The 121,896-nt window shown below is 31.1% G+C and overlaps 2 protein-coding genes across 4 annotated transcripts; both read right to left on the minus strand.

Annotated features, from left to right (window-relative positions):
* Positions 1 to 41,372: 41,372 nt before the first annotated feature.
* Positions 41,373 to 54,535, minus strand: LOC107163464 (ankyrin repeat and sterile alpha motif domain-containing protein 1B). The gene is made up of 16 exons (XM_015510918.2): positions 54,215 to 54,535; positions 47,936 to 48,016; positions 47,560 to 47,716; positions 46,963 to 47,108; positions 46,642 to 46,764; positions 46,342 to 46,574; positions 46,077 to 46,251; positions 45,807 to 46,017; positions 45,178 to 45,744; positions 44,919 to 45,087; positions 44,599 to 44,862; positions 44,390 to 44,535; positions 43,670 to 44,119; positions 43,290 to 43,559; positions 42,897 to 43,199; positions 41,373 to 42,782 (listed from the first exon to the last, which is right to left on the minus strand). The coding sequence occupies exons 1-16, from the start codon at positions 54,316 to 54,318 to the stop codon at positions 42,519 to 42,521; spliced, it is 3,663 nt and encodes a 1,220-aa protein (XP_015366404.2). The 5' UTR covers positions 54,319 to 54,535; the 3' UTR covers positions 41,373 to 42,518.
* Positions 54,536 to 63,811: 9,276 nt separating this feature from the next.
* LOC107163459 (paired box protein Pax-6-like) lies at positions 63,812 to 110,756 on the minus strand. 3 transcript variants are annotated; one of them, XM_089225205.1, is made up of 11 exons: positions 110,068 to 110,755; positions 104,656 to 104,710; positions 101,277 to 101,400; positions 90,424 to 90,673; positions 89,196 to 89,376; positions 75,153 to 75,534; positions 71,862 to 72,014; positions 69,572 to 69,654; positions 65,934 to 66,244; positions 65,080 to 65,324; positions 63,812 to 64,527 (listed from the first exon to the last, which is right to left on the minus strand). In XM_089225205.1, exons 2-11 carry the CDS (start codon positions 104,695 to 104,697, stop codon positions 64,442 to 64,444), a joined length of 1,857 nt encoding a protein of 618 aa, XP_089081331.1. In that variant the 5' UTR covers positions 104,698 to 104,710; positions 110,068 to 110,755; the 3' UTR covers positions 63,812 to 64,441. The 3 variants fall into 3 exon arrangements, with proteins under 3 accessions (XP_089081331.1, XP_089081333.1, XP_089081332.1); XM_089225207.1 differs by lacking the exon at positions 71,862 to 72,014 and having other exon boundaries at positions 110,068 to 110,756; XM_089225206.1 differs by lacking the exon at positions 104,656 to 104,710 and having other exon boundaries at positions 110,068 to 110,754.
* Between the last annotated feature and the right edge of the window lie 11,140 nt (positions 110,757 to 121,896).

Here is a 121,896-nt window from a genome sequence, read left to right on the forward strand (position 1 = left end):
TGCAGCGGAGAGCGGTGCGCCCTTACTATTCCACACAAAATATCGGAAAGCCTATAATTTAATATTATTTTGTATTATATATATTATGTTGCATGTATTTGTATAATATATATTCACTGAAATACTAAAGAAAAGGAAACGCAAACACAGACAGAAATGCGTAAAATAATTCAACGCTTTGCTCATTTTTTGTTTCGTAATCTTAAGCTCTCGGATTAATAAATAGTTATAATACATATTTAATATTTCTATACCTAAAATGAATTTGATCGAGACATTTTTATTTTATAATTTATCGAATGTGAATTTTCAAATTTTATCCAAACTCAAATAGTGGTAGACGGTACTACGGTAGTGTACGTTTGAAAATTGTACGATGGGGATTAATAATATGTGTAATATAACTGCTGCAATTGCATTGTGATTTTGTGCGCCGCAGTGATTTCAAATATTTTTGTAGCCATGCAGGTATAATATATTGATGTACGTGTATTAGTTTATTACATACCTATACTGGTGTAACAATCGTGTATATGTATAATATGTGTATTAACACAGTGGTCAATGAGGTTTCCGCCAAAAGAAAATTTTGCATAGATGTACGTATTGTTTGTAAAACTATTGCGAAATCGTTACGTTGTCAGAACAATATATATTTATTTACATTAACTTAGCGGTCTTGACTGTTACGAGATTTTGGTTTGTATAGGCTAACATAATATAATATCTTCTAGCTGCAATATGAAATATAAATGTACACCAATAACCGTATTCCTTCCTTGTCCCCGATTTCTAATTTCTTTTTTGAAAATCAAATTTTCCAATAATGGTGAAGGTCCTTCTCTCTGTCTCTCTCTCTCTCTCTCTCTCTCTCTCTATTCCTCTGTCGGCCATTCATTCTCTCTCTTCAGTAATAATTCCATATTTTCAAGAGTGCTCCAGGGGCTGCGTTTGAAGGGCTCTCCATAAACCGGTAGCCTCGAACAACTCAATTACGAGGAAATTGTATATTATCTAACGGGATGTGCACGCATCAACGGCCAAGCAAATTGTTTCGTAAACTGATTAGTGTTTACTTCCCCTCACCACCACCACAACTACCACCATCGTTAGTGCATCTCTCACCATCTATGATCCCCCCCCCTTCCCCACCAATGGTCACGATGGGGACGGCGGTGACGGCGCCCCATCGGCTACACAACTGCTGCTGCAGTTGCCCGGAAGGGGCAAACAAGCAAAACAATTTGTAGTGATTGATTTACATTTTTATTATTAATAATTTCGAGATACCCGGGTTCTTGAGGGTTTCTCTGTCTATTGGTGATGGGATTTTTTTTTTTATTGTTTTCTTATTATAATTGATTGTATACTTATATAATTTTTTTGTCGATATCCGGTGGTAAAAACATATATTAAATATTAATATAGTATTAAAAATAGTGTATGCATACTTATAATGCTATAATGTATAATGCATAGATAATAAATTCTTTACTATTAATTCTTTAATACAAAGTAATTTTAACTAAGTATATAGTAAAGAATAAAATCATGAGTTTTAAAAACTAAATTATGCAGTGTAGTATGTTACTATACTAATACACATACTGTGTTCTTTATAATATAGATACGGGGGGCTAAAGAAATTTGTTGATGGTCATTACTCATTAGACTAAAAATTAGGATTGATAAAATATAATATTATGGTATAACATTATAAATTGGCAGTAGTGTTATCTGTAATTAATATATTATTGATTATTCGTTGGTTAGGTATAAGGTATAACAATATCCAAACAATAAAATATAAAGCATTTTCAAATATTTGTAGCCGCTTGTATATTTGGAAATTATTTTGATACGCAAGCGTCGTTATCGTTACTAGTTAATATGTATATTGTTAGGTTATATTTATAGCTCATAGTTTCTTATATTATAGAATCTTGAATATTTTTATTTTTTTTGTTTAACACGGTTACATTTTATTGTGTATAACGTGTTACAGAATAAGGTATATATTGTCTGTCGGGATTCTCGGTTTATTTATTTTTTAGCTTTTATTTATGGATGAGACTAAATATTTATATCCTTAGGCTTAAAACAGTGCTATACGTGGCTGAATAGATTAACAAAAACGGACAAAACCGTAAGCAAACAAAACTTTAAACAAATAACGTCAGTATAAAGAGAATAACTTAAATGTTGAAAAGGCCACAGTTCACTAGGTATTAAAGGATATTTTAGTTTCTCATGACCCTAATCATCATTCATCAAACAAGTTTGATAATAGATTGTGTACCATATAATTTTTTTTATTTATCAATATAACGGAAAAAATTAATTAGAAATATATTGTGAATGTGAATGTAAAAAACGAGATTAAATAGGTACCTTTTATTGTACTAGATATTTTACTAGATATTTATATTTTTTTAGATTTTTAGTATAACAATAAATGTGTTGTTGATGTAAGCTTGCTTTATTTTGTATGTCTGACATCGCCTTTAGGAAAAGTAATATAGTGTTAATATTCAACTTGAAAGGTGGTTTCTAGTAGAAAAACGGATCTTGTTATTGATACTTAAGTACTTTGGGATATCAGAAATTTAAAATAACTGCTAAAATGATATCCTTTCTAAAGTAATCGAGAAAAACTTAAAATATATTAATAACTATAAATATAACATTTTGAAGCTATTTAGACGCAATAATTTATTTATTGACGTATTAAATTTTCGACATTTTTTCCAATTAAGTTTAATAAATAATTTATTTGAGAGTAAAAACGCTTGATGAGTTTCTCTTTCGAATTAAAAAATAACGATAGTATATAATTACAACTTTTTCCTAAGAGTGTGTAGTGCACTTTATTACATAAATTGCGATTAATTTTACTGTCAAAAATTCATACAATTTTTAAGTATCGTCATAAATTTTCTTATAATTAAGTAAATTTAAAGTTAAGCGTAAGGCCAAATAAAGTTTTTACAAAATTTAAATATTGACAAAATTAGAAATTCAATAATTTGTCGATCCTCACTGATCAGACAACTTTTGTTATTTTTTTATTATTAAAAATATTCATTTATAATTTTTCACATTTATAAATTATAATATTCGATACAAAATTCAATTTTAAAATATTAGACTTTTTAAATTGTTTATAGGAAAATTAAATTTTTCAGTTTTCAGCTAATATTTATAAATAACAACAAAAAAATATTATACTTTTATAAAAAATTTTAATTTGTAACACGAGACGTTTTTCGTTTTATTTATATATTAATTTAAAATATCATTAAAAATACATAAGTAGTATATAATTTTTTATAAACATATGAAGTTTAAATTTGGACTAAAAAAAACTAAAAAATGCACAAATATTTATTTTTAGATATATTAAGTTAAATTTTGGACAAAATTAAATATTATTTTAAGTTTTTTTGAATGTAATTCAAAATTAATGTTCATAGTACTTGACAATTGAAACGTGTATAATTATATTTTATACACAAAATGATATTTTCAAATAAAATGTTTTAAAAAAAAATTAATTCAACCTAGCATTTTACTAACAATAAAATAAATTTCTTCGTCTTCGCTTAGAATCGTTTTTCTTATATAATGATTTAACATTGAATCGAATTTTAACACTTACAGTGACTAATATAATAACTCGACACCTACTGCGGGTACAGCAGAGCGGTTATATAATTTTAATTTTTAATTTTAATGGTTAAAGCTTGATGATATATAACAATGGTGAATTGATGATTATAACTTGGTTTTATAGAATTCTAAAGATACTATATTATTAAAAATTTACTGATATAATTTTCTTTTACAAACATTTTTAATTATTATAATATTAACAAAATCGGATATTTATTCATATATAACAAAAACATTAATTTTTAAAATATCTTTTGATATAAAGCTAAGTTGAGTAAGCTGACATGTCGTTCAACCTTAGATAGAATCGTTTTTCGTGTGAAATAATATTATTAAATTCATATTCAACACATCCAATGCATGGTTTCTGTATTTATTTATTTTTTGTTTTATATGTTGGTTCACAAATCATTGTTATTTCGTTAAGTGACGATGACAGTCGTTTAATAATATTCTGATATTATGGTATTATGTATTTGAGTAAAAGGAAAAAGGTAAAAATAGGCCAGTATTTGCAAACACATATTATATATGAATATTTCTAGTATTAAGTAAACTCGCAGGCTTCACTATTTATTAGAAACCATATTTTCAGACGGGATAAGAAAAACTGAGATATTTACCGATGAGCAATCACTGCATTTGTGACTATGTACGATACACCGTATTTGTCTTTAATGAATATGATTCGGTGGCGATTTATTGACACGATGAAAATATGCAATAAAATTTGATCATGTGCGAAATTAATCTATATACCTACTATAATTTAATATAGAATATAAAAACGTGCAGCACACACAAAATGTGACAATATATGATGTAATTGCGATGTATGTGTGAATGTGTGTATTTATATTGATTTTTCCCATTATAACGTATAGTATACCGGGTGGTCCGCTGGATCACGAAGAGCAATCCATTTAGAATAGAGTTGTAAAGAGAGCTATTTAGTCTTGTATTTTTATCTGCGGTGAGTTACACTGCCTGCAGGGTGCAGTACGCAATTTATTTAAACTCGTAAATGCGCACACACCTATAGACGCGTATAAGATCATAAGTCAATACGCATGGGGTGTATTCAAAATAATAATAATAATATTATTATAAAAGCAAACAAACGAGTCGTCGTCAAAAGTGTATACATACATATATAAATATATACAATACAATGTGCCAAATATTATACGTATATATATATATAAATTTAGTGTTGTAGTCGCGAAATGTGATTAGTATTATCGCGACACACGCGTGCATTTAAACTGTTATACACGCGTAAACTCGTATTCACGTATATATATATATACATATAAATAAATATTATACGCGTGTAATACGACGTCCCCGCGCGGGCGTGTGCGGATAAAACGGACCGAACGTCTGTCCCGGAGGGTCGCGCGATCGTCGTAGATTTGTTTTTGGGGAGAGAGTTCTACAACTATGTATACACTGCAATATTATGTTCGTTAATAAAATATATTATAATATAATAATATAAATGATATCAGGACGGCGACGACGCAATGTTATCACATATACAATAGCTGCCGAGCATGATACACTAATATACACATATCGAGGAGGTTTAAAACGTTACATCCCCGCCCCTGCAACACCCCACAGTTATACCAACACCACCACTCTGTCGTGTATATCACACGATCACACCGGCGTGGGAGGGGTTTTTTAAGTGTGCTCATATTATTATCGCGACCCTGTCGTCATAGCGCGCATAAAGTAATTATGACGAATAGTGTCCCGGGACTGTGTATATACACGCATAATATAATATATAATATTACATCACTTGCAGTATAATATACACTGAACGAGCTTCTAATGAACGCCATTCATTGCAGCATGTATGTTATTATTTGTACACACACACACACACACACACACACACACATGGGCCGACAATATAACCGTTTGATCGTCGCCTAATGATTTCGTCGCTTTGATGCAACAACATATATAATATCATGCAATAATAACAATACCGTAGTATGACGCGTAAAAACGCACTTTACACAACTACCCTGTCAAGCGTTAAAGACGTCTTCCCGAATGGAGCTTTTGTTTCAATTATTAAATTACAAGCGATGAATAACCGTGTTCGGGACGTGACATGACGCGCGTCTATAATACAATATATAATAATTATAAATTATAATATATCATCATGCAATCCGTTTTTTAAACGCGGGATCGATTTTTATTTTTATTTTTCTAAACTTTCATTGTTTGTTTTTTTTTTGCTAGATCGCGAATATTGTCGATGTGTGTTCGGTAAGACTTATTATGTAGGTAACTGATGTAACTGATAAAGTGCTATATAATATGAAGTTAATTGTTAATATGATATTGGTCCATTGAAACCGACTATCGCATAATATTATTATATCGTTAGTTGTTACTACAAACAAAAATTTTGCATGAAGACTATATTTGTGTTGTTTATGTTATTGTAACTTTTGTCTTTTATATTTGAAATATTGAACATATTCTTTCTCTTCTAAGGAGTATCGGTCACTAGGATCATCCTTACCGCGACGTAAAGCCTTGCCTCCAGTCTAAACATCCTCTGAACGTTTTTACAACTTTCCTTACTTTCCGACTTACCATTTTAAGCTTGATTTTTCCAGTGGTCTTTCCTGATAGGATTTTCTTCAGTAATACTATGCGTGAGTGGATTTTGACTACGTCTACAAGCATACCCAGCCTACTGTGATATTTTGTTTGTTATTGTTTTTATACCTATACTATTGGTTTGTGGACGAGATGTTTCTATATTTTTTTTTTTTTTTTTTTTGTATTTTAAATAAAAGATTAATTGTACAATTATAATATATACAATAATACAATAATTCTTAAATTTATACCTACCTTCTTTAAGCATAGCTTGTGATGAAGGTAGGGAGTTAATATTACTTACTAATAATAATATACAAATTGCATATGATAACAGGATAAACAAGTTTAGTAATTATATACAAAATATACAAGTTAATTGAAATAAATGAAGTAAAGATTAGAACAAAATATAAAATATAATATAATATAATATAATATATAATATATAATGGTTAATATTAAGATATAGGTACATTTTATTCAATATTTAATATCAACCAATTTTTAATAATATTTTTTGCATATTTAGGATATTTAGGTTATATAATTCATAACTTTCCTTATCCTTCACTCATCACTTAGCATGTCCGTTACAGGAACACAAACATTCTCGTTTTCTTCAAAACCAATAGTTTTCGCTCGGTGAACTTTGTTAACGGCCATGTCTAAGTTATATCAGTAATCACCAGGGCTAGGATTTGCATGCAATCAAAAATTGTAAAATATGCATTTTATTTACCAAAAAATGCAAAAATATGAATTTTAATTTCTATCTTAGATTTTATATTGACCTGCATACTTTTATTAATTGTGTTTATCTTTCTCCGTCAAACTATTCAATCTTTAATCGCATACCTATAATTGCACCATAGCATTGTATTTATAAAAATAAATTTTGTGTTTGACAAAAAACAAAGTTTTATACTTTAATCAGCAGAGCTAGAATTAAATACGAAATATTAATATTAAATTATAAATATTAATAATTACGAAATACATACTATAAAACATGCATTTTTCGCATTCTTATAATCAAAATATGCATTAATATGCATTTTATCCAAAATATGCAAAAACATGCAAAATAAAAACACCACCATTTATCTCATCATGATGAGTTGATTCGTGGACATTATTGACAAAATCAATAATCAGAAGTAAAAAAAAAACATACTGTTGCATACAAATCCTAGCCCTGGTAATCACTAATTAAAGGTTGTATTATTTTAATATTTATTCGTATATTCAAAATTTTTGACAGTGAACGTGATCTCAGTAAGTTTGTAAGACCATTGAGACATTTATTTTTAAACTGAATTCTTGCCGTTATTTCTTTTTTAATTTAATTTTTTCCGACATTATTGACTCCTGTAGTTATTTGAATTGTTTGGTTTTTTTGAAATTTCGGTTGTTAACATTCAACGTTGGATTTAGTATCATGGTGTATCATCTATATATATGAAGTTAAAATTTCAGTATAAATATATCATACACATGCATTTTTATACAAGTCGTTGAAATAGATTATAAGTTTAAATATTTGATTTCAATTTCCAATAACTCATTACTCTATATTAGCCATTATGTTAGGTTGTAATGAGTAAAGGTCTATTTACACATTTCTATTTATATGGTCTATTTATTTTAAGCATGTTTATACATATCCGTTCCGTGTCCGTTCAGTATCCGTATCGTCCACTTCCGTATTTTTAAATTAGTCGGGGATAATGCTTTTGGGGATTTCACTGATACGAATATGGAAAATACGGAACATTGTAAACAGCGGTCCGATTTGTTTTTGCAACAGTCTGCACTTGGCAAGCTTCAACTGTATATGTCCATAAGTGACTATTTAAATATGACAAATTTGTTTTAAATTGATTATATTATAATTATTTATATATCATGAATATTGATGAAAAACTCATTGAGATGGTTCGCTCTCACGTGGAGTTATATGATAAATAACAGATTAAAGTAAAAATAACAGGTTAGGTTAATATACCCTAACATTACATTTACATCCCCTAAAATAATGGAAGGGATCACAGAGACAGAAGACTATCAGATCAACGAAACTCTCCAGCATCTGTCTTCAAACTAAACTCATAAATCCGAGAACCATTACTCCTCACTTAATGAATTACATAAAATTCCTCTCTCTGACACCTCATCTCTAATAATATTATCATCACCTCCTCCGGTTAACTTACCATCCAACAAAGTCAACGATACTATCATTGACAGAAGTAGAAATACCGTAGCTAAAAAGCTAAAATAAATAGATCCAGATCTAACTCCTCATTCAAGACAGCTGACAAATTATCCATGGGTCTCAAACCAGTTGAGGACCTATTCTCTAACAACCAAACTATTTCTTTATGCCAATTTAAATATATAATGGAAAACTATACCAACAAAAATATAGTAGTAAAATATTCATAGTATCTGCAAAGACATCAACTCGGATATCACTTCTCTTATGCACATGATCGATCAAATACGGCCTGAGGTCACTGAACGTACCACCAAAGCCCAACTCACTAGACTAGCCAACTTTTTATTCCAAGCTTTACGACCTCCTCAAAGCAACAAATTCTTTGCCTACAATCATATGCAGCCAAACCATAACACCTCTTTCACCGAATCAACTGTTCACAATCCATCAACGTACAAATACAAATTTTTTAATAAAAATAAATATGACAGCAAATATTATACAGTGGAACATAAATGACATACAAAAGCACTAAACCGAAATTCATCGAGAAAAAGCCCTCATTTAACCTATCACTTTCTGCTTTCAAGAAACCAACTTAAGAGCCAGGGTTGTTATGTTTAAGACGTTTTGTTTAAAAGTTTGTTTAAAACACGTTTAAAACATCACAAAAAAACATGTGTTTAAAACAATATTTTTAGTAAATTTAAAATTAAAATAATCTATGGATTTTGTCTACTCTGCGGGATACTTTTTTTTTAATGATTTTTTTTTTGAAAATTAACGATTTCAACATTAAAAACGATGGCATCCAAACTCCAAAGCAATAGGGCCAATTGTTGTAGATAAAACTCCATAACTTAAAATAAGCTCTACCCCACGCATATTATTTTGATCGCTACATCAGCGTCAAAATAAGTATGAATAACAAATAGGTTTTAAAAAAACGTGTCCTTTAAGTAAGGTTAGGTTAGGTGCAAATGGTGGTGTTGCTATTTTCATCAACAATCTCTTTGAAAGCACCGAAATTCAAATTCAATCCCCTCTTGAAGTTATTGCTGTCTCTATACGCCTCAAAACTCCCTTATGCATCTGCAAAATGTATCTACCGGATAGCACAAATCTTTTACTTAATGTTTTTAATGATATCATTAAACAACTGCCCAAACCCTTTCTTTTTCTGGTTGACTTTAACAGTCGAAACCAAATCTGGGGATCTAACCACACTGATGCCAGAGGCAGAGCGATGGAAAATTTCTTAGAAAATGACCAAATAACATTACCAAATAACGGTACCAAACACGCCACAATGCAACCCACAACTCTCTCTCGGCCATTGATCTCACAATATCAAATAGTGTTTTTGCTCCTATAACAGAATGGAATGTCCTTACAGATTACAGCACCAGCGACTATTGCTCAACGTCCATTAAAATACTCAATAAACCAACCAAAATTCACTCACCTCCACGATGGTGCCTTAAAAATCCGAATTGGAATCTATACAGCGATATTGTAACATAAAATCTTAATGACAAAACAACTAATCTTGAACTCATAATGAATTAAATTCAAATCAACTTTTTGAGTGTTTAGGGCTTTAGTACTCTGTGTCAATTTTTTTCCCAAATTTTTCTATATATCAGCAACTTTTTTTTTAACTTCTCCATATTATAGTAATACTTTTCTTTTTCTTTTTTAATTGAAGCTAACAATATTTATGTGGTAATCTAACCATATTTTTTTTTCATAACCTTTTTTATTGTAGTTATTTCAGGACTTAATTTTCGGTTTTACTTCAAACTTATCAAAATGTTGAACTTCGACATAAACATCCATATTGAATTTTTTTTCACATCTATATAATGCAATAGTGCTGGTTACGAGAGTACAAGTCTCATAGTGCTTAGAAATCAAAGTACCCAATGAACCGCGGAGACGTGGCCGGTGTTGTAGCAGTGTCGGACCGAGTCCGTTCGCCCTGTATTAAATCATATATCAAAAGCGGTGTCGGCCGATTATTGCATTCCGGAGGAGTGCGCCGTGGCATGACAATACGATATTATAATATATTATTATGTATAAGTATAATATGTATTGCACTCGGGCTAAGTGCGCCTTTTGTTTTGGACGCGCGTTCACACACTGCACCCACACCTGTCCGCCCGACAGCTCACCGATCGCACCCCGTTCGACGGACGAGAGGCGTCGAAAACGCGCGAAGAATGTGCGACCACGCTTCGGCCCTCGCGGCGGGGGGCAATCATTTTCCGCACCGTCGCGGTCTCCCGGTTCGCGCACAACACGCGGCAGCGGCGGCTCTGTTCGTTCTTTGTCGTCATTATTATTATTATTATTATTTGTAAACGATACACGCCTATATTATATTATATTATATAGATCGAAAACGCCGACGACGCGTATATTATATTATATTATTATTATTATTATGTACGTGTATGGGTATTGCGGTACGAGTATTTAATGGTACCTTTTTGTCGGCGGTGGAGAAGATGCGCCGACAACGATTATAATAATATACAAGCCGACACACACACACACGAGCGTGGGGCGATAATACGTTTCCATAGAGAGCCTTTTGTCGCGAGCGGGTGTTGTGTGCATGAGCCATTAATATATATATAAATACATATATATTATATTATATATTCGTTGTGTCTATTTTTTTAATACGGTCCTTTCCCTCCCCCTCTCATCATTCACAGAAACGTATATACATGTATAGTCGCACACAGTCGTCGGTAATCCTTCTGTGTGCGATCGCTACTCTTTTATTTTTCTCCGGGGCGCAACAATATACACACACACACACATTTGTGTGTTATAACGTCGTCGTGAGTACGTGTACAGTGTGTTGCAAGTATAATGTGTATATATATATATATTGTGTATCGGCCCCCGAGCGGCATCCTTTGGTCTCGGCGACTAATGCGTCGTCGCGTAGGTATACCCTCCGCCGTCACCGCCTCACAGTTTTCCGTTGTTTTTTTTTTCTACCCGTCTCGATGACTCGATACAATATAATAATAATATTCTCCGCGGCTGTATACAATAATATATTATTATTTTTATTAGGCTTATACGTTCCGATTTTAAATCTCTCGTGAAATTCAACACGTATATGTACCGCGGCGTGTGTTGTGTGTATATAATATGCCCCACACGTATGTACATACCTGTCCGCCCACCCCGTCCGATGTGCGTAAACATGTTTATAGATTACACCGTTTGCCGCACGCAATAATGGTATACATAATACGTCATATTGATATATTATACAATATTATAGTAATATTTACATTTTACAAAATATAAGCTTGTTTTGGATGGTACCTGGACGGACACCTGGTTGGATTTTCCGACAGTTTGTACTCATCATATTAAACATTATATGAGTCTCAAATAGTCAAATAACATTTGTTAGTTGGTACTTGATGACCGAACATTAATATTACGCGATTGTGTCATTATAGTATTATACAATAATATACCTACATATTATGTTACAGTTACATTGGTTATCGAAGCACCTACATAACTATATTAGTTTATTATATAACCTAACAAAACTCAATTTTTCACAACCAAACGAAAACAATTACTAATTAAGGGATAAGTTTAAAATATAGTTAAAATAAGACCAATTCAAATGATGGCTTAGATAAGGTCAAACCTGCCAATTTCTTCTTTTTAACTATTTTGAGTATAAGTATTTTATAGAAAGTAAAGAATATCAGTTTTAATTAACAATAATTAGTTACATGTTAAAACGAAACAGAATAATTATGTATTTTATGGTCAAATAAATTTTTTTTGGACTGTCTGTGACTTGAAATTGATATTATATAGTAATAAACATTATTATAAATTGTTAAATTAAGTAGCTTCATATCTTGAAAGCAATTAGAGTTCAATAAAAAGTTACGTTGAAATAAACTTCTTACTTTAAATTTTTTAACTCGTTCATATCCAATTGTATTGCCTTATAGCCGTATAGATGTCGGCTATCGCAACACATAAGTTATAGTTGAGTAATTGACTATGGAAACTGATATTTACAAAAATACAAAATAATATGCTCTAATTAAATCTCAATATTTAGTGAATGTATTTACTGTTTAGCTAAGACATTAAAGATAATATCTAGCATCATTTTTTTAAACAAGTAATTAATTTTGTATTAATTATAAAATAAATTAATTTAAAGGCGTAATAAATATATACTCTATATAGGTACTTTAAAAGTTTTTAAAAACAAGATAAGTCTTAACTGATCCATTTTGGCGCTTTATACGCGTTATTACATGGTCAGTAAATATTGACTATTGAGTGCGGTACCCAAGTAAAAAACAGCTTACGAGTAATCCTTCGTGTGATTGTATTTAAAGTTCATTAGGTCGATAAACTATCAATTAGTTCTTTAAAAAATTAAACATTGAATTGCTGCTGGTGTAAATGTTTTATTAGTGGTCGATAGTCGATACAGATATATACTACAATTTTTTAAACGACTTAAAATTAAATTACTATTCGTCGTTATATTTCACTTATACCAACATCCATTTCATCTTTTTGTCGATGAACTCATTTCTATTTATGTTCTAGTTCAAAAAGGATGTTATATTATTACTCCGTAATGTAAAAGTTCTTTAGAAATTATTGGAAAAATGATAGTACCTAGTTATATAGATTATAGAAATATAGAGTACAGCGTGTGTGTTAGAATTTATTAGATGATTGCTTTGACACGGTCGCCTGTTACAAGTTGGTCGTCAGCAGTCATTGTGTGTTATATATGAAATTTATTTAATTGTATATTGTATATTTTGTCTTCAAACAGTGTACGACAGACGCCAAGAAAATACGAACAGCAGCAGGGAAAACATCAACAGAAGGGGGTGCGAAGAAACGTTAGGGGTTCGTCGTCAGTGGTAGCGCGGCGGCGGTGGTGGTGGAAGGAGGAGAGATTCATTAAAATCGGAGTTCGTCTATGTATGGCGCGTATACTATACAGGGCGAGCGTCATTTTCACGGTGACTGAACCTGGGCCCCTCGGAGCTGAAATAATACATCAGGGCGATATCCTCGCTATGTGACAAACGCACACAGTTTGGAATTGTGTTTATTGCGAAACTGACATAAAAGCAACGGTGAGGCGGAAGGGAACGGGTGGCGTTCGACGGAGGAACGGTATGTTTTTATTTTTTATTTCTTCGACAAAAGAAAATCTTTTTGTTTTTAATACTCCAATCGAGTTGTACACACACACACACACACACACACACACACACACATACTTACACACATATGAATGTGAAACAATTGCACAAAGCGACACGCTCGTTAACTTTGCACACAAACAAAACTTTTAAACTTAAAGCTTTCTGCAGAGCGCTTACATCTATAGTGTATCTCTTTTTAATACCAAATTATATTTTAGATAATAATTACATTCTAAGGTTGAGATATTGATGGTATCGTAATTATAAATAGTTTTTGTTTCGAGAGAGGGTATTCAGAGCACTGGCAATATTTTTACAATGTATTTCAGCAGATAACAATTTACAGATTGTAATATTTAGATATTTGAAATTTGTCCTTTTAATAACGTTGAAATCATTGAAAGATCCTATAATAGGAAGTATTCATGATTTTTTATTTTATTTTAAATACTATTAAAAAATTATACTGCATACTCGTGCTTTGATTTTGTTTTTAATGCTGTTGAAAATAGTTATTTTAGTTATTGAAAACAAAAACAGATATTTTTCTTAGTAATACCGTGAATTGAAAACAATTGATTGGACTGCAGTGTAAATGTAAACGCATCATAAATTATTTTGAACTCTTAACGCTCGAATTTTAGGCATTTATATTAAAAATGTTATCGATATCGGCTATATATTATAAATTAGATATATGTCCCTGAATCCGTTAGTATTATCAGCTTTGTATTTGACATCAAATTAAATAATTGAACAACGTTTTGTTCGTATGCTATACACATATACACGCCATGTCCAGTAAAAACAATAAAATATATCAGAGTGGACCTGCTGTGTAGTATTTTTGCAGCAATGGTTCAATACATCTATATATAAAACTCGGCGCAGCGGGCGGTGGCGCTCAAGCTTAACCCCTTTTGACGGGAACAAAGAGCAATAGAAAGAGCAAAAAAAAAAATAGTATGGTAATAAAAAATAATACACATAATATTGTATAGTAATGAAACAGTGTATAATATGTGGTATATTGCATCCAATACAGGGTGTACTTCTCAAAAATTAGTAAGAATTTTGAAACTATTTACACACAGACGAATGATGACATATATATATAAATGTACCTATAGGTAATCATAATTTAATGAGGGTGGATTTAATCTAGACAGTTAATTATGTGTAAAACTGATTTGTATAGGTAGGTACATAGTTTATGTATTGATTCACTTTGTTCTGAAAAATTTGAAATATTTAAAAATTCAATAATTTATATTTTATAATATAATTTCCAATATTGGGAATAAACAATTCGTGTTATACTCGTAACGTACCCCTTTTTAGTATATGTTTCATAATTTGAGAACGATTAACATATGTAATTATATTTTAGTGCGCTCTTAAAACAAAAAAAAGTACATTTGGACATAGGTACAACTAACTATAGAAGTTACATTCTCCGAAACTAATTAATTAAAATTGTTACAAGTTGGACAAACTGTAAAGCGCGGCCTGTTTATATACCATGGTAATCAACGCACCCTGTATAAATATGTACGACGTATACGAGTAGGAAGTGCTGCAGTGGACGAGGAGGACTCGATCGCGTCCAGCGCGCTGGCACGTCGTGAGAATTTGGGCAACGCGTCCTCTGTGTGACAAGAACACCCACTGCACGCAGCACGTCGTATAACAATAATGACGTCGTCGTGTGTATAATAATATTATTGTTATAATATACGTGCAATAATAATAAAAATATGAATATATATGATATGTCGTCGAGCGATAACGACGTGGCGGCAAAGTCCGTATTCCCGACGGGTCGCAGCGGAGGCGGCTCTAATATATGATGTACGACGTCGACGGCAAAAAAGTAAAACCCTTCCGATAATATTGTATACATATATATATATATATATATATATAAAGAGAGAGAGAGAGAGAGAGTAATGCGCTACAGTGACCCTTTCTCTCTACCCTATACCCTCCACCCACAAACCACTCGTCCGAGGAAAATTTTGAAACACACACACTCACGTACACACATGTAGTATGTGTATATATATTATATTATGCAATATATTTACGTTATATTGTTTACGTGTTCTGCGGGGAAAAAAAGCACACGCGCGTTCGTAGTGTGTGTGTGTGTGTCAAGTCGCCCAGTCATCGTCATCCCCGATTCCCTCGTCATCATTACGGTCTCCTCCGATGTACACAAAATATTATATCGTATACGATATGTTGTTGTTATTATTATTATTATTATTATTATCGTCGTCGTCGTCGTTGTTATAAATCGTGTAACGATAATATTATTAGCCCCCGATAATATAATATTATATACATATATGTAGGTATACTCTCTCCCTTTCACTGCAGTCACACACACTTATACCGTGCGGACCATTATTATATTTTGTCGTCGTCGATACGGGACAAAGTGAATTTGTGTGTGAGCAAACGACACTAATGAGCCATTGAACCCTTTCCCGGCAGTAGATTATAATCGGGGGAGTGGTGGTAGAAAATAGGGTGGTAGGGTTAGGTGGTTCAACATCCCTAGATGATTTTTTGAAGGAGGCGTGATGACATATTTATACCTGACAAGCAAATTCACATTGATATATTATCGTTTTTATGCTTTACAACTGATGAAGTGCAAAGGCGTATAAAGTTGTCAGTTGTGCAGACCTATCTCACCTCTCAAAATCTCAAACTGGCTTGTGAGCACGATCTTAATAAGTATTATTACAAAAACTTCTTTTGAAAATAGTTTTTTTTTGTTGACATGTATGCTATAATGTCTAGAAAAGTTTTATTTGTATGTCCATACCAATATAGTATAGGCGTATAGTACTATATTATACAGTAGGTATAGTCACTCGATAATTCGAATCTCGATGATTCAAAAAACTTCATAAATCGAACTAAACCAGGCACGTATACAAGGGGGGTTTTAGGGGTTCACCCCCCCCCCCCCCCCCCACCTCGAAATTTCAGGAAAAAAGTTTTATTATTTATTAATTGCTAGTTTAGTTTTATTTAATTGCTCGCATTGCCATCGTAATATGACTTACATTCTCGTTTAGTGCTCGATCACTATCTAGATGGATTTTTTTCATCGATTGCAGCCCCTTATGTCCATAACGCGATGCGTATGTATGTATAGTTCGTATGCAAGAATCGAAAATGTTAAGCTCTATGCAGCGATCCTGTGTGGTTTGCAGATATTATTGTGTTTTACGTACAATATTCATATACATATATGTATATACCACGAATGAATCGGTCACGGGTGTACACGGAACTGACGTTTTAATGAGTTTCTGAAAATGTACGAGTGTTTTGCGTTTGCAAATAACGCAAAACGTTTTCTACAGCGAGACAAGGGTCGGTCAGTCACTGGTCAAATCCCATTAAAATATCATCATCATTATTATGATTATGCCCAGTGACGAGGATCGAGGAACAACGTAGTTTTCATCGCTTCAACAAATAATATTGTCTTAATAATATACTCTGTATGGGCATCATAGCAGGATAATAATACGTCCAATATTCCTATCGTTATAAGCCATAAACATTCGTTTTTTTTTTCATTTGCGACACGTGCCGCTGTGTTAGTATTAATGGTAATGATAGGACGTGTACCGACTACCGTCCGTTATAACTTGTCGTCAATATTTGACGTTCACGTACCGACCGTAATGAATAACAGTATCATATTTCAATTTCATATCAAGTTTTTAATCCATATACGTACACCCAAAATCACATAAGATTATTAGGATTTTATGGAACCGCGAAGCCGCAAAGGGAAGTGTTTAATTCGAAATATTGAAAATTTTACTCCGAAAAACCGTTTAGAATTAATAATTTTCCTCTGGAAAAAATTACGATTTAAGTTTTCTTTCGTTCATGTGTGTTATATATAATCGCCGTTTATGGAAGAAATCATTTTCAGCCATACGAATGTAAATAGTTTTTGTGACTTTTAATTTGTTTTAAAAATTGTTTTGTCGCTCTTGGCCGTATATCATTTGCGCATCGTGAAAAATATCGTACATCGTTTGCGCATCATCGATAGATTATCGTTTACACATTCTCTGTTTACCTGCACCAAATTATCATACATCAAATGAGCATCAATATATTGAACAATAAAAGGGTATAAAAATATGGTATTAAATGATGTATTGTAATGAATAATTTAAGATTTTTAAACTTGAAATAAAAATAATGAACATGACGATAAGATTCATCAAAAACTCGAGATTTAATTCTACAAAATTGCATTTATACTTGCCATCACACTATTACATCTGAGCAATATTTGAAAATGTAATATTATGTAAATATTATTTGGAGATTTTAAGATCAAAGTTAGAAAACAACTTGCGCTTTGGGTTTACACCTTTTTTCATTTCTATTGTTAAATAATATTGATGCGCAAATGATGTAAGAGTGGGACCTTAAGGTCCAATGCACAAACGATGTATCACACAAAAATTAAAAGATTTTTGGCGTTGCAATTGTCTTACAAAAAATGTCAAAATTAACAATAGTGATGCCCAAACGACAATGAAATTTATTGTCAGCGAGTCAACAAAAATATGTTAGGTACTACCATAATATTCACAATAATAATTGAAATGATGAAATGTAAAATGTTCGAAAATCATTGTGCATATCATATCGCATACATGCTCTTATAATAATGATAATAATGCCGTACTTATTTCAGACATCAGATGTACGCGAATCATTTTCTAACACAGATATCAATCGAGAGAAATCGCATATAAATAATATTCAATCGATATGGACAGACCAGAACGGCTGGCATTGAAATCGCACCACGATGCAACCGCAATACATTATAATATCATATCATTATCAGACTAATGGAATAGCGCGCACTAAAGACGCGTCTTTTGTATACGTGCAGGTATTATAAATGGTGTAATACCTTTCGATTTAAAAAAATCTCCTTGTTAGGATTGACAAAAAAAAAAAAAAAAACCCATTACGATCCAACACGATATGTGCATACTTGTATTATATATATTTATACGCCGCCATATATACCAATAATGTAAACATATAGCACATATAGTATACGTACCTATACACATCGCGTGTGTCGTGTTTCTTTCGCGGATCGAGCCTGCAATATTACATTAGTATTATGTAGACGCGTAAACCGTTAACGTGTGTTCCTCGGAAAAAATTCGTCTTAAGCTGAATGCTTTTTTTTTTTTTTTTTACCTAGTGCCGGCTGTAACGCACGCGTATAATATTATATAAAGGTATCCGCGTGTGGTGTCTCGGGCCGCCGACGTATAATATATAAAATAATACGGTCTGTCTCCTCTCTACATCGGGCAATATATTATTATTTAGTCGTTTATGGTGATTGCACATTAATGAAAGACGCGCCGCCGCGAGATATGGGTATTGCTAAAGCAGCTAATATATATATATATGTATGCAGTATAAAACATAATATATTATATGCCATCATGTACGATACATCGACCGGTGTCGATAAGGAGCGTGCTCATCCGAGAGAATCCTCGGCGCTTTTGACAATCGCGCAAAAATAAAGGAAAAAGCGTATGCGCAGCTGCTCCCGGGGAAAAGAAACCCCCCAAAAAGAAAAAAAGGCCCCGTGTATACTTACGCACGCATTATCCGATACATACACATCGCGGTTTCTGCCGTGCGTGCGGCGGCGGTCGGTCTAGTTTGGCGAGCATTTTTATATACCTACATGTGGTTAACAATATAATATATATAAGTGTGCGCCTATATGTACATAATATATAACCATCACACGTGAACGCACGAACACTTGCGGGATACGATATAATATACGTGTTGGCTTTTTTGTAACGATGCTCGTAATAGATCTAAGTGTTAAACTTATATTATGTATTATCATAGACGGCATGTCTTATATTATGTATACTATTATCGATCGAAGAAGACTTTATAGAGAAAAATCCCTATTGAAATATATGTAGAGCGGTAACCGCGGTACACACAATAATTACATTTAAGTTAAAGGTGATAAATAATAATTTAAATTTAAATTTTTAGCACAAAATTATAGAATCTACCTATCTTCTAGTTCAGCATAATATTATAAACAAATTATTTAGGTATTATTACTCCAAACAACTATAAATATATTATTAAAATATTAATGGGCTAGGTTATTCTGTTAATTAATCGAGAGTAGAAATAAGACCGTGTCGTACCGGTTGGCTGACAATCCAATTGGCCGACAATAAATAATATAAAATATAATATTATAATATAAAGTCAATAATATAGATTAATACAGATTGTAGATTGTAATATTTCCACATCAAAATTATTTTTGTTTTTTGTGAACTTATGATTTGTCGGCGAGTTAGAATTTTTTTCATTCTTATCAGAGACCGGTTTTTACATCGGCGAAACAAGTAGTCAGCCAATCGAGCCTGAATCGATTGCGAATGAATGGCGTTTATTAAAACAATTTTAATAGCCGAAAAACGAACGATTGAAATAATTTTTTAGGTATCATTGCTAATTTTATATTTTTCTGAGTAAGTACTATTTTAATCGGAGATTTAATTAAAACATTTATTTTCAAATAAAAATTATTCGATGTTAATAATAGGTACTGTTACATTATAACTATCCGTTACAAACTAAAGTAAAATGATAAAAAATAACAAATAAATGTCCTTTGCTAATAATGTTAAATCACTTAAATCGTGTGTGTTACTGATTTTAAAGTCAATGATTCTATTTTATTTTTAGTGCCTGGAACATAGGTATATGGAGAAGCAAAGTAACAAACCTATACATAGTTGTAAGTTGTATAGGATTTTTAATATTACATGTTTGACACATAATTCACATTATCTAAAATTTAATAAATTCTGTGTGGATAAATACATATAGTCCATACGTGTACAATACACGGTGTATTGTAATAAATAATAAATCATTTAGGAAGTCTTAAGATGTCTATCCTCGACCACTGTGCACTACTAATCCGACTGTATCATTTAGATAAACTGTAGGAGTACTTTAGTGTGATAATAATCATAACCGCATTAGTATATTAATAAATTACTATTTAGATAACTATACATTTTTTCGTGCGACTACGTAAATGCTAAATGGAGACGATTATTATGATTAGCATTATAATATACGATATAATACTTAAAATTTTAATATCTCGTGAATGCCGTGTGTACACTTCTCGTATAGCGTAGAGTATTAGTGCGCGTTGGCCGAGTGCGCCGCCGGAAGTTCGCGAGAAGTCCGGGAAGTCGTCGGCTGCCGGATCTCGACACTGTTCCGCTCAGAGTGCCGCGGCGATTGTCATGTAAATGTAAAAAGATATTCCTCTTTTTTTTTTTTCATTATCATCTGCCGGATGCGAAATTTCAAAACGCATCCCCTTTAAAAATATACGTAAAAAAAAAAAAATCCCTTTACAATATATGCGATAGATACATTGTTGCGCGATTTTAATGACCCCACCGCGTAAAGTTCGGCCGCCACCGCCGTCGGGAATGACGTCACGGTTTAATACCCGAGACTTCCGTGGGGTTGGGGTCTTTCTGGCCTATTGACACCGGTGATTGAGTGTGCGCGCGCGTCGTCGTCGTCGTTAACAATTTACTGGCGGTTTATTCGGGCTGCTGTGCAGAGGGGGGTCAAGTGCACAAGAAGATCGACGAAAAATACGATCCTGTATAAATGTTGTAGAGTAAATTCTTCTGTTGCTCGCCAAAAGGGTTACGCGGGGTCGTCGTAGTAAGCGTCGTGTAGTAAAAAAAAACATATCATCTGCATTATTATTATTATTATCATTATTATCACCATCGTTATATTTAAATTAATTCACTGCAGTCGTCGCCAAATCCACACTGCGGGGCGTCCCAGCCGATAGATACGTATACAGTATGGGGTTCAATACGAAGTAATTGTTTACACTCAATATTGTCATAATCAGTTCCAAATCTACCTTAGTTGCAAGCGGTGAAACGCGCGCTGCGCGATGTGCTGCATACTTACACATATAGTTAGGCGCACCCAGATTTATCATACGCATTTTTTTTTTAAATACAACAATAATAAACATATTTTAATTATGACGTTTTAGAATAATTTTGAATAAAAAATAAACCAATTATGGTTGTTCTTAAAAAATAATGTGATTATTATAATCATAACGGAAGATAACCTATCGAAAAATAAACAAACATGACAAATTCATCGACAAAATAATTTTGGAAAATTTTAGGTTATTCGTTTCTGGTTTCTGTGTATAATAATACGCTTATTTATACTTACTACTTATAAGTTGATTTTCATAATCACACTAAAAACATTGTAATAATTAAATTATAAATTTAATCAAGTTTCAATTCGTATTCACCATTAAACCGTAGGTATGTATAGCTGGTGTATGTATTATAGATATACGGCGTACGAGAATATTTAATAATATGTTTCATTATAGTTAACCATACGATATAATATCTATTTCAAGCTTTTCGTGTTGTTTTCCATATACATATCTGTATTATATATTATAATATGTTAAATACTATATACGTAAGAAATGTATCGTATATAGAAAACTACATGAAACGGTGTAATGGAAATTTAAATAAGCCCAATTTAGGACGTGAAGAAAAACGATCGGTGACTAGTTAAGCTGGGAATCCGTATTCCATTATGCCGTGTCGTGTGCCACAAATATGGATGTGTAGGTAGCACAACGTTGGTAACACGTCACGAGATCATAAAATAGTTTATTAATTATTAATGGGAACCCGGGAATTTGGTGTGACGAAAACGAGGCCTTTGCCATCTGCCGGTCCGTTGTGCTGACTTACGTCACGTTTTTAATGAAATCGTATTTGCGTCATTATCTATAATTAACGTGACCATATTTTTTTTTCTTAAAAGCGGGACACCTGTACATTTTAATAAGAAAACCATATCATTTCGCAAAAAATAACAATTTTTTTATTGGAAAAAAACAAACTATTTGTATAAAAAATGGCAACAAAAAAACGGAACTAATATATTAATAAGTATAATAATAATAATAATAATAATAAATAATAATGTAAAATAAATAATATATATATATACCTATATATTACGTAGTTATACTATACGTCTATACGACTATACAGTATAATAGTATAAATAATGTATGATTGTGATTTGTGATCAATAAATACTTACCACAAGTCGACTTTTTTTAAAGCGGGACATTTTTAGGTTCTTTGGGATAGCGGGACACTTAGCTCGAAAGCGGGACGTATGGTCACGTTATCTATAATACACAAGTGCTCGAGCGGTGCTCATATTCATGGTGCCTATAGTGCCATAGTGGTGTCTGACGTTTCGCTAGTGATGTATATATGTATTGATGTGCGGCTGATGTGGCTTATGCAATTCTGTATACGCATTATATTATAAAAATATTCAAGTTCTATAATAGTATCGATAATTTCAAACGATGTGACGTAGCCGCTTGTGGGCTGTTGATCGTTATTTCGTAGTTTATGAATATAACATAAAAAGCGGTACGACATGCCAACACGTGTACGACGAATTGCTCGATTCAGTACCGAACATCGATTTCAATCACTGCTTGATGAGGTTAGTTACGCTGGCATCCGCAGGTTAGAATAAATACTCAAAATTGGTACCAAAATTTGTTATGATATAATTTGTACAAATTTGTAAAAGCATTTTCAAAATTTGTACACCCTCCTAAAGGGTGGAAAAACACTTTTTCATTTCGAAATGCTTTACAAATTTTTTCAAATTATATAACAAATGTTGGTACCGGTTTTGAGTATTTATTCTAACCTGCGGATGCCAGCGTAACTAACCTTGCTTCGTGGTCACCAAAAACTTGTTGTTTTCCGTACACTTGTGATCTCAGTTTCCATACCGCACGCCGCGCATATTTATTTCGATTTCGCACGACCACCTATAAGCTGAAAATGCACACAATTTGATATCGATTTACGATTTCAGGGCCGGCAGTTGACTACATTTCGCCAGCGAACAGTGCGTGTCTAAAAATATATCATCTTAAAATTAAATCCATAAATTAAGTAATTATAATAGCTAGTATTGTTATTTGTTAACAACCTTTGTGTTGTGTTATATTTATGCGAGTGAAATTAATTATATATTTTTACCAGTTCTTTATTTGTTCTACCTTGCATGCGGTTAAGATGAGAACACATATTGGGTAAAGAGCAAATAGTGTAGATGTCAGCTTAGATGTTGATTAAGTGACTTTTCGTATAACTCAAAATAACATTTTTAGATAAACCTATATGATTTATATACTGAATACTTTTATTAAGTATTAAAATTATTTTGGCCATTTGATTAAAAATTAATTAAAGTTTTTATTTTTTACATTAGTGTTCTGGATAATTTGAAGAATTTTATTATACTTAAGATAAAGTAGCCAAATAGTAAAGTATCTAATATAATATATTATATATCAAAACAAAATTGTTTATTATCGCCCCGTCACATTTCACATCATGAGCCGTATAAAATGTATCATCCCGTTCTAGCATCTTAGTCTTTAATTTAAAAATGAGATATTCATGGTCGATATTTCTCTGTATCAAAATTTTCAATGTAATATTTCATGAAGCTTAATCTAGTACTTACATGATTTATTTATGGAAAAGTGTGAGTGCTTCATATTTTAAATTGTATTTATTATTTTATAATCATGTCGCTATATATTGTATTTTGCAATTTTTAAAGTGCTTACCTACAAATATTTCAACCGTTATCAACTACTTGTTAAAAAAAAAAAATATATTTTAACGAATAAACTAATCCTTACGATACTAAATACTAAAATTAATTTTTACAATATAGACATATGAGAGATAACTTATAAGTATTCCAATTTCTATTGAATAAATAAAATGTGTGACATTTAAGAATCATTAAGAAATTTTATTTATTTGCGTGTAATTGTGAAATAACAATTATTAAATATGTTATTATGTAAACAAATATTATATATATAATTTTTTAATTTTATTTGATTAAGTCTTCTAATGGTATACAACATCACAAATTTCAAGCACAACAGATTGACTCTCACTCGGTAATAACTAATATGTATTCCACTGAGGCAAATTGTATATCAATGATTTAAACATTTTATTCGTACCAATATATTATATTATTATATTATATTATAACCTAATTAAAACAGTTTTTCAACTTAAAACTGTGTTTGTGGCACATAACATTATGATTTATATAAACGTTTAAATTTCTTACGTGTATTATCAAAACTGAATAATATTATCCTTAATACATTTAGTAACTCTAATCGGTATAAAAACACTGAAAAGCCTAGACATTTTTGTGAACGGTTTTTTTTCTTTGTGAAAGTCGGCTTTTTTCAACCACGAATAAGTTTAATACAAATATTTACCTATTATCACGGTGGCACGGTGCAGTATAATATTTGAATGAAATTATTTGATATATAATAATATATATATAAGCCGGCGGATTAGATTTATTACAACTGTTAGAGTTAAATACATTTTTGTTCTGATGTCGTAATCAGGTAATTAGATTTCTCTTCAGTAAAAATAATTGCTTATAATAATTAATATTAGTATTGGTAAATAAAGTAAGTTATACCTAAAACAGTTCAGAATTTTCGTTTATTAAACAACCTGTTATTACAATTTATCGGATACGTTTAACATTTCATACGTTGTTATGTGTGTATTATATGTAACTATTAAAATATAGGTCCTACACTGTATTAGCTAGTTATACCTACATTTTCTTTTATCTTTTAGTTTGAACTTTTTAACGTATTTTAGATTTTTTTCTATAAGTATAATAAATTGTAAGAATATTTATTATTCATAAGTACATTATAGTAAGTAACTTACGCTCAGTTAAACTGCGCTCGCGAGTATTGTGTACCTATCACTTTTTGGAATATACTTTTTCCAAAAATTATACAATTTTAAAGTTGATTTGTATGTTAACACATTAAGTATTATTTTTATATTAATTTTTCAAGCATTCATAAGAAGGATAACAGTTTAAAATAAACTTAAGTTCTAGATCCCGAAATTGAATACCGTATCATGATATTCTTATTATAACAATATACTTATTTAAGGTACTTTTATATAAATCGTTCGGATACTTACAAAATGCGGTCTCCACTTTAGTTTGGGGAAAAAAGTATAATACAATACTTATATATATGAAATTTTAAGCCGAAATAAAATACAGAAAGTTTTTACCAAATTCGCATTTTTATTTTTTTTCCAGCTCCGAGATTAATTTTATATTTTTATATCAGTTCACTGACGTCTTGTTCTTTTATATATATATAATATAATATTTATTCTCGAGTCATCGTTCTTGCGGAATTGCCATTCAAAAAACGTTCGCTTATCCAAGGTGAAAGAATGGAAAAAAAAATTATATATATATATGTATATATATAAAAATCTCTGGCTTTTCCATCATCGTCATCTTATATGCCAAAGGCGAACCCTCTCCTCGACGTCCCTTAACCATCCCGTATTTTTTTTTCGATTTCCAATCGTCGTATGTATCTAGCCATCGGCCGCGATTGCCCAGCCGACCGTGCAACCCCTGAAAATAAATCTTTACGCTGGAACGGATCCCAGTTGTTGTGCGCGAGCTGGGTTTAAAAAATAAAAATACAAAATGATGAAAAAACCATACATATACATATATATATAATATATATATATATATATATATATAAATGCACTCGCGCACATATATTATTTTATTATTATTATTATGATTATTATATATATATATATATATATATATATATTATAGAAAAGATGAGAAAACCGATCGGAAATAAATGGCAGAGGAATAAGCGTAATAACGTTATACTCTTTACTTATTATTATTTATTTTTTAGATAAGGTTTTTTTATATCCAGCGTTTATAAAGAAAAAATATCTCTAAATATACCTTAAAGAGAGAACAATGATTTCTGCGGAGTCGCAATAACCAATGTAATATAACGTAGTAATTGTCCATCCGGAAAATCAGGAACAATCTTTTGCCCAACGTTTACATATTATATATATTTAAGTATTTGTATACGTTATACTGACATACACATTAGTTGTAATGTTATGTACCTAACTATATACCAAGTAGTAGGAGGTCGCTGGTGAAAAAACAAACTAGCAGGATATACGTTTTTATTATACACATGGAATCGTCAAATGGCCGAATATCGATGACAATAATAATATACTTAGCCTAAGTAACTTAGGTTAATTTATTTCAAATACAGTACAGTCAAAGCTTATAAATTCAGTTAATATAATTATTGTGTACTTAAATTCATAATTTTGTTATTATGTTTTTGATTTTGAGTGGAGTGATGGATGTATTAATTTTATAGAGATAGGTGTGTGTTTTTTTGCGTATGCTTATTACACGATCAGACGTGGTTAAAATAGTTTTCGATTTTTAACTTTATTTATTTTTTGATAGAAAAGTGAATCTAGTTAGTACTTTAGAAAGATCAAATTCTCAAATTCTCGAAAGTTTTCAAAAGCATGAAAAAAAAGAATAAGGAAAACGGCAAGTTTCCACACAACCGTTTTTTTTTTTTTAAATCCAAGTTTCATGGTGCATTTATCCTTTCCGCCAAAATTTGAAGTGACCACTGACCGATTCAGCCAACGCCCGTTTCCACCAATTTAAAAAAAGTTCGATTCCTGTTTCTGCCAATCTACTTGCTATGGTAAAACTACTATTATTTATTATTTATTAATATTATAAATTATTATATCAGTTCACTGTTCTTAAATTATAGTCAGTTACGTCTTAGCGTAACTATCACTAATATCAATGATCACTAATGTACATACTGTAGATAGCAAATTTATCTTACTATTTAAATTTCTATATAAATTAATAATTATGTTCAAATTGTTAAAAATGTACCATTGTAAATATCAATAGATGTAGATAGCCAAGGCTATAAGAACATCTAATTTTATCTTAATAAAAAAAATATATTATAAATTATTATATAATATTAACATTCTGTATTAATTACAGTATGATTCCTATTATTTTTAAAGTAGGTATGCTTAAGTTTTAATTTGTAATAATTGTACATGGTTTATATCAGGGATGGGCAACTCACAGTTACTATAGGGCCAATTTTTAGAAATTTAAAATATAGCGGACCAGAGCATAGAAAGCAAAAAAAAAAAAGGTCATTCAAAATATACATTTTAAATAACATTTATTTTGTTTATAATGAAATAGGACATAGGTAATACATGTGTATATACCTACTATAACCAGTGGCGTATTTTGGGTGATTTCTCGGGGGGTGTCAACATTTATTGAACCTCACAAACAAAATTTTTAGTTCTATTTACTAATGTAAAAATACATTGAATTAATTTTTTAACAAATTAATATGCTAGGAATTCACAAGAAGTTTTACATTTGATAAAAATACACGTACGTTTCCCCAGCCCCCCACATATCACTTTTCCAGTATACAATAAAATAAGTGACAACACCGGGGACAAAACTAATGTCCAATATATTAGGACTTTTTTTAAAATGTCGGGGGGTGTCAAGACATGGAGGACACCCCCCTAAAATACGCCACTGACTATAACTATATTGTGACATTTATACATTTAACAATGTTCAATACCAGATAACAATTATTATATCGATAAGATAGAGTATACACTATACTAGACATTATAGATTATAGAGTATAGACGATAAAGTTTAAAATTGTATACCTATACCTAATGCAATTTGAAATTTGCAATTTGAAATGCAATTAGTTTTAATAAGTACAATAATAAATTAAAAGTCACTTATTAATGAATAGGTACAATAGTTTTTATGGAATACAAAATGTTCTTATCTGTAGTGCAGTTTCAATCTTATTGATTTATATACGATGATTCCATATTTAAGATATATACTGGGTGATTCTTTTATCATTGAACACTCATTATTTCAAAAATTATTAATGTTTTTGAAAATATTATTTTACATAGTTTAAAGTTGTTAAAAAACCAACGTTTTTATTAAAAAATTATATTTTTAAATATTTTTTATCCTTATAATTTTTTAAGTTTTTTACTTTTTTGAACGAAAATATAGAGTTTTAATTTCATATTCCAAAGCAGAATATTTTGATTCATAAAAATCGAATTTAGGACGAGTAGTTTATGAGTAAGTTATAAGAATTTTAAGTTTAGACAATCGGAGTAGTGGACAAACATTTTTCGGGGTAACCCCGTACCACTCCACTCTACCATTCTAAACTTTAAATACTTATAACTCATAAACTACTCCGTCCTAAATTCGATTTTTATGAATCAAAATATTAAGAAAAATATTCTGCTTTGGAATATGAAATTAAAACTCTATGTTGTCATTCAAAAAAGTAAAAACTTAAAAAATGATAAGGATAAAAAATATTTAAAAATATAATTGTTTAATAAAAACGTTGTTTTTTTAACAACTTTAAACTATGTAAAATAATATTTTCAAAAACATTAATAATTTTTGAAATAATGAGTGTTCAATGATAAAAGAATCACCCGGTATATTATAAAATATGTATCAAATACCTAATATATATTGTATGTATGTGTGCATTTAAAATTGACACTTTCATAAATGGGTGATTGTAAATGGCACCCACGTTGAGCAAGTAGTGAAAATAGTATAGTAAATTACGCCCGACATCTTTTGATTTGTAAAATGGGTATAGTAAATTGCATCCGGTGTTTTCAGGTATAAATATTTATCAAGTAAAATGCGCCCATAGTATCTAATCTAAGTGGCCTTGAATTCAACCGTTTTAAACACTTATGTACATTTATTGATGTAAAAACCAAACGTAACCGTTAATCATTATGATATTAGTGATAACGAAATGACTACGTATATTACGGGTTACGACTACTAATATTTAAGTACCTATGTTTTTCGCACCCCATGACAACATGAAGATACGAACTGAAACAACAAATTTACATAAAAATTAATCGTATAAATGAACCTTATAAATTTCAAAATACCAAATCAAAAAAAAAATTCAAATAATGGAAAAAATTATTCAACAACACAATGAAAATACTATTATAAGAGCTGAATATGTAAAAATCATGTCTTATTACTATGCTGATACTCGTATATAACTTATAATTATTTATAAATACTAAGTATATTATACTATTAACTCTATATTATATATTTTACTTGATATTTTATTATTACATATTTTTTATTATTATTTACTGTAAAAATCAACTTATTAATCCTATAATAATAAAAATAATTTTTGGAGGATAGTGATAGTCCCCTCCTCGTAGTGTTCTCTGAGTAATGCTAAATGACTTTAATAAATAAGATAATATTTCTATCTGGCGCAATTTCCTACATAGAAATTTATACCTAAAAAAATACCAGTCACAATTAACAATTTTTTTCCTTCGTCGGTCGCAATTTATGTTTGCTCTCATAGATTAATGTGTATAACTATATCGCATATTGCTCGTTTTTATCTAAAATTGCCTTATGTCCTACCATGTGTCCATGTCATAAATAATATGTGTAGGTTAGTTTTAGTGAACTCAAATTAATTAAAACATTTTTACGATCCACGATCAACCAAAACAATAAGGATATATGAACTATAAAGATTTTTATTTTTTCCAAAAATATAGAATATATTATACTCGTAATAATTATTCCATAATACTATAGCAGTTAGATTAGCGGAAACGGATGATGGTAGAATCGGTCGTTTCAAATTTATTGCGGAAACGGGTAATTCCTTTTCATGATGTTACTAAACAATATTAATCAGTAAATACTTTAAATTTTCACAAATTACACATTCAAATACATATATTTAATCTATTAATAGGTATAAGAAGATTATTTTGAGTTTTATAAATTTTTTAAAATTATTTCGATGTTTCGATGGATAAATTTTTAACCGCTTAAAATTTAATTCAAAATTCCTTTTAAGTTGTAATAAAATTTTTTAAAAAAAGTAGCATACTTTTTATGAGCATCTGGAGTTAAAATTTTGAAACAATTAATGAAAATCGTGAACAATTGACAAATTATTTGCACTTAATTGTAATTTATGTTCTTTAAGATATATTGGAAAACCAGAGATAAATAATATAATGCATATAAATATTTTTTCTTTAAATTGTATTATCTTGCTTGAAATAGCGGTTATGATGTAGATATATAGCTGTAGTCATACTATAGGTATAATCACTACCTAATACCTACTTATCTAATTGATACTTAATATCAATCGGGTAGTTAAAATCGTTTCAATAAGAAAATTCACTCTGTTACTCGATAAAAACAACAACACAGTATCCAAAAAATATAACAATATTTTGTATAATATGTAGATTGTAAGTACACAAATCATTATAATGTAGGTACTATAGTTCTCAGAAAACATGAAAAAAACGGTTTCAAGATTAATTCATTATTTTGAATTTATCGTTCCAAACAATATATTTGGCAGTAGTATACCTACCAAATAGTAGGTACATATAATAGGGTATAAGGTAATAATTAAATAATCAGTATAGTAAATAAATATTATGCTTTTTGAAGTATCTTGAATATTTCATACTAGCTGATCCCCGTGCACTTCATTGGCCATTAAAAATACCAACTCTATATGATTTAAAATTTATGTATAATTCGTCGTTTAATACCCGGCTAGTCATGTTCAAAACTTCCCGTAGATCCACCACTACAACAGTCCCTAAAATTGTGTGTAGTACGACACACTTTGTGTAGTACGAAAAATTTAGTGTGTAGTACAAAATTTAAAAGTGTGTTATAACAACCCTTATAATTATATTCTATACAATTTTAATATAACAATATTAATTCAGGATATCAGAAAGTTCTTCGACCACAAAGAATAAAAAAAAACTATAATTTACATACTTAATATAGGTAATTTAAATTTATTTTTATTTATTTACTGATATTATGTATTATTATTTGCATGCATTTTGAACACTTATATTGGTTTATATACAAAACAATTTTTTTTTCGACAAAAATTCTATTTCACAATTTTTTTTAAAAAGAACCTTTAAATTTGTTTATTTGAGGTACTACTTTATTTAAATAAAATTATTTATTGTAAATACATATTATCATTAATAGATAGATACTATTATATGTATAATTTAGATTTGACTGATTTGGGACTAGGAGTGTAGTACGAAAATTTGAATATTTTAGGGACTGCACTACAACAGTACAACATAGATCATATAGCTTCAGCCTTCCATTTCTTTGCTTGGTATTTGCTGCAACTGTTTCATTTCTGCGCAAAAGGCGTAGCCGTTTTAATGTATAGCAGACTGCCGAGAAAGCTAAGTTCTTTTTTTAGGCGTAATATAAACGCAGAAAGAATCAGCGAAAAACTACCCCACAGAAAATTACTACAAATTCAAACAATGTACTGTTTAAATGAAATTGATTTTAGACAACAACTTAAACAAAAACAATAATACAAATACGAATACATTCGTATAGAATATTCGTATTCGAATAGGTACGTCGTATTAATATTATTTTGTCGCCTAGTTATTTTAAAACTATGATATTTTTTACTCTTCTATTCTTATCTGAGGCATAGTTTTTAAAATTTTATAAACAGTGTAAAAAATTGGACCATAGAAACTGGTTTGAACACGAAACACGCAGTACATTAATCCTACTGGAGTGCCATTGCGTTATAGAATTTTTGATACGCGACAAAAATTTTACGGATTTTTAATTAGCAAATTTAAATTCATTAATTTCTTATAAATTCTTAAATTCCAACTTAACCTTTGAAATTTTCGAAAATGCTATATAGCCTATAGGCCTATAGCCTTCCTCGATAAAAAGACAGTCCAACAAAAAATAATTTTACTCAAAACCACGATATTATAAATCCCTAGGAAATGGAACAAACAGCTAGTGCTGCAGTGTGAATTTTCTTGCCTATTTACGATACCACGTGATTATAATAAAATGTATAAAAAAATATTGGTAAAAGATGACCGAGAAATTTATTTTATATTTGTAAAATCGTTTGTTTTCATAAATACCTAAGAAATGTCGCTAATTGCATAAAATTGAACCACAACGCAGTTTAATTTTGGTTGTAACGGTTACACAAATCGACGTCTACATAGGTGACATTTATTTTTGTTTGAAAACCCACTTCATATTCATATTTCGTTACAGGAATACATTATCGTTTCTATTAACGTTCAGAGGTTCTTACGGTCTCCTTAATTTTCTGTATGATATATACTCACACAAACATACATAAACAATTATACACTGCACACTTATCGTGCACTTTATATAGTAGGTACCTACGTATTATATTATAATAATATATGTAGGAACGGTACATTATATTAAACCAACTCTCGTGGGCGCGGGCGGCGCTATTCGTCTACACATTCGCTTTATTTTTTTCAGCGGCGCACTTACTTTGTGCTACACACACAAGAGGCTTTTTCGTTTTCAAAACGCTTTTAATCAAAAAAATAATAATAATAATACGCGTCGGGCCGCAGACATGGAAGACAGTGGGAGTGGGTCGGCTGCAGACCATATGTATATATAAGCCACTATTGCAGTTTCCTTTTCTTCCTCCTTTGGTTTCCATTTCCCTAATGGCCATGCGTCTATACCCGATGAAAATACCGGCGCGTTTCGGGTACGCGAGCAAAAATAATAAAACGTGAAAAAATATACATTTTATCTGTACACGCGACGCTGACGAGGCACAAAGACACGTCATCCATCATATATTTTATATATTTTGTGTAATACAGCAGTATATATGGATGGGTAATGCGACTTCGTGATTCGCGGATTATTACGTACGCCAGTGGGGCTTTGCCTCGCCTATTATTATAATACTAAATATGCATACGTATATTATTATAATGACTGCAGGTCGACTGGTGGAGATACGCACAGTGACGCACTCTCATCACGGCGCTTTTTCCATTTTTGCATAATTATAAGTACAATGTGAAATGTGAAATTTGAGGACCCATCGACGAAACAATAAATTATTCAAAATATTGTTTCTTAAGCAATGAGCGCGATGCCTACACGCTTTTATATATGGTATATTTATAATATTAGAATATTAGTATAGAATTCAACTTTACTCTTTATTGAGACTTGAGAATATACTATAAAACTATTTTATAACCATTTTAAAATTTTCATTTTAATCTATAAATTATATAATAATATGTACAAAACTAGTTGGAGTAAATCTCTAAAATACACAAAAATTTACACTATATCCACTAAACTGTCGTTAGGTACGTGCATCTAATAGCATTGGCTTTTCTTCTATAATATAAACTGATTTATGTGAAAATTAAAGTGTCCTACTAGGAAATATATAATATGATGAATGAAGTGGTTTAAAATAATAAATAACAGGATGGTCATGATTATTTATAATGATATGAATATTCATGAAGAACACACAAAAAAAATGTAAGACCTTATACTACACTTATATTTTTAGTTGGGTTAAAGATTAAAGACTTAAAATGGTGGAAGACTGCATAATAGGAGATACATGTTTGATTTTTCAATCACTAGACAGAATATGAATACGAAATCTATACTAAATTATGTTTTATGTATACTATGTATACCATGTTGAAATATAATTATTTATCTATCTTGTTTGAATTAAAAAAACTAAATAATAAAGTGGACATTTGAATAGAATATATTTTATAATGGAGTAATGTTTTATAATATTTTAGTATTATACAATTAAAGATTTTCTTATTATTGTATTTTCAAAAACATAGTAGCTTTTGTCTATAAAATAAAAATAAATTTTGAATATTTAGTTTAGATTGGTTGTAAAAGACTGCTTATAAGATGTTTTATTTCTCTATTTTAAAAGTAGTCATAAAATGTTGTTCTCTAATTTCTTTCGCGCCAAACGAAGTCATTTGAAATAGGCTATTGCACCTACGTATGTTGGTTAGAAAATGTCTAGATAGTAGATAGTGAATGATTATTTTTCAAAAGACTTTTTATTGGCTGAGACGGATCCTGAATATTAGGAAGACTGACTTATCCAAAAGCACAGCATAACTCTTTCCGGCACGGTGGGATATACACAGTCCCACCAAAAAAATAACCTTTCCGGCACGGTGGGACAAATAGTATACCACCTATAAAATATTTATTTTTTCTATTTTTAGTAGTTTGTTGGTTTTATTTAAGATATTTAATATGTTTTCCATTATATATGGCTCATTCGTGTACATTTCTAGAAGTCTACGATTATTAAATATCAGTTAATTAATTTTATCAAATTATTATATTTATAAATTTATTTTTAAAACTTAATGTTTAATTTTCTCCTTATCGAATCGACCGATTTGTATGATTTTTTTTTCATTTAGTTCTAAATATAATATGGTTTAATTTAATATTGGTTTTGATTAGCTATTCTAAATATATGGCCCAATATTTGTGCAATAATGAGCGTCCATTATATGTCCCACCGTGCAATAAGTGTTAGTCGCGTCAGTACACACTACACGTTTCGACGCCGCGAAATACAATTTTAATTTATTATTATTTACGATAAATCTGATAAAAAGTCTTGGAACTATGATTTGAAATAAGTTTTAATGTATTGATACATATTTTTTTAAATTTTAATATGATTTAGTTATATATTTATGTATAATATGAAAGGATTTGATTTTTTTTATTCAAATATATATAAAAGAGTAATAATAATTTTTTTTTTTTATTTATTATTTTTAATTTATTTTACTAGGTAAGGTGTTCAATCAATGTGTATAAACCCGTATTCTATATTATTTGATTTTATCATAGTTAATAGAAGGAATGTATAGACCAATGATTCAATGTAGACAAAGAAAAAAAATGATCGAATCCTTAAATTCATTATACGAACAGGCACAGTGTGTGAGTAAATAAGAGCTCAGTATGTACGGTGGGATATACGTAATCCCACATATTGTAACTCCTGAGTTTCATAACTAAATTTTTTTTTTTTTTTTGATAATTGTTTTAAACATATTTTTAAACATATATATAAAAAAAAAAAATTAAAAAAAAAAAAAATGCAACTAAGATCTGAAAAACATACAAAAACCTGTGCATGAAAGAGATAAATCATTGGGTTCATCGGCCCATTTTTTGGCATAAAACTTAGAGCAGATCTTATTCATCGCTCCGATTTGGATGGAATACTGTTGAACATTAGCAGTATGTGGATCGTATCTGAAAGCCGATCTGTTACTGTGAGCTAAAACTCGATTGCGAACTCTAGCCGTGTAACGCCTGTTGTCTTTCTCTTTGATTCCGAAGGCGTTCGGAACGCTCAGAGCTCGATTCCCTAACGCGAGTTTCTACATTTCTGATATTTTGGTCTTCAAGCCGGTGTCGATACTTGACTCTCTTAGACACGATTGCGACGTGTATTCTCTCTGACATGCAAGACGATTTTCAGTTCAAGGAAATTTTCCATCACAACGTATTTTTATTGCCCTAACCTGTGAATTATTAGTAGAAAGTTGAGATTTTGGTCTTTTGGGCATTTTAAAATTATAAAAAAAATATTCGCTGTTGCACACAACCACTGCATAGCGAGCCGACTGCGCGACTGAGTCACGGTCTTAATTTCTTGACATTGATCTGACGAAAACGACGTTCGTTGGAAATTCCTAGTGTAATGTATTGTTTGTGTGTGTACGCCGACACTATATATATACAGGGTGATTCTTTTATCAAACAACATTAATTATTTAAGATTATTATAGACTTTTTTCAATTTTTTTTTTTCAAAATTGTAGATTTACACTCTTCTTGAATTGTTTATTTTTTTTATACTTTTCACCCTTATATTTATTAAATAAACCACTATCAACTTTTGATTTTCAAATGGTAACCTATACTTACAATTTCATAAATTAATAAAGCTATTTTTTTTAATTAATTATTACGTTAAAATTTCGAATTTAGCGCTAGTAGTTAATGAGTTATAGGTATTTAAAGTTTAGATTGGCAGAGTGGAGTGGTACGGGGTTACCCCGCAAAATGTTTGTCCACTACTCCGCTTGTCTAAACTTAAAATACTTATAACTCATAATCTACTCGTCCTAAATCCGATTTTTATGTATCAACATTTTTAGAAAAGTATTCTGCTTTAGAATATGAAATTAAAAACTATGTTGCCATTCAAAAAAGTAAAAACTTAAAAAATTATAAGGATAAAAAATATAATTTTTTAATAAAAGCGTTGGTTTTTTAACAACTTGAAACTATGTAAAAAAATATTTTGAAAAAAGTCAATACTTTATTAAATAATGAGTGTTGTTTGATAAAAGAATCACCCTGTATATATATTTATTATTAGTGTCGGCGCAACCAGGGCAACGCCGTGTGGGTAAGGCGTTATAATACATATTATACATACCATCCCCTATTACAAGCCCCTTACAGCCCCTTACAGTATCTCATGTCTCTAACAGCTCCTTACAGTCCCTTAAAGTCTGTTACAGCTCCTTCCAGCCCCCTAAAGCCCCTTACAGCCCTTTTTTAGTATTAAAAAGTAGCCTATGTTTTTTCTTTGTGTCTAAACTATCTATGTACCAAATGTCATTTAAATCGGTTCAGTAGTTTCGGAGCCTATTCAATACAAACAATCAAATGTTTCCTCTTTATAAATGGTATATGGTTCTGTATGGCATATTAGGTACCTCTTACAAACTCATTAAGTTGAAAGCAAATCTATATGGATCACCGTATGCAATACTATTTTATCATGTTATAGTAGGTATACTGTAAACACCAACTCTGTCCACATATATTTAAATATTTTTTAGAAATGAACTCAGCCCCTTTGTTCATTTAGTAATGTAGGTATTCAAATTATTTTCAAGTTATAATTTATTTTTGATTACTTAAAATTGTTATGTTATTTAACATACATTAATGTATTTAAAATAAGTGTCCTACGACGATACAAACTTATTTTTATCAGATAATAACTGTTTATCTCTCTAAGTTATTAGTTTCTAAAGTTTTTAAAGTTTTTGGTATTCAAATATGTGTACCAAAAATAGTAATATTAGTTCTAGTCTTAGGCAGTCTCGCCATTTTTTACCTACAGTAAAAAGCTACTTGTCCGAATTTCAAATTCAAAGAATAGATATATTATATATTTATAAAAAAATATTCTGCTTATTCACAAAAAAAGGTCGGATCTGATTTTTTTTTAAAGTTATTTTTGCCACAGGACACAAGTTTTTTAAATTTCGTAAAGAATTCATCTACCTGTTTGAACAATTTGGTGTTCGAGTATACTTAAAATTAAACACTCAAAATATGAATAAAGTATAATTAAAGTGAAAAATTATAGTCTATAATATATATACGTATATACTTATATTGATAATATATCAATCACAATCACAAAGTCTGCTATAGTTAATCTGTAGTAATCTTGTGTAAAGTAAATATGTAGCCTAGTCAAAAACTTTACTATAAAGGCATATAACAAATAATTATACATCATTAAGTATTTAAGTAGTTATCATTAAGTACATTGAGTACTTTTATAATGATTAAAATATAGCTAAAATATATAATTGTAAACGTAAAATCAAGAATTAATTACGATACTCCAGCTCATAAAAAGTATTCCACTAACATGAAACAGATAATCGATCAGTCCGAGATATCGTTCATTAAACGTAGGAGATGATTTGTTCTTTGATTATTTCCTATCTCGAGTCGGATACCTTTACATAAATATATTAAATAATTAAGTAATTGATGTATTAATATATTATTCAAATGTATTACATTTTCAATCATAAACGTATATATATATATATATATATGTGTGTGTGTGTGTGTGTTAAAGTAACTAAAATATTTTATCCTACTGTTACTGTTACATGCACTGTTAATTGTTAAAAAAAACTAAGGGGGGGGGGGCTAAAAAGCCACACTATCAATTCTCAATGTACCAATAATGCGTAAAATTATCTTTGCATAGATATTATTCGTGTTTTTATTTTATAATTTTTAGTAATGGGAATTTTTAATTCATCCTCTCAAAAGTACCATCAATTTATATAGATCCAACTTTCATCAGAAACAACACTCAAAATTGAAAATAAAAATAATTTCACACTGCTTTATATGTATACAGACAAAAAAACAACAACACATAATTCTATAATTAATATGTACGTACATTGTGACATTCATATTGCTCTGCTTAGAATCTAAAATGATATTATTTATTATGTTATGACGTGAAACATGATTATAATAATTAAAAAAGTGATAATATTGGTATTATTTTGATTCACTACAATTTCAGTAAAATAACTAATAGCATAATTTACCTAAACGAAATATACAACAATATTTCTAGGGGGCTGATACAAGAGTTATATCGGTAGGTATGCTTACTTAAACGTACTGTGGTTTATGGTGCTATCAATCTCGTTGTTTTAATGCTGCACATTTTAAATTATTTTATATGACTGTCACCCCTCTTTAATCTTTATATATTGCAAAATAAAAATTCTAGATCTTCCACCGACCACGGTCTATATAGCTGATGATGTAAATAACAACGATGTGCTACACCGACGATCGTATGTCTATGCATAACAATAATACGTATATAATATGTAGATTTTTCGGTTAGTTTCGGTTTTTTTTTTTTGCTCACGGAGACGAGTCGTCTGCGCCCTGGGGGAGTTGTAGATGTACATATTATATATTATTATTACGACAACGCGTCGACTACACAAATGTATATATATATATATATATATATATATATATATATATATATATATATATATATAAAACTGCACCAAGCGACGAAATCGCATATAAAAATAATATATAAAGACGTTCGTTAATTTTGTGTTTTTCCTCACTATTGTTCGCTCCTGCTGATCGTTTCTCAACGAGTGATGCTGTTTCCGCAATAATAATGCAAATCCACGCGGCGTCCATTCGACGACGGAATATAAAATCACGCCATTTTGAATTTTACATACAATAATAATGTTATAATTATACAAATGCGATACCGACATGCTATACATAGTATGAATACATAGGTACTACATAAAATGGTCACCAAGCGTACTTTTGTGCATCGCATAGTTTAATTACACATTTGTTATGTTCTCTCTAGGGCTCAGGCATGCACAATTTTTCGTATATTATATATACAGCATGACTGCAGTTACAGCTGCTATAACATTTTCGTACATGCACATGATAAACTCTAAAAGCCCGCATAGCTCATATGTGTTAAGTAAGTCTTAAATTACTATGCAAATTGTAAGTTGTAGAGATCAATTCGTAAGTAATTATACCTCGTGAATTTTCTAAATTTTAGCTTTATTGATTTGAAGAAAATCCTAAATTTTCTGAAAAAAAAATACTAACTTCACACTAGCCTTCCGCCCCAATGCTTACAACTTGTTCAAATATTCTGTCAACCGATCTACAATAACTCAAATAAAACTCTAATAATGTACAAGATTAGGCCTAATTCACAAAGTGAATAAACAAATTTTAGATTTCTTAGAGTACTGCAACTTGTGTACACGTTAAAATTTCAATTTTTATAATCCAAAGAGTGGTGAGACTTTTTAAAACTTTTTAATAAAATAATGAAGTGGATAACAGCTAACTATATATTGTATATTAATATATTTATAAAAGCAACGTGCGACTACAACTTCAAGCCAACTTAAAAACTTGTTAAGTTTTTCAACCGAATAAACAAACGAATAACTACTATAGTCAGCGTAACTTTACAAAGTAAACGAACATAAAAATTAAAATCTTAAAATAGTTACCAAAATGACCTGAAAAATGAGATAGAATAAACTTTTAAAAAATTTAGGCACGTGTGATAGAGATTTGAAACTTACCTGCTGTAATCGGGGAAACATTTCGAAATAGATTTGGATTCTTTTAGCAGATTATCACTAAGTTCATAATATGTGCATCCATACATTACACATACCTAAGTATTCATTCGACGATATAATTACCTCAGTATTTCGTCCACACTGTCTGGAACCTGGAAGACGTCTCAAATATGAGGAGGTACCTGCAGAATAATGTGGAAGCCTTTCGATCAATTTCAAGGAGTTTATAATAAGTATAAGTTACTTTATAAAGAGTATAGGTACGTGCGTAATAGCAGCATAGTTGTATGCAGTATACGTATTGAATGATCATAATTCATGTCATTAATATGCCTGCACAACAGATACTATAGGTTTAAGGTTATAACAAATTAACAGATATGCGTCATTCAAAGAACAATAAAGGATAGTGGACATGAAAATAAAATTGACATCGGGTTAACGTACAACATGTAAGTATATTTGGTTTTTTTTATCTTTGGGGGTTAAACTTCACAACAATGATTGTAGAATGGCACACATGTTCACAACCGGTTAACAAAATTAATTTCAGTGACATGGATTAACGTACATGTTAAAAATATAAGCAACGGTCTCATGTACATAGGTAATAATAATAATAATAATAATAATAATAGTTATATAATACTATAATATTAACGTGTTCTATTCCAGAATCGACTAATAGTAAATATTATATATATTATCTAATAAATATTTCTCTACGATAAAATACATTATAAAGCGAACAAACAAACAAACAAACAACGTTCAACAACTCAAATGCTATAGGTAGTGGTGGCCTGAAAGACAGATGTTTAGAGATTTGAATGCGTGTTTTTACACACGCGAGGATATGTTAAATTACAATAATCTAAAACGTGGGTAAGTAATGCAGATTTGTTGGTGTTCAAAACCTCGCTTAAAAATAAATTACAATAAAAAATTGAGATAACATAGGTCATATATACAAATAATAAATAAAACATAATACAAATAATATAAAAACGTTTTATAAATATCACAAAAAATTGGGTGTAAAATCAAATTTGGCCTCGATTTTATTTAAATGGCTGATGCATTGTATCATTAAGTCAAATAGGAACGCCTGCCTTAAACAGTATGATCTTAGCACCTATCTAATAATATTAAGTTAGTGAACCTTGAAGTTAAGATTATTAATAAAATATGAATTAATTATAAATAAAACGTATTAGGCTAATATTTTCTAACGATCTACGAGAGAATACGATACGAATAAATATCATAAAATCTGATATCATAAACAACAAAACTTATACTTCAAAATATGTTTATGTTTAAAAAAAAATAATAAATATTTTAAAAAAAGTTGTTCGCTAGATTGAATTTTCTTAAAAAAAGAGCAATAATATATCAAGCATGTTATGTTGTTTTTAATATTGAGCGTTTTGAAAGAAAAAATTGCGTTATTTTTGTTACGCGAGTATATATATATATACAATATACATACAAACACATTTGAAAATATGAAAATATTTGGTAACTGTTTGAACTCAATAATGTTTTGCTGAAATTTCTAAATATATATGTTTATAAGTAATATTAAGACTTTTCGTTCGACTCGCCTTTTTGAATACCATTCACTTTGATCTCGTTCACGGAATGTGATCTAGCGTGCTGATGGGAACTGCTCCGGCCGTCCCGAGTACCGGTGATCATGTTCGGCAACATGTGGTTGGCTGAGTGCGATCTCGTGTGACCATTATTGCCGTTCCGATTGCCCGCGCTGGTTTGACCTTTGAGTGCTATTTGATAGGCAACTTCAAACGCTTGACCCAGCGTCAAAATGATTTCGGTTGCTTGGTCCTGCAACAACGAACATATAATCATTTTCACAGATACTACTAGTAAGTATACATTTAGTTAGTAAGGTACATTTTGTTTTAAATTCTATAGTAGAAATAAAAAAATTTGTCTCACCATGGATGACACGCTGAACACGTGGCTGTAATGTGAACTGGTGTGATGGTCTTTTGTAATATACGCAAAATGGTTCAAATCATCCGCATCTTGACATGCGCAATCTATGTTACGAATCTCGTGCTCACACACTAAACTTCCCGACATGGGGTCCATAAACCGAACGCCTCTGTATGATATTACAAGTGCCACTTCTGGCAACGTCCGTTGAGCGCCACTGGCCACAGCATATTTAAGTTTTTGAATGGACTGTTTAGTCGATTCCGTGCCTCTGGGTTCTTTTACCTCAGTGGAACCCAAATACTAGAATATAAAACAAACAGACTATGATGTTTTTTTTTTTTACATCTTATACTTTTATTTTATTAAATTTGTATTGTATTACAGGCTTACCGATGCTATGTATTTGACGTTTCCACTGACTAGCGCTGCTGGCTGGTGTCTCCACTGTGTGATTAACGTAGAAGGAACGCCAAAAAGCAGTTCTGAAGGTCCTCTGATTATGAGGTCGCTATTATTGCGATTGGAAAAGTTTTGTAATGGCGGCGGTAGAGGAGCATGCCTGGACTTTTTAGGGTTATGTCGAAGCGTAGCAGTGCCAGATGCCACGTGAACCGAATGTTTTGAACCAACTTTTTCTTTAAGTGACTTAATGTTGTTTTTCTACAACATACCACCATTAATTTATTAAAAATAGGTATAATTAATACAGTAATAGGAGCCTAACATTTCAAATTACTAAAATTACAGCCACCAAATTAATGGAAACTTACCAATTGCTTGAGATCGTTGCCAATATCATTTAAACCATCACCGACAGAAACAGCTTGGAGTAATTGGGACTTACTGTTATCGACAGATGACAGTATTCTCCTTCTATGACCTGGCTTATTGATTTCTAGCACTGCAGTGAGTTCCACTTCCCAAATTCTCGCTATTCGCTCAAGATCCGTATACAAATGTTTGCGGAATGTATCTATGTAGCAAGCTAGCCCAATACTAGTCAACCATTCTTCCATCTGTTTGGCATCTTCTTCGTCATCAACTTGATCTAGATCAGCAATAGATTTGCTTTTTGCTTTAGGAGTATCTTTTGTATACCGCTTTGACCAGAATTCTTTTACTAAGCACGGTAAATCGTTAACAGATTCTAAAATCTTATTTCGATCGGTTTCATTTTCTATGCCCATGTCTTTTAAATCCGATTCTACCAATACGCCACACTACAAAATATATAATTTAATAAATAGAGATTTTAAATATATTTACTTCGACACACACGTTAAGTTGTAAAAATTATGTTGAAAAAGTACATCACATTAATTAGTTTTTAAAATTAAAATAGAAATTTTTTTATTATAATATATTTTTTTGCAAATCAAACGTCCACCAACTGAAATTTCAATGAATAAAAACAAATTGTAATTTCAAATGTTAGAACTATAAATATAATATAGATTTCTAATTTTAATAAACATCTATAAAATACTTACAATAAAGTCCAAATTATCGTATCCAAATTCAATGAACGCATTAACAAAGTCTTGGAAACCTAATCCGAATAGCCAGGATTCAACCGTTAATGGATTATCATTGCCATTTATTCGAGATTTATCTTTACTATCAGATCTATTTAATCCTAAAACGATATTCCGTGTATTAATATATGATTGAACACCAAATAAACGACAAGCCAATTTACCTAGTCTGGCTTGGAACTCTTTTTCAAGCTCATTGCACATAGATTCTTTGGCGTTTCCGCCTCCTAGATTTGTTATTAAATCAGATATTTTAGCCCATTCTTCTTGTTCGTCGAACGGACTCAACATGGTGTTAGAACTTTTTGACTGATCTTCTGCGGAACCAGGTGATTGAGCTATGACTGAAGGATCATATACTGTACGTAATTTACGTAAAGTTTTCGGTCTTTCAGCTCTATTACCATTAATCGATCCTCTCAGTAATCCTGTTAAAATTATTTATTTGAAAAAACTATTATCAAATTATTTTTAGTTTACTAACCTGCAAATGTTGCATCCCCTACGAATTCTTCTACGCCAGTTTCTTCAGAGGTAGACACACTTTTATCAGTTAATAATGCATGCGACTCAGGTACCCAAGTAATCACTAATAAATCTTCTTCGATTTCCGTTTCCATATCTTTTGATTTTCTTTTTAGATTACTATAAATCTAGAGAACCCAATTATGGATTGTTTTTTTTTATTTTTACATATTAAATTAATTTTTATTTCACTTATAATAAATGTAAATGTACGTTACCTGACTTAGAGGTCTTATTCTAGCGTGTATGCTACGTTCAGCTTGCAATGGCGATGGCGGTGGATGATCAGGTGTAGGAGGTTGGCGATAATGTGTAGGACTTAGAGGCCAATCAGCTGAAGGCGTGTCATTGCCGTCAAGTAAACTTTCTCTGGATGATGAAATGGTAGTAGTAATAAAACCATTATGGTCGGAGACAATGACCTGATTAGTCGTAGCAGGTTCTAATTCGACACGTTTGAATTGCAAGCCACCCCGTGACAATATTGCACCGGGATCTTTATCGTGACGTTTGAGCTTTCGTCGGGGATTAGTTGTGCGAATCGGGACATTTTGGTAAATTGAAGTTAACGCAACAGGCTCTTCACCTGAAGTTGGCCTTAGTTTCATTTCAACATATTGATCAGCTGATTTCTCTCGACGTAATACTTCTCCTCGGTGACTTTGACCAGACGAAGGTGAGCCAGAAGTTGCATGGTATAAATATTCATAAGGTCCGCTACTGCTATTTGCGGATACTCGAGAAGGAGAATCAGCTGCGGGTGTAAGTCTTTTAGGTGCGACAGGCTGAAAAGATAACCACTACTGATAACACAAAGGACTCTGAATAAAATAAATGAATAACTTACAGAAATATTGGGTGCACTTGGATTCAATGGAGCCATTGGTAAATAGATTGAAGAAGATACGGGTCTATGGCCGCTAGAAGTTGTTGAAGAACTTATACTAACAGCGTCCAATTCAGGGCCTGAGAGAAAACTAGATTCTATTAAGGACCTAGAAAGTGGAGTAGGCTCATTTTTGTACCAACGGCCAGAATGGTAATTTCCATCAGAAATCCTATGGTTATAACAATTTAAGTAATTATAAAATTTAAAACAAATTTATACTAGACTTACGCCGAAGATTCCGATACACGGCGACTTTTATGTTTTTCCCAGCGAGTGGGAGAAGGACTAGGTGATAACATATTTTCATATGGACTACTTAATAGAGGTACGGGAACCATATCACCATTTTCACTCCTCCTTTCGGTTTCCATATCACTTTCATTGTTATTATTAAATTGGTGGTCTTCAAAAGAAAAATAATTTTTTTTAAACCGTTAGGTAAACATTAAAATAAATTAAGAAATAAAAGTATTAAGTTAAATTGTTTGTATACTTTGTAGCATAGCTGCTATTTCTACAGCGGGACCAGCTTTGGGCGGAAATTGTTTTAAAAGATCTTCTACTGTACGTCTATGGATATCCCGTATATGTGTATTAATACCGTGATCTAGTAGTGTTCTAGCTACTTCGGTTTTGCCACATTGAGCGGCTTCGTGAAGTGCAGTGCCGCTACCGGTACGAACATTGACGTCCATTCCAGCCGATAATAGAAGCTCTACTACAGTCCTGATTACATTTCATATTTTATTACTTAGTACATTCAAATAAATAATAATAAATTAAAAAACCTCACTTGTGGCCATTTCGGCTTGCTAAATGTAAAGGAGTGTGAGCAAACATTATACCTGCCGCACGAGAATTGTACGATCTTATCAGTTCTGGTCGTTTTGTAATAATAAGTTCCACTGTTTCTAGTCTGTTTATAAAAATTAATCAGTCATAAACATTCTATTAATATATGCATATATATTGTATGAAAATCAAAATATAGAAAAATAAACAAGAACTAAATGCAATTTGTATATATTCCTATTACGGGATTAAATATTTTTATTTCATACTATATCGATAACACTGATAACAGGGATATTAATATGTAATAACCAATTCCTACCTTCCATACTGTGCGCATAAGTCTAAAGGAGTTTCATGTTTGTGGTTTCTTATAGTAGGATCAGCACCATGTTCTAGGAGTAGTACAACCACACCCGAATGACCGTGTTCGGCAGCACAATGTAATGGAGTTTCTCGATTTTTTGTCTTAACATACAATTTAAAGAACATACACTTAAGTCTCATAAAAACACATTTTCTCTACCATAGGCTTGTGCAAAGCGTCCGCAGGGTATGTCACTACAACTCTGAAAAGGGCACTCAGATCCCTTTAAAGGAACTTTTTTACCTTAAAGTACTTAATATAAATAAATTAAGAATATCGTTTTCAAATAATGGCCTAGCAAATAGATATAGAAAAAGTTTTAGCTGAAATAAAACACTTATTCCAAAATAGCATTGACTTAAATTATACTCAGTAAATATTGTTTTAAAAAAGGAACCATAAAAAAATTTGATACTACAATGACAATAAATCGTGATCTTATTATATAGTGCATTTTGATATTTATTTGAAAGGGCCGAATATTTTGTGTTGCATACCCTGAAAACGAAGTTTGCGAGCACCTATTTTCCCAATATAGCATTAGAAAATTACCATATGATTGACATTCGGTATTGACGGTCCGTGGCAGAGCAACAAGCGGACTATGTCAACATTGCCCCTCCACGCAGCGTAGTGTAGTGGAGCAGCACCTTTATGATCAACTACATTTGTTGACGCTTCGTTACATAATAGAAGTTGAACAATTTCCCTGATGATAAAATACAACTTATAAACCTTTTTTAAATTGAAATGTATAGAACCTAAATGACTAACATTGTTGCAATACATCCTTTTGGTTTGTTTATATAGTTTAATGTTATTATAGGCTATAGCACTAAAATGTCTACGTTTCAAGACGTAGTGATTGTATTTATATATTATATTTAGTATTGACGACTATTAGTTAATCGATTAATAAATTCCTTACTTGTACGCATTTAATGAAGCATGATGTAATGCAGTAAAGCCAGTTTGGTCTTGAGTATTTACTCCAGCACCTCTTCTCAAACTACACAAAAATAAAAAATAAATAAAATTAGAATTAACATTTTAAATAATATGTTCTTTGTTTAATTATACTGCGAACGGTTTTTTTTTTAAAGTAAAAATATAAATTACAACATATTTTATAAAATATTAATTAGAAATAGTGGGAAGATGTTTCATATTATATCAGTTATGCCTAGCTTGATGCATTCCAAAGTAATTATAAAAATTAAGTTATTACAATAATTCTTTTTAAATAAAGAATTGAATCTAATAATTCGATAAAATATAATATTTTAATTTTCTAATGAAACAGTCACATATTAATTTGATTTAGTTATCATCTAAAATGATGAACATAAGTTTGTACATAATGAAATAAATCATAAGTGTGTCAAAAAAATTGTTTTAACGATATGGAAATTTAGCTATCAAAGTGTAATAGGTATACCTGTCTAAATTTCAACAGAAACAAATTAAAAAAAAAAATACGATTATTTATTTAACATAATATTATAAGCTTTGTTCATATATAGATGATGTATGAATTATAATAGTTTTAAATTCCGACAGATAATAAATTTCTCTAAATTTAAAGTTGTAACTTAAAATCATAAATCACTTATCTAGATAAATTCTAAAATGAGACACTAACACGAGCTGAATTTTAAAATTTTAAAATACATTTAATACTTACTGTTTTAATTTTGGGGTTTTTTTTTAATGTTTTAGATTCTGAGCGGAGCGATATATATTTATAAATTTGTACAATGAAAATTGTAGGGGGATTTATTAGCGTAAAGGGAAAGTCACCTGACGACACCCTGTGAGAAAGATTTTAGCGAGAGAGTAGTTCCACACACCTGTTTCTTTTAAGGTACATTGGTGGATATGGAGGTGAGTGATAATAAGATTTTAGTGAGTACTGAAAGTTTTGTGAGTTTTTTAATTTCATTTTAGGTTAGCATGATAACATACCAATATTATTTAAGGTTAGATTGCATATGTCTTTTAATGAAGTGAGTAATTGGTGATGTACCAGGAATCTGATAATAACCAATATTATTGTTAAGTGGTGAAATGAGCATATATTATATATGCATATGCAATATATGTGTTGAAATATTTTAGCTAAGTACCTATCTTAAAAGTTTTTATCATCTGCCGTATAAAGGTGATTATTGAAATTTGGCCTTTGTGTCTCAATTTCACGATAGGTATACAAAATGCCTATTGATATCATTAATTAGAGAATTCTGAATACTGAGTACTATAATCATTAATTTCTATTGCTATTAATATAATGTACTTAAAAACATAGGTACAAATGTCTAGACTTTTAAATTGATATCTTATAAAAAGTTTCAATATAAAATTTTAATTTCCATTCTTTGATAGAAGTCTCATCTTCGTGTCAAATAAAGACTCATTAAAGATATTAAATAAAATATAATGTAGGCAGGTACCTACCTAGATACTTACATACATTTAATGCACAATTTGAAACACACTTTATATTTTAATAGATTTTTTATTGTTAACTGATTAATATTCTAAAATATAGTGTTTAGGTTGTTGTTGTGGTAAATAGAGAAAATTCTTAATTAAAAACTAAAATAATATAAAATAGTACAAAACAATATTATACATACATATTTCTCCATGTCCGAATTTCATGATATCAGTACTTTAAGTTTTAATCTAATCAACTTAAATAGTTAAATGTTTAACTAAAAAAAAAAAAAAACACTATGAAGGAACTAACTGACTAGGTTGGGTAGTGGGCCGCTTGTCTTAATTCCCATAATATGTAATAACACCTAATGTGCAATCGTAATATTATTGTTTATTATATTATGAACATTCAGTTATTATAACAAGTATTATTATTATTATTATCATAACCTGACTATCAGTTATTAGTGTTATTACTCATTGTTTATTTGTTTTATGTGGTACAACAGCGGCAGTTGGTTGAAAGCGAGTTGTTAACCGAGTTATTAATTTATGTTTATAATGAGCTCGAAATTTCTTTAGTTGTTTAGGCAAACGCGTGTACATATGGAGCAAAATCATGGCTATAATATTTTACGAGTTCGATAAAAATTACTAAGTAATATTAGGTATCCGAATTTAATTCTATATATTGGGTAACTAATACACGTCGTTCATAACATATACATGTGTAAACCATTTGAAACTACTATTGAATCAACTTTACAAGATTTACTTAATTACCTACTCGTATATTATAATAACACCTGAACATATATTATAGTTAAATTTAAATATGTTCTTATGTTATGAAGTTAAAATGATAATAAATTACAGATTACAGATATAGTTTGTTAAATTAAATAGATAACTTAATTCAGCTGAAACGTTCCATAAACATTATAGTAAGTTCCATTAGACGTTAGTCAGGAAGTATACTACGCATAATATATACGTCACTATACAGGACGCTCATTAAAAATAAATAAATTATACTACCAACATCAAAGGTCATTTATTTTTTTCTTTCTTCGAATTTTATTCATCTGGTTATATCAGATTTTTCTTTAGAACAATAAATAAGCATTGTACAACTTTACAGTAGGTAGTACAATTTTCCAAATACTTTCACATTCAAGTAGTAAAAATTATTCTTTTAATTACATTCGTTAAATGAGATTTCTTAAGCTATTCATATTTGAGTATGTATGCCATTATATAACATATAATACTCGTACATATTATGTATAGTATAGGAAGTTCAAGTATATCTTTTTTATTTAATGTAATAATTACATTAAACAATTTTTAATCACCACCTTTGCTTTCAATTTCGTAAGATTAGATTGAGAATTTTACAAAATAGTAATAAATAAATATTGTTCGACCAATTAAATAAAATTTAATATAATGATTTGATATTATTTATGGCACAATTCCAGATGATAAATATTACATATTTTCTAGTTCTATGATTATCTTCATTTTTATCATTGTGGCTAACGACTCCGGAAATGAGTGTCGTATTAAGTACCCACAAGATATTGCTATTCTATTAAATAGGACCTATATAATAATCAAACAATAAAAAAAAAAAACTACTTAGTAAAAAAAGGATAGCCAATTAGGATACTTAACTATAATAATAATAATGATTATTATTGTCCTCATAACCTAAACAAAATCCTATATACTAAAAAGTACCATTTTACAAGTGAATGTTATTTTAACATGTCATCTAAGGCGATCTGAAAGTTCAAATATTTTTTTTTGCTGGATTATAATATAATGGCAATTAATGATCTTTGACACTAAAAATATAAAATATGGCATATAAGGTTTTCGATGGTAAGACCAACTATGAAAGATTAATATTTATAAAAAACAATTAAGTACCTAACTGCTTAGGTATAGAATTATGCGTATTCAGGATTATGAAAAGGGGAAGGAGGGTTAATATAAGTTGAACTAAGTTTTTTAATTGCTTATATATTAATAATATAAATAATACATTTATTAATGAGAAAATATCAATAGGAGGGAGGGGGTTAAATACCAAAAACCATACTAGTTGTATATTAGTACCTATATACCTACATACCTACCAATAGCAGGTGTGGAAACGAGTAACGTGTAACACGTTATTGAGTTGGTAGGTTATTGCATTTAAATTTGAATTCAATTAAATACGATGAAAAATAAATCTGAGCGAAGAAAGTTTAATTTTTGGTAACCATTTATTTTAATATCATATAAATATGTGATAAAACTTTTACAAAATATTTTCGTTAAGGTATATATTAGATGAACGATGATTTTTTTTTTCGTTTGTTTGTCTTATGACACTTTTTCTAGTATAAAGTTTATACTTTGAAGGGTTAAAAGTAGAAATCTTTCGGTAATATTTTTTAAATAATCGGAAAAAAAATTTAAAAAACAAACATTTGTAAAATGTCTTATATTATTATTAAAATAATTGTTTTTTAACCATAATTAACAAAAAAATTATATTATCGCCACTCAAAGAACGTTTTTCATTGTAAATACATTAATTTGTCATTGAATTCATATTCATATAGGTACTCGGCACCTATACCGTAACCCACACGCTTCAAAATAAAGTAGGTATAGGCATAGTTGATAGTTTATAGATCGATTTTTTTCACGAACAATTTTAAAAGTACAGAGTAATTATTATCACTAAACTATATATTTAATATAAACTGTAAATTAAATCTATTAGTGTGTTTTTCTAACAGGAATTACCTTCAAAATTGATGATCAGAGCATTCAATATTAGAAAAGAAACACAAAAAAACACAGTTTCGAATAATTTTCACAGATTAAAATAAATGTTTGTATTTTTACGATGTAAAAACCAACAAAAAATATAATACAATGGGATTACAAAAAATAAGTCGCTCCATTAACTCGACTCCGAACTCGACCTAGTTTTTTGTAATTATATTAAAATGTTTAATTTTAAATCCATGGAATATGAAGTGCCAAGATTTTGTGTCCTATACGTGGTTCAAATATTCGTACGAACGACGAATGTGAACAAACTACAAATATAACACGGCAGTACGGCACACATAATAATATGACAGGAGCGCCTATGTCTTACTTCGTTTTTATAATATAAGGATTTGTGATACTATGTTCGTGAACGGTAATAAACAGTATATTAATACCTCGATTAATACATACAGTATAATGCTTAATACAAATAAGTAACAATGAGTAGTGAGTTTATCAGTCGAAGATGCTGAACTTCTAAATTGAGGTCAAATATCAATCTGTTGAATCGACCATAGTTAATATCTGAAGTATGTTATGATAATATAAACATAAACACGAGCGTAAACATGATATCGTTCAGTAAAATACTGTACTTTAACTGTTTAACTGTTGACGAAGAGAGCATGCAACATAAATAAATCGTAAAATAACTGTATTGTAGGTTAATTTATAGTTTTACAAATTAAATACTTTTAAACTTGTTGATCCTGATCCTTCAAGTGTATTTATGTAAGAGCTCAATATTCGTAAAATGAACTGGATATCATAGCATCAAACTATTTTTGAAGTTAATTAAAATACTTGACACTTTTCATCTGACACTCATTAAATATAAATTAGACCGGAATGTAGTGTAAATATAAGAATTATCGATTTGGATATTTATTATTATGATGAATTATTAAACATCCATGAATCATATTAAAATAATAACAATTCATTGTACAAAGTCGTTTGAACTTAAATAACAACAATATGATGCTTAACATTTTGTAATTTTATACATTAGTGTTTTAATTCATATTGTCAAGCCGATGAGTGTGAAGCAGTGGTTTTTATCGGTAAAACATAGAAGGGACGGTTTCGACGTGGTGGAAAAACGAGTAAGTGATGGGGAAAGTTTAGCCCGTTTAGGTTTAAAACGTATTTTATATGGTAGGTATACGGAGTGTAACAGATAGATACAACAAATGAAAAATATAAAAACATAAAAAGATATGACAGAATGTCATCTTTCTGTTACACACTGTATTTAATAGGTATTATGCATATTTTGAAAAACCATTGATTGTACGTTTAGTATTTTCATTTTTGGAACAGTACGCTGTACAGTAAGTACTTGACATGATTCTTATCAAATTGTCGGAAGGCATAGACCGGAGGGGAAGAACAAATTATCAAAGACCGTAGCACGCGTATAGCGAGTATATTATCCCCAGATTATCAAGTCATAATAAGACCACAAACAGAATTAAAAAATTTTTTTTCAAGAATATATTTTAGTATACTCAAATTATCAATAAATTCCTGTGAATTCAAGAACAGGTTTCTGAAATTCCAATAAGCAGCAGTCGTTATAATTGAAGAAGTCTTAATGAATATCATACAAATAATGGTAAATAAAATAAACATGTGCAGATTGCAGAGACACGAATATACCGTAGTATCCGAAGATGATACTTATTTCCACCAACGAATTATTGTTATTCTTGAAAGCTTAGAAAAGTATTGACCTATACCAGCTGGCGGCTATATAGGCACTTGCGACTTGCCACGATCAAAGATCAAATATACACATATATAAAACCGACTGACATTGAGTGTTAACGAGTTTTTGTCGTTATATATTCAATGTTCACTGAACTTCAAGACGTCTTATTCTTCAAATTGTATAAGAGGTGAATACTATAAATTCCCGTCTCACCTAGCCAGCGGTCCCGTTCTCTTGGCCTTCTGCACCAGTATCTTCTCCACAGCGTTGAGATTGCCAGTCTTGGCTGCAATCACCAGATCGTGATCCTTGCCCATGCTCGCCTCCTTAAGTCCCTGCCCTAAGATGTATCCTCCGTCGTGTCGTTCGTTCCACCGTTCACGCGTTTGCGACGATCGCCGACCGAGTGTCGGGCACAGTCGTACGTTCGGCCCGTACCGTGTCCGCGAATTTGTCACCGGTCATCGTTCCGTTTTTATCTTTTACGTTATTCGCGTTTAGTTACGATATTATCACACACGAACAAGCGCGCGCGCACACACACACCGTAAGCGGACCATAACACAAACACGGGCGCCGCCGCCGATCGATCGCAAGGAGCGTACGACACCAGGTGGGGTGGGCGCGCGCGGTGTGTCACTCCCAGTCGGTCAGCTGCTGCTACAACTACTATTGCTCGAACCGCCGCCGCCGTCGCGGAATCGATAACAGAAGTGTACGAAAACTTGGGCAACTCGACGATATTGTGATAAAGCGTTAACAGGACTTTGGTCATTGGTGATAATTATTTGTGGACAATAATCGAAGAGTAAAGACGGATGCGATAAACCGTGCAGAAAACACAGACGGCCGTCCGCCGACACCAACGTTTTGTTATTAATTCTAGTGGGAGTTCGGCGGCCACTATCGCAGTATCAATATTATTGTATGATGATACTACGATTTACGTCCTGCAGGCGATATAGTGATAATAAATTCGTACGGGCACAGCAACACCGCCACCGCGACACTGACTACACCGGGCGTATGTTGCTCCCCACCGTCAATATTACAGTGTAGGCTTCGGGCACAGCTTGGAACGATGACAGCTGCAGTGTTGCCGACTAGGCGATAAAACGTAACCGTGGTCACGTCATCGCCCGAACAGTGACGAGTGACTGCAGCAAGTTGATGTGAAAGTGAAGTGACAAACGTTGTTGACTTGTTGTATGCGACCGGCGATCTACCACGTACGACTGTACGAGTGAGCAGTGACGAGCATGTTAAGCTCATTTCACAGGACGACGATTTAATTTTTATAAATAAATAAAGGTCACCATATCCGAATCCTTCGGGCGATGGCAACATAATTTGTTAACTGGACTTAAACAATGAACATGACTGGGCGTCTGGGCGTGTGAGAGGAGTGTGTTTACAAAATATCATAGTAATTAAATTTTACATAATTATATAATATGTACTTTTGTACACAGGTATCACAAAATCGGCCATAAGTCATATTTTCGTACAAATCCAGCTATAATTTCCCAAATACAGGTACCACAAATTTAGGCCATCGACGTTCAGTGACTGTGAATATAGTAGCCAATTTTTTGTCTTTCAGGTTGTAAGGAAATAATGTAGTAGCAAATATTGGTGATATATGATTTACAGAAGTTTATACATATTATATATATGTATGTATTTAATTGCAATTGCATTAGATGAATGATGACACCTATTCGGACTATTGAAATTTAGAATAATATGAATAGTATACGTTAAACATTTAGATATATCATATTAATGTATAATATAATCATTAAAAGCTATAATAATTTAAAAGATCAATATTTGTTACATACATTATTATTATACATTATTATTATTATTACATACATTATTATTATTATAAATACATGAAAAATGTTTCTTAAAATAATATTATCTAACATTTAATCAATTACTTTAAGTTTTAACAAATATAGCATACCCACACAACCACACTCAATTTAGGATAGAATAATTAATTTCACATTAATCGAATGTCAATGAGTGTTAATGACTTATTTATTTGCGTGTTATAATTTATAATTATTGTCTATTACGATATATAGCTGTGGTTATTGTTGATTTAAGATTAGGTAGGTATATCATATTTATATATGAGATATTATAACCTTTACAGTAATAATTAAGTTATTTTACTTAATTGTATTATTGGACTTGAGTTAAATAAATATTATTGCTGTCATCTGTAAAACATTCTCTAGTTCTCTACCATTATGGTTATTAATGTAACAATAATATTGAAAATGAAACATAATTGATTTAACAACTCTGAAATAAAGAAAATACAGATACAAAATAAAGAACCTTTATTTGGATCGACAATATTTAAATATATTATCTTATTTATAGTCATCTAAATGTACTTACCTTCTGGCCTATCACCGACAAACAAATTATAAATGTTGTTTACTTTTATTTGTCGTAAATTTAGTAGATAATTAAATAATATAATATATATTGTAAAATTGTGAAGAAAAATCCGAAAAATATATTATCTACCTACTTATTAGCAAAGGAAGTCATCAGTAATATATTAACAAAAGTTAAGCTAAAAAGATAATTGTTTAAACTTTTTAATTTATAGTTACCTAAATAATTTTATTTTTAACATATTAATGTTAGATTAATATTCAAATTAACTTATGTCTTATATAGTTATATGTAAACACCCGTAGTTAAAAAATATATTTAACAACTTGGCCTTTTCCAGTTAATTTGAACAATTACAATAAAACATGTCAAGTTAAAATAATGTTTATGCACGTGTGAGTGTGTGACCCTCTCTCTTGGTTTCCATCAATAACTTTACTGTTGTTAAAGCTAATTAGTAAATTAATTTTGATTGATCGCTTTCCTCCTTTGTTAATGTGTAATTGTCTAAACCAGGTGCGGATCCAGGTGGGGGGGGGGGGGGGTTAACGGGTTCTAGCCCTATCTATTTGAATGATTTCATTATATGTGCTCTTATATTTGTCGTCATTCGGGAAAAAAATTTATATTTTTTTTTAATTTAGTAAGTTAATATTTTTCTCAACATCAACTGTAAAGTTGTACTGTCTTTTATTGAGTTAATATGTATATTATTTTTATTATTAACTTATAACGTTTTTAACGTCGACTTTGACTTTATAGCTTGATAATTCTGGTTAATTTTTTTCATTATCCTCCTTACCTTTGCTTACTACTAGTACCTATACTATACCCATCATTGGGTTATACAAAAATGTGGAGGTTCGAACATTGTGAATAAAATATTTTTAGTAAAACGTATAAGTTTAAAATATTTTTTTATACGACAATTATTAAAAAAATAATTATACATTTTATATATAAACGAGACACAATGTGATTACAATACAGTCTATATATATATAATATATTGTATTGTGCCTTCATTATAGCAATAACGCCTGTTATGCTTGTAAACTGTAAAATTGCTGTGTGAATTGATTTTTTACGTACGTCAGGTACATTGCGGTATTTAGTGGAATACAACTTTGTATTATTACACTAACAGTAATATATATAATATATATATATATATATATATATATATATATAATACTCTAACATTGTTGTTGTACAACACTACAACATACTATACATATGCTTTTACTAATATACTATGTTTATGTACATTGTACTTACTCAGTTAGTCAGATGTACCTAATGTATCGTTTGGTATTGTTTTCGAACGACGGTTCAACACAATGGTATCTTTCCTCAGTATTACAATTTACAATAATGATATGTATATAGTGTATATGGTTAAATAAAAGAAAAAAATATTTAAATTTTCTGCCCCTGTCATACATAAAATGTTTATATATATGTATATATATGTATTTATATCCATCGGTCGGTTACATATTATTATTATAAACGTAAACACTGCCCCCTTTTTGTTTTTATTATTTTCCTATTATTCTTTACTGCTGCAGTCTTACCCTTCACCCTTCCCTAAGCCTCTTACTGTTTTGCGTATATCCACACTCCGTCGTATAACCATACACATCGCTTATTACTATTATGTTATCTGTATATATCGGCGTCCGTTCCTATGGAATATCCCTCTTATGCCTGTGTCAGCCCTTTTCGACATATATTCGCATTTTTTCATTTGTTCGGTATCTTTTAGCCGCTTCTTCCGCGCGCGCGCGTTTGAAAATCCTCGTTTCGTAGATCTTTAGGTTTTGTTTTATTTTTATTTTTAGTTTTTCCAATCAGATAAAAACCTTTTCTTGTAACGTCACAATTTTCATACATTGCATAATTCATACTATACAAGCGTATGATACCGACGACTCTCATCGATTTATTACTTTACTATCGTCTATCTTACATATTATTATACTGGAGAAGCTTTATTCGCTTGTCGCGCAGAAGACATTATAGTATTATACAGAATGCAGATTAACCATGCGCTTTCGTTTCTCACCTCTAATTTTTCTTTTAATGATGAATGTGCTCACAATTTATTCAATTTTGATTTTTATATTTTTAAATGTATGTAAAAATTATTATTTCAAATCCATGCAATTTTTCTTAGAATCTAGATCTATAGGTTGAGTATAATGAGTATGTTTGATATTCGAGTTTAACATGCGTAATAATAGTAGTTTATAATAGCAGTTTTTAGTTTTTATGAGTTTAGCGAATGGTCTGAAAAAATATTTTTTATAACGATAAGCATGCATACAATATACAGCTATATACCTAAAAGGTATAATATAAAAGCTTACGCTAATTCTTATAAAGTATTAAAGTATTAAAACTTTATATTTTACCTTACTATCAGGCGCATATAATTTTTCTTCATTACTACATGTTGCTAAATGATTTAATTATACCGTGCCTATATATAGAGCGATTCACCATGCAAGCTCGTCCACATTTTTTCATTTAATAATTAATTTATTAAAATTTTGACTTTCGGAATTTTTAAATATACTTCTTAAATACTATATATTTAAGTTTTTCGAGATCTTTTTACTTTTTGAGAATCGAATGTCAAATTACTGTTTGACAATACAAACTAATGTTTTTCAAATTATAGCCGCCATTATTATCTACTGCACATTATTTATAAAACAATTTTGATCTAATTTTTAATTCGAACGAGTTGTTTTTCAAAAGTTTATATTTATACTAAAAATAATATAGTCCTCAAAAATGGTTTTACAAGCATATAAATTGGATGACCCATTAACATAGACCTATTATATTGTATACCCTAAGTTAATAGCTCAATAACTATACGTCTTTGAGTTTTAATGTAGATACATCAAAATTAATCAAAAATACCTGCAAATAATTTACAGTAGAAAAGGAAGTTCTCATTTTAAAAATTGAAGTTTGTAACTTATTATGATACACCATAAGTAATACAAAAGGAAACATGGATTTAAAATTTTAGTTTTTAAGAATGTATAATATGTAATAATTTCAGAAATCAGACTTCTCTACCTTTCATTATTGTAAAGAATTCAATCATTGTATATGTTTATAATTACTTTTTATTAATTACGCAATAAACTTTAAATAGTTACTATTTTTATATTATATTGATTAGGAAATGTATGCATTTTAATTTTAGATTTTTGATATAAATACATTAATAATCGCGGTTAATTAAAGACTTTTAGGCTTTGGTACAACATTACATACGTTTTTAATGGTTAAATTTAATATTATCTAACTCTCTAGCCAGTAAGTGTTGCCACTGGGTGATCACTTCATCATGTCAACTATGCCAATATATGTAAATTTATTCTCAAACATGCTTATCGTAAAATTTATTAATAGATTGTATGTATTAAAATAAAGTAAAAAAAAAAAATGTAATCTTATATCTGTTGCCTTATTTGTTGCATATCGGCAATGGAAGTAGTAATAGCAAATCGCTGCTTTACTTTTTTAAGTCAGTGCTTAGAAGTTTTCAACTTTTATAAGCTTCAGTTATATAGATATACAGTTAATATTAAAATTATTCGTTATTGTAAAATATAAATTAAAATAACGCTTTATTATTTTTTCAATGCTGCATACACTTATTATTTTAAACCTGTTATTATTATAATTTGTTTACGACACTCAATCTAAATAACTATCAGGTACCAATATTGGTTTGATAATATACTATATTATAAAATCAATGTCCGGCACTAACATACAGACCAAACAGTTGTGGTGTATTCATCAAAACCAATAGGTAATAGGTACCGATATTGAATTTCATTAGCATTGTAAGAATACTTGGTATATTGAAACAATTTTATTAATAAACTAAAAAAATAATTGCATACTTTATTAATTTATCCATACGGAACTCAAATTAATATCATTGATCTACAATATTCCGCTGAAATAGTAAACAAATACGAAACTCGTCTAAGTTTAAATTAGTTTATTGATTATGTGTCGAATCATTGTTTTAGTATACAAATTATTATATTATATTAGTATATTACCTAAACATAATTCCAAAACTCGGAATATACTATTCGATGTTATAGTTATGTATGTACTATATATATATATAATTAATTAATTAAGTCATTATAAGCCCAATATTAATCCACTCACTCATTCACTGCTACATCTTAAAAACTACAAAACTAACTTGAAATTTGAAATAGTGATTTCTCTAATGGTCTTATAATGTGCAATAAAATATAATTTTTTAATATTCGCATTTTAATGAAGTGTTAAAACCGAGTTCTTAAAATTCACGGTGGAAATTATAAGCACTGTTTTATGTTTACCCATAAACAGTTGCTATCGGTCACTTTCAGGGGATCAGGTACAAGCAATGGATCAGGTACAAGCAATGCATCAAATTGTCACGCTTATGGCATCTAATGAAGAAATTATACCTTAAAACCTAATGTATGTTATATATGGGTATAGCTTATATTCACAAAAACTTCTCAAATTGAAAATTTCCGATGGTTTTTAGAGATTTCGTGACTTTCGGTTGTTTACCTAGGTAAAATTATTTCACAAAGCAAGATACATTGATGCTGATTTATCTGTGAACCGAGTTACACTAAAAATGAGATGTACTCAAACCAAGATAATCCTATACATACAGTGTGTCCCGTGAGGATTTACCCATTGCGATATCTCTCGAAATAATGGTGATATCGAAATTCTGGATTTGTAATAAAACTCACAGAGATAAGAACTACAATTGTTTCATATTTTAATTTATTATAATGTTTTGGTAAAAAAGTTAAAAAATATACTTTTATATTTAATTATTTTCAAAAAAATTAAAGATAGCCATTTTGTAGAGTTTATTTTTCTGAAAATATTGACGTTTCAAAATTTTATTTTCATTAATTTCCTGATTTTTAATATTTTTTTTAGTTTCGATAAAAATTGTGAATTATTTAACACCATAATGTTATCAAACATATGACCCGCCTCACCGCGCGCATTCTCTTACGGCCAGCCGAATACTCTCCGTGTTCCTAATAGTTATAGGTATACATTTACAATCATATTTTATTTTATCAAAACTAGAAAAAATAACAAAAATCAGGAAATTATTGGAAATAAAATTTTGAAATGTCATCATTTTCAGAAAAATAAACACTACAAAATGGCTATCTTTAATTTTTTTGGAGATTATTAAATAAAAAAAAAATATTTTTTAAATTTTTTACAAAAACATTAAAATAAATTTTAATATGAAATAATTGTAGTTCTTATCCCTGTGAATCTTATTATAAAACCAGAATTTTGATATCTCCATTATTTCGTGAGATATCGCAATGAGTAAATTCTCGCGGGACACCCTGTATAATATATACAGTGAAACCTCTAAATACCGGACACTCGGTCGCTTAAATGTCGTCTGCTTTGGAGGTGTCTGCTATTAAGAGGGGAAATACGGTGAGTACACATTTCACCGTTCCCAAAATTCCGTCCGTTATTTGAAGGTGTCCGTTAATGGAGGTTTCACTGTAATATATATATACTACACAGGATTTACCAAAAAAAAAGGAACAGCACACAAGTGAAGCCGGGATATTCAGCTAGTTATACATACATTTGAAATGCTCCTAAACCTATAACTTTTACAGTTTACCACAAATCTCAGTGAAACTTTAAAATTAACACCACCTAGTAGGTATCTATTATTAGACAGGGTGATCCACCAAACATAATCATCCCCAATTTTTCCCAAATTATGTATTTCTTTAAATAGGTACTCGAGGAAGGCATCACTTTAAGTTTGTGTACCCACATTACTCGCATAGGTACTGAAACGATATTTAATTCAGTTTTTCCAGTGAGAACCAATATCTTTTTCCTGATGGTTTTTTTTTTAAGAATGACGATGCAATTTTAAATCAAAAAGTAGCGAGTAATTTTGAATTTTTTAAATTATTTACTTTCTAATGATGATAGAGGTCAATGATAACAATAGGTTTGTAAAATATAACTTTAAACTTATTATACTTATATTAACCTATATTAAGATTTTATTTTATTTTCTGAAAATCTCCTGGAAATAATATGAAGGTACTTACTTGATTAATATATAAATATACATTTAATAATTGTTTTGAACCGTCATTAAAGCCGGGTCCACACGACGATAGCTACTCTTGCAAAAGTCGCTATCGCGATAGTGCTAACAAATATTATCGCTGCGTGAACATGCAACTTTCGCACCATATGCATGATAGTTGATAGCTACTATCACGATAGCGACTATGCGATATATAACTATCATCGTGTGGACCCGGCTTAATAAGAACCACCAAAGATTAAGTACTGCAGCAGCAGTGACTTATAAATATTAAATAGTATATTGTGTGTAGGTAAATCTCAAAAGCTACTCGTTCAAATTTTGATGCAGATGTCTATGTATCAAATATTTCGAAAAATCTTCTGCTTTGCAATATTTATAGGTACCTATGGGTAGTAGGCACAACAAAAGAGGTTGGATATTACTTATAAAAATTACGTTTTGTATCGTCACAGGGGTATAAACACAATATACTGTGTGTACTTTTGAAGTGTTGGTACTCACAACTTATAAATATCTGATTGAAAAAAAACGGAAAGTGCAATGAGCATGCTTGGTGAACCACATTAATTTTATACGCAAAAGTATTTAGTTATAAATATTACCTTATGAGATGAAGAAACAACTGGAACCTGCTATAAAAAATTGCGCTATTGATAATATAACATTTATGGTATTATAGTGATACTCGTATATTATAATACCATTCGCGCATGTTTCGCATTTTGTTAAATGACGATCTATTATAAAACTTCATGACCATAAAAAAATTCTGAGAGTCTTGCGAGTTTCAGTTATTTTCGATATTCATCGAATTAATGTCAATTTTTGACATAACACGAAAACAGTCCTGGTTGAAAAACAGTCACTATAGTGTTCCATAATAGTTGTATACTCTAAATATTATTTGTAGCTCTCTTCCAAGTACAAAAAATAAAAGCAATGATTCTAAAATGAAGCATTGGGATCGATTATAATTTTTTTTTAGTTTTTTCTGTCACTGAGAATCATAATATCTGTACAATATATTAAGTTATTAAAGCTAAACAGAGTCTACGAAAAGCTCATTATGCTGTATCCCAGAAATAAGGACGGCGTCTATGCTGATAATTTATAATAAGTTATCATTTAGCGATGTATAAGTAATACATAATATATATAATATGTAATAAATAATAAATAAGGTTTATATTACAGATATATAATAAACAAAGTCATCATGGTTGTATAATATTTATTTACGATTCTCATTTATTTATAATATAGATTTTTTACACATTTTTTGTAAACAATCGCGAGATCATGTCGCGATAGAAATATAGATTGTATAATGTACAAGTTAAACAAAGAAAAGAAAAATTCGATCCCTTTATTAGCTACAATAGAATATATTTATCGTAAAATAATATGTTATTATTAGAGACATGCGAGACTCCAATATTGTTACACAGTAAGACTACGCGAGAAATTAAAACAAAGTATAAAAGAAAACTGTATTAGAATTAAAATCAAAATTTGACGACTAAATCCCTCTCTACTATTATATTTATGAATATATAATATAAATATTTATATATATTATATTTATTGTTTTGTATAGTTTTTATGTGGTTATAATATAAGATTATAATGAACAATTTATTTATACAGTAATATCAATATTATTACGTAATATTTTAATATCTTACAATGTAATATAATATTATATATACAATGTACGTACCCATATACATTGGTACAAACATCAGTTAAAAATCTTTCGTGTTTATTAAAATAAAAATTAGATCACTCAAACGTTCGTCGTAATGTACATAATATAAATATCATCAGCGGTTACCGTCATCCTTTCACTGTAATCTCGACCAGTATGTGTGTTCCGGCGCTTGGCTCAATGGTATTTGCACCGGTACAGATACTCCGGCAGATATTACGCCTGAAAACACGCAATTTCTAATATGTAAATAATATATGATGTATAATATTAAAAATATAAATAATAAAAAATGCAGCGGAGCCTCTCGATTTATATTGCTAGATACTCTCACATATTTCGGACTATAATTCAAACGAAGGCATTTTAATTTACAATATTACGACGGGCATATACTTTATAGTGTTAACCTGTATAGAATTTTTATTGAAAGCATACACATAATGCGACGATGCGTAGGTTGTAGGTATATTATTGTTTTACACTATTACCTACGATAAATATTGATTTTTATGTTTCATACAGTGTCCATGTGCTAATGATTTGAGTTGTTCGATTAGGTTTCTCGAATATTTACACCCCATAAAAGTGTGAAATTTACATTTTGCAGAATGTAATTAGGTGTTTTAAGCTTTTGCAAACTACTGCATTAACCATAACAATATATCATATGTGCTTATAACTTTTTTTATTGATGGAAAAACAATTTATCCACCACCTTACCCGTGATAATAATGATAATTAATAATTATAATACAAATTATAAATTATTACCTGTGCCCGTAGCACCGGGTGACGTGTTTGACGCATGATGAGTAGAAGTGGGATACGCCGCCGGATGCGTGTTGGCGTTGACCGAGTGCGCTGGAGCGGGTTGGCAAGGGACACGTGGTGACGACGATACCGGATGGTTATACAGCGAGTCTGGTGGCGGGTGATGGAACATGTAGGGGTATGAGCTGGCCGGATGATGATGATGATGGTGATGATGGCCGCCGGACACCATGCTGGACATGGAACTAAAAAATACGATATAAAACAGTGAATAGATTGTGAGAATCGCTGCAAGTACCTATACTAAACAACGTGTAGTAAAGATTTGCAAAATTATTTGCAAGTAAACATTTTATATATGAGATATCCGATAGCTATTAGGACGTATCACAATTTTCATTTGGGATTTGGATGTCTTTTTCAAACCTTAACGAATTACACAAAATTTGTAGTACACAGGTTAAGTCAAGTAGATATACATACCAACAAGACACTCACAAGCGGGGGGGGGGGGGCGTGAGAAGGATCCACATTCCACGGTACTGAGACCCGGGTTTTCGAGGGGCGCAGTATTCAAGCAAATAATTACTTCAATTTGTATTAGAAAAATGTTTAGGGCCCGGATTTAGTTCTGTACCAGGGCCAAAAATATGATGTGAGGAGCCTAAATACATTAGAAGTTATTTTATATTTTTAAAAGTGATTATTAATTAATGTGGAAAGTGAGCTTTTTATGTTACTGAATTCAAAAGAAAATTTATATTTTTGCCTCCTTCAAAAATCTTTGGTTTGCCCGATTTCAGTTTATTTCGAAGTTACCGTAAGATCAGTAAGCTGTGCAAGTAAAGACTTACCCATAATTGTCGGTGGGCATGGTAGCGATTGGTTGAGAGATGGATTGGTACATGTGGTTGAAACCAGCCGCTTGGATCGACGCCAGCCGGTTGTTGTGACCGCCGCCACCACCCCCGCCGCCACTACCACCGACCACATTCGACGTGGCGCCGGCCGGTGGACTTACGGACGCGGATGACGAAGAAAGTGCAGCTGGTGTACCGTTTTGCTGGTCAAGTCCTCCACCTCCTCCACCACCACCTCCACCTCTGCGCTGGTTTCTCAATTTCTCTTCACGTCTCCATTTAGCTCGACGATTGCTAAACCAAACCTGTACGAAAAATGCAATCATAGATTTTATTTTATATGCCGACGGGTTATAATAAACAAATAAAATGTACATTTAAGTAAATACTATATATTGTATATACGTATTATTATTAACATGATTGAAATGTTTTTATTAAATTGGCGTAACTATACACAGTCTGCTACTGTTCCATGTTTTGCCACTAGTTTTCAGCGATTTCTATACATTCGAATATGTTAAGCCATTCACCAGGGATGAATCGATTCCGAAAAATAAACGATTTATATTTTCCTAATATGGTATAAGTTTCATTAGGTTAATAGTCAACGCGATAAACCATCGTGGCATCATATATATATAACATATACAATACATATGATATATTATGTGTATATGCGTCTTGGCGAACGTACATGCGTTGTTCTTTCTGTATCTGTTTATTTTCGGATGATTTACGGTTGTCGTATATACATATGTTTTTGCTTTTTTTTCTGCGCGTGGGGATCGGATCGTTTATGTTTCCATTAGGATTTATTACGAATGTATGTATAGCGTGCGCCCCGTACATATGGATTGACGGATTCCGTTTCGACTGTACGACCATTCACCAAACGCACCGGCCCGTGAAAACTACGACGAGCATATTATTATGGAGGCGGTGGTGGGTTTCGTGTGTATGTTTCTAATTTAGCTAATGACCGGTTGCCCTACATAATATTCAATTCCGCTAATGTTGCGGACGAACGCCCCTTATAATATATTATATATTATAGTTTGCGCTGTCTAGTACCACCCACTGATGTACAGAAACATATATTAGGAGGTATACGGCGGTGTATCATTTATAAAAAATAGTAAATACGATTGCTGTGTAACGCCAGGGGTCGTTGATGATGTTCTTTTAACTCGTGTCCTGCTTCAGTTCGATTATAACAATATTATAATCATTGATTATATTATTATAAATACTAATATTTATAGGTACGTATTTATGCAATTAAAAAAAAATCTTGTTCTTTGGACAAGTTATATATGAGGTATATAACTCGAACCACACAAGTATCAAATTTATTTTTATCCCCTTTGAAGTTGAAATCTGAGTTATCTTTACTGTTAAATAATATAAGACTTATAATGTGCACGTGGACCCCATTTAACTATATTTTACTGGATTATAATATATTAATAGGTACAATACTATGTGTACATACGCTGCCTATATGTTCCCTTATATCGAAAGTTCGAAAAGTTCACAATATAATAAATATTTTATATCGAAGTCAATATACATAAACTATTCCGGATCTAATTAAATATTTTGGAACGTATAGCGCCTGATTTATATTTTAATAATTCATTCATTATACACAGACTTTCGAGCGCGTTTCGGATCTATATATAGTGTGTACCAACAATAAACTTTACTATTAGATATCATAATATGTATATAGGTTTATACTTGTATACAGTTTTAATAACTATATATAAGTAGGTGTATTGGTATTGTATAATACAAACACGGTATGTCATTTATGGTGTTATAGTATAAAACGAAGATTTCGCAATAATCATTACGAAAATATTAAAACAATGAGTGATACATAAGTGATATAAACCCATAAATACTAAGCATAAACATTATCCAATATAAAAGTATAATATAATATGACAAAATATAAACATATTTTGCAATCTTGGGACTTGGACTAAGCAGAACTCACTGTGGATCATTTTTATACGACAAACGTAACGAGTATTTTATCGTCCAGTCAATTAGGTTATTTTCCTTCGTCGTTAGTATTATTATTTATTATTAATGTTTTACCTATACCAAAACGTTCAACAGGCTCGTTGCGCGCGACGGTCATTGAATTTATTGTCGACGCGAGGGAAGTTAAAAACCGGCGGTCCCTTTGTGCTCGTTAAATTTATGTCCACCCCCTGGTACACACACACACACTCACACATATGGGTTTTTATTATCGTTGTGAGGGCGGTCCGCGATTAATCAGTTTCTTTTTTTTCTTTATTTTTTTCTCCCTCAATGTCCGGCAGCGAAGAGGACAATTTCCTAACTGGTGGTGATCGTGGGACTGCTGCTGCGTTCGGCTATAATACATGTAGTAGGTATATTACAGCTATATAGCGTATGTGTGAGTGTTTATCTATATATATATATATATTATATTGTCCTGGTGGTGGAGAGGACGAGGGCACGTTCTCGGTAATTGAACTGTCCCCAATTGCTCGGCACAAACAGATTATTTTTACTATATATATATATTATATATATATACATAAACGCACGTATATAAATATAGCAATAATATCTATCGTATATACGAGTATAATATACCCGTCGCTAATAAAATCAAACTGGCCTATATATACACCCGTCCTCGTGTCGTAACTTAATTGCCTGAGTGTGTGTGCTCGTACGTGGAAGCGAAGGGGAGAGGTGATATTTTGTAGAAGAAGACGTTTTCCGTGTCCGTCGTCGTATTAAAACAGAATTACGCGGCGCAAATCGAAGAAACCGACCGTCATCGTATTATATTATTACGTATAATACACGTCATATATATTTTGTTATTTTGTATAGGTAATAATAATAATAATAATAATAATAATAATATGATCAAATAGTTTCTGCAGTTTTCTTTTTATTCCACGGACGTCTTGTTACACGCACGTCACTACACCCTGAAGAAGGGGGAAAAAGGCTACTTTTATTTTTTTATAAAGGGATGAAAATTCATCTCACGCCTACGGCACGCCGCCACCGGAATGTCAGTTATTCGCATATAATATAATGTAAAATAATACACGCCGCGGTGCACCGGCGACTGGCGGCAGCCAACCACGAGCGCACATACCCGTACACGCGGACAAGCACAATGCCCTGGTGCGGGGAGGATGCCCCTCTTTTCAAAATCAATACCTCGCACCCTATCGCCCGTGGTTTTCATTGTCGCTAGCATGAAAATTCTCGCCACGAATAATATTTTCACCAACTCGTTCCCGCCACCACGGATTATGTAACAATGAATAGGTTTATACAATATTATAGTATTACACACGAAACACTGCAGTCGAAGACGAATTATATACGTTCCGACTTTCGAACATTAAAATGATGAAAAGTATGAAGTACCTATATAGAACGTTATAGGTAAAATTATATATTACCTAGTAAAATACAAGTCATATCGTTTCAACATGTTTCGACTTAAAATTAATTATTATTTAGCTAGTATTTACAATAGTTATTGCAGTATATATATACAATATACATATTATAGTTAGATATACATTCAAGTGATATATTATAGTGATTATTAGTATTACCTGAATTCTGGCTTCCGGAAGAGATATGTTATCCGCCAGCCTCTCTCTGGCGAACACGTCCGGATAATGTGTTCTCTCGAATTCTGAAAGCAGAATAAATTTGATTACATTTATTATTTATATTATTTATATATATATTATATATATACACACAGCTCAGGCACATAAAGTGAGCAATGATCATAACTCAACCAAAAAACGGACAAGTAACAATTAGGTATTATTTCTTTTAAGATACTTTGACACTTATTAGCTTTGAGTTATGAGTACCTATACTATACTTTAATTAGAAATATTTATAGACTAACGAAATGTCCGCCGAGGCACATATGGATGTAGGATCTAGGTATAATTTTTTTTATAATTTTATGATTAATAATGAAACATTAAAATACCAATAGTATCCATAAAGAATCAAAATTACACCATGTGTAAAAAATAATAATCTGAACATAATAACAATTTCAAGTATTTGCGTTTTATTTGTTTTTGAATTACTTCCAAATAAAAAATAAATTTAATACATGGTACGCTCGCGTAGTATTACATATTTTGTTAAAACAAACTTCAGACGTTCCTAATAAATATTTGCGGAATTATACTCTCTTTTTTTTCATCCAGTAATAACAGTTAATGTGGAGCCTTATTATATAAGCTTTTCAAAATGTAAGTATGAATATTATTAAACATATTAGATATTTTTTTACAGTAAAAAATAACACACATAACCATTCAATCATAAAGTCAATAAATTTATCGCTCCATTCAGAATCTAAAAAAAACTTAACACAGATAACCTTAACTTAGGAGACCGGCCAATCATTTATAGACAAAATAGTACCTATAAAAGATTTTATTAATGGAAATTCAGTCAAATAATTACATAAATTACAATTATAACTTAAACAAGGCCTACATACACTAAATGTCCCAAATTAGAATATCTTGTTAGTGAAGTGATTATACTATACATAGATATATTTATTGTCATTTAAGTTCTTTAAGTGATATTATGTTACGATATAGTGTTTGTTAGAATCAGTATAATATGTCTCATAACATTCCAACCAACATGAATGAAGCATTAGGACCAGGCATCGAAAACATCGCAAATTTGTTAGCTTTGTTAGGAAAAACCTCCCTATACCATACAATTTAAGCTTTCTGCTAACGATAACCATAATATTAATGTTAGTGGAAATCACACAAAATTAACACCATATTGATTGTATAATTTTAGTTCTAGAAATCACTCATATTATGTATTAAACAAAAAACTAATAACCTTTACTGTTCATGTTTTTAAATTCAATAAAAAAAAATTATTATTGGCTCCCTACACGCTGCCATTTTTGTTTTTGTCATCAAATATTTGATTGAGAAAGGATAAATATGCAATAACTTCGCATATTTCAATCATGATTATTAAACATTGATTTATAGGTAATTAAAATTAAAATTATTTTGTATGTTATTATAAAACATATATAGGTCTAGTCAATAGTCAATAACCATCAGAGATTTTGTTTAAACCTTACTATACTCTATACTCGAAATTGAGACTAGTAGTTGTTAACTGAATAAATGTATTGCATTGTCAAACGACATTGATCGATTTAGCACTGAAGGAAGTTTAAGACAAGAAGCATTACAATTTAGTTTAAACACTGTATAGATTGAAATTAATAAGACAGCGGCAATGTGTTAACACTACATTGTTAGCTTGGTTGACTAATGTTGGTTGAACTTACGAATAATTAACGGTAACGTTCAAATTACATATATTGTGCTTGACAACAACAACAACAAAAACTCAATAGTCTTATAGTTTGTATATATCGTCGACACCGACAAGGGTAGATGATTGATTAATTTTGTACACACGAGAAACTACAACCTCAGAAAAAAAATTCAATTACTTTTTGAAATATATATATAATATGCAATATTATAATACATAATAATAAAGACTGCTATATATGATGCACTGTAGTATGGTATTTAAATACTTTAAATATACCGAAAATATATGGATCACCAAGGATGATGATAAACTTTTAAACAAAAATCCCGAATCCGTTCTAACTTTCAAATTTATAATATTAGGCATATGTAGGATTATCAAGAAAACGAAATTCGGTCGGTTGCTGAAAAAGTACCATTGATTCAATTGTTGTTAAATTCAGATTTTGAGATATATATTGTGGTTCACAAATTTAACGATATATGATGATATGATGATTAACGATTTTTTTGTGTTCTATACGTATGTTGACCACCTATAACTAACCTTTTTCTAAGCTGTCTATTTGGTCGTTGGTGAAACTAGTCCTGTTTCTTTGCAGTTTCCTTTTCAGTCTAAGTCTTAGTTGCGAATCGTCATCCGCCGACGAATTGTGCTCCGAGTTGCCATCGGACGTGCTCTCCGGTGCTAATTCAGCAGCTGAAACACGCCAATTCGAATTCAGCTAAATTCTTTGAAAAAACACACGGTAATCGGGAATTCGGGAACCTAATAACTAATAAATATATAATAGAATGTGTTATTGTACACTTGTAGCTATGTATTTATATCGAATAGGTACTTTTATAAATAATAGTCATATTCATATTATGTTACGAGAAATGTTATACTTCCCATTGGGAACGGATCCCTGAGTATATAACATTATATTGAAGCGGTTTTCGGCCATCATAGTTATAGAGTTAGACAGTAATTAAAATAAACTAAATCTTATCAAAAAACGTTGAACCTGCCGTCAGCAATAAATCAATATATTAGGCATTATGACATTACTGTTACATTATAATATTATAGTTTTGTGTGTACACGTGATACGCATCATCATAATAATAATAATAACATAATATATATTGGGTGCCTTTACACGGGTTTCATAGGCGTTTTGTTCCGCTTTCGATTTTGATCGGCTCTCGCGCGATCTGCCAGTGGAGGGTACATAATTATAATATATATATATAAAGGTGAGGTACACATATAGGCGGGTTACATAGCGGGCAACGCGATCAATCGTTTGTGTGCGTGTGTGAAGGGTGCGGGCACACGTGTAACCGCTTGGGTGTGCGTGAGTTGCGTGAAATAACCCTCACGGCATCGGCGACCCTGGTCGAAGGGACGGTGGAAGGGCGGTCCGGTGCGGGCCTATCGGAACTCTCGAGGGGACCAACGACTGGTCGGCAGGCAGTGGTGGCGGTTGCGCGCCGGTCCGGAAGACCTGCCCACCCACCCCTTCTCCACCACCAACACCCGTTAGTCGTCCCGTTGTGGCGACGGCGATAGGGCGCCGCAGCTGCTGCAGTCGGCGCGTATTGCACAGTTGCAGAAGAGGGACTAGCGACGGTGGCGGTTTGGTGGTCGGCCGGAGGGTCGGTGGTGCGGGCTCCCTCGCTGTTCCCGGAAAATCGGCGGCCGACGCGCGTAACCGGATTTCGATCGGTCTATACGACGAGGGTGGCCCGCCACCGTCGAACTCGCGCGCTCGCCAAAACAAAAGAATCGGCCCGCGGCCAAATTTTATTTTTATTTTGTTATTATTATTGTTAAATTTATTATTATGTAGGTACGGGACGCTTTCACCCGGAAACCTCTGTATAACGGACACCTATGCAAAGATAGAAATAATTGGCGAAGGTCTTGGGGAAATCCTACAACAATAATCGTAAAATGTTGTATATTATACTTTGTAATACTCTTATTGTTTGGTCTTAAAAATAAAATAATTCCTAATAGGTTGAGAATAATAATTGATAACAGAGCACCCGAGGACCATGATTACAGAGACACCATTTCAAATGAAATCTAAATCAAAGTTTTGAACCACGGCCGAAAGATTTTATTTTATTTATATATGTTAATAATATTTTAATAATATGTGATAAATTTGTATTTTGTACCATTCCAGAATTCCAGATTATCCTTTTTATTCCGAAATTATACAATTATTATTGGGCCGTTACTGCTTTTTGTATAGGCAACCAAACATACAAAACAACTTACTATGCATAATATTATGTAATGCAACAATAAATTGTACACAGAAAATGCTGTACATCACAAAATAAATGTAATTTACACGAATTGAAAAAGTTATACATTGATACGTTTTAATACATTTATTACAAATGGGATTGTTTATTAAATTAATTATTATTAAAATTTCACTTTTATATAAGTCTTAAAAGTGCATTTAAATTAAAATAAGTATTTTTACTCGTTAAAAACATGAAGGTAAATATAATTCACAAAAAAATGTTGTATATTATTTATTATTATGTACCTCGAGGCTTATGCTTTATATTCGGTTTGAGTATAAGCTATAAAGTAATATATATTTTATGCTCTTAAATTACTTCATGGGAAAAAAAACAGTAATTTAAAGAAGGGGCCACGATATAATATTATGTTTCAAAGGTTGATTCGTCTGTGTGTGTGTTGTCCTTTTACGTGTTAAAAAAGCATGTTAAACACAGCGTATATAATTGCGCGTGGAATTCCTCTTTTAAAAAGTAGATTTAAATTGTATATGCATACTAACGGAATAATGGAAATATTGAGAAAAAATAGAGAGAAATATTTTTAAGTTTTATTTGCTAAAGTTAATTGCTTCTCGCTATACCTATTATAATATTTTTTCGATAAATGTCATTCTCTCGCCCAGTCACTAGGACAGTATTTTTATTATAAAATGGGTACCTATATAATATATTATAAGTTCAACAACAATAAGATTTTATGATGGTGTATAATCGTGTGAAGTGTAATCGTATTATTCCATACTAAATTTTGCATAACTCGATTAGTTTTTAATATAAATAAATCAATAACTACAAATGCAGATTGTGTGTACACTCGTAGAGTGTATACATTCTGTATTTACTAATTAATGTATAAATTATTTTAAAACAATAAATTATTGCATTAATATCGCGAGAGTAAATGAAGAAAAAACTTTATTTAAAAGTTTTTTTGACAATACATATATATAATAAAATATATATACACGTAAACTACTGTTTATTCATCAAGTTGCTGAATGCTGAAATTTCCGCGATATAATAAAAACAATAACCGTACCTTAAATAAAAACAATTTCATCAGTGAAGCTTGCAGAGTTCAGTTAAGACTTGGAAGGGGTGAAAAGAGAAGCTGATCAACAATAACTCGCAAACTCTAATAAACTCTGTTATACATGCTCGTAATTATTTCTTTTAACGTAAACCATAATTATATTCTCAGTCGATATAATATAAATGTTATGCATACATTTCAATTGTATAAATGATACTTTAAGATATATATTCAGAATACAAAAATGTGAATATACGAGTCGACATAAACAATAATGAACTTAAGAGTAAATCAATGTCTTTGTAAAATCGTTATTTAACTGTAAGTCTGTAACAACTAATACGTTATATACCCTAAGCTTGCTTAAGATTTAATTGGAAGAGATTTTTTTTTTTAAAACACTAAATTCAAACGATATAATAATAAAGAAAATTCGTCTCGCATTAGGGAAAATACAAATAAAATAGACCAATATTTTCCGGTGATGCTCACCTCTCCTCTGGATATCATCTCTGGACACGGTGGTGAGTGACGCCGTGGTAGCCGTGGCCAGAGAAGCGGCCGCTGGATTTCCCGGATGGTGGCCAGCCGAGCCGACCAGTGCCGGGTGGTGCGGTGACGGCGCGCCGCCGTGCACGGGTGGGCCGCCCGACGATGGTGGTGGTGGTGGTGGTGGTGCTGCGTACCACGGCCAACCCGTTTGTCCGTTGAACATGCGGAGCTTGTCGTACACAGACTCTGCCGCGCCACCTCCGCCGCCACCGATGCCGCCACCGCCGCTCAGGCCATTTCCACCGCCCGGCTGGTGCGTCGACGAGGCCTGGTGTTCCTTTTGTGCGGCCAAGTTCCTCAGCACCCGGTTGATGGACGACACCTGTAAAACACATTGTAACATTTAAGACAATATGATGACATGATTTTAGTTTCTTATATTACAGCCGACTTATGGAGTGTACTTTTGGGAAATCGGCTAACAATAATTGGCAATACGGCCTGGAAGTAGAAATAAAATTAACCTTTCCGAAATTATTCTCTCTAAAAGGTTCAAACAGGTAGATGTCAAACTTAACATTTATTATTTTGCGATTCGTTACATTTTGATTGATGCGTGGGACTTGATCCCGATCAGAAATTAGTTGAAATTGTCTCAAGTTATTTGTGTCGTATAAAAAATAATAGTCGTAGAGAAAATCGATAAAACCCTTTGTTACATTTGTCTTATACCATAATAATATTAATATGTTAATTTAGCTCAGTTATATCATACATTTTATAAATCTTGTTTCGATGACTAATAACCTGTGACATTATATTAATATACCAACTGCAGTTACTTGATGAACGCTGCAGGAATCACGTGACCCGTCCAAAACATCTAACACTGTATGTATATATGGGTTTTTAAATTTAATTTTCGTGTCAATGTTCTGGGTTATTGTTATTATTATTATTATTATTATTATTATTATTATTATCATCGTCATCGAGTGCAATTATTATTATTATTGTTACGCTCAGTCGTGTATTATATTCAACGTGCGTACGTTTTGATTATCGCGTGTAAACATGCGTGTTATAATATATACATATAGGTTGTGCACACAGAATGAAGAGACGCGGTCGACTGGAGAAATCGCTACGACGACGGTGGTGGGAGGAGGAAAAAAATTTGTTTTAATCAGTCTGCATGCATTGTCCGTGCGCAAATCGGTGTGTTAATTTGGACAAATGCGACGGAGGTGGGACAGGCCGAAGGGTGGCATCGACCGCTGCCACCGCCGCCGTATAATGAAGTATTGGCTGGCCAAGTCATTGAGCAAACATAATAAAACAAACATTTTGCGCTAAAGGAAAGCGTTTAGAAAAAATAAAGAGGAAACAGTGGGGTTGTTGCGCGCACACTGCAATATTTTCTAGTTGTTTTATGTGCAGTAATTGCGAGCTTTTTTAAATTAAAAGTAAAAGAAAAGGGGGATGGAGAATATTTGTTTGTTTTTCAGCTCTACTGATAACCAGAGTTTCTTTTATTCGTCTGTATTATTTTTTTTTTTATTATTCATATTATTATTACGCGTAGCCCGGCGAAGGTACGCTAGCTGCACACCAACAAACCTGAAGAGACGCATGCAGACCTGGCACTACGCTAGACCAGTATTTTGCCAAATAACATATTATTGTTTAGAGATTTCAATTTGCAAAGTCTCTAGAAATCAGAATCTTGAACCTCCATTACCAGTTTGTTGTATAAAGTTTAAATTCTTCGATTATAAATTATAATATGTACAAAGCTATTTATTGTTAAATAAAATTAAAAAAAAAAAACAATATTTCAACAACCGATATACGAAAATGTTGTTCATGCGTGGTCATTTCCGCTTGCTAACCTACTCGGTAAAAGATGATAGTAACAGAATTGTATTATTAACATTCGACTCGGGTGGGTTGACTCGCCGACATGCGAGTTAATTAAAACAGTAGAATTCGGAACTATATATACTGTCACGATGGTCGTCAGGTTTAACGAACATTTTAATCAGGTTACGACACGACTTCCGCAGGGGGGTATGTGGATACGCTGCAACATTCTAGTCGGAGAGACGCGCTTGGAGGCGCTATGTACCCTAAGCCAAACGCGTGAGGGAGGGAAAAAAGAATTACTCATATATATATATATTATATACACGAGAGAAGAGTGAAGGATAGTGAGTTTATATATGATATATATATATATTACTATATGATACTGGTTTTCATATATATATATATATATATATATATATATATATATATATATATATATGTATATATACGTAGAGGGTGCCCCGAAAGACTAAAGGTTTTTGGACCGTGAAACGCGTCGTACTCGTTAAGTGTAATTGCGTTACGTAAACGACTGCGTAAGTCTCCACGCGAGTTGTCCTCTCCACTCCGCTTTTTGCGAGCTCGCGCGCGTCGTGTCGCCGCGACAACCAATCGACGGTGGGGTGGTGAGTTGTGTAGTGGCGGGGGTTGTATACGTTGAATATATAGTATATATATATATATAAACACGGGGTGAATTGCCAGTGACAGCGGAGACATAAATCCTTCGGGATAAAAACAACGTGGACCCGGCAGGCAGGGATGTACATTGTACTTATATATATATATATATACATATAATATATAAGCGTGACAGTTAAATAACAAGTGTAATATACGAGGTCGTGTATCCGCCGGCAGTGGTAAAGGAGAGGTAACGAGCTTCAACAGTGGGGCGGCCGCGAGTTCAGCGAAAATTAACAACGAAAGACCACCATTTTACTGCCTCCGGGCAGCGGCTTCGTACATATTATATAATATATATAATATATATATATATATATATATATGGCTCTAGAGACGAACGTTTTCCGTTCAAATTGTTTTTTTTTCGCCTGTAAAACCGCAGTAGAGAGTTTCTTGATGAGGTCTTTTTCATGATTAAAAATTAATACGTTTTCATAATTATTTTATAACATAGAATTAGGCATGCAGTCGAAAATAAACCTAATTGATATTGCGTGTACCCTCCCTTTTTGTGGAAAAAATGTCGTTGAAATAATATGATGCATAATATAGGCAATACGCACTTATATACATATATTATACATTATTATATAAACGGAAATGTGTTTGAAATCGAATCGTTATAATAAAATCCCGATCGTATAATGTTTCTCGTATATAGAATAGTATCTATGCAACATGGGGAAAGTTTTGACAGAAGCATAAATTTATAATATATAATACAGGGTGTCCCAAAGAGATCTGACATTCTGACGAATGAAATAACTTTTGTTCTAATCAATATTTTTTAAAAATTTCTTTTAAATATAATCCATTGACACTTACGCTACATTTTTAGAATACATTTTTTATTTTTTAATATTGAAAATAAAAAACTTAAAAATTGATAAAAATTTTTGAATTATCAATATTTTCGTTAGGTAAATTATAGTAATTTATAATGTATAATCACATATTATTAAAATAAATACAATAAAAAAAATAATTAGATTTTAACATGCACTTATTTAAAAATGTTCTTATAAAATATTTAAAAAAAATTTTATTATTATTTGAAATTACAAGGTTTCTAACATAAACTAGATCGTAATTTATTTAACGAAAATATTGATATTTAAAAAAATTGTAAAAAATCATCCATTTGACTTAAATAAGTATTTTTACCATATACATTTTTCTAAACATCAGTCAAATTTCAATTTTCAGTATTAAAAAATAAAAAATGTCTATATCTGTAAATCTAAAAATGTAGCACAAGTTTCTATGAATTATATTTAATAGAAATTTTTAAAAAAATATTGATTAGAACAAAAGTTATTTCATTTGTCAGAATGTCAGATCTTTGTGGGACACTGTATACCTAATATGTATTATATTGCAAATAATATAGTGGCAGATTAGATGGTTTTATAGCGCACAGCAGTTAGTGTTTAAAACAACGTATAAATTATTAAAACAATTTACTGTATAGGTAGGTAGTAAATAAATTAAAACAAAAAAAAAAACATTAATGTGATTAGAGCTGATAATTACGATGGACGTACGAAATCAAAATAAACGTTTACTTATCATACTTTTTATTTTTTTTCAGTTCCCACAACGGATTATGAAGCTATGTACAATTTTAGTGATAAAAATAGGAGAACGTACCTACCTATATTATGTAGTTTGTCAGAATAGTCTGCACATATCACAACGAATAATAGACTTAATATTAATAGCCAAAGAAGAAGACTATCATCATTTATTAGAATTTGCAGATTCTTATAAAATGCAAATATAAATTTAGTAATGTAAGCAATACGGTGGTTTTATTTTTTACCAATTAGTTATTTGTCACATTATTTTGCTTTTATTTTTTTTTTTTATCAAGAAAAAACAGATTTTTATTTTTTCTAATTTTAGCCACCATGCGTCAGGGAATTCAGATAATTTTTAATCTATCTTGAACTTGGCAAACACACTAATTACTACTTATGTCAAAATGCTTAAGTCATAATACCTATATACTTTACATATTAGTACATTATTCTTAATAAACAGATTTATCTATTTTCAATTTTTAGTAGATATTTCATAGAGGAATATTGTTTTGTTTTTATATATTAATATAATGTGCGACAATGTCGTATGTCTATAAATATTATATTACATCGGTAACAGATTAGTTTTTGACGTTATATATTATAGTATTATATCCAAAAAATTATTTCCATTACAACGAAGCCAAATTATAATTTAATATTATATTAGGACCACCTCAGGTCATACATTTTGGTCTTCTAGAAAACACAATAATGTACTCGCAATACAGTCGTTCCACCATATATGATGACTGATGAGGTATGATCATGTATCATCGCCTGATTGTATCACATTAATTATTAACTTAAAATCTACCTAAGCAGCAGACAGAAGTAACTCGGCCATTGTAATAGTGTAACAATATAGACACACACATGCGCAAGTACGCATGCGTCTGATGTGCACTGTTGTACGATATTATAATATTGGCAACACAGTTTCGGGGAGAGAAAACAATGTGTCGGAGAGCAGATTTCTGCGTACGTGCAACGTCCATTGATCCGTCACACGTATATACGAGTAATATAATGACTCGTGAGGCGTGTGACGCGTGTGCGACAATAAAATCTGTGACAATATTTATATATATATATATATATATATATACATAACATATATTAGATACATACACGAGTATAATATATTGTATGTAATATAGGGGCGGCGGTGGCTACGACGGTGGAGTGCGATTGTGCGACCGAGTGCACTCAGACGAACAGTGTTCGCCTTGTTCTAAATCGCCGAACGGAGCGAAATTACCTCTGGTCGATTCTCAAAGTCTGTGTAGTTACACACATAATATTACATATACATTTACATTATACATAATATTATACGCTGTGCATATTGTAAACATGTATAACAATCTATATATAGTATTATATACGTAGGAATAATGTATAATAATATATTATCCGCATGTTATATTTATTGTGGATGAGAAAGAGGGAGAGAAGTCGGATGTGCACTGAAGGATGTGTTTGCTTAACTAAGTACCTACAATTTGTATTTTTGTCGAGACTGGGTATCTTACAGACAGCGATTAAAATTTTATAAAACAATTCTCATGATGGTCCGGACAACTACGCTACACGTGTATTATAAGCCATGTTCAAATGACCTAAACATCTTTCAATCACGTTATAATATTGTCTGCAAATTATAGATATTTTTTGATGCCAAATGTCAAGCTAAATTTTAGATTTAAAAAAAATAAAAAATACGTTCCCATTAAATTCTACATAGTATAGGTACTCCCTCCCTCCTTCTCTCAATAATCATTATGTTACATGTTATATTGTGTACACGACGAGTGTAGGGACATATTTTAAGTAAAATGTAGAAATACTATACCAAATACCGGCGATAATATAATAAACAGAAATATATAAAATATATACAATACAATTTTCAGTCGAACATCGTAATACTACCTATGTACTTCAAAGATATGTTGTCGATAAAGATGAATCATATTTTGACGGACAGTGTACGAGTATTATTTTACGAAAAACGTATTGTGTTACACTTAAATGTTCGAACCGAATATTCAACTAAATGTGAAAATAGTACCTATGATGTTATAGAATATTCATTACACCGGAGCCGTATATGATGGAGTATTCATCTTCCAATAGAGAATATAGAGGATGATAATCAAATGTTTGATGTTTTATGTTACATAATATTATATTATATAATACCTAAAATAAACAATTATATTTATATGGGTAGTGGCAAAGTGTACGAAGTACATTTTAACTATACTATACAACGTATGTGTCCAATACCTATTAGATTTGTTTAAAAAATAAATTCGTCTCTATTTACAGTACAATAATATATTTTCAAGTTTAATGGTGAACATTCTTTATTAAATAAAATTGACGCTGAAATACATTTTAGGTACCTAATTTATATTCAGAAAAATTATACAAAATATTATTAGAACAAACTACGAAGATTGCTTTTGTTTTGATTATAGATGGTAGAATGTAGAAAAATATAATTAATAAAATATTAAAATCTATACATCTCTCTGTATATAACACACATACGTGAATTTATCTTTTCTCTATAATATATTAAAACCAAGTTTTCTTAACGATAACAGATGTGTATGTTATATAGAAGAATAAAATACTAAATAATATAATGTGTTATTATAATGGAATAATCGCTGATCCTGCAGTCAGTTGCCTGCGAACAGAAATCTTTTGTCAATCACAATACGTTGTAAAAAATTAAAAATTTGTAAATCAAGCGTTCGATCTAATATTATTTACGATAGAGGAGGCGATTGCGTGACCACAGCGTGAAACGGGATCAGGAAATTGGGGACCGATGTATATATTATGTATAATACATATATTATATTATAGATCGCGACCGGCGTGGTTTCGAATTGATACGATTAAACAGCAGCTAGCGTACGGGAACCCGGTCGGCGGGGGGGCTTGGTCGAAAAAATTAAATATATACGCGGCGTCATATAAAGGGTAGAGGATTAAGGAAAATTTCAAACGGGGACAAAAAACACGCCGGATTCGATTATGTACGGCGGTGGACCCCGCGAAAAGCTTAAAAATGTCGCGAGAGACAGCAGCAGGAGTTGTGTAGTATAATATATGGAGGCGACGGCACAGACAAATATATACATATACCTGGTATGTACATGGTATACACGGGCGCGTAGGGGTCGGGTCTGCGAACGACAAAGTTTTCCAGACGGCCGAGTTTTCGCATGCACGCTAGTAAATTTAGAAACGTCGGCGGGCTGCATATATAGGCGTCCGGCTATGGAGTATGCGGGGGGGGCGGGGGCGTATGGATTTTAATAGTATTAGGCCCGTGTAATCTGGTCGACGGCATAATTTGTAATATAATAATGTGTTAAAGAGTGCGAGGGATGAATCTAAAATCTATATATTCGTGAGCGCGAACGCTGCCGCATTGAGTGGAGGGTGCAGGGGTGCGTACTAGTGTACTGTGTATATACATGCGTGTGTACAATATGTGCGTATATATTGTACGGAGGCTGCAGCGGGGAATTCATTATTGCGCGAGGCCTATGCCAACGCCAGATGGACTAATCAGCTGATCTTTATTATGGGCGACATTCTTCTGGACCATCCGACTGGAAACCGAATAACCGGGGCGAGTGGTTTTGATACGTCAGCCTGCGTTTGACTCGGGACACACGGCTGCGGCGGCGGTGAATATAGCATATATAAGTATATATATATATATACGCACACCACTGAAAACCGATTTTTTATTATTATTATTATTTATTATTTTTTTTTACTCTACTGGTTTTTTTTTACTTCGAATTTTACCTTATATTTTTTTATATATTTTTAACAGAAATTTCTATCAAATCCATACTAAGAGCGGTTCGATAATCTCTCGTGTTTGATGTCTGAGCCGCTATTTACGCAAACCACTAGTACCGCGCTTAAATATATTGTAAACGTTAAATATTAAATTGATGAAAAAATACTATTACTACTTTTTCCTACCAAAAAATATGAGCGAAATACACTTTTTAAGTAATTATATTATGTTACATAGTTACACTAATACATATTTCTGGGTGAACTGAGTTAATTTTTGCTTAGGTGTGTATTTATAAAGTATAAAAAATACTTCATGAATAGGTTTGGGAGTTGAATAAAGAAAATTTTTGAAAAATATTATTGTAATAAAATTAATTTCTCTACGACAGTTGAAAACAATTGTGATTAATGTGAATCATAATAATATATGAACTCTTTTTTAGTTGACACTTATAGTTATAATAATATAATACTGATAACTGTTAATTTATTAGTTATTTAATTAAAAACAATTACATAAGAAATAAAAAATAAAAAATTGTGTTTTATTAATATTGTTGGACGTAAAGGTATATATTTATTTATTTATTTTTTAGTAAAAATACGAGTTCGTACAAATATAATATATAATATGTTAGTCCGAAACAAGCAAAAACAAAATACATTTCTCTTTAAATACTTATTATGTTATGGAATTATGATTCAATATTAGACCATTATAATTAACGATAACATTTGTTAAATTTAATTTGAATTTATCGTTGTAAAATAATTTCAATCTGAACACATGGCATCGAGCCTTTTAATTAACGGTGTGATTTTTTCAATGTAAAATACGATTAAACTCGTCCGTCGCGGGCTTTGGAAGTAGCAGTTTCAACAATGGGTCTTAAATTTTGACGAGCCTATTATTTGCGGTTACTGAGGAGTTTTATGCGAGAAAAAAAATGAAAAAGTAAAAAGCGAAAAATCTCCAGGGTGCATTTTCGGAAAGGGGTGTGGGAATAATTTAAAACTAATTGGCGCCGGGCGGGAAAGTTTCTTTGTCCGTAACCTATTGCGGTGGAATGGGTGGCGAAAGACATTTCTATAACTATAAAATATATAGTCATATCTTATTTAAATGACAATGCCACAATGGTCGTATAAAGTTTAAAAGAGGAATTCCTTCTCTTTGTTATTATTATTATTATTTCGTAGTCCACAAAATTACAGAGCGCAAAACGTGGCGCGTACACCACGCAACGGGCTTCCGTCCATGCACACCCGACACCGGACAACAACCCTAAACAGAAGACTTTCAATCGCAACACTGCCCCGCAGCAGTATATATAATATATAGGGTGTTCGCGCAATAATATTATAATATATTATGTACAATTTGGTTTTATTTTTTTAGGGAAACATTACCGTTGACGTTTATGTAAGCTAGCGATGACAGATGACCCGACTTGGGGCTTCGGACGCTTGACCCCTGTTTACGACAAATTTCCTAGGGTATATTATGTATATATATAACTAAACCGTGTTGCAAACAGTCAACTCAGTGACTACACGCGCACGTAAATAATATAACGAATTATTAGGTATCGTATATACAATATAACCTTCTCGAAAAACATATATTTAAATGCAATGTCATTAAATATAACACCAGCCTAGGCCAAGCCACAAGAGTATAATATAAAAAAAAACATATGAAAAATGTTTTTAAATATAGCTGCTGAGTAAACACTGGTGTGTTATTATATTATTGATAAATCTTACATCATATGGATGAAAATTGAATTAATAGTTAATATGAATAATATGATATTATATTTATTATGAAAATTAATTGAATAAATCGATTTAGAGTGGTAATAGGTGTTTATATAACGGTAAACATAATATAATATGTTGGTATTTTATGTACATCGAATCACGATTATCGTTCTTCCGAATTAACTATGTATATAATAGGTATATGAATATAAACATCATCATAATGTATCGGTTGGAATCATGCAGTGTGGGAAAAGAAAATGTAACTTAATGTTTTTTTTTCATACAAAATATTACATAATGTAGATCCCACCAAAATACCGTGAAATGAGCAAAACGGGTAAATAATATCCACACGATATACACATACACACATAATATGTCATAAAGTGTATCGTGTACATATAATAGTCGTCTGCGAGTTTCACGTGTTGTTATATTTACCGTAGATAAAGGTGGAGGAGGTGTTTTTCTACCGGAAATCGAGAGGAAAATATGGCCCCAAAGCCGCCGCCGGCGCCACTGCAGCCGCCACCCTGTCGATACGGATCAATGTTTTATGCTTTCCCGGCTCGGCCATGTTTTCCCGCGACGCATTTTCCGACCAATCCGCAATAATTTTCCACGCCCTGATGGTCGCCCCACCGCTGACGGTGTATAATACGGTGTACACATATAATACCTATATATGTAACTTTTATCCCAACCACCACCGCCGTACACTGTCTTCTCACCGACAAGTTCTACCTACTCCTCCACAATATATTATGATCGTGGTAGCGGGCCCGTGCAAATATTATAGTGATATTCTGTATATTATATACGCGTTTTAAGACATATAGCTATGTATACTGCAGTGTATCGTATAGTCGTACCTATAAGGTGTAGGTACAAAATTTTTTAACCTTACCTTTTTTTACTATTAGTCGTTAAGCATATTAATTTTTTGAAAATGTTGATGCACCTCAATCGAAATTAGAATAAATGGTTTTTGAGATGAGTCCTAAACTTTATATATAGGTGCTATAAGGATAATTTCCTTAATAATATTTTTACATCAAATATAAAGTAAATATAATATTTGGTCTTATGTAGGTACTTATATTTTGTCCTTAGTTATTACAGTTTAGATTCAACGTTTATCAGTCTGTCAGGACTCGTTAGATTTTTTATAATATAATATATTGTCTAGTAGAGTGATCGTCGATCGAACGAGTATATTATTGGGAACGCCACTAACACAAGCGATTATAGGACGCATAATAATAATAATAATAATAATATTTATATATATGTTGTTCTAAAGTGGCTTCGTCGCGAATGACGACCGCGGTGCTTTTAAAAACAACAAATCGTCGTTAATTGACCCGTTTGGTGGAGAGTCGTGAAAAAAATATATGGGGAGGAAACCGCATGCACTTCATACATACACACACGTAATGTCGGTGTAGGTTTAATGGCCCACATCCCATGAGGACAAACTGCTGCACGAGCGCAACGACCACTCGAACACGCTCTCTTTTCTTCGGTTCTGCTTTTTTACTTTTTTGTTCATGACTAATTCTATTTTTTTCACTTGTAATAATTGGCACCGGCGTCGCGCCCTTCCTCGACCCCCCAGACCCCCTACATCACCATCACATAGCCCTCTGACGTCCAATTATTGCTAAAATACCGCAATTTGTTCAAGTTTTTCCAACGTGGTGGTATTGTATTGCAGGGATGGAATGAGTACCTACGTATATTATATTCTTAACGAATGGAGGAAAAAATTTACTTAACCACATTCAACTTGAACAATATGTGTATAAAGCAAACTACTTATATACATATATATTATATTATTATATTTCTCACAGCACATATACACGCTTACCTATGTGTATAATATAAGGGTTGACGGCGGGGTGTCCCATCGTTCGAGGACATTTCTAGGTTATTTTCGTATAAAAGAAAAATTTTATTCATAATTTTTATTAGTATATTTTTATTCGCTGTTTGGCCAACAACAAAACACAGAATATAGGTACTGCAGAAGGTGTGTGGCGCGTAAGCTCAAGAGAATTTATTCATTAGTAAATGTATTCATTATCGTTTTACTGAATTGAAAAGAGTTAATTCCATTCACTCAAACATCGGTATGTTATTGAGTATTCCATCAAGCTGAATCGTCTACACTCGCTTATTTTAAATCTATTAAATTAAAAGGTAACAGCTAATTCAAACGAATAGGTGCCGATTAGGTGGTCGTTGAGATAAAAAAATTACATACCATGAATATGCTAGAATACACTAAATGTGTATTTAATATTGTTTAGTCTATTGAATATATTAATATATTATTATCTAAATAGATAATTTTTAAATAATTTTTCAGACTACATTACATAAGGCTTTAATGAATTGATATTTTAATATTTAAAAATATTTATATATTACACAACTACGTGACGTAGTCACGTAGTGCAAAAGTAAAAAATGTTACAAATAGGAAAATACTAAATAGTTAATAATTTATATAGGATTCACCATCACGTTAGCGAACTTTTTTGCACAGCTGTTCTACAGGACCACTTGAAAACGCACAATATTAAATGTAGTATATTATATGAAACTGTGCGTTATAATATCTATTATGATCCTCGTCGTTGCGATCGCTCAACAATATGTACAATAATGGTCGGAAGGAAAGAATAAACTTATGTAGGTACAATACCTATAATACCTACAAGTAATACATATACATCATGCGTATACACACATAACAACACGACGGAATAATAATGATAGCTGTTCAGAGGACCCGTATAAGTGGCACTCGACAAAAATGTACATTCATCGGCGAATGCAGCGCTTACAAGAGACCGGATGATCGAGGCACATACGTCGACATGTACATATAGGTACTATGGATTCGAGCCGACACACAACAGAGCAAAAGATTCCTTTTCTACAGTTTTTTTCTACTTTCGTATTAAAAAGTAATTCCGCAATATCTACCCCGCGTATATGATTGATATATATATATATATATATATATGAACGATGCGCCTCACAGAGGCAAAAGATTTATATATATTTATATACATTGTGTTTGGAATTGAGTGCGACGGTCCGTGAAAACTGGTAACAAAAGTGTACATGTGCGTGTTTTGGATAGGGACGAAAATGAGAAAACATATTTTACGTTTTATTATTATTATTATATTCTCGTCTTTTTTTCTGTCCAAAAAAAGTATCTTTTTCCTATACGGAACGGTAGGAGGGGGCGTTTTATTGACTGAATCGATTTCCCTATATATATATATATAGACCCTTCGACAAAAATAATAATACAATAATACCCATTTCGGGATTGTAAAACGTCTAAAGGTATAGGTACCTACATTATTATAATATTATATCCAAGCGCCTTGTATACACAATATCATATATATAAATATATGAATCAATCTTTTTGTAGGTATTTAAGCATTAACAACAATTATTCACGATATATTACATATTGTACCTGTTATATTATATTAGCATTTTATTATTTACTTTAATTTTCGTATATGTATTGTCTTATTGATTTCTTTTAAGATTTCGTAAGCACTTAAAATTCACATCGCATTCCCAAATAAGCATTCCAATGGGATGCCGTGCGTCCGTACAGCAGTAGTATTATAGATTTCTATGGGGTAGTAATAATCAACCATTAATACGGCTCGATGCATTAATACAGATGGTGATTTTTAAAAATAATTTAAATTCCTAATTATCGTCGTGAATTCTGAGCATATACGCTGTTTTTAATTATTTTTATTTCAATTTAAAACAGTAACATAAATGACATTAAGATTTAAATAGTTCAGAGACGTTATTACTACAAAAATCTATTGGTTGGTAATAAAAGTTGAATCAAAAAGTTGAAACCTAAACCTAACCTACCGAAATCGAGGGAAAAAACGCATCGGAATTTCAAATCGTATATAATTTACTCGATTTCCTATATCTATATTAATCATCACTTACCTGTGCAGATACAATAATATTAATAGGTACTTATAAACTATAATATTGTTTTACATTTATCCCTATACAGTATACCTAATTCCGTTACGAGCAGTTCTGAAATATATTGTCATATTTCAGGAGCTGTTCTGAAACAGTGTCAAATTTGAAGATTTTTCGCGACTATGTTACTGTAATTTATAATCATTGTAATGATACTAAAATATTATATTTATATATAGTTACACAATACGCGTGTTAGTATAATATTAGGTTAATAAATAATATAGGTATAGGTACTCACACTGGGTATGTTGTCGTTGCTACACACCCCTTCGGACAGCAACCGGTCCCTGATCTCCCAAGCGAAGATGGACGGACACTCGCGCTTGTAGTCGGCGATTTTGTTCACTACGCCATTGGTGGCAACCCGCGGCTTCGAGCCGCCAATGGCACGCGGCTTGATTGAACCGGTTTCGTAATACCTGCGGCGATGAAACAGACGAGATATTATTAAGCTTTATCACACTTAAATACAAGTTCTGTATTTTAGATGACAATTTGATGTATTATATATTTAGGTAATTATCTCATCGTTGTCAAGGCAGAGGCGTCGAAGTAATCATAAACACATATGACAGAATATAGTGAATATATATCAGAGATCAACATTTACCACCCGCTTAACAATTTAAATACCATACACAATTATGCGTAGACTAGGAAATTTTTTTATAATCCTCCGATATTATTATAACCATCTTAGGTAAACATAAATTTCTGTGCCCAATTGTCCAATTTCCCGTACGTATACAAGACAAACTATAATATGTGTTATTTCCGTCTTATAATAGATCCGTACAATATATCAAATATTTTGTATCCAGCTGTTCTAATTTTGTGAGTAACCTTTAATAAGAAAGCGATGTAATCTAAAAGGTAAGAATATTAGACAATATTTTAATTTTAAAGCAATTTATGAACCTATGTAAAATATCGCAATAATATAAAAATTCTCATAATACTTTAGAAATCCTCGGGAATACATGGATCATTTTTTAGCTTTAAGTTTGATAATATAAGTCACTCTATATAATTAAAGCTTATAAGTTATAACACAAATTATTTTATGTTGCAGTGCAAGTACAATATGTAGGTACATGTATCACACTTCTACTAAAATACAACACTGAAATACTGAATACATGTGGGCGTGGTGTTCTTTTAAACTTAGGTAGGTAGGTATTAATTATAATAAATTTAGCTCTAAATACTAAGGGCACTCCTCCTGTCATAATGTGCCACAGTGAGTTAAAATTTCAAATCGAAATAAAAATAATAATCTATAAAGTATAAATGATTGCATTGGCGTTGCCTATATCTATATGTTGTGTTATTTAATCAACGGAATAATGCATGTCTATGATCGAGAGTTGAATTTTTGAAACTACAGTCTTATACCCACGCCGTATTATCGTTTTGGTGAAGATTAATTTTCTATTAATTGTCTTAAACTTAGAGTTAGCACTCACCTGCCGAGTATTTTGGAAACGCATCCGTTGGAGACCTGCAGTATGCGGGATATGTCACAAGGCCTGGCGCCCGAGTGCGCAAGCTCGACGATTTTCTGTCGCGTCGAATCCGGCAACGGGCGACCGTTGACGTACACTCCACCCAGCTGGTTGATACCACTATGACCGGCCGCCGAACAACCGAACAGAGCCGCTGAGCTCTGTACCATCGCCGCGGCCGCCGCTGTCATGTTACAGTGGTCCGAATCATCTGAAAATGACATTAACATTAATATTATAAATTGTTTTATAGGTACACCTTGTGTTTGAATAAAATTTAATGAGGATTATTTAAGACACTTTTAGAGAAATTGATATGGAAATTATTATGGAGATATGGGTGTAAGTTGATGGACAATTTGGGTTGAAAAAAATGTTTCGAACTTGTGAGTTGTGACACGAATTTCTGATCGACCCGTGCCTATTGCTAGCCTACCATGATATTAAATAGGTATATTATGCTGAATTATTGGCAATAAGCGTTTTTTTTTTTAAAAAAATGACTGAATGAAAGAGGACCACACACGCAAAACATAACATAACGTCATCCCCTCCGATGCGTGTTTATCCGACCATGGCGACGAAAATATTACGTGTGTATTATATTATATGTATAATAATAATATTATATATATATTATATTATATTATGCGAATATATATGCGGGCCGTGGGTATTTTCTGATACGGTAGCGGTTTTTATTGTTCGAAGAGAAGTAGGGAAGCAAATTGGATCTGTCACTCAAGTAAAGAGGAACGGTGGTGGCGGCGGTGGCGGTGGAAAAAAAACACACACACACTATACGCACACCCGGTGACAGCACCGACTGCAAGCATTCCCACACACACTGCCGTAAGCTCACCGCGGGGATATTAATTAATATTATATATATATCAGCGTGTGTAGCAGCGAGAGGAGATATTTAAGCGTCATTGTTCCCGTTCAAATTCAACTGAAATTGTTGAATTGTAACTCTTCGGCGGTTTCATTTTGCCGAGAATATATTTTTAGTTCTATAATAATTTGTCTATTATCGATCAATATTGAATGGTTCGAAAATTGCCTCGTTCCGATGGTTAATCCTCAAACAATAAAATATGGTGTGTGTAAAGTTTATTACACGAATAAAATATCGAACGGCCATGATAAAAGATAGGTACACGTCGTCCACGAAGTCGTTCGTTAAAAATAATTGTAAAATATAGAAATACCGAACGAGGTAGATTGTTATTAATCGAACTAGCGCGCATATTATTATGCGTCTCTATATACCTACAATATAATATCAGACGAATAAGTATAAAATATGCACTTTAGTTCCTTGTAATAATCACAATAATACGATTATTAAATTCTCGTTTTTAAATTATTATTACTCGCTGAAACGTGTAAAATACATTTCCAACAGAATACATATATTATTATAATTACATTTGGTTGCCGCCGACGTTTGGGCGCAAACCAAACGAAACAGGTTTTCATCTGAGACGGATCTTCGAGCGACGAGTCCATAATAGTAAACAACGTGTCTCTAAAAACGTATAACTATTACCTATACGGTATACCTAAATAGTATTTTATTATATTATTACATCGTTACACGCTCGATCCATCAAAATCAAAGTAAAGATAATGCAGCAGTGTACCTATTATAGGTATATTATGTATACTGGCGCGTCGAAAAATCACTGCAACGCGCACATATACGTTTACATAATAATTGTGATCATCTATAAAAATATATGTACATATTATAAATATTATTATTGAATACAGAAAATAGAAATATGTTTAGTGGCGATAACTCGCATGTCGCTAGGATCTTACGAAGCCTCCAAAAGCGACGGAGAGAGTTTCATTTTTCATAGAGACGATGGTAAAATATAAAATATATAACTTAATATTATAAAGCAATAAGTTTATAATAATAATATATTGTTGTAACATTCGCAGAGGGTGCGACAGTGTGTGTACGAAAACATTGCAGCGAGGGCCTGAAAATCGTCTTAAAGGATTGCGTACACCGCGGGGAGGAGTGGCGAGAGTAGAGTTGAAGAGGTTTTTTTTTTCACGATGGGCGCCCGTCAGCACCGATGTACCTACCTATATATATAATATGATGCACAATAATAAATATAATAAATATATGTCGTATTTTCGCGTATGCGCTTTTGTCACTTGTTACGCGCGTTGTTGGCAACACACGGTGAACCGAATTCACCCTTTTACACAGCGCTACAAAGTAATAATAATATACGGTCGAAGCGTATGGTGTTTTTCTTACACATATATTTGTATTTATACGTATGTATAGGCTGTTTACACACACAAACACATTTCGAAAACGGTTTTTATTGCTTTTGAATTTAATTTCAGACACATACACACACTGCACTGCAACGTCCCTCTCGCTCCCTCTCTATCTTGTTTTCTCGAGTGTTGCGAATTATTGGCCGTCGACGACGAGCTGACAAGAGCGGTAGCGTATGTCATGTCGTCGCTACGAGAGCCACTTGAACCGCAGCGGGTGAAAGTTCCTATTACGTATAAAAATCCTATTAAGGCAGCCGTAGTCGTGACGGATTTATTATAAATCGATAAATAATAATATTTTTGCGTCGAGTGGTTGCACGCAGTCGTATGTATGCAATGTACTGTATATTGTATACGATTATAATGGTATGCGTTTCGTTAATCAATAATATTTATTGCACATTTTGTACGGAACAACGAGAGCGAAAACGAAATGATATAAGTACCAAACAGTTTTTTATATATTTTAATTTACATTTTAGGAACCGGAATAATTATTATAATACCATATATGTGTACGCGATTAATATCATATTTAGAAGTTAATATTTTATTTTTCAGTGTATAGTTTTCTCATATTTGTCTTGGATTCCATCTCATACTTGTATAAACAGATAAACATATAGTATAATTATAGTATGCAGGCCTAACCTCTCGTATAAATCGTAACTAATTTATGCAAGATTGCATCATATCATAGGTATATGGATATCGAAATCGATTAGCGTTTATGATGCCGTTCCCGTGGTGTGATAAATTTACATGATTGATGAGAATTTAAATTATCTTTTTACGTTCAATTCAACTGAAAGATTAGCAATGGAATCGTTTTCGCACGTATATTGAATTATTAGTTATTTCCTATACAATCGAACGGAGAAAAAGAGTATAAACATTTTATCGTGGTCCACTTTACAGTTCTATTTATATATACGACAGGGGTTTTGTATCATGTATTCAAAAACGGTATGCGAAGTATATAGGGTCGGAATAATATTTTTTTATACCCGCCACCGTGGTAGTGTATATTCGTCCTCGTCGCTATTGTTCGCGCGCGCGACCCAAATCCCGATATTGTATATATATAATATGGGTATCAATTCAAAAACTGTCGTCTTAAGCGGTTTTTATTTTGAAAACCTGCGAGTGGAATTTAGTGGTATATATACACCTTTAATATGTATACATTTCTATTTTCCAATGTCTATAATACACGCACAAAAGACGTCGTTTCAATATCGTTTTACGAGTGTCGTATATATAGGCACTCGTATCGTATAAGTGGGAATCGACATATATATATATATAGATATATAGATATACCTAAGCCATCCTGTGATCATCGAAGACCATCGTCACTATGCCATCGCTATCTGTATATGATATACAATGAAACTCCGTGTTTTTGATAAATTTTATGTCAGTTTGTAAAGTATTGGTACCGCATGTAATGAAATAAAATTGCACCGAGATCGGGTTTCATCTCAAAAGTATTAAATTTGTTGAGTTCAAAAGGAAATCATTCCAATACAATATTCAACTACTCTATCTAAACATTCTAAACACGTAATTCTTAAAACATGCGAGTAAGAAGTAAGAGATAATATTAGATACATCTATATGTATAATATTAAAATCATCATCTCTCAAGAAATATATTTCTAAATAAACAGCCGTCTGTAAAATTATATTATAAATAGATAATTTTAAAATCAGAATATCTTATATGCTTATAGTAGATTCAACATTTCCTACGCTGTGAAAACTGTTTTTTTCGTTTTTCTTCTTTTCGTTCGTATATTAGAAAATACAATACAATCGCATTATATTATATTCGAAATCTCAAAGCCGCATAAAACAATCTGAGGGAGAGATCGTGGTTGATAGATATGTGTGCTGCAGAAAAAGCGCGTCTACATAGTATATAATATTTTAGGTATATCACGTAAACCGTTTCGAGGGGAGGCGATGAGGAACCATAGAGTGCGTGCGCATACTTCGTCCGGCCGTTTCGGCTCTGTGCCAGCCCGCGGCGGGAAAACGTTTTTCCGGCGGCACGTCCGGCACCACCACCCCCCCCCCCCCCACCGTTGCAGACTCCGATTCCACCACGGACGCATAATACACCGGCGGCCTCGGCCGGAAGCGCACAGAGTCGCGCGGGATACGCCGCCGCGCGTCACGCCGCTCAGTCCGTCGCCACGGCAACGCGCGCAAATAAAATGTACATACTTAATATATATGTGATATCTATACATCTGCGCGGTGTACTGTGCGCATGCGCGCTTTACCGTAAATTTAACGACCCAACACCTCCACCGAGAACGCGCGTTTTTATCCTGTCGCCGTGCCGGCGGCGGTCATGATGGAGTTTATATCATAACGTAAAGAATAGGAAAAACGTTCCGATATAGGTACTGAGGCAGGAATAGCACCAAATACTCAAGTCCAAAGAAGAAGTTAGGTACCTACCTGCAATTATATAGATGTATAGTTTTTTATTCTAGTTATACAACTATAGTATACAGAGTAGGTACAAATAATAAATATAGCGAAATCTTACTATAGCCCATCTACACTGTAGTATAAAATATTGTAAGATTATTTATGTTAAAAAATAAAAGAGAGAAGAAAAAATTATGATGGCAAATCAATACGAGTCTTAATTAAATTAATATAAAAACAAAAAATATTATATACCAACAGTAAACACAATAATAATAATATGTTAAATATTAATATGAAAAAGAGCTATTTAGTATATCTATATATGGCTGTATGCATATATACAATTGTTTTGTTTTGTTCTTGTTTAATTTTGTATTTATAAAGATTAAATCAATTAACTATAAAATAGAGAACCTTTTAGATTCTGAGCGGAGCGACGAATGTATTGGTTTTACAATGATGTTTATTTCTTCCTTCTAAACTTGCTCAAAAGTATCAAGTGTAGCATCTTTTCTGAAAGGCAATGTTCTTGATCTGGTACTACTAAAAAGGTCATTTTTCGATTTTCGAAACGGTACTCGAAATAAAAGCGGTTAAAGGAGAAAAACGTAGGATTTCACGATTTAATAATATTAAATAATTACGGACGACGCTTTTTACCAGAAATGCTTCAAATGAAAAATGACAAGAGATCTTTTGTGTAGTATTTTAGATTTTGTTTCTTACAGTTTCTAAACTCTAGTTCGGAAAATGTTAGCAATTTTTTAGCTATTTATAGACATTTTAATTTTGGGAGATTTTTTGTTGTAATTCGGTTAAAAACATTCGTAAAAACTTGAAATTTTGGTTGTTTACTTATATTAGCCTTTCCTAGACTTGGTAAAATTTTCAAAACATTTAATCGACTTTTTTTTTATAAGCATTCAAAGTTTGAATTTTGACAACATATTATGTAAAAATCACGAAAATTCGCAAATTATTTTATGCTAGAAATTTATAAAAATTTTTTTCTTAAATCTAAGATTTAAAAATTTTTAATAATCTATAATATAATATCCTTAACAGATAAACCGTCTCCGCTCAGAATCGTTTTTCGTATACAATGATATAATATCATTGGATTCAAATTTAATTCCATCCATTAAAGTAACCTACTGTACAGCAGAGCGACATCCACGACTTACCCGCTTTTTTTTTATTAAAATAGAAGAAATGTACAATCTATATACAAAAAATACAATCGCGTTGACATTTATTTATTTCGACTAAGCTAAAAAATATAGAGTACCTACATATTATAAATGAATGAAATATATTAGGTATTACAAGTATATTCGTTCTTTAGTATCGATTTCAGACCTTCAGAAGTGATTTATATTTATAATAAAAGTTAATTAGATTTTCATTAATTCCACTACGTTTTCTTTCCTTAGTAATTTAGGTAGGAGGCAATGGAAATGCCTGCTGTTTTCACGAGGGTAAATTTTTTAAATACGTTTTTCGTAATACCGCACTATTTTAATATTTTGTATGAATTAAATGACTTATTTTATTTTCTATATTTTTATTGCAATTGAATTTACTTTATTTGTTAATTTATAATAAATTATTAACTCTTTGTAAACTTTCGATTTCCTAACAAATTTGCGGTACAAACAAAGGTACGACCTGTGGGAAAAGTAAAATTAAATTTACCAACTATACATTTTTAATCTATCGTGGTTGTTCCTTAATATTATTTGGTAAAATCTTATTAGAGAAAATAAAAATAATACATAATGTTAATGATTTATGAAATAAAATATCCCTAACCTATACACTATATAATTAATATATGCGTATAATTTATAAATCAAATAAAAATTATTTGATTATTCACAGAAGAAAGATAATAGAGTTGAATCAGAAGTTCATAACATCAATAATAATACGTCATATTGAAAGAGTTGGAATTCTTTACTTGATATGAAACTTTATCACAAATCATTAACAAAGACATTATCGATTTGTACGAAATACATGCCTGTTGTACCTATACTGATGCGTTTTACTGGTAGGTATACCATATTATATTTTAAAACTACAGAGGTTTATGCCTATATATCAATGCAACTATACTTTAGAAGATCTATCAATGTAGGCATATATGATATTAATTTGTAGCAAATACAAAGAAAGTACAGTGGTTATACAGCCTCGTCTGCGGTTATAAATAGACGGTATAATACTATATAATCGTGTTCAATAATCTGACAACTTGTGCGACGTCAAAGACAGCATAATCTTACCAAAGAATTGGTAGCAACATTGACATGTTGTGATTACTGATTACTATACGATCAGTGAAACTTTCCAAAGTCCCGGAAAATGCAACATGAAAGCATCAATAGTAGGTATACCTCTATGTTATACAATCTTGCCGAGCAAACATTATATTGTATATATCTATTCGTTGGACTTGAAAGTTTTTGTTCAGTCAGCTGAGTTGGTAGAACTATAGGTAACAACCTAGATTTCGTACAACACTTAAGCGCCGTAATCAAGTAAACAAGCCTAAAGTATTGGGTGACCTCGCAATACTTACGATCAGTTCAGTAAATGTGTAAATGTGTACACGCGTGAATGGGCCGTGCTTTAGAAGCCGAAAAATACTCCTATTGTGTTAAGATTAACCCTTCGCGCGATAAACAAAAATATAAGAGAGAAAAAATCGAACAAGAGATGTAGTTCCGACAGGGCTCAATGTTAAATGGTTATTATACAATATAAAGGCAGAAAACGTGGTGCGGTTTCGCCATCATTGTTCTGCAGGTGTGATAATCGGAGATGGAAAAATCTATGCTACAAGCCCCTTCGAAAGCCTCTTATATTATTATACGCCTACGCGCGCGCCACACACACCTGTCTGTGGGGAATCCTGCGGGCGATAAACATATAGGGGGAACAGATTACCCGCGATCGATTAAATTCCCAAAGATGCCTTGACCTATATATATATATATGTGTGTGTGTGCAGTGTAGTTGGCTACATATAAACTGAGTCTCAATAAATCATTTTAAAACGAACTGAATCACGGGTGGTTTTAAGGTAAGTATATGTACCAATTGAGTCCTGTGAAATTTTAAATGTATATCTAATTAGTACTGAGTTCATGTTCTAACACTAAACGAGTCTCGTTAAACTCTAAAAAAAATATATTCCTTACAATTTTTAACAGACTTAGCAGTCAGAACAGCCAGTGACAAAAAATTGTATAAGCATGGCTAAAAATGTTATTACTATTTAAATACATTTATATATATACATACAGGTATAAATAAATTGTCTAAATTGTGCATTTTCAAATCGTGTTATTATACCGTAAATATGTCAAATTATATGAACATTATCACGTATAGTTATCGTTATCTCCATATATGTGATGGTTGATCTTAGATTTTACTCAAAATAATTATTGGACTCAATAAGTAAATTTTTCATTTGTACTCAGTCTGAGCTCATTAAGTATATTATTTTTTCCAGGTCAGGTATTAGCACTCAATATTAGTATATGCACCAATATATGGTAGATACATAAGGTACATAACGCTGCGGTATTGAAGACAAGTTACACTGTGAATATAATATCCTTCTTTTGGGTCGTTTTCGATGACACTATTAAGGTCATTTGTATGGCATTGAAAGGAAGTAATGTGGACCCATACTGCGCGCGTGTGGTCTAAATATATATCGTTCTTTTGTGGTATTTATTTGTATATATTTTTACTTTAACATTTAACATTTTATAAAATTCGTTTGACATTGTTCTTGAAGTGTTGTAGGTATATGATATGTATGAGGGTGGCAGTATTGTGCTAAACATTTCCCACCCGTTCCTGGTTTTTTGAACGGAAAAAAAAAAAGGCATATGATATGTGCACAGTAGAACTATAGTACATAGGTATGTCATATAATTTAATCTATTATAGGTTTCCATAAAAGTAATGACTATACCTTCCTACCTACCATATGAACAAGAAAATAATATAGTACTTTATCATTATAATAAATGATGAACAGAAAAATCAATAGCAAGTCTTTAGAACTTAGAATCCGAAATTCTATTCTTATTTCTTACTAAGCCTTTAAAAAAACGTATACATAGAGTATTTATCAAATGTCAAATATCAATACGTGAATATGTGAATGAAATATTTATAGTTTAATATACTTTTTATTATGTACGGTACACTGTCAGAAACATTAAACAAATTGACAGTTTATAAAGAACAATAAACTTATTTCAGTTTTATTTTTAAAACTGAAAACAAAAACGGATTTTTTTTTAAATGTTGAGACTTATAGGTACTACGTTTATATAATGGCGTTAAAATGGTTTGAAATTCTTAAACTACATAGTGCGAGCGTTTTAAATTTTAAAACGGTTTACATTTTTTAAACAGTTTTAACGCCATCATATAAATGTAATAATAAGTACAGTGTAATCATATCGATCGAACGCACTACATGGGGTTATTTTCAATTTTGATGAGAATTGTGCGTCCGCCGCTCTGGAGTCGAATGACAAACGATGTTCTATATATAGTCTAATGTTTTAGTTTCGACAAGGGATTCGTTTCGATGTCGTAGACTTAGTCGAAGAGCGAGTGGAGGTAGTGGTGACGGTTCGTGTCGGGTAAACCGGACTACGGGGCGGCGTGTTTGTATACGCTTAGACAGAGATATAGACGCGCGTAGACGAAGACGCACTGCTTTTACATGTTTTTTGTACGTATCTATATGCGCACGGAAGGTTATTAAGATATTTTCATTTTATAATTCAATATTTTTTTTTACCTGCAGTAATAAATATAACATGTACCTACGTAAGTGTATATATATATATTTATAATACCCATACCTACTACACACATGTAAGGCGGGAGCAGTAAAAGAAAAAAATAACGCTGAAACACGATACATAAATGAGCCCCGACAAATATCTCATAATATTATACAACCGCACACGGCCCGGTCCCTTTCGTGTACTCAGTGTCACATGTCAACTGATTAAAACTGGTTTGTATTCCTTCTTATTTTCCCCTTCTTTATCAAATCTAGTCATTAAAAGCGTCATACTATATTGAATCTATCTGTCGCGATAATACGAGTGAAAAAAAGGACGACGATATTTTATGGATAAAAAAAAAATAAACAACGATGATTTAAAGATTTTGTAAGAACACAGCGATTGAAAATCGTTCTGAAATGCTTGATGTCCATTAATCATGCCGCAAAGATCTGTTAGACGATTTTATTTTTTCAGTTTGTCTCCGTCGGTGCGTCGATGTGTCGGCCAGACATACTCAACCGGAATAGTTGGCAATGATATTGATAAAATATAATATGTATAAATAAAGTATTTGAATAAAAACAAGAAATAATTAAACACTATAAGTATTCACAACTCACAGCTACCTAATCTTTATTCAATACTATATCCATCTGTATCATACACGTTGTTTTAAATCAAAAATTAATTAATTTTAATTAGTGTCCATCGTCTCGAAAATAGATAGACAAAATGTGTGTTTAAATTTTAAAATATAAATTAAGTCCCTATTTTATCAAGTATCTAAATTATTTACAATTAAATATTCGATTTTTATATTGAACATCGGCATCGGCTATTAATACCTAACATATTTTAGAGTCTTGAGAATCATTGATTTAATTTAATTTAATGTTGTTTTACTATTGTAGACACCACCCACAAAAAATTAATATTATAATTAAATTTAAAAGTTGTAAATCTCGTTCCTTTTAAATGCATAATATTATCGAAACTTGACAACGATCGAAAGTTCATTTAAGTTTAATTTTTTTTTCGTAAGTCATGAAAAGTTAAAAACTTCTAGGTACTGACTATAGAAATCTGATTATGTGTAAAAATATATTATATTTTGTATTTTATATTCTTGTTCATTTTTGTACATTAATTTATTATATTTTATAATGTCTTATGCAGTTTTGTTTTTTAATAAAGTATTGTATAACATCATTCAAATCTTACCTTTGTGAGGCATCTTCCAAAATGGTTCGTTTTCTCTGCAAGGGAAAGGCCCGAGCCCCCCCACCCCAGCTCCAAGCAACGTCTTGACGGACCCCCACGTCCCTCCTCCGTAAAGACCCAACACCTGAAATATAAATAAGAATTAATTTAAAACTTGCAATGCGTAATTAATCTAAAAGCCATACATCATGTTTGTTATTATGTATTAATAATTAATATTTACTTTTAGGTATTACAACATTACAAAAAGAACATATTTTACGTTCACACTTTCCTATTCATTTTGTTTTTCTCCCCTTCGCGGATGACTCATCTAGACCCCGCGGAGTGCCCATTAAAATACCATAAGATTAGGCGGTGGAAGTCTTAAATCGCGTGTCCGGGCTGCGAATAGCGAAGGGTCCATTATTTTACATTGGTCCAAATAACGTACGCTGCTAATATAATGTAAGTGAACGTTTACACGCGACAAAACACCGCGACATATTATAGGCGCGTACATTCAACAGAGGGGGACCACACGCATACTATATGGAAGTCATTTATCGGAAATGGAAAGCTACTTTAGACGAACGTGCGTTCATCGGACCATTTCGATTTATAGAATAAATCACAACAGCTGTCTGTATGTCTGTAGGGACAGTGCTAGCTTAATATTATTGTCGAATTGGGGGAATCGTTGATTGACGAGAGGTAGACAACTAGTTAGCGCCACACCGAAAGCATATTATATAGGTAGTCACTACGTACGTACGTATATATATATATATAATATATATTATAGCAACAATAATAATGTACACTAGGAGATTCGGAGAAACGGATAATAATACCTCGACCTCGAGTTTATTTTATTCAACCCTCTAAACACCACCGAGCTGTCGTCTGCGGTCGATCGCCTATTGTGCGAGCGGTTTATTTACGTTGAAATATTATATTGGCAAGTGTCAAAAAAAAAGTATAAATAAAAATAAACGTATTTGAATCATTAAAAGGTTAAATAGCAAAAATAAAATGAAAAGAATTTTTTCTCCTTTCCATGATTTGCCGTCTCGATTCTCAATTATTGTAAGGATTATGGATGGATGGATAATAATATTATTATTATTATACTTATATGATTATATTACAATTCGTGGATTTCAATATACGATAATACGATATAGCTACGGGTGAAGTCAGTACAGGTAGTGGTCGATGGCTGTTAAAGTATAGCATATAAACGTGCCTATATATCATATGGAGTACCTACTTGACTACCACCAACAATACACACACACATACACACAAAAAACATTACATTCATAAAATGTAGCCAAAAACAAAAATAAATATGGAAGGTTAAAGGTTTACAATCAAAATTCTGAAATTATCAAAAACGAAAATATAATCTTAAATTAGACGAATATAATCGATATAATAATGATAATAATAATAATAAATTATGTCTTCTTTATTTACTCTATATTATAGCTAAATAGCTATTATAGCTTATTATACGTCAGTTGCATATTTCTACACATGTACCATAATATATACCTATTCCTAATAGAAATTTAGAATATAAAGGTATCCCAATCTTCAAATATAATAATATAACGTGCCTTTACAATATTATACTTCAAAAAAAAAAAAAAAAAGTCTCGCAGGTCATTATTCCTTTTCCCGATTAATTTAGTAGATTGCAGCTATAATACGCACATAAAATGTATACGTTTTTTTTGCCGTACTTAGAATCAGAAACTCGACCGAATTCATCTTTGAACGCGGCATACAAATAATCATCATATAATACCTATACTAACCGTACTTCCATAATATATCATTATTATTGTATGTATTATATTATATACCTACCTACAAAGCGGCGTCAAAACGCGTGTGTGCACGTACACGCGACGCACATGCGACGGCAAAGCAAGTGGGCACTTGACTCGGCCCTCTGTATAATATAATATAATACACAAACTTGTATATATACATATATTATATATATATAAATAGTGCAAAAACCGTCAGAGATCGTTTAAATGCACGTTGCATACGTTATAGCGGAAAAAATAAAAACCACATATTTTTTTTTTTTTTTTGATCAGTCACAGATTTTACCACTATTCCAACCATGAACTATATTATATATATAAGAACGTCGCACGTATTATAATAATATTATACATAATCGTATACGGCTATATACCTACATATTATATAGGCACGCAGGCGTGACGGCGACGGCGGAGGACAAACTCTCATTAGCGACTTCAAAAGAAAACGACTTACACGACAGAATTTGTTATGTATGCACGATCGTATATTATTGTATAATAGCATGTATATATATATATACACTTGAACCACCGCCGACGTCGGTTTTTTGGATCGGGTGGTGGGTGGAACGATAAAAATATAATTGCACTATGCCGCAATAATGTATTCGTTAAGGGGGTATTTTTTCATTTCATTTTTCACTATCCCCCGCAGAAAAAAATACGAAAATACTTCGCCGCAAAGGAAACACGCACAATAATCTCTTTGAACTATGTTATTTTTTGTACGCGATTTACGCACTAATTACCCGCAACCGCGATTTTGAATCGTGTTTTGATTACGACCGACACGCGACTTCACTGTGAATAACGATTTGCTAGCTGCTGAATATTATGTTTATGTATAATATGATGTATACATAAGAGAGCGAGGGATGAGGGTGAAGCACATGCGAATGCATTTATAAAAGTCTGTCATGGCTTTTATATTTACCAGTTTAGGGTGCATAACATGTACCTTTATATACCTATTAAATATAATTGTTTATTCGTATTATACTATTATAATATTATATTATGTAAAATAAGATGTATATGTATGGAAAGTATGTATTATGCAACTATTTACTAAGAAGAACATGCGCATGCGGCTAGCCAACCAGAATTGTTTTTGAATCGATTTCAGAAAATCATCATAATAATTATTATTAAACGTGTACATTCTACCAACAACAAAAATATATTATATATAAATAATACATTGGAAAGATTTTTTACTAATATAATTTACTACATAAAGTATAGTTATATATGTAATAGGCTAAGTTAATTGTATATTTCGTTAAATATTTTGATTTTAAAATGTTGTAGGTATATTCCTAGACCATCATATGAAATTAATATAATCGAATAATATTGGTTCATTAATTTATCCAATGTTTAAATTAACGAACCACTAATAAAATTATGAATATGATATTATTTTTCATCATCAATTTTTAATAAATATTATTATTATATATATTATATTATATAGTATTTTAAAGTTAATAAATAATATAGAAATTATGGTTTAACTGTTTAGATATAATTATATATTAAGAAAATATTACTTTTGGAGCAGCTTCCAGTTGAGTGAAATGTTTTTCTGGCATTTTCTGGATTTAGCTTCAACAAAAATAACAAATAACATTTGCACGTGAGTTAATCGTTGGTAATGATTTTTGATACATCAAAAAACATCATTATAATGGGTACGTATGTTAATTGACAAGAAAAAAAATTGTATAAGCTTTTCAACGAAACGGTGTTTTTTTATAAAGATAATTCAAAATTAAATTATACAAGGTCACTCATCATTCCACTGCCATCTTTCCCTTTAATAATTTATTTATTAAAATTCTTAATTTTTGAATTTATAACTATAGTTGGGAGATCATATTTTTATATTCTTGGATTTTTTTTAATCTTAGGACTCTATATTAAGTCCAACATCTTTTTTTTAAATGTAAACAATACTTTTTGCTGTGAATTATTAAGCAAATTATGTTTTATTTTAAATGTTCGTGTATTTTGTTTGTGGTTAAATCGAATTCGAACAAGTAGTATTTTCATTATTTCTAAAAATTATCTGAGACTAGGTAATATATATTGACTAGTTGGTACGTTATATATATTTTGACAAACCTGTAACTATTGGTTAAAATTGTGTTTAGATATACAAACATTTTCAAAAAAAACATCTGATTAACAATTTACAATGAAAAATGTTTGATTCAATTTGAAAAAAAAATTAAGTTTCTGATTTGAATAATTGTCCCTGAATATTCCTTATATTCTAAAAAATACGGTACGAAATTATTTATATTTTAGAATTTGAACACCATTATAATGATGAACGACTTGTAGGTGAATCACCCTTTATTATTTGCGTATGTCAAAAAATTGTGATAGACGTTTTTAACAGGATTTTCTGATTACTCCTAATATATAAATAGGTATTATAATAGTACCTATACTTAACACGGTTCTATATAGAGTAGCAACGTATTTTTTGAAAACATTTGTGTATTTTCCTAATTGTTATTTTCGTGCCTATGACCTTGATCTATGTATACATTGGTTATATTCTATGTAGGTATAGGTGTGTGTACCATACAATCGAAATATTATATTTTTTTAAGGTTGAAAAGGTAAGTATAGTGTATATACCTAATATATGGTATACAGTGGCGTAACATAATACGCGAGTAGGACGTACAAGTGTACAACTGTCGAATTAAATATATCGAGGACGAATTTAATTTAATAATATTAATATTAATTCAAACACGACACAATTATTTTATCATAAACTTAAATAATACATTCTCTGCGGCTCCACCCCCTAGCAGAATTGCCCCATCCCTCTCCGCTTTGTATTGTCACGATGCCCCGTCTACCGCCGACGGCAGCTTTTTGTCAAGCACCGCGAGCTAAATATTACGTATAAACACACACTCACACACACATACACACCCTCGTGGTCTTTTTTTATTGTTCGTCTTCTTATGTATACTTTTTTTGTTATGACTATTGTCCGCGTGCGTATATATGCGTATATTCGTAGCGTGGCCATGACGGTCCCCGCCGTATTTACCTACCATTGCAACGCGGGGCCCCGCGACAATGGGACCCTGTAACAGCAGCACCAAAGCACGGGGGCAGATGGTGTGTCGGATGGTTTTCTAATTCAGAAAACCGCTAGTGGAAAAAAAAAAACGGTTCTTTTATAATAATAATATCATCGCCTCCGTCGTCGTCGTCGTCGTAATATTATATATTGTTCCCCCCTGCGGTGTGCGTGTGTATCGTAAGAATAGAAAACATACCCGGCTAATATTTATACTGAGCACGCCACATAATTCGGTTAAATGTATCTATACACGTAAGTCTATAACGAGGGGGCGCGAACCGCGGGGAGGAGCAACCGAAAATGAAAAAAAAAAGACCGTTGACAGCAGTGTAAATACATATATATGTATATAATAGCTGGTTGGGTATTATACAACATGGAATCAAATGACAACAACAGCAGAATCATCCGTCGGTGTATGTATCTATACGTGATTAGGTTTTAATAGGCTCCCCGTACACCACTACTCCCACTCCCCTATTCACACGAAACCCGGGGGCAATTGGATCCGCTGATCAAACATGCAGCGTACGTTGTGTCTATATATACAAGATGGTTTATTGGCTCGGGCCGTATATGAGCGATATATAATATTATAAATTGAGTCGCTGAAACAACAGCTCGTGGTAAATTAAACGAACAAATTGTACCTTTATGTTATAAATAAATGTTTGTATTTGTTATGTATGACAACAGGCCTTTGAAGTCTTACAAGTAAAAAAAGACCCCGTCATTTATACTATTTATATTTATCGATGGCCATTAAAGAATAAAATGATTATTATTGTTATATTTGTCAACAATGTACACGATGTATACAGGAGTTAATTATTGTAGTAAAATAATTATAAAAGATAAATTACGTACCGAAACATTTATTACAATAATTTCACTGTATGTCAATAATAGTAAATAATTCTATATTCTTGTATAATAATCCATTAATGCAAAGAGTGATAAATAATTTAAAAAGTTTGTAACACATAAAGTTCAACTTATGTAGAAACACCTATTCGGAAACTTAATAATAGTTTCAAGTTTCCACATTTTAATTTATTAAGCAGATATAACTAAAAATACATAGAAAAATAAATTTAAAATTTAAATTTCGTTTATGTTTGAAAAATCTATCATCGCCAAGGAAAGAAGATCAAATTAAAAATATGGCGCTAAATTGATATACTTGTATTTCGGTTTTAATGTACGCATCACTTCACGGGTAAATCTACTTTATTCTGAATTAGATCGATTGTTATGGATTGTATATAATACTTTTCTTATTTTCATAGATTCAAACCACACTCTAAACCAGTGTTTCTCAACTGGTGGGTCACCGGTAAGTCAAAATGTGTTTCAAAGTACTTATATTACATTATTTATCAAACAGATATAAGCAGTAAGAGATAGAATACAGATAAAGATAATTTAAAAACAACAAAAAAACTATTCACTTCATCTAAATTCCTTGACAAGTTTTAAAGATAAATCAGAAAATCATTCTAAAAAATTCTAATATGTTTTATAAAGTATGAAATATTTTAATTGTACCGCCATAATATAAAGGTTGTGAAATACTACTTTAAACTTTTCTGGCATCTCTAAAAAAGCAATCTCTGAAATTACAATAACATTTTTTTCGATTGTTTAAACTAAATCTAAATTCACGCGAGTATATTATATTAACCAAACAGGGATATAAAATGCAGCTATAAACCCTCCCGAAATTCCAAGGAATATTTTGTGTGCACATTTTGTGCTAGGTAATTGGTTCAGTAGGTAGTTACCAAGTCTATAAACCTCATCGAAATGAACATTTAATTTTACATATAATATTTAGATTTAAGATAATATACACGCTGATATACCTATTATACATTTATAAATATTACGCCTATAAAACAATTTACAATTAAAGTGTTCGTAGTTTTTAAATTTATAACGAACCTTACAGTTCCGCAAATTAATTTATGCTAAAAACCAAGCCGAAATGGAATTAAATCTCCAAATGTTGAATACAATATAGGTACAAGGAAAGTACAATTTTTTTCTACTACTTAAAATTTAATTATTTAAGACATTGAAAATATGATAGTAATATTATTAATTTAAAAAAAATAGTTAATATGAAATCATTTAAATTATTTTAGACTCAATTAATTATTAGTTAAAAGTCTTAAATAAATTATCAAATAGTATAAAATATTCCAATCTATATGCAAAAGTTGCTTGTTTATTTTTAGGTACTTATAAAATAAAAACATTGAAACTGGTGAAATAAAATTTCATTTAGCTACAAAATATTTAATTATGATCACTTATAATTGATTATTATTAAACCATAAAATATAAAATACCTATCAGTTAAAATATATTGTAATTTAATTGTAGGTACAGCCGTATATTAATTTTTTTTTCATTTTCATTTTATATTATTTAAAGTCATAATAAATTACCTAATATTTATAAAAAAAATTTGTATGTATAACACACGGCACACATTAATCGCAAAATAATATTGAAGTTCGTGAAACTTACTACTAATAAATAGTCTATTCTTATAGGCTATATAGACTTACATCACACGACACATATTAGATGAGTAATATTATTTTAAATGGTACTTCGATATATCATATGATAAAATACAATAAACCTACATGAAAAATACAGGTTGCTAAATTACTGTTGATAATTAGAAATATACTTGCATTTATGTTTTAATAAATTATTAAATATTTAGTAAAATTATTACTTAGGAATTTAAAAAATAATTAATAATATTTTGATATGATAATGCGTTGCACATTTGCACTTTTTATAGATTTCCTATCATTTACGATAAGCGATAAAAGTTAGAAACAGAAAGTTGTGTAAACATTCTTCAAAATTAGTACGCACATTGATAATAACAATAATATTAGTTGGCAATTAGACGCTTAATTTTTTGCATGGGATATTATTAGGTACTTATTAGATATATCATATTTTATAGTAGGTAGCTAATATAGTGATATGTAGTTTGTCTAAGGTTGCAGACATTATGTCTAGACTGATTGAGATAATCATTCATATGCCACTTCCTAATTATATGAGAATGATAAAGTTGTATTTATATCATTTATTATTTTGTATTAATTAATATTATTTGGTGTAATTTCCGATAAGAAATATTTTAAAAGACAGACTACCTATTTATGTATACATGCGAATAATTCAATTCGTGATGAAAACATTAATTACTATACTGTTTAATTCTTAAAACATAACATTAATGTGGGTGACCAGGTGACTATTATAACATTATTATCGTCTTAGAATTTATAATATATTATACATAATATGTGCTTTTACTGTTTTCATTAATTTAGTTTTATTTGTGTGATTACTGATTATTAAGTGCATCATAACATAAACGTATTAGAAATGTTTTTAATATAAAATTATGCGCATAACTAATGTAGGTACACGTAAAATATAAGGGTTATATAATATTTTGCTTGTAGCCTAGGTGTACATATTTATATTATGAAAACAAATTATAATTTTTTTTATAAATCATTATCTTTTTAATACATTTTCATTGACACCATTCGATCGATTCAGTGTGCAAATAGCTAATAGACGATTTATAGTATATTTTATAGTTTCTGTTTTTGTACTCTCGACCGCGGCGGCCTCGTGGTGAGACTTATGAGAAATTAGCGTGTGTATGAAATCTACATGTATTATCTATATAATAAGTGTACTGTGTACCTATATCATTTAATATTATTAGCCTACTTAAGATGTTAATTAATTAATCATGATACATGACAGCGACGTGTACTAAAACGCCGAGATCACCACTTACCGATTAAGGTCCGTTGGGTTGGTCGTGCGTCTGTGGCTCAGCGCATACGAAGGTGCCGTTGTAGCCGTTCGCGGTTACGAATAATCCTGCTGCACCGCCGCCGAACCGATCATAATACTATATTAAATTATTATATCGCACCGTTATTAAATATTGGCGCGCGGAATTGTCCGACAACTCCGATGGTTATACACACGAAAATAAAAAAAAATCCGACGGAATATTATATTACACGATTATATTATAATACTACGATGTAGTGACGTGTGGCGACTATTTATTTTACTCGTGACCGTCCGAACTTGGAAAAGCGGAATACCACCGACGAAACGAAAAGAAAAACCGAAAAAACCGTTCGCGTGACGCAAAACGACGCGGCGTTTACACAGGTAGACGCGTGCAGCGACCGTCGATGGCGGAGATCCTTGGTCGGATGGCGCCGATAGATCGAAGGCGATCAACCGATACGCTGGGACCGGCCGAGTGTTGGTCGTGTATGCGTGTGTACGGGCACGTCGCGGTCTCGGCGGCGCGCGTGATACAGTGTTCTCGCGTTTTTCCGCCGGGTGGTGCGTGCCGTGTTGTGTGTATACCGTACGTCTATATGTATGTGAGCGCGCGCGCGTCGTACGGTTCGATCCACACGACTGCGTTCGTCTCGTCCGCGGTGGCGTCTCGGCGGCAATACTCGCGAGTCGCGACTCGGCGGCGGTGGCGGCGGTGGTCGCGCGCCCTACGCAGACTCCACGCCCCGCCGCCGACCCCCTGCCCCATCCGTTCCACCGCGAACCGGCCCGGTGGGCGGAGCGTCCTCCTATATTCGGCGTCGTCGGCAGTCGGATTCCCCCTAACTCTCCCACCCCGGCCAAAGATGTGTGGTGGTTGTTGGTTTGCGGCGTTGGGTGACGGCTGTGCGGGGATGATGATCGGTGGTAGGGTTGCAGGAGTGCCAAGTGAAAGGCCGAAGTGAGGGGAAGAGGGGGCGACGTCCCTGCCGAAGCCGAACACCGTACGCCGTGGTGGTCCTGGTCGTATGCGCCGCCGCATTCTCACTGTAATAATAATATAGGTAATATTATTATAATAATATGTGATATGTACACGCGCGCGACGACCGATAAACGCATTACATATATTACCCCGTTCGTATATTATTATTATTATTATACGACCACATATTATATTATAGTATTTTGATTTGATCTATATAACATTTGTATCTATATTTATATATTGTAGCAATATAGCGTTATAACTTTTTTTGCTTTTTCCTATTTTCTATATAAGATGATAAGTACTTCAGTCTCCTGTGGGATTCAGCACTCGCGGGCAACGAAGAAATAGTCCTACTGCAATAGCTACCCACCTATATCCCCGAAGATTCTGTAAACAGTATAACTATAGTCGATATAATATATGTTTTTTTATTTATTCATTTATAGGTATTTTATGTCTTGTGGAAAATGATAATATGCTTTCGTATATAATATTTATCATATAGGTACGTTTCAAAATCTCATTAAAATTGTTTGTATCTATTCAATGATTATTACAATTAAATATTAATTTATATATAAAGTTTCAGAATACAGATTTACAAATAAAAAAATATTGTAAAATTAGAAAAACAAAAAGATCTATTTAAGCTCGAAAAAATAACAGTAAATTATAAACTTATTACCTTATATTAAAGGTTAAAATTAACCACAAAATATTTAATTATTTAATTATTATTAAATATATTTAGAACGATAAATTTATATATTTTTATAGTTAAAAAATTATTCATGTGGCTTGGTGAGGCGTGGTCGTACACTCAATCTGCGGAAACACACTGTACGTATACCGGCCACAGTTGCTAGTTTCTGGATGAGTGACCACCCGGGATTTTTAGTGACATATCTTTACCACAGATACACGAATACGTGTTACAACCACAACCCTGCCAATTTAAAAACTTACAAACACACAGAAATAACCACTACAGCACAACCCCACACCCAATGGTCTATATGTTGTCGCGAGTTTCTCCTAAAAAAAATTATTCATATAAATGTATATGAAAAATTAGTTTTTTAAATTATGTTTAAGTTCATAAATATAGGTTCCAATGTGGCAAAATGTACAATTTTAAAAATTCATGAATGGGGGTAAGTTGGGGGGCTGTCCCGTCTACCCTTTTGTACCTATATATACATTGATATAATAGTCAATAAACGATAGCGGCGCCGCGGGAACTGCTTTCGCATTGCTTCCGTGTCAGTTAAAAATGAAGAAAAAAGGTTCCAATTTGGTAATGTCTATACTTTAATGTGCCATTATTACTATTTATAATTATATATTCATATTAATCAATTATGTAATTATATGAGTACTAAATTTATTAAAATTTTAATCTATGACATCTATGTTGCAGGTAATTGTACTAATGTACTTTATATAGTACCTATAGCTACAAGAGCAATTATTTCACAGTTAAAAACTTTTATAAAAAAGTGTACACAACTTATATTGAATTGGGCTTTGTTAATATCCTATATATCCTTGTAAATTATTCAGTAGTTGTATAATAAACTACTAGTAAAAAATTCTTTATTTTTTCATATTTAAAATATTTTTTGCCTTAGATCAAAAAATAAATAAAAATATTAAATAAATGAAATTGTAAAGCTTCTGAATAATAATAGCTCTTGAACGTTTTGCGAAAGAAAAAATTCTTCAGTAGGTACCTATATAATATTTTATATTTTATACCTATATGGGCTACGATGTATAAGTATAATGAGTATAATATTTATTTCTCAGAAAACCCGCCGAGACCATCATCGTTGATGAGAACATTTTACTAAAATGATCATTAAAAAGTTTTTGAGTTTGCCTAAGTATGCCATTTTCCATAGTATTGAGTTTTATCTGTATAAGCAAATATTTAATGCGATTTCATTATACTTTGTTTTATAAACGAATATAGATTGTTTTTACCGGTTTTTTAACAACGAAAAAAAGTTATTTTACTATTGAATCTGTCGAATTTGATTTATTTGCGTTTTATATTTTTTTGTTAATCACCTTTATAGTTTTTTCGTTTTATTTACCTTCTGCTAAAATAATCATAAATATACTATTGTTCCACGAAATAATATTTTTAATTTATTATATTTTCAAAGTACAATTATTCGTGATGAGTTATTTTTCAATACGAGTAGATGCACCAAAGTTTAAAAATATACAATATTAAAGTATTCAACCATCAAACAATTAAAATTGTATAAATAGTACAATTTTTATTACTGTCTATAGCAGTCTTATTGAAAAAAAATTAAATACCTATATTTACTTTATACCAATGTATAATAAAATTTTTTAAAACCATGTAAGAATCAAAAAAAAATTTATTATTTTATAGGAATGTTTATCGAATTCAATATAAAGCCAAAACTGTATTATATTCTTTTTTGTCGAAATTACAAAATTATCGGTAAACATAAACGTGCTATATATGAACGAAATGCAAGCATATCCTATGACAAATATTAAACCATCATAAATAAAAATATTAAGATATTATTTATTTTTATACCTATTACAATATGTAGAGTGTATAGACCAGATTAAATATTATAATAGCTAATAGTTCATTTAAAGTGGTGAACAGAACGATTTTCTTAACACCATTTATTTCTATAATAATATAAGTAAAGAGTACTTCCGATTTTATAAAAGTGTTTAATAATACATATTAATAAAAGCAAATTAATTTTATTCTTGCGGATTTTAATGATACTGTTAAAAGACGATGACCCCACCCTTAATATATATATATATCATAACTATGTAGTATGTATGTGGTAGTTATATAGTGATATTCATTCATTAAGTCACAAATATTTTTTATTTTTTTTATTAAACGAAATATACCCTCGGCGATGTAGGCCATTGGGTTACAAAATTTTAATTTCATTGGGTTGAGATTACATTATTGACAACTATATTATTTACAATTTTCATATTTTATTTTGTAGTTCTGCCTCTATGATGAACTTGATGGTAGCTGAAAGTGAAGAACTGTTTTTACCGAGTGACTCCGATAAATGTTCTTGAAGGTTTGAGGCCAGTCTTCACAAATATTATATACATATATATATTTTGTATATGCATCAATACGATCTATACTACACTCCGGTCGCGGGTAACTGATATACAATAGTTATGATGGTTGATAAGACTATATAGGTACTAATATTGTTAGATACCTATATATAATATTATGTAATATTATAGTCGTTATATAGGTTCATTATAATAAACAAGTTGATGACACGTAACACGCTCCTCGGCGAAACCAAAATCCTCCTATTGCCAATGTTGTTGCATTGACTATGCACATACGTATATAATATGTGCCTCTATATTTATGTAGTTATATATATAATACACGCGTATTAAGCACCGTCCACACCACAAGAATTAACTGGAGCGTACACATATAATATTATAATATACCTACTAATATTTAAACGATTTTGTTTTTCTTTATTTGAACCAGAATTTTTAGTGCATTAAAATGATCATGACGTATATGGCCTATAAAAGTATGATAAAAGCATACTGCTACAAAAGTAGTGTGTGTATAATAGATATTGTCGACCAGCCAGCGTGTGTTAACCACGGTACATTTCCGACGGACAAATTATTCGGAATTCGTGAGTCGCAAGGAACGTGTATAATAAACGCTGACATTATGCTACAGTATTTTAGTAATTAGTACCTATATTAGTATGTATTATTATAAATTGTTTATATGTATATATAGTATAAGTTTGAGATATTACTGTACCTATTATATGCCTTCGCTTTCTACTCTCACCAAATCAGACTTTAGCTATAATATAAAAAAAAAAAAATGTTTTACTTCGTCCTCGATATATTATAATGTAACTTAAAAAAAACGTTTAAGTTTGATAATTAATTTTTTGTTAAAATTATATGTACTGTAAATTATCCGTAAGCTAAATTAATAAATATTCATACAAATATATTATTATAGATATATTTAAAATATATACCTGCACAACGCTAAACTACATTTTAGTAATATTGTATGTAATGTCGACAAATACAAATGCTCTGTACATAATTAAATCAATTCAGTATATTAAAGTATATATAAAATAATAATATAATATCCATATTTATATATTTTATAATATGCACTCGCATGCAATCATTATATAGCCATATAGGTACCAATATCAATATATATATACATATCAATATATAGGTACAATAGGTACATAGGTATACTTAAACTGAACGGGATCAGATTTTTATAAAAGTATATCCACCGTATAATATTAAATAGGTAATCAAATTAAATTAAGCAAATTCAAAACACGTCAGTGATTTTAATATAGATACTCACAGCACACAGGCTTAAAAGTGTTTAATTGATATTCACGGCCTGCAGGTAGCTGCAGTTCGTATAAAATTATAGGAACCAGGTGGCTAGGAAATATTGTTTGGACACCCCTAATGTAAACACTAAACGGCTTCCAAGATATCTTCAACGCGCACGATTTCTACGACCCCGACATGTACCACATTAAAGACCGTTAATTCTTAGTGGGAAACAAGGGGAAATACATACCTTTTATAAATGTATAATATAATTACCGTTTAACCGCCATTTTGACATTAAACATTTACTCAGACGTGGTTATAATAACATACCTATATTAATATTACACATTAAAAAAAAAATATTTTTAATGTTTTATGAATTTATTGACGTACACCTAAAATATATTAAATAATAATATATATATATATGCTGTGTCTGTATAGGTGCACTCGTTCAGTCAACAACAAAAAATAAAATAAGATTACTAAATGCTGATGATTTAGAATAGATGAGATAATTTTTTGCAAATTTATTTTTTAGTTTTAGTAATACAAATACTTGTATTTTGTTTTTAAAATAGGCTAATCATTTAGATAGGCTAATGCAAGTTAAATTATTATAAATGCATTTATTTTATATTATTACATTAGTCATGTTACATACATTATGCGAATTTGGAATAAAATAATAAAAATTAAAATATCATAATGTATTTAAAATATTAACAAACTGTGGGTCATTTTAGATTTTAAATTACGTTTACTACTTTTTGTCAATGTAAATATTAACTTTTTTGTATAGTACATTAAAATATATTTATTTAAATTTTGTTTATTAAAGCTGAGAATAAATTATAAAATTTTATGGTGATTTAATCAATAACTTTTTATCCAAATGATCACGGTCCTATATTAGAAAATATTATAACTTTAGTTCAATTGGGCTATGATTCCACGGTGTGTCGATGTATGCAGTTTATGACGTGTAGCATTTGTAGTATAATTAAGAAAAGTGGCATAAAAATATAAAATATATAATTTTTAATTATTTTTAATCAAAAAATCAAAATGTTCATATTCTTTTTTTAGATTTCCATATTATTATAAATCATATTACAATTTTTTGTTATATACCTACTTGAAACAAATAACCATACTTGAAAATATTATATAACTGCGCACACAGCAAAATATTAATAATAATTGTTTTTTATACAGACAAATTTCAAACGACATAATAATTCAAAAACGATAGGAGTGTATCAAACATATGTATGTCAAACATGAATATAAAAGATATGTATAATGTAAGTACCAGCTCGACAAACATATTTTAAACAGCAACAGCATTAAAGCAAGCTTGGTTCTTAGATATTCACCGCACGACGTGTATACCTATACGACTATACTTATAAACCTTTGATCCTATATTTCACGTGACTATTTCCACGTTATTATTTTATATTTGTGTTTTAATGAATGCGAATATATTATATTATGTACAATAAACATTGATAGGTACTTCAAATTTTTTTTTAATTTTTTTACAATTTGTATACAAAGAAACATAACATAACTAAATAATATTATAACTAATATAGGTAGGTACTATTTTCAATGATTACACATAGGTATGCCTATGTGACATAGTGGTACATATAATAACTATAAATATATGGAAGTTATAATAGCTATACACAATAATAAACGAAGAAAACTAGGTCATAAATTTAAATGTATAACTTTATATTATAATATTTTATAATATATATAGTATTATGATATATATACAATATATAGCAACTATTTAATTTGAAAATAATGTGAGGATGTGTGTTAAGCATGATAATATTGTATAAAGGTATGAGCAGTTTTGGTATCACCGCCATTTGTTGGTGGTGGATTGAGTATAGTCTGGTGTAAGATGTAATTTGACATTTTGACGGTTCAATTTTCCATGTTTATCCCAGATAAATATGATAATATATGCAGTAGTGTATTTTACCGGAGAGCTATCATTCATTATTTATTATTACAATTTATTATTAATATATTATTTTCATATTCGTACAATATCTATAGTAGGTACAGTGTGATTGCCCATTTAATTAGGTTCATCCATATGTTTTAAATTGAACAATGAATTTATCCAAATTCTGAATATGCAGGGTCGGCTCCAGAGCCTTGGTTGGGAGGGGGCCAAGTTATAATTTTACACTTTTTAACAAAAAAATTATTTATAGAGTATGATTATAACAATTCTGATCAAGATAATATCTTATTGGTAATTCCCGATTCCCGTAATTCGTGTAGAAATGTGTGCTACACAATTCATGTTTTGAACATAATAAAATATCACATTAGTTTCATATCATTATTAATATATATATAGTTTATATTTTATAGTCTTATAGGTTCTTAATAATATAGAAAGCAGGTACATTGTATATATATAGCGTCATAGCTGTATGGCTTTATCTTCATACTTGTGCGTGTCGTATAATAGTTGATATTATAATATGATTTTTTTATTTGTAATTTTTTTAACAATACACATTTTTTTATAAATATGGATTTGGGTGAGGGACGCACCACTAGACTTATAGCAGCCCTCAAGGATACCCGCCCTGTCTACGTACTATGTACTAAATAAGATAGTAATTAATAGTCCTTAAAAAGAATTATACAAACAAAAATATAGATGTAATATTTATCTATTAGGTACCTTTATAATACTTCATACTTTATTTCTTAATTATATTTACTCAAACAAAATTTACAAATTCGAACTAAATAGATAAATATTTATTATTACTGCCTATATTATTTTAAAACTAAAGCAATTAAATACAGTTAAATGCAATTACATGCAGTTATAGTTGTTAAATTGTCACGTGTGAAAAATGCTAATATTATAATAATGTATTTTCGAAGAAATGTATGCACATATTTTAATGAAAAATTATAATATATCTAATATATTAGTTATAGATAGTTTTGAGTTTTTTACGTACTTTTTAGTTTTTTCAGGTTTCAATTGTTACATATACATTAACATAAGCTTAATATCATTAAAAAATATAATACAGTAATGAATTTTGGTTTAATCGAACTATGGAGAAATATAAATTATGTGTAACAAAAAATCCTCTCCCATTATTATTGCAGTACGCACAATATATATAATACAATATATATATATATATATATATTTTGTTAAAATAGCTAACGTTTGATTTAAAACAATATATATAACCACATAGTTATGCTTACATGTATTTTGCCATATATGTATTACACCACGATGTAAAGCGTAATTATATTTAAATTCTGTAGTAATATATTTTACAGTCATGTGAAGCATAATGCTGGTTTCTACGAGTTCTATGTCTACCCATATAGTATAACATTAATATATATGAATATTTTAATAATAACACAAAATGCGCGAGTATATTATTTATATCGTATATATATATACCTATCTATATTTAATTTATCCGTACGCTCGTTTATCCTACACGACCTATATCCTATGATGTATATATGTATTATTATATTCTAATAACTATTTAATAATATACAACCATACGTTGTACCTGCTTATATATACATACACGATTTATATGGTCCAGATGACGCTGCTGCATCTTTCATTTCTCTAGGCGCACGCGCAGAAATGGATATGTAGATTGTACGCGTAATAATAATAATATAATCATAATCATGATATTATTATACCATGTTAATATAACAATATACATAATAATTATAAATAATATCATCAGTATTCCTTCGCGGCAGAAGAGCGCGGGGTTCGTTAGACCGGGTCCACCATTGGCCGCTTGGTCCCAACCAATTACTTCCGACCGACTGCTCGCGTCCACGACTGTATACCTATATACTATACGACGTAACACACTATTATGTGGCACGGCAGGCGACGACTGCGAATATAATATGTACCTAGTGTCTTATACACCACTACCGTGGTAATATATTTGTATAATAATTAATACAGGTTGGTAAGCTAGAGTTGTATTCTACATATAACAGTATATAACTATAATTGTATCTACTACTATACTAACTATAATACACTACCATGGTCGACACCGATACCTCCACCGCGTTTGTACAAATGTACGTACCTGACCAAGGCGCCAACAGAGGTCGTTATAACTGACATATTTGATTTACATAATATATTTTCATTCGTTATTATAAAGTAATTACTTATCCAGCTACCTATAATAATGATGTATTGTCGCTATAAACCCTATAGGTACATTGCTATATATATTTAGGTACATGATATATAATGTATACAATGTTATATTATTCCTCTGCAAATTCGTGATATTGTACATTTTATGTTTTATATAACATAAGCCATGTTAAGTAGCAGATACTCATAAAAGTCATAAAAACACTATATAGCGTCATTTATAGATTATAATTTATTACATAAAATAATACCTATACGTATGTATAATCTGCAGCCCACGAATCAATAATAATATATAGCGGCTGTGTTGGGTTCCCGAGTTTACACAGTACGAATAACTTATAAAAGTTGTATAGGTAACTATACTAACTATAATACTAAAAACCTAAAAATGAAATATTTTAAAATATATATAGTTCACAAGAAAACACTTGGATATGTGCTGAATTGTGAATGGATGAGCAAATGGGATTCAACTACTGTTGTCTGTTAGCCTAAGTTTTCAAAAATTTTAATTTTGAGGATAAATATTGCCCACATCAAATTTAGAGCAATTTGCATTCAACTGTATCGTAGTATCTCATTATATTATATTATTATTACATAGTTATATATATTTAATTTCACTTGTAAAGATTGTTAATAATGCGTTATATTAATATTTGGATCCAACTTGAACATTTTAATTAATATTTCAGGCCCGTACTGTTCGTCGTCCAAATGTAGATTGCGGGGTCCTGAAATCGTGAAATCGATATCAAAGGATCCGCAGTTGCAGCTTAAGCGGCCGTACGAAATCGAAATAAATATGTCGTGACATGAAATAGAGAACTGAGACCACAAATATACGGAAAACAACAAGCTTTTGATGACCCCGAAGCATCGATTGAAATCGATGTCCAGTACCGAATCACGAAATGCGTGCTGCAGTGTGCCGTAGTGAATTTTTATGTTATAATGTTTATAATAAATTATTGATTATAAGCTAACGATAAACATCCACCCACAGCAACATATAGCATCGTTTGAAATTATTGTCAGTTGTATATAATCAGAGGCGCACATCCAGTTAAAAAAAAGTTAGCCACCCACCCACCCAATTTTTTATTTATAATAAATATTTTCACTTATTATTCACTGTAATTCAAAGAAATCAATTAGTGTAGACTATAGTTTATGTTATAATTTTTTTAATTTCCCTGTGAAACCTGCAGTAGTACACACCCACCCCCCTCGAGAACACATGCAGTTGCATTCCTTGCTAACCCGTCTGGGCGCCACTGTGTATAATACTGTACTATAAATTTATAATGAGTACTGCAGTAGTAGGTACACAAAAACTTAATAACCATAATAGCCACAACTCGTCAGCCGCACGTTAGTACATCAGTACATCGATAGCGAAACATCAGACACCACACGCACTTGTGTATTATAGATAATGAAACGAATTGAACATCGAAAATGTGACTTATGGCATAACAGGCGTACTTATATATGTTATGATAAAGGTAGCAACGACCTCGCACGTATTTCTCTGCAAATCAAGTGGCCATGTTCCCTGCACTGTCTACATGCAAGACCTGTAGTAGGTTGTAACGTATTATCAATATTTTGTTAGTTTCATATTAAATATGTGACCATTACGATATTTTCTGATTTTCTGATGAAAAGAAAATTACGGTGGTTGCTGATAGTTTTTCTCGAAGCCAGTGAAGTACATTCTAAATCCGAGCTCACAGCTTTACCTCGTCTATCGAAGTGCATCGTGTCTTGAGTCCAAAAGTTTAGCTCACTCCAACTCTAGACATTCTCTGTAGGCAGATTATGTTTAGTGAATGATACTATGATTACAATGGCCATACAGGGTTCGATATAAGTCACACACTCGACTCTACTGACGAACGTGGCTTAACTCGTGGACTGAAGTCCAGCTTAACTCTCGATCAAACCACAAACGGTATTTATATAATATTATCTCACGATCGGTGGACTGCACGGTACTTTCTGTATCAGCCAAGCCGTTTGATTATCAATCAACGGATAAAAACCCGTTTTCATGTATCCTTTCGTAAGTTGTTTTAGGTACATAGGCCATAAACTAATATTTAAAATAGAGTCTTTAGACTAATTATTATACTTAATAAAATATCAAAATCTATAAGTTTATTAAATTGATTAAATGCAAATAATTATAACAT

This window comes from Diuraphis noxia, unplaced genomic scaffold (genome assembly GCF_037042655.1).
Source record: "Diuraphis noxia isolate RWA-SAM2 unplaced genomic scaffold, SU_Dnox_SAM2 contig0004, whole genome shotgun sequence".
Lineage (NCBI taxonomy): Eukaryota > Metazoa > Arthropoda > Insecta > Hemiptera > Aphididae > Diuraphis > Diuraphis noxia.

Excerpts from the sequence above, each read along its gene's own strand:
- LOC107163464 (XM_015510918.2), bottom strand. The coding sequence starts at position 54,318 with ATGGGCAAGGATCACGATCTGGTGATTGCAGCCAAGACTGGCAATCTC. Across the intron at positions 46,018-46,076 it reads CGTGTATCGGAATCTTCGGC|GATTTCTGATGGAAATTACC; the intron begins GTAAGTCTAGTA and ends TTATAACCATAG. Across the intron at positions 44,863-44,918 it reads AGGGGATGCAACATTTGCAG|GATTACTGAGAGGATCGATT; the intron begins GTTAGTAAACTA and ends TAATTTTAACAG.
- LOC107163459 (XM_089225205.1), bottom strand. The coding sequence starts at position 104,697 with ATGCCAGAAAAACATTTCACTCAACTGGAAGCTGCTCCAAAA. Across the intron at positions 90,674-101,276 it reads TTGGAAGATGCCTCACAAAG|ATGATTCGGACCACTGTAAC; the intron begins GTAAGATTTGAA and ends TGTCATTTTCAG. Across the intron at positions 64,528-65,079 it reads ACCCGGTGCTACGGGCACAG|GCGTAATATCTGCCGGAGTA; the intron begins GTAATAATTTAT and ends GCGTGTTTTCAG.